Source organism: Pelophylax lessonae, assembly GCF_965119305.1.
Source record: "Pelophylax lessonae genome assembly, chromosome: 1".
NCBI classification, from domain to species: Eukaryota; Metazoa; Chordata; class Amphibia; order Anura; family Ranidae; genus Pelophylax; species Pelophylax lessonae.
The window spans coordinates 470,247,262-470,391,440 of record NC_138768.1 but is presented as its reverse complement, the minus strand read 5'-3'; the positions used below and the strand labels follow the sequence as shown (position 1 = coordinate 470,391,440).

General features: G+C 45.1%; 2 protein-coding genes across 2 annotated transcripts; one reads left to right on the top strand and one right to left on the bottom strand.

Annotated features, from left to right (window-relative positions):
• Positions 1–80,359: 80,359 nt before the first annotated feature.
• On the top strand, positions 80,360–98,483 carry LOC309544865 (serine protease ami-like). Its single transcript, XM_082243856.1, has 5 exons — positions 80,360–80,500; positions 85,828–85,984; positions 88,419–88,557; positions 91,983–92,240; positions 98,281–98,483. Exons 1-5 carry the CDS (start codon positions 80,443–80,445, stop codon positions 98,464–98,466), a joined length of 798 nt encoding a protein of 265 aa, XP_082099982.1. The 5' UTR covers positions 80,360–80,442; the 3' UTR covers positions 98,467–98,483.
• A 4,106-nt stretch (positions 98,484–102,589) lies between these two features.
• Positions 102,590–118,000, bottom strand: LOC309546430 (myeloblastin-like). The gene is made up of 5 exons (XM_082246115.1): positions 117,880–118,000; positions 114,761–114,914; positions 107,612–107,753; positions 107,277–107,510; positions 102,590–102,880 (listed from the first exon to the last, which is right to left on the bottom strand). The coding sequence occupies exons 1-5, from the start codon at positions 117,932–117,934 to the stop codon at positions 102,731–102,733; spliced, it is 735 nt and encodes a 244-aa protein (XP_082102241.1). The 5' UTR covers positions 117,935–118,000; the 3' UTR covers positions 102,590–102,730.
• Between the last annotated feature and the right edge of the window lie 26,179 nt (positions 118,001–144,179).

Below are 144,179 nucleotides of genomic sequence, written 5' to 3'. Positions count from 1 at the left end.
CCGGCAACCCGTGCTACTTCGGGCACAGCACTCCCTGTCTCACCTCCAGGGGTGTTCTGCACCTAGCCGCAAGGGGAGCCCTCTCTACACTCCGGCTTCGGATCAGGTACGTGACAGTATCATCCAGCCATGTCAGAAGCCGAGAGAGGTGCCTCCCCGCTGGAAGCCTTATGCCAGCAAGTTGCAGCTTTAACCCAGGCTGTGAAGAATCTTCAGGAGGGCTACTTCCAACTGGAAGGTCGCCTGCAGTATCTGTCTACACCGCCTCCGGCGGGCCCTGCAGATCCATCTACTGCAGCCTCTAACCCTGCTCCTTCAGCTTCGGGACCACCAGCTGCTATCCCCACCATGATGGCTCCTTCTCCTGAACCCAGAGTACCTCTGCCTGAACGTTTCTCTGGTGATCGCAGGAAGTTTAAATCCTTTAAAAACGCCTGCTCATTATATCTGGCTCTGCAACCCAGAACTTTTTCCTTGGAAGCAGTCAAAGTAGGGTTTATCATCTCCCTGCTGTCTGATGAACCCCAGTCCTGGGCCCACCATTTGCTGGAACAGAAGGACCCTGCTCTGGACTCTGTTGAGGTCTTCTTTAACCACTTGCCAACAGTGCACTTTCACCCCCTTCCTGCCCAGACCGATTTTCAGCTTTCAGCGCTCTCACACTTTGACTGAGAATTACTCAGTCATGCAACACTGTACCCATACAAAAATTGTGTCCTTTTTTTCACACAAATAGAGCTTTCTTTTGATGGTATTTGATCAATACTGGGTTTTTTATTTTTTGTGCTATGAATAAAAAAAGACTGAAAATATCGTGAAAAAACGCATTTTTCTTTGTTTCTGTCATAAAATTTTGCAAATTAGTAATTTTTCTTCACAAATTTTGGCCAAAATTTATACTGCTACTTATCTTTGGTAAAAAAAAACCCAAGTAAGTGTATATTATTTGGTCTTTGTGAAAGTTATAGAGTCCACAAGCTATGGTGCGAATCATTGAAAATTGATCACACTTGATCACACCTGATGTACTGAAGGCCTATCTCATTTCTTGAGACACTAAAAAGTCAGGAAAGTACAAATACCCCCCAAATGACCCCTTTTTGGAAAGTAGACATTCCAAGGTATTTAATAAGGGGCATGGTGAGTTTTTTGAAGTTGTAATTTTTTCCCACAATGCTTTGCAAAATGAAGATTTTTTATTTTTTATTTATTTTTTTTTACAAATTGTCGTATTAACAGGTTATTTCTCTCACACAGCACATGTATACTTGCAACTACACCCCAAAACACATTCTACTACTCCTCCTGAGTATGGCGATACCACATGTGTGAGACTTTTTCACAGCCTGGCCACATACAGAGGCCTAACATCCAAGTAGCAGCGTCCGGCATTCTAGGAGCACAAATTACACATATAATTTCCTGACAACCTATCGCACTTTTGAAGGCCCTGGAGCACCAGGACAATGGAAACCCCCATAAAATGACCCCATTTTGGAAAGCCAACAGCCCAACATATAATTTTTGAGGCATAATGAGTCTTTTGAATATGTCATTTTTTTCCACAAGTTTTTGGAAAATGTGGAAAGAAAATGAAAACACATTTTTTTTACACAAAGCTGTCCATTTATGCAATATTTCTAATACATAGCATGTACATAGCAAAAATTGCACCCCAAAATACATTCTGCTATTCCTCCTGAGTATGGCGATACCACATGTGTAACACTTTTTCACAGCCTGGCCACATACATAGGCCTAACATCCAAGTAGCGCTTTACACAAAGTTGTCCATTTATCCACTTTAAGACTGGGCCTATTTTTGACACTTGGTGTTTACAAGCTAAAATCATTTTTTTTGCTAGAAAACTACTTGGAACCCCCAAACATTATATATATTTTTTTAGCAGAGACCCTAGAGAATAAAATGGAGATCGTTGCAATATTTTTTATCACACCATATTTGCGCAGCAGTCTTCCAAATGCGATTTTTTTGAAAAAAATTCACTTTTTTTAACTAAAAAATAAGAAAACAGTAAATTTAGCCCATTTTTTTCCATAATGTGAAAGATAATGTTACGCCGAGTAATTAGATACCCAACATGTCATGCTTCAAAATTGCGCATGCTCACAGAATGGCGCCAAACATTAGTACTTAAAAATCCCCATAGGCAACATTTTAAAAATTTCTGCAGGTTACTAGCTTAGAGTTACAGAGGAGGTCTAGGGCTCAAATTATTGCTCTCGCTCTAACGATCGTGGCAATACCTCACATGTATGGTTTGAACACCGTTTACATATGTGGGCGGGACTTGCGTATGCGTTTGCTTCTGCGCGCGAGCTAACGGGGACAGGGCGCTTTAATTTTTTTTTTTTTTTTTTCCTATTTATTTTATTTATTATTTTTTTATTTTTACACAGTTTAAAAAAAAAATGTTTTGATCATTTTTATTCCTATTACAAGGAATGTAAACATCCCTTGTAATAGAAATAGGCATGACAGGTCCTCTTTATTGTGAGATCTGGGTTCAAAAAGACCTCCCACCTCACAACTACACTAAAAAAGAAAAAAAAAAAAATTGTTGAAAGAGGAAAAAAAAAAAAGAAAAAAAAAAAGTGGCCCTTTAAACCGGTTGCTAGGCAACGTTTTTTGACGTAGCTCCGGTCCTCCAAGACCATAGAGTCGAGTGAGGGCCATCTTGCCCTCACTCGACTTCCTGTCTCTGAGGATCCGGGACCGGATAGTTTTCCCCGCTGCCGGCGGGTCCGGTAAGCTGGGAAAACGTCTGGGACGCAGCAGGAGGGGGGGGGCACCTCTTCCCCTGCACCGTAAGGGTAATTCCGCGGCGAATCCGCCACTGGGACCACCCTTATCTGAAAGCCGACAGGCTATCTGCTGCCATAACCACAGTATTTAGCTTTTAATGGCCGACGCATATAGTCGTTAGGCAGTCAGTAAGTGATTGCTTGTATATGGCAAACAGGTGACGATGACTGATGGGGTGACAGGTGACGATGACTGATGGGGTGACAGGTGACGATGACTGATGGGGTGACAGGTGACGATGATTGATGAGGTGACAAGTGACGATGATTGATGGGGTGACAGATGACAATCACTGACGGGGTGACATGTGACGATGATTGATGGGGTGACAAGTGACGATCACTGATGGGGTGTCAAGTGACGATGATTGATGGGGTGACAAGTGACAAGTGACGATGATTGATAGGGTGACAGGTGACGGGCGATGGTCACTGATGGGTGACAGGTGACGGGCGATGGTGCACGGCGGTACTGATGGCAGTCTCTGGTGACCGGTGAACTTTAGGCTACGTTCACATGTGAGCGTAGCGATGATTGGCAGAATCACTGCGATTCTGCCCACGATCCAGAAATCATTGCAAATCGCAGGACGCCTGTGCGTTGCCCGTGATTTGCAATAGCACCCCAAAACCTGTGCGATGTTGCTGCGATTTCCACCTGCCGAATCGAGGTAACATCACGCAAACAATGCATGACGCCCCAAAAGAAACTCTTGTACCTTTTTTGGGCGTCATGCGATGTTTGCGCGATGTTACCGCGATTCGGCAGGCGGAAATGGCGGCAACATCGCACAGCGTTTGGGGTGCTATTGCAAAAAACGGGCAACGCACAAGCGTCCCGCAATTTGCAACGATTTCCGGATCGCGGGCAGAATCGCGGTGATTCTGCCCGCGATCGCTGCGCTCACATGTGAACGTTATGTGTGTCAATTTCTGGGCACTGATGAGGTGACTGTTGGGTGACAGGTGACATTGGGGGGGGGGGGCTGAGGACTGTGTGGGGACCTTTATTTGTGTGATTTTTACTTTTTCAGGTGTACAGAGCAGTAACTCACTGTTTCTAGCTCTTCTCCCCTCACACTGGAAACTGTATGAGGAGAGAAGAGCTAGTAACAGTGTGTTACTGCTCTTTGTTTACATTTTGTGATCGGCTGTGAATGGATTCACAGCCGATCACATAGTAAACAGTCACTGTCAGTGACTGTTTACTACTGCCGGTGACAGCTGTGTTCCTACGGAACACAGTGCCACCGACATGACCGCGCTGCGCGCTCCCGATCGCGCATGCGCGGTCATCTCCCGGGCACCTCCATTGTGATCGGCTGTGTCATTGGAACACAGCCGATCACGTGGGAAACAGCAACGCCCATTGGCTGTTTCCCCCCTGCCGGTGACGGGGGGTGTCCCGGGGACACCCCGACACCGGCAGTGCAGGGTGGCGCGCACGCGATCGCGCGCCTGCCCTGTTTCTTGGGATCACGTCATATGACGTCTTCCCAGGATAATGGTCGCACCGCTCCGCCGTCAATTGACGGCGGGCGGGCGGCAAGTAGTTAAAGCAATGGCCCAGCTATACGATGACCCACAACGCACAGCCACTGCCGAGGCAACACTTCATAAGTTACAGCAAGGCCGATGCCCCGTGGAAGATTACAACGTAGACTTCCGTAGGTGGTCCGCAGACACAGGCTGGAACGAGGCCGCCCTCAAACATCAATATCGGCTAGGCCTGTCGGAAACTCTCAAGGATGAGTTAGCACGGGTTGAAACCCCCACTACTTTAGAGGAGCTCATTCAACTGGCCATCCAGTTAGACAGACGTTTTCGGGAACGCCCATCTGAACGTGCTCAGTCTTTTCGGCCTGCTTGGATGCTACCCAGGGTGCCACCACCTCCTACACCTTTACCGACTGCTGCCAGCCCAATGCCACCCGAGGAGCCTATGCAGATCGGGGTGGTTCGTTCAGCCTTAACCCCTGCAGAAAGACTTCGTCGCAGGCAACAGAACTTATGTCTGTACTTTGGGGACAATGGACATTTCCTTCGTGACTGCCCAGTCAGACCAAGTAAGTCTTTCATTTCCCGTCATATGCATCTTCAAACCCCTGGGTCTTCCCCCACTCACCTGGTCCTCGTTGTTTCGTTGCAGGTGGCAGGAGGGGAGATCAGGCTGCCAGCCATTATTGACTCTGGAGCCTGCAGTTGTTTCCTGGATATCTCACTGGCAAGAGAACATCACTTACCTCTCCAGACCAAGAGCCGTAAGCTTGAAATCCACCTTGCAGATGGCACAACTCCCAGATCCGGGCCCATCATCCAGGAGACCTTACCTATTCTTGCCACCACCGGCCCTGGCCATCACGAACTTCTTCACTTTGACGTTCTTCCTTCCCCAATGTTCCCTGTTATTTTGGGTATCCCCTGGCTCCGGGCACACAACCCAGTGATAGACTGGTCAACAGGGGAAGTATCCTTTAAGTCAGCCTACTGCCTACAACATTGTGTGGCTCCTGAGACCCCGTCTCCTGCTGGTTGTTTCTCTATTCAGCCGGTTTCCAATACCAGCCAAGATGTTCCTTCTGTATACCACCACTTCCTTGATGTCTTTGATAAAAAGAAAGCGGACTCATTACCACCTCATCGTCCCTACAATTGCCCGATAGAGCTGCTACCTGGGGCCGAAATTCCTTTCGGCCGTATCTTCCCGCTCTCAGAGACTGAGCTTGAAGCCCTACGGCAATACATTGACGAGAACCTCAAGAAAGGGTTCATTCGTCCCTCTTCCTCTCCGGCCGGAGCCGGCATCTTTTTCGTAGAGAAGAAGGACCATACCCTAAGGCCTTGTGTGGATTACAGAGACTTAAATAAAATCACTATAAAGAACCGGTACCCACTCCCTCTTGTGCCTGAGCTTTTCCAGAGGTTCCGCTCCGCTCAAGTCTTCACCAAATTAGACCTACGAGGTGCTTATAACTTAGTACGGATCCGTGAAGGCGACGAATGGAAGACTGCTTTTCGAACCCGTTTCGGGCACTTCGAGTATCTGGTTATGCCCTTCGGGCTCTGCAATGCCCCTGCCACCTTCCAACATCTAGTAAACGACATTTTCAGAGAATTCCTGGACAATTTCCTTATTGTTTACTTAGATGATATTTTGATTTTTTCTGCCAACTTGGAGTCCCACAGAATACATGTGCAAAAAGTATTGGCCACTCTCAGAAAACACGGGCTTTATGTAAAGGCGGAAAAGTGTGAATTTGAGAAGTCATCAATACAGTTTCTAGGTCTGATCATTTCCACGAATGGAATAGCTATGGACCCTCAAAAAGTGTCTGCCATCCTGGAGTGGCCTGCTCCCACGGACAAGAAGGGTATCCAGAGGTTTGTGGGTTTTGCAAATTTTTATCGCAGATTTATTAAAGACTTTTCCCGCATCATTGCCCCCATTACTCAAATGACCCGGCAACACACTCGCTTCCTCTGGTCCTCAGAGGCTCAAGAAGCGTTTGACAGACTTAAGGCTGTATTCACCAGTGCCCCCGTGCTACAACATCCGGACCCGGCCTTGCCTTATGTCCTTGAAGTTGATGCCTCAGAAGTAGCCACGGGAGCAATCCTCTCGCAACGCCAGGGACCTAAAGCTCTGCTCCACCCAGTAGCTTTTTTCTCCCGAAAACTCACTCAGCCTGAAAGAAATTATGATGTAGGGGACTGAGAACTGCTGGCCATCAAAGCAGCACTTGAGGAGTGGCGGTACTTGTTGGAAGGCGCAGCCCATCCAATTATGATCTTTACCGATCATAAAAATCTCGAGTATCTCAGATCTGCCAGACGCTTGAGACCACGACAAGCCAGATGGGCCCTGTTCTTTTCTAGATTCAATTTTCATCTTACGTACCGGCCAGGATCCAAGAACGGGAAAGCAGATGCTCTCTCACGGATGTTCCCGGAAACTCCTATTGATGTCACCCCTAGCACAATCTTGTCTGCCCAAAATTTTTTGTTAATCCAGCCGGATCTCAGGACTACCCTTGAACGGGCCTCTGCCCAATGCACTGCCTCTGAGACTTCTTCACTCCAGAAACAGGGTAATTTTTTTTTACATAAAAATAAAATTTTTGTTCCCCAGGAAGCCAGACTCACGGTTCTTAAAGCATGCCATGACCATCTATTAGCCGGTCACTTTGGGGTCCGTAAGACCTTGGATCTCATCCAACGGTCCTATTGGTGGCCGAATGTCAGACAAGACTGTAAGGAGTATGTGAGTTCCTGCACAACCTGCCTTCGGAGTAAGGGCAGCCATGTCCAAGCCTGGGGTCTATTGAGACCACTTCCTGTTCCTAAGCAACCTTGGGAAATGCTATCCATGGACTTTATAGTGGATCTACCTTCTCCAGAGGGATTTTCTACAATTATGGTGGTAGTAGATCGCCTATCTAAAATGGCTCACTTTGTGCCCATGGTTGGCACTCCTTCGGCCGTAGACACGGCGCATACCTTTATCAAGGAAATTGTGAGGTTACATGGTTTGCCCAGCAGCATCGTGTCCGACCGAGGAGTACAATTTACCTCCAGATTCTGGAGGGCTCTTTGCAAGATCTTCAATATCGAGGTCTGTCTATCATCAGCGTATCATCCGCAAAGTAACGGCCAGACAGAGAGGACAAATCAAACCCTTGAACAATACCTCCGCTGTTTCTCTACATTCTCACAGGACAAATGGGTAGCTTTGCTCCCGTGTGCCGAGTTCGCATACAATAACTCGATTCACGCTTCTACACATCAGTCTCCGTTTTTTGCGAACTATGGGTTTCATCCATCTTTTCTGTCCAGTCCGATGCCTGAATCTTCGGTACCTGCTGTGCAAGATAGGATAACATTCCTCCAAGAAAATTTCCTGCTCCTACAAAGGACTATGCAAAAGGCACAAGAAGACTACAAACAGTTTTATGATAAAAGGAAGAAGGACAGTCCTGCTTTGAAGGTAGGAGATAAGGTGTGGCTGTCCACCCTTAACCTCAAGTTGCCCTGCCCTTCTAAGAAGTTGGGGCCAAGGTTCATTGGTCCCTTCCCTATCAAGAAGATAATTAACCCTGTGGCCTTTGAACTGTGCCTCCCTAATACGTACAAAATCCATCCAGTGTTCCACGTATCCCTGCTCAAACCAGCTAATCCTGGTCCCTTTCCAAATAGAGACGATTTGCCTCCACCTCCAGTTCTAGTTCATGGCGAAACGGAGTATGAGGTTGAATCCATTCTGGATTGCCGTAGAAGGGGGAGACAAACCCAATATCTGGTAAAATGGAAAGGCTACCCTCCGGAGGAAAGTTCTTGGGAACCTGCCCAAAGCATACATGCTCCCAGGCTGTTACGGGACTTTTTTAAAAGATTTCCTGGAAAACAAGCCCTCTTGGGCATCCGGAGGCTGCCCCTCGGGAGGGGCACTGTCAGGTAAACAGTTTGGCTAATCAGCGAAATCGCGCATTGGCGCGAATACGCATGCGCGGCCAACTCCGGGCAAGATCAGCTAAGAACGTGCGTGCGCCAATTCGCACACACGCACGCAGGACGTGACGGCGCTCGGCGCCAAGCGGCCTATTTAAACCCAGCAGTGACAGGTACTAGTTGCTGGATGATCTTCAGCTCCCTGTGTCCCTTGAGCCTTGTTTGCCTTTACCTTGGATTTCCTGTTGCCGACCCGGATTGCTTGACCATCGTCTCTTCTTAATACCTCTGGCTTTTTGACCCTTTGGCTTGTCCCTGGACTTTCCCAGTTTTCTCCAGTGTCTGACCCAGCTTGGCTATTTGACTCCGCTTCTCGTGTTCCTGCAGCACACCTGCCTGGCTTATCAAGTCTTCCAGATCCACCCTGGACCTACCATCCATTGGCCTCAGCCACCATCTGGCCATCCCAGCCGGCAACCCGTGCTACTTCGGGCACAGCACTCCCTGTCTCACCTCCAGGGGTGTTCTGCACCTAGCCGCAAGGGGAGCCCTCTCTACACTCCGGCTTTGGATCAGGTACGTGACAAGTTCTCTCCCAACGACCAACAAATACTTCACCACTTCACCCAGTTGCTTTCTTCTCTAAATCATTAAGCAACCCAGAGGTGAATTACCCAGTGGGTGAAAAAGAGTTGCTTGCCATAAAACTGGCACTAGAGAATTGGCGACATCTACTTGAAGGTACTCGATTGCCAATACTCATATATACAGATCATAAAAATCTCCAATACCTTCAGACTAACAAGACCCTTTCCCACCGGCAGGTACGTTGGTCACTATTCTTCCTAAGATTCAACTTCCTAGTGACCTACACGCCTGCAGACAAAAACAAAAAAACGGATGCGCTATCACGATTAACCGAAGATAACTGCGCCAAAATCCCTTCATTTCCTATAATACCCTATGATCGTATTGTTGGTGTTGTTCGCTCCCTGAAGGAAGAGATTCTGCACAGTATAGGACTGGATTCACCTCCACCACAACTAAGTGCTGATGCAGAAGGCTTCCTCTACTTTAACGACAAACTCTACATACCTCCTAGTATGCGTACCAAGATCTTGGAATTATCACATGACGTACCTATGGCAGGACATATGGGTATGACTAAGACATTTAATTTGCTCACCAGGCAGTTTTGGTGGCCTGATATGAAAACGTCTGTACAAAAGTTTGTTTCCTCATGTGACATCTGTGCAAGGTCCAAAATTTACACTACAAAACCATCTGGTCTACTTTGCAGTCTACCAATACCCCAGGTTCCATGGGAAGTTGTATCCTTGGACTTTATAGTAGAATTACCACCTTCCAGGGGATTTAATACCATTCTAGTGTCAGTGGACCATCTGACAAAGATGGCACATTTCATTTCTATTCGCAGACTACCTTCATCTAAACAAACAGCGGAATTACTAGTGAAACATGTGTTCAAGCTACATGGAATTCCAAAGACTCTTCTATCTGACCGAGGTTCACAGTTCATCTCCAAGTTCTGGCAAGCTCTATGTCATATACTACGTATTGAGCGAAAACTCACTTCTCCTTACCATCCTCAGACCAACGGACAAACTGAAAGAGTCAACCAATGCATTGAACAATACCTACGTTGCTACACCTCATACCTACAGGATGATTGGGTGGACCTCCTCCCCCTGGCAGAATTTGCTTATAACAATGCAACCCACGGTACTACTAAGCAGAGTCCGTTCTACTTAAACTATGGGTTTCATCCAACACTTCTTCCACCACGCATCCTTCCATCAAGTAACCCAGTAGCCTCAGATTATCTTACCCAAATAAAAGACTCTCTGGGTTACTTAACACCACCATCTCACATGCTCATAGCCAACAAAAAAGGTATTACGACCTTCGTAGAAAACCTTCTCCTCAATACGCTATTGGGGATCTCGTTTGGCTATCTACAAAAAATTTGAGGTTAAAGATACCCAGTAAAAAGCTTGGACCTCTATTTCTCGGACCTTTTCCAATTAAAAAGCTCATTGGAAGAGCTGCAGTGCAACTCACTTTACCGGCAGATCTTAGAATACATCCCATCTTTCACGTGTCGTTACTGAAACCACATGTTCCCAACCAAGGAATATAACTAGTGTTGAGCGAACACGGACTGTATTATTCGTGTTCGTACCGAATAATTGGATTTTTTGTACCCGAACACGGACACGGACACTTTACTGTATGTTCGGGTAAAAATCCGTGTTCGGTCGTTTTATTTCCGGGTTTTGCATGCTTTGGCGCTCTTTTCATGGCGGGCTTTCAACAGCCAATCAACAATCGTTTAACTGGTGTGCCTTAAGCCATCCCAGCCATGCCTGCAAATGTCTCAGTAGCTGTGATTGGCCGTCTGAAGCATGTGACCAAGTCTTTATAAGTTCGAGGCAGCCGCAGCGGCGTCATTATGCTGCTTAGATTCAGGGACAGAGCACACATCAACGTGCTGGCTGCTGATTAGGGAAAGATAGGCAGGAAAAAACCATTTGTGTCCGGATAGAATTGAGGGACAGGTCGGAGTGTTTAGGCAGGGCGAGTTGTAGGCATTTTAGGGATAGAGTCTGCTGAATTATATAGGGTCAGTGTCTTCTACAAACTACAATCGATATTGCTGTGTGGGGGGTGGGGTCTGCACTCAATCCTGATCTACGATCTCTTCTCAATCCTGTTAGGGACAGAGTCTGCTGAATTTTAGGGAAACTGTGTTCTACAAACTACAATCGATATTGCTGTGTGGTGTGGGATTGGAGATAGGCAGGTGTCAGTGATCCACATCCATTTTTCTGTGTGTGAGCTGCAGTGAACACAATCTTTTTGGGCTGCAGTGAACACAATCTTTTTGGGCTGCAGTGAACACAATCTTTTTGGGCTGCAGTGAACACAATCTTTTTGGGCTGCAGTGAACACAATCTTTTTGGGGTGCAGTGAACAAAATCTTTTTGGGGTGCAGTGAACACAATCCTTTTTGGTGTGCAGTGAACACAATCTTTGTGGGGTGCAGTGAACAAAATCCTTTGTGGGGTGCAGTGAACACAATCTTTTTGGGGTGCAGTGAACAAAATCCTTTTTGGGGTGCAGTGAACAACATCCTTTTTGGGGTGCAGTGAACACAATCTTTTTGGGGTGCAGTGAACAAAATCCTTTGTGGGGTGCAGTGAACACAATCTTTTTGGGGTGCAGTGAACACAATCTTTGTGGGGTACAGTGAACAGAATCTTTGTGGGGTGCAGTGAACACAATCTTTGGGGGGTACAGTGAACACAATCTTTGTGAGGTGCAGTGAACACAATCTTTGTGGGGTGCAGTGAACACAATCATTGTGGGGTGCAGTGAACTCAATCTTTGTGGGGTACAGTGAACACAATCTCATACTGAAGGTTTGAGGGTGCTGCCTGTTCCATACTCCCCCTACTCCTCATCTAGCCTTTTAGGGGTACAAACAATAGTAATTGGGGCCTAGTGTGGTTGTGTACGTGTGATATACATACACTTTTTTGGGATCATATTTTCTATTCCGCTATTTAATCAAAAACCTCTGGGGATCAGTTAAATTGGGGGATAGTCTGTGTTGGTACGTGTGAGAGAGATCCACCTTTCCAAGTTGTTGGGGTTCATCTCATACTTCTGAAGGTTTGAGGGTGCTGCCTGTTCCATACTCCCCCTACTCCTAGCCTTTTAGGGGTACAAACAATAGTAATTGGGGCCTAGTGTGGTTGTGTACGTGTGATATACATACACTTTTTTGGGACCATATTTTCTATTCCGCTATTTAATCAAAAACCTCTGGGGATCAGTTAAATTGGGGGATAGTCTGTGTTGGTACGTGTGAGAGAGATCCACCTTTCCAAGTTGTTGGGGTTCATCTCATACTTCTGAAGGTTTGAGGGTGCTGCCTGTTCCATACTCCCCCTACTCCTAGCCTTTTAGGGGTACAAACAATAGTAATTGGGGCCTAGTGTGGTTGTGTACGTGTGATATACATACACTTTTTTGGGATCATATTTTCTATTCCGCTATTTAATCAAAAACCTCTGGGGATCAGTTAAATTGGGGGATAGTCTGTGTTGGTACGTGTGAGAGAGATCCACCTTTCCAAGTTGTTGGGGTTCATCTCATACTTCTGAAGGTTTGAGGGTGCTGCCTGTTCCATACTCCCCCTACTCCTAGCCTTTTAGGGGTACAAACAATAGTAATTGGGGCCTAGTGTGGTTGTGTACGTGTGATATACATACACTTTTTTGGGATCATATTTTCTATTCCGCTATTTAATCAAAAACCTCTGGGGATCAGTTAAATTGGGGGATAGTCTGTGTTGGTACGTGTGAGAGAGATCCACCTTTCCAAGTTGTTGGGGTTCATCTCATACTTCTGAAGGTTTGAGGGTGCTGCCTGTTCCATACTCCCCCTACTCCTAGCCTTTTAGGGGTACAAACAATAGTAATTGGGGCCTAGTGTGGTTGTGTACGTGTGATATACATACACTTTTTTGGGATCATATTTTCTATTCCGCTATTTAATCAAAAACCTTTGGGGATCAGTTAAATTGGGGGATAGTCTGTGTCGGTACGTGTGAGAGAGATCCACCTTTCCAAGTTGTTGGGGTTCATCTCATACTTCTGAAGGTTTGAGGGTGCTGCCTGTTCCATACTCCCCCTACTCCTAGCCTTTTAGGGGTACAAACAATAGTAATTGGGGCCTAGTGTGGTTGTGTACGTGTGATATACATACACTTTTTTGGGATCATATTTTCTATTCCGCTATTTAATCAAAAACCTCTGGGGATCAGTTAAATTGGGGGATAGTCTGTGTTGGTACGTGTGAGAGAGATCCACCTTTCCAAGTTGTTGGGGTTCATCTCATACTTCTGAAGGTTTGAGGGTGCTGCCTGTTCCATACTCCCCCTACTCCTAGCCTTTTAGGGGTACAAACAATAGTAATTGGGGCCTAGTGTGGTTGTGTACGTGTGATATACATACACTTTTTTGGGATCATATTTTCTATTCCGCTTTTTAATCAAAAACCTTTGGGGATCAGTTAAATTGGGGGATAGTCTGTGTTGATACGTGTGAGAGAGATCCACCTTTCCAAGTTGTTGGGGTTCATCTCATACTTCTGAAGGTTTGAGGGTGCTGCCTGTTCCATACTCCCCCTACTCCTCATCTAGCCTTTTAGGGGTACAAACAATAGTAATTGGGGCCTAGTGTGGTTGTGTACGTGTGATATACATACACTTTTTTTGGATCATATTTTCTATTCCGCTATTTAATCAAAAACCTTTGGGGATCAGTTAAATTGGGGGATAGTCTGTGTTGGTACGTGTGAGAGAGATCCACCTTTCCAAGTTGTTGGGGTTCATCTCATACTTCTGAAGGTTTGAGGGTGCTGCCTGTTCCATACTCCCCCTACTCCTCATCTAGCCTTTTAGGGGTACAAACAATAGTAATTGGGGCCCAGTGTGGTTGTGTACGTGTGATATACATACACTTTTTTGGGATCATATTTTCTATTCCGCTATTTAATCAAAAACCTTTGGGGATCAGTTAAATTGGGGGATAGTCTGTGTCGGTACGTGTGAGAGAGATCCACCTTTCCAAGTTGTTGGGGTTCATCTCATACTTCTGAAGGTTTGAGGGTGCTGCCTGTTCCATACCCCCCCCTACTCCTCATCTAGCCTTTTAGGGGTACAAACAATAGTAATTGGGGCCTAGTGTGGTTGTGTACGTGTGATATACATACACTTTTTTTGGATCATATTTTCTATTCCGCTATTTAATCAAAAACCTTTGGGGATCAGTTAAATTGGGGGATAGTCTGTGTCGGTACGTGTGAGAGAGATCCACCTTTCCAAGTTGTTGGGGTTCATCTCATACTTCTGAAGGTTTGAGGGTGCTGCCTGTTCCATACCCCCCCTACTCCTCATCTAGCCTTTTAGGGGTACAAACAATAGTAATTGGGGCCTAGTGTGGTTGTGTACGTGTGATATACATACACTTTTTTTGGATCATATTTTCTATTCCGCTATTTAATCAAAAACCTTTGGGGATCAGTTAAATTGGGGGATAGTCTGTGTCGGTACGTGTGAGAGAGATCCACCTTTCCAAGTTGTTGGGGTTCATCTCATACTTCTGAAGGTTTGAGGGTGCTGCCTGTTCCATACCCCCCCTACTCCTCATCTAGCCTTTTAGGGGTACAAACAATAGTAATTGGGGCCTAGTGTGGTTGTGTACGTGCGAGATACATACACTTTTTTTGATCATATTTCCTATTCCGCTATTCAATAAAAACCTTTGAGGATCAATTACATTGCGGGATAGTCTGTGTCGGTACGTGTGAGAGAGATCCACCTTTCCAAGTTGTTGGGGTTCATCTCATACTTCTGAAGGTTTGAGGGTGCTGCCTGTTCCATACTCCCCCTACTCCTCATCTAGCCTTTTAGGGGTACAAACAATAGTAATTGGGGCCCAGTGTGGTTGTGTACGTGTGATATACATACACTTTTTTTGGATCATATTTTCTATTCCGCTATTTAATTTAACTGGGCCTCCATGCGAGACCTGTGTGCCTTGTTGCGCTGTTTTGAGTACTCCACCAACATGGCCAGTGGCAATGACGCCGTTCTCAGCTTAACTATCCCACTTCCATGCCTCCTTGAAAAAACAATTCGGGCGATGATGGAAGAGGATGTGGCACAGGATGAGGAGGAGGAGGAGGATGAAGAGGTAACATTTCCAAGGCTTTCAGGGCAGTCATTCGCAAGGGGCTCCGAGGGTGGGTTCCTGCACACGCAAACGCCAGGGACGCAATTGTCCAGCAGGGGCACAGTTCTGGAGGATGAGGAGGATGAGGAGGAGGAGGAGCTGGAGGAGGAGATGGAACCATGTTCACAGCAGGGTGGCACCCAGGCCAGCTCATGGCCATCACTGGTGCGTGGCTGGGGGGATACAGAGGACACGGACGATATACCTCCCACAGAGGACAGCCTTTCGTTGCCTCTGGGCAGCCTGGCACACATGAGCGATTACATGCTGCAGTGTCTCCACAACGACCGCCGAGTTGCCCACATTCTAACTTGTGCTGATTACTGGGTGGCCACGCTGCTGGATCCCCGTTACAAGGACAACGTACCGTCCTTAATTCACTCACTGGAGCGCGATCGCAAGATGCGCGAGTACAAGCGCACGCTGGTAGACGCCATGCTGCTGGCATTCCCATCTGACAGCGGGGCCACAGTGGAAGCACAAGGCAGAGGAGGAGGAGGAGGAGGTCGCCAACGCAACCAGGGCACCGCCAGCACCTCAGAAGGCAGGGTTAGCATGGCCGAAATGTGGAAAAGCTTTGTCAGCACGCCACAACAAACAGCAGCACCAGCAGCTCAGATGGAACGTCTTAGCAGGAGGCAGCATTTTACCAACATGGTGGAGCAGTATGTGTGCACACGCCTACATGTAGTGAATGACGGGTCTGCCCCCTTCAACTTCTGGGTCTCCAAATTGGGCACATGGCTTGAGCTTGCCCTTTACGCCTTGGAGGTGCTGGCGTGCCCTGCAGCCAGTGTATTATCTGAACGGGTATTTAGCACGGCTGGGGGCGTTATAACAGACAAGCGCAGCCGCCTGTCCAGAGACAATGTGGACAAGCTCACGTTCATTAAAATGAACCAGGCATGGATCCCACGGGACTTTTCCGTACCTTATGCAGAATAGCAATGGATACCGACCTTACCCACCCATTGTTCCATTTTTGCTCTTTCTCACTCTTTTGGGGTGTACCCTCATTTAAAATTTTTGAAAAGAAGCAGTGTTGGCTACCTCGTCCTCCTCCTCAGGGCCAGATTAATGTAGGGGCTATTGGAGCTGCAGCTCCAGGCCCCTACCTTTTATATAGGCCCCGGGTTGGCCATATTCACTGTTACCGCTCTTCTGTCACTTGTAAACACAGAAGTCTGGCTTCTATGCTCGCTTCCCCAGGCAGCACCCTCAGAACCTCCCCACACAGCGTGAAGGCCGGACAAGGAGGGACAGTTGGCGATGCATGGATGTGTTTATGGGCTTCAGAGACAGCATCCCATGTTGAATTAGGCATGCATGGCTGCACCCTTCCTCCTCTGGGTGCATGGCAAGGCACGGCCCTTAAGGCCCTTCAAAATCCTCAGCACCAAGCCCATGATGCTGTTAATCCGGCCCTGGTCCTCCTCCACCGCCGCTTCCACCTACACCGCCCATAGGTGTGCGCAGCCTATTGCATTAAGGTGTGCACCCCAAAGTTGAAATACACATGCATGTGTTTGCCAGCAGGGAGAGTAATGTATCGGGGCCATGTACCTGTAGGCAAGGAGAAATAGAGCAGAGCAGGTCCCAGGGAGATCTTTCCCATCTCCTCACTGGCAATGCTATGTGCCCTAGGTGATTAGGGTGTGCCCAGGCACACCCAGCACACCCTGTGCGCACGCCTATGTCACCGCTAGGCTTGTGACGGTATCAGATTTTCATGCTGCGATTAATTGATTAAGGTTTTGCCACGGTATACGGTATTATCACGGTATTCTATTATTAAATTTAAATTATTAAATTTCCACCTCACTTCAATTTCATTGCTGAATTTAGGGGCTTTGGTTCACTTATGCACATTATTATATAGTCAGTCAGTACAGACTCTGTGAACCAGGCCTAAAATAGGTCATCAAGCAGTGTCTGGCCTAACTGGTGATAACTGGTTCTGGCGCTCGGCTCCGATCCGATGGCCTGGTCATTAAGAGGGCAAATCCTTGTGGTCAAGAAGTGGTTAAACCTGAAGGAGGTGTTGTTTATAAATTACTTTACTATTGCTTTAGGCCTGGTTCACATGTATGCGGGTTGGTGGTTCACATTTGCACAGGCATAGCAGCCCATTGATTTGAATGGGCTGCTATGCCCTCATTTTCCGCAGAAAAAAGGTGCATGCAGCATTTTTTTAAAATTCAGTGGCCTTGAAATCCATCCTGCTTTTGCACCATGCGACTAACCTGCAGTTCCTGCTCTGGCAAGCTTTCTGCATTTTTTGTATACGTGGGCACGGCATTTAAAAATAAACAGTTTGCGTGTGCAGCAACGGCAGGTAAGTCGCATGGTGCAAAAGAAGGATGGATTTCATGGCCACTGCATTTTTTTAAATTCTGCATGCACCTTTTTTCAGCTGAAAACGCAGGCATAGCAGCTCAAGCCCATTCACATCAATGGGCTGCTATGCCTGTGCAAATGTGGGCCCCCAACCCGCATACATGTGAACCAGGCCTAAAGCAATAGTAAAGTCATTAATTGGTTAAACCTGCAGGAGGACCGGTGTTTTTATCTATTAATGACTTTACTATTGCTTTAGGCCTGGTTCACATGTATGCGGGTTGGGGGCCCACATTTGCACAGGCATAGCAGCCCATTGATGTGAATGGGCTTGAGCTGCTATGCCTGCGTTTTCAGCTGAAAAAAGGTGCATGCAGAATTTAAAAAAATGCAGTGGCCATGAAATCCATCCTTCTTTTGCACCATGCGACTTACCTGCCGTTGCTGCACACGCAAACTGTTTATTTTTAAATGCCGTGCCCACGTATACAAAAAATGCAGAAAGCTTGCCAGAGCAGGAACTGCAGGTTAGTCGCATGGTGCAAAAGCAGGATGGATTTCAAGGCCACTGAATTTAAAAAAAATGCTGCATGCACCTTTTTTCTGCGGAAAATGAGGGCATAGCAGCCCGTTCAAATCAATGGGCTGCTATGCCTGTGCAAATGTGGGCCGCCAACCCGCATACATGTGAACCGCCAACCCGCATACATGTGAACCACCAACCCGCATACATGTGAACCAGGCCTAAAGCAATAGTAAAGTCATTAATAGATAAAAACACCGGTCCTCCTGCAGGTTTAACCACTTCTGGATCGCAAGGATTTGCCCCTTTAAAGACCAGGCCATCGGATCAGAGCGCCAGGACCAGTCATCACCAGGTAGGCCAGACACTGCTTGATGGCTATATAATAATGTAATGTGGGCTGCTAGGCGTGTGTGTGTGTATATATATATTTATTAGAGCTGCACGATTCTGGCCAAAATGAGAATCACGATTTTTTAGCTTGGAATAAAGATCACGATTCTCTCACGATTCTCTGTGTAACAAAAAAAAAAAAAATTGGGATAACTTTACTGTTACGTTTTTTTTTTTTTTTTTATTCATTAAAGTCTAATCATTGCGTTTGAAAGACTGCTGCGCAAATACAGTGTGACATAAAATATTACAACAATCGCCATTTTATTCTGTAGGGTCTCTGCTAAAAAAATATATAAAATGTTTGGGGGTTCTAAGTACTTTTCTAGCAAAAAAAAAACTGATTTTAACTTGCAAGCTGCAAGTGTCAGAAAAAGATCCAGTCTTTAAGAGGTTAAACTTCCTTTCTCCCTGGCAGAGGGAAGGAAAAGATACAAATGTAATCATTTTTGTTTATAGTTAGGAGACTTAATGCTGAAAGGTGTTAGCTGAGTGAGTGAATGAGTCATCCAGCTCACTGAAATGTATCAATTCACAAGTCAGGCAGACTTGACAGAGAAACTCGGTATTTTAAAAATGCCACAATAACAATACCGTGGCTATGCAATACCGCGATATATCGAATTACCGAAAACCGGCATATGTCTAGTCACCGCCACATCCACCACCACCTCAACCTCCCTCCTACTCCATATGGGCCTCGTCCTTCAGAGATGAAGAAGAACATTGTTTTATTTTTCTGTTTTTTTTTGTTGTTTTAAGTTATTTCCCTATCCACATTTGTTTGCAGAGCACTTGCCATGCTCTTAATTACGTTTTGCTGCCATTTGCAGCACTCTAGCCCTTTCCTTTGGTGTTTTAGAGCCATTTTAGTGCCTTAAAGTTCGGGTCCCCATTGACTTCAATGGGGTTCGGTGTCCGGGAAAAGTTCGGTAAAAGTCCGGGACACGGACCCGGACTTTTTTTTAAAGTTCGGCCGAACCCGTCGAACACGGACATCTAGGTGTTCGCTCAACCCTAAATATAACCTAACATCTCGCCTCCACCTCCAGTACAAGTTGAAGGCGGAGAGGAATTTGAGATTAGGGAGATTTTGGTTTCACGTATCCACAGAGAAAAACTCCAATATCTCATAAGATGGAAGAACTATGGACCCCAAGACGACACCTGGTTGGATACTTCTGATGTTCACGCACCCAGGCTTATATGAAGGTTTCACTCCAAATACCCGGAGAGACCAGTGCTGTAGGCCTTCCGGAGCCGGCCTTAAGGGGGGGGTACTGTAAGATTCTGGTACCTTTGGTACCCTTATAGGTCATTTCCTTCTTCATATTGCGTCCCACCTTTTCAGCTAGGTGGAACGCATATACCTTTAAGCCGCATGACGTCATCACTAAGCGCCGCTCTGAGCGGCTATTTCAATCGCCGGCTTCTCTCTCACAAATTGTTCGTTCAAACCGCATGGTATACAGCCTTGTCTTACGCTGCCGGAGCCTCCAGCTATTGCCATACCTGGATAGACCGGAACCTCGCTATTGATCCCGTATCTCGCTACCCGATCATTCACTCATTACCGGACCCTTCAGCTTACTAATCTAACTAGTGATAAGTACCCCACAGGGGATTCCTTCCTATCAAACTTACACTATCTACTTCTGCATACTAAGGACTGTTACTATCTATGCATTACTATTTCTATCATCTGCACTGTTACATAGATGCAAGAAAGGAGAGAGCGGCGCCAGCTTAGTATAGTACAAGTTTATTTAACACTGTTAAAATTGGTGACTCACTGTCCGAGGTTGGGTGAGACCGGTACACAAAGACTGTTAGGGTCATCCATCTTCCTCTTCCAGGATAGTGGTCATAGGAAAAGGTGGTGAGGTTCCAGAGGTATAGCCGAGCCGCTGTGGGGCTGCTAGTTGTCACTGGCCGCGGCGGAGCATGCACAACAGGGCTCCGGCTGCCGACTTCTGATCCCTGATGACATCACTTCCTGGCAGGAGAAAAATAGGGGTTGCACGCGTTCAGAGCATCCGTGCTCCTTCGCTTCAGCCGGCTGCCGCGGACTATAGCTTTCCTACAGTACTAAACTTTGTCCCCCCCCCCCACGCAGCCCCATAACCCCCCCCCCTCCCATCCACCCACATTCCTTGTACCATCTTGGGATATTAGAAGAGCGCCATGACACCCCCCACTTTCATGACTGTTGCATAGATTGCTAGCTCTTGAGTCTACTACCATCTATATCCTTGCACTAAGTTAGCCTCTCTTGTACACTCCATCTGCTGTCCCCTACCACCTGTTATTGCACATGATTGCTAACCTATCTACCATCATCTACTACTCTCCTGAACATTACTATTGAGTACTCATCATTGCTATCACAACTCACACCTGTCCTTTCAGCACATCACCTCTATACTATCATATACAACCTATCACTCCAGGAACATCTTATTGAGTGTTTGTATATTGTATGCTGAAGCAGGCTGGCCACAATGATGAGTCTGGAGAGTTGGATATGGTGATTCAACACATCTCTACACGACTACTGAGTGGAGATTCTGCAGCTGCAAATCCAACTCTCTAAACAAACGCTAGAGCGTTACATGCAGTCAGTTACTCACGTCCACGACTTCCGACTTTCTGGTACTATGCTCGTGTGGAACTGACTCCTCCGAGTCCTGCAGAGATTCCAAAAGCCATTGACAGCATAAAAGGATTGGTACTGTCATTCCAGAGGGGCCGCCTGTCTGAGCTTACTGTCAAGGAAGCTGTCAAAAAAGGTCTGGTTGCAACTGAGGTTCTATTTTGGTTCTACTTCGGAGAATGCATTGGAAAAGGTGGCCTGATTGGATCCAATGTCTGAGGCTTTCATTGTACAGTTTTAAATCCTTTTCATGCTTTTTGTGAAATCATAGACTCAGTAAATTGAATTGAAAATTAACTATATAAAAAACAAAAAAAAAACAACAATCGCTAGGACAAATAGGTGGACACAAAAAACAAAGTGCATACACTTTAAGTATTTGTTTGTGCCTAACATTTCCCTCTCCCCTAGCATTTTAGTACAATCCTGCCATAGACATTGCCATGCAGACAAGTTGGCAAGTGCCCCAGTATCTCCTGCAGGACAAATTTAGTTTAATGCATTTTAGGTTTATTTGGAAAATGCAAGCGGTAACCAGAGTGTGTAAAGAGTGGTAGCCCAAAGCAACCAATCTTCTGTCTCCACTTTGTACAGTATCATTGCACTGTGCTGGCTTATGCTGGCCATGCAATAAACAATATATTTTTGAGTAGGGATGAGTTTGAAGGCTAATGTGGACCAGCCCTAAGTGTACATTTTGGCATTTAATTGATTGGTTTGATTGAAAAGGAACCAGTTGCCCTGGTGGAAAATACAACTTGAGCAAATTGAATTGTCCAACAAGAGAATGCTTTGAATTAATTGAGAAAATGCATCCATGCCAAGTGAGCGACCACGTGTCTTCACAACGTGGCAGGGCACCTGCTGTGCACCAGATCTAGAAACTAGTGGAGATCACTGAAGTAGCGCTGTCAATTACAGTGCTTTCCAGTCTCTAGAGGGATCCCACAGATATTGCAACATACATACTTACTTTGGTGCAAGTTGAACCAAAGTAACTATGTAAAGCTACAATACCTGGAATTTAGATTTAAGCAAAACACTGGACTAATCTCCTTCTCCATGTCTTTAATTGGTATTCGCATGTTTTTTGTGTTGGAGGGATAAAACCATGCAAATGGTTGTCCTACCTGTGAGATATTACCCTTGACCCACCAGTGTCTCATAACAGCACTGATATACCCAAAAATAAAAAAAAATAAAAAAGGTTTGCTGGAGTTGGACTTTTAGGATAAGGTATAGATGTATTCTACACTCTTTTTTTTTTTTTTTTTTTTTTTAATAGTTTTTATTGGATTTTCAAAAATACAAGGCTTGTAACAAATTACAACCAAAATATGCCATGTACATGTGAACAATAATAGCAGGTAACTCTGGATGGAAAAAAACACCCATAAACATACTTACTTCTACGTGAAAATAAACCAAGTCATATCAGGTTATCAAACTTCTGTTAGGCAAATATTAACGCTTCAACGCTCGCTTACGCAAGCTAAGTGGTGTCAGTGGGAGCATGTTCGACTTCCACGTGGCCCCCAATTGGGAACATAGCTCGCCACGCAGGGTCGCCCACGCCCAAGCCCTGTGCAAGGAAAGACAATAAACAGAGAAAGGGAAGGGGTGGGGTAGAAAAGAATGTAATACGAAGATAAAGAAAGCATTAGAGCATAAAATGGGCTTCTTAAGAAGCCCTATAGGCCTCCCACAATTTCCATCTATCTTTAAAACGTTGAAATGTTAAAGTTGAACACGACAGGATACTTTCATATTCATGAGATTCATCCACAATTTGAACAACCTCACGAAGTGAAGGTGAAACATTGCTTTTCCAATTGCGAGCAATTACCAATCTAGCTGCATATAAAATATGTTGCACAACCACTCTGCATATCGGTGGGTACCAATCCAGTTCAATGCCTAACAGTGCCTGCTCAGGATTTAATTTGTTTAAAATACCAGTAACCTCTGCTATCAGTCTGTGCACCGAGGACCAGTAGCTCCTCAGCGACAGGCATGACCACAGCATATGAATCAGTGTCCCCACTTGCCCGCATCCCCTCCAGCACAGGTTGGAACAAGAGCGTTGGAATTTCGCCACAATGTACGGAGTCCTATACCACCGTAAGTGTATTTTCATTGCACCTTCCCTGAAGTTTGCACATCTAGTTAGTGAGTAATTCAATCTAAAAGCTTTCTGCCACTGAGCCTCAGAGAATGATCTGTTCAGGTCACCTTCCCACTTTAGTTGGTGAGATGTCTTAACGAAAGTCGATCGATCTTGCATGGAATTGTAAAATATACTAATTCCATGTTTGTTAGAGGGGTTAGTGAAGCAGTAAGTAGATATGTCGAGGGAAAGGAATAGATGACTTGGGTAGAGTCTGTACGATATGTGAGATATGTTTGTAAGTCAAATATTCCATCTTAAAGTCTGGGAATTTCGTGCAGAAGTCTGAGAATGGAATGGGAGTAGATTGAGAGTATAAGTCTGAGATGGAGAATAGGCTGTATTTACCCCAATGAGTCACAGAAAGGTCCGGTGAGAGTGCTCGCAATGTGGATAGTGGAATAGACATATTGTGGAGATCACTTGATTTGGAGCCCTTCTCCCAGAAATATTTCCAGGCCTGTAGCGTGGCAGAGACGGTGGGGTGTGTGTCTAATGGCTTATTGCTAGATAAATTCAAGGCTAACACCAAATCAGTTAAAGTCAGCTGCGGTACACTGGATTGTTCTAGGGGGCACCACAAATGTAAATTGGCAGTGGAGAACCAAGATTTAGATTGTGCTAGAATAGCTGCCATGTGGTAGTCTCTCACGTCAGGGACCCCAGTCCACCCACCCTGACCTGTTTAGTCAGCGTCTTGTGAGATGTCCTGGGTTGTTTGTCTAGCCACAAATATTTACTGATAATGGTTTGCAATGCTTTATAAAAGGCAGTAGGGGCTACGACAGGAAGAGCTCTAAAGACATATAGGAGTTTTGGTAGGATCAGCATCTTGAATGCCGCATTCCTCCCTGACCAAGAGAGATAAAACCTCCGCAGTCTCAGAAGGTCCTGGGTCGTGGAATGGAGTAGGGGGGAAAAGTTGGTCCTGTAGAGAGTGTCAGGAGAGCTGGTGAGTTTGATGCCCAAATAGTGTAGTGATTCCGTTTGCCACTGGTAATGTACTAGGTGTTGGATTTGTGTCTGCAGACTATGCCCCACATTTATGCCAAGGAGATTAGATTTAAGTTTGTTGACTTTGTAGTAAGAAACGGATTGGAATGCCCTGAGAGTATCTTGAATGTGTAACAGAGACTTTTCGGGGTTAGTGCATGTCAATATCACGTCATCAGCAAACAATGAAATAATATTAGGAGGGGAATCAGCCACCTTAAAGCAGAGTTACACCTTGGGACATTTTTTTTAAATAAAAATACCCCCGGGACAGTCAGGGTTAGTGCATTCCACAATGGCTAGCCTCTGATCTGTCCCGGGTTGCACTTACCTGCAAGAAGGAATACTTACCTTGAAAATGTATTGTCCAGTGTGGGCAGCTTGAAGCCAGCGCGATCCTCTTCTGTGTCCTCTTCCGTCTTCTTTGGTCCCATGATGCACTGCACCGGCCCCGCCGTCACTTCCGGTGCCGCAACTTCATCCCTGCATGCCCAGAAGCTGTTTAGCAAGGTATGACGCGCCCGCACCGGAACTGACGTCGGGGCCAGTGCAGGCGCATTGATTCCTGGGAGCGATGACATTTAGCTCCCAGGAATCATTGCAAAGCCAGGAAGTGACGAATCGCCGTGGCCGCCGAGGGGAGGAAGAGGAAGTAAGGTAAGTATAATTTCTTCTAAACCAGGTAAGTAAAAAAAAAAAAAAAATTGCGATTATCCATTTGTTTTTCAGGTGACCCGGAGCGAGAAGATGGAGGTAAGTTTAATTTTAGGGTGGAACTCCGCTTTAATACCTGAAATATCCGGGTGAGATCTCATCCTTTCCGCTAAGCGTTCCATGAGCATGGCAAATATCAGTGGCGACAATGGACACCCCTGACGAGTGCCATTTGTAATTTGAAAATTATCTGAGAATAGACCCTCTGTAAAGACTCGTGCCGACGGGACTGTGTACAAGGCCATAATGGCCTGGACAATCCCACCCTCAAAACCAAACTTCTCTAATACCTGCCTCAGGTATCCCTAATGTATTCGGTCAAAGGCCTTTTCGGCATCTAACGACAAGAGCACAGTGGGGACCCCGCGGGCAGAAACATGATGAATAAGGCCAACCAACCTTCTAGTGGCATCGGTGGCTTGACGCCCCAGTACAAATCCTACTTGGTCTGGTTTGATGAGATCTGGGAAGCACTGAGAGATATGGGTGGCTAAGACCCTGGCATACACCTTCAGATCCACATTTAACAACGAAATGGGCCGGAAATTTTGCGCCTTAGTAGGTTCTTTGCCGGGTTTTGGCAGTGTGACCACCGTGGCTTCCAACATGTCAGCTGGAAATGCAGCTGTAGTCAAAGCCTGGCGGTACACCCTACCAAGATAAGGGACCAAAATCTCTAAGAAGGAGCCATAGTATTCGGAAGAGAAGCCGTCCGGTCCCGGGGCCTTTCCCCTCGGTAGAGATTTAAAAACCTTCAGAATCTCCTGATTGGTGATAGGAGCGTTCAATTGAGCCAACTGAGATGGTTGCAGGCTCGGGAGGGAGATAGAAGACAAAAATGTTTGGATGTCCGACGGAGTCGGTTGAGGTGTCGATCCGTCCAGACATAAATTGTATAGAGAGCTATAATACCGACTGAAGGCATCCGCTATGTCCTTCGGATTGGTCAGTCTCTCCCCAGTGGCATGGTGGATCAAGTATGGAATTTTTTGTTTTGATATCTTATCTTTCAGTTGAGCCGCTAATAGCCGACCCGCTTTATTGCCATGGGAGTAATGAGAAGCCTTGAGCCTACAAAGTGCTCTGGAATGCTGACCAATCAGAAGGACCCTTAGCTCCGACTGAAATTTAAAAAGTTGTTCCGCACAAGCTGCGGTAGGGTTTTGCTTATTTTGTTGTTCTAAATGCTTAATACGTAGAATAAGGATATTATCTAGTTTCTGTCAGCTATGCCTCCGGACCTTCGCCCCCTCCAAGATCAATAAACTTTGCATAAACGCCTTGTCGGCGTTGCACAATACAAAAGGACACACTTCAGAGTTGTCATTAATTGCAAAAAATTCAGTGAGTTTGGAACACATAGTCGTCCGAGTCTCTGGATTATTAAGCAAACTGGCATCAAATCGCCACCTGTTGGCCCTAGTGGTGAAGGGCACGTCCCCGATTTGAATAATAACAGGGGCGTGATCCGACCACGTTATGGAACCCACAGACGCACGAGTGATCCGCTGCAGCAAAAATTTATTAGTTAGAAAGAGGTCTATCCTTGAATAAGAATGATGGGTCTTAGAATAAAAAGAGTAGTCTCTTTCCGACTAATTGTGGCAAGATATGTGTATCCGGCTCAAAAATGGGACAAACCAAAAAAAAACAAAAAGGGAGGAAAGAAAGAAAAGGTAGTAAACTGATGCCCGCAGCAGGCGGACACCTGAAAATTAAAAAAAGGCGACTCTTCTAAGGAGTCCGTACGGTATTGAAACCGATTGGTGAGGGGGAATATAGAGACAGTCATTAGCCGAGCATGTCTTCCGGAGCTCGGTAGCAAAAAACTGAAAATGGTGAGGGTCACCACGAGCAGTGGTAGTGAGAGAGGGCATATGTCACCCGTTGTCATTCCGCCGGGGATAGGCGATTCTCCTCTTCAGGGTCCAGGATACCCCACCTTTTTAACATAGACAGGCCTTCTTCCAAGGAAGAGATTCGGTGGTCTCTGTCTCCTTTGGTCACCACCAAAGTGGCTGGGTAGTTCCACCCATATGGGATGCGGTGGTTCCTGAGAGGTTTGGTGATAGTGAACAAATTGCGACGTCTATTCATTGTGTGCACAGATAAATCGGCATAGAAAGAAAGATTGTTCAGAGCAGGCGGAAGGTCTGTGCCTTTCCTCACCAAGGACATGAACTTCTCCTTCACTGTGTAGAAATGAATACGAGCTATGGTGTCCCTGGGCAGGGATGCTGCAATATGTTTTGGCTTAGGCAGCCTGTGTATGCGATCAATCGCCATATCGCAGAGTGAGACATCTGGGAGAGCCTCTGGCATTATGGAGGTGAGAAAGTCCGCTAACTCATGGGGTTTAATCGTCCCAGGAATTCCTCTGATTTTAATATTGTTGCGTCTAGACCTGTCTTCTAGGTCCACAACTTTCGCTTTAAGCCAGGTGATGTCATCCTCATGTTCATTATGGGCATATACCATATTATTAAAAGTGTCAGCAAACTCCCCCATTTTGGTCTCTATGCGGTCCACCCTGTTGCCAACTGCTGTGACCGCAGTATTACAGCGAGACATAAGTTGAAGCATGTCTGCATGGATTGAACTTCTTAAAGACATCATCATATCTTTCAATAAAGAGTCCATGACAGGTTTGCCTGTGGTGGGGAATGAGGATATGGTGTCATGAAATTCCAGGGTGTCATCCACATTGTCTCCCTGGGCCCCTTCATTCCCTAGAAGTTGCAGCCTGATTTTAGATTTGGCCAGGAGCATCCTCCTCTCCTCCCCATCTTGTCCCCTTCGCTGACGTCTCAGCGCTGGGAGGCAGGGATTCTGGCGGCCGCGGGGGTTGATGCGTGTGCGCATGTGCGGGCGCATGCGCAGTTCGATCGAGGCTCGGGTGGCCATCTTGGTTAAGAGAAACATGTAGGGCTTTTGCCCGCAGTTTCCCTTGACATTGCAATTAGTAGAGGAGGAGGGATTTCGGTCTCCCTCCCTCCTCCTATTCTCATTAAAGGGACCATTAGCCTTGGAGCTATCCAGGCTGATGGTTCCCTGCCTCCTCCTCTCCTTAAAAGCCCTAGGTAATGCCTTGCAATTTGCAGGGCAGCATAGGGGGAGGGGAAAGAATTTTTTATTTTTATGGGAATTTTTATTTAAAAAAAAAATTATATATATCTATATATATATATATATATATATATATATATATATATATATATAATAAAAGGAGAAAGAACCTTTTTTCTTTGGTTTAAAAAAAAAAAAAAAAAACACAGGAAGAAATGTTTTACTTTTTCGTTTTTCCTGTTTTCCCGACCTCTTCTTTAAGGTCCCCTGCTCCCACTTCCCCTCTCTTTCACTTTAATCACCTTTTTTTCTTGCCTTCCTTTTCTCTCTCTCTCTTTATCCTTTTTCATCTATTCTACTTTTTTTTTCCCAGTCGGTCCCCCTGTAACGCCCTGCAATGAGCCACTCATCCCGTGGACAAGATCCTCGCAATAGGTACAGTGGGTACGGATAGTATTCAGACCCCCTTAAATTTTTCACTCTTTGTTATATTGCAGCCATTTGCTAAAATCATTTAAGTTAATTCTTCTTCCTCATGAATGTACACATAGCACCCCATACTGACAGAAAAACACAGAATTGTTGAAATTGTTGCAGATTTATTAAAAAAGAAAAACTGAAATATCACATGGTCCTAAGTATTCAGACCCTTTGCTCAGTATTTAGTAGAAGCCCCCTTTTGATCTAATACAGCCAGGAGTCTTTTTGGGAAAGATGCAACAAGTCTTTCACACCTGGATTTGGGGATCCTCTGCCATTCCTCCTTGCAGATCCTCTCCAGTTCTGTCAGGTTGGATGGTAAACGTTGGTGGACAGCCATTTTTAGGTCTCTCCAGAGATGCTCAATTGGGTTTAAGTCAGGGCTCTGGCTGAACCATTCAAGAACAGTCACGGAGTTGTTGTGAAGCCACTCCTTCGTTATTTTAGCTGTGTGCTTAGGGTCATTGTCTTGTTGGAAGGTAAACCTTCGGCCCAATCTGAGGTCCAGAGCATTCTGGAGAAGGTTTTTGTCCAGGATATCCCTGTACTTGGCCGCATTCATCTTTCCCTCGATTGCAACCAGTCGTCCTGTCCCTGCAGCTGAAAAACACCCCCACAGCATGATTTTAGCAAATGGCTGCAATATAACAAAGAGTGAAGAATTTAAGGGGGTCTGAATACTTTCCGTACCCACTGTATAGGACCACCTTCTCGTGAGTATGTCTAGGTACCAAAAGAGTGCATCATTGGTTGACAAATGTACTTTGTTTCAGCCCTACTCATTCTATAAGATCAGGCGATTCTTCCATTCTGGCCGAAGAGACCCTGGTTCCCTCTGGCAGTACGCCTCAGTGTCGGATCCCCTGTCAAGATTCCTCCTTTTCCCGATCTGCTCTCTCAGAGAGGCCTATGCCACCCAAACCCGCAGAGACTGGATCTTCATGTTTGGTGGCTGAGAGGAGGAGAGTTCAATCCTTAGGATGTGCCCCTGGAGTAATTTCCACGCTCTTGAAGGCTAGGAAAGCTTCTACAAACACAATCTATTCCAAGATCTGGAGTAAATTTCTGACATTTTCAACAGGACAGGATTTCAACCCTATCAGCCCCTCATCTTACAACCTGCTATCTTTTCTCCAAACAGGATTGGATTTAGGGTTAGGTCTAAGTTCCCTGAAGGTACAAGTCGCAGCGATCTCGGCAGCAACCAATAAAAAATGGGCGGAAAATCCTTTGGTGGTCACTTTCTTTAAAGGGGTACGAAAGCTCCGCCCTCCCGCTAGACACCCTTTTCCTAGTGGGATCTATCTCTAGTTCTGGAGGTTCTATCCGGATCCCCCTTTGCCCCTGTGGAGCAGGCAACCTTATGGAATGTGACAGTCTTTCTTGTAGCCATCACCTCTGGAAAGCAAATTTCCTAGCTACATGCCTTAGGGATAGGCGAGGAGCATATTGCCTTTTTCCCTGATAGGGTTGAGCTTCGTCCATTGCGAGGTTTCATCCCCAAAGTGTCATCCTCAAGCCATCTTCTCGAACCTTGGACACTACCAGTTCTGTTGGACCCAGAGACAAACACTCATCATAATCTGGACATCTCCAGAGTTATTCAGGCTTACTTAGGAGCAACAGAATCTTTCAGATCCTCAGAAAGGCTGTTCATCGTTCCCTTCGGAAAGAACAGAGGCAAGGAAGCTGCCAGCAGGACTCTGTCATCCTGGATGATCCAAAAGGCCTACAAGATCAGGGGCTTGGTTCCTCCTTCTCAAGTGAGGGCTCATTCAACCAGGGCGGTTTCAGCTTCAAGGGCTAATGTGTCTTTTGAGATGTTTTGCAGGGCCGCCTCATGGTCTTCTCAACGCATGTTCTTCAAACACTACCGTATCAATCCTGGGTCACTCACAACCATTGGGTTTGGAAGAAGAACGATTCAATCGGCGATGTCCTTTTCCAATTAAAGTTCACTTATTTGGCATTACCCACCCTTGTTATGCTAGTTATTTATTATTGATATGCTGCCATGGAGGCACCAGGCACCAGGAAAACGGAAAATTGTATCATACTTACCGTAATTTTCCTTTCCTGGTGCCTATCCATACGATCCCACCCACGGTATTCTATATCACAAAGAATGCTGGGACAGGGGATTCGTCCTTAATTTATGCTATTCACTAGTCCTTAAGGAGGAGTAGAGGCGGAGCTCTATCATTGGTATGCTGCCATGGATAGGCCCCAGGAAAGGAAAATTACAGTAAATATGATACAATTTTCCGTTTTCTTTTAAGTCCAAAAAGAGCTCCTCTCTCAGATTCCCTTCTGAGTCTCAGACCAGAACATTCCTGTGCTCTCTTCCTGTTCATTTAAAGTCCAGCTGAGCATGGACTCAGGTGACCCACAATCTCTGGACCGGAACCTAGCTTGTCACAGAGGCTGGAAAAACCCGGGCCGGATTCAGTTTAGTCTCTTACTCCTGAACGTATGCGAGGTGAGATATACCGATTATTGACTACCTCACCTCGCATACCGTCACTATGTGTGTGTATGTGTATGTATGTGTGTATATATATATATATATATATATATATATATTAATGAAACAATGAAACAAGCCTTCCCATTTTTAGTTTATAAAAAAAAAAAAAAAAAGAGCATTAGAATATCCTGATTTTGAAGCTTTCTTCCTCCTCCCTATTTTCAGCTGATCCTCTTGCTATAGCCAACATGAGCCATTCACCTCATGATCAAGATCCGCAAATGTCTATTAGGTATGGGACCACCCTTGCGTGAGCATCAAAAGAGCGCACTGAAAAATGTGTTTTAAAAAAAAAAAAAACACCCAGGACATTATGCTTATCCTCGTAAAAGCAGTCCGGGCCACAGATCGCATTCATGTAGGCATAGATCTTCCGGTCGATCTAGATCTCATAGGAGCTATCACTCTCCCTCTCCTCATACATGTTCGGTGAGGAAAAAATGCTGGGCCTGTGGTGCCACACCCCTACCTAACAAGCTGGTCTTTTAGAGCTGCTTTAAGGAATACGCAGCTGACCGAGACCAAGAAAGTCTACAAGTGGCCAAGCTTTTGAAACAGACCATGAAAGATTCTTTTTCTGAACTGGCTGCCATGATGCCTGCTCAGACAATACCTTAGGACCCCCAGGCAACGGACATTTATCCACAGGTGCCAGGCCCCTCTATGGCCAGCATGCCCATTCCCCCTTCAGGGCACAGGGCCAGAACCCCTTCTCAGGAAAAGGAGGTGGTTGAGGAGGAGTGGAAGAAAACGGAAAATAAGTTTTCACTCGCAAAGTTTGGAAAACATAAGAGTCGGCTATCAGACAAGATGTGCCAAAGCAAGACATTATAAAGGCACTGGATGAGCTGAAGATGTCGGCCGATTTCGTCGGAGAAGCAACAATTGACACCATTCACTGCTCAGCCAGAGCAATTCAGTCATGGCGAAAAGGGCCTTATGGCTAAAGCCGTGGGCAGCGGATATTGCTTCAAAACAGAACTGGTGCAGGATTCCCTTTGATGGGAAGGCACTGTTTGGGAAGAGATTGGACAACGCAATTTCCAGAGTGACTGGTTGCAAATCAGGCTTACTTCCACAAGGCAGACGGGCCGGGAGATCCAGAAACTTCTCTTCTAGATTTCAATAATCCAGGTCGAGAAATTTCAGACAGTCTCACCAAAATAGAGAAGGCCGGAAAACCTGGAGGGGTACCCAGTCTTCCTTTCCGGGGACAAGAAAAGTAAACCTTTCTCCGCCCCACAGGATAAAACAAAATCCTTTTTTGACACAGGGCAGGCCCAAACACTCCCAGTGTGAGCCAGGCTAAAACATTTTGTGCCAGTGTGGGCAAAAAGATGCCAGGACCCTTGGGTCCTATCCAAAATAAAACACGGACACTACAGGACTTTCTCTCCTCAGCCTCCTCAAGATTACTTCAAGAGGACAGAGATCCCAACATCACCACAAAAAGCGGAAGCTCTTCTGCAGTTTATAGCGCAGCGGTTCCAGTGCCCACTTCGGAGCAATATACAGGTTTTTACTCCACTCTATTCCTCGTTCCAAAGAAAACTGGGGGATGGAGACCAGTAATAGACCCGAGAAAGCTCAATCGACATATCGATCTAGAAAGTTTCAAGATGGAATCTCTGCAGACGATAATCCAAGCAGTACGACCAAAGGATTGGTTACTCTCAATAGATATTTAGGATGCCTATCTGCACATTCCAATTCTTCCGTCCTCTCAGAGATACCTGAGGTTTGCAGTGGGGCATCTACATCTTCAATTTCAGTGCCTTCCATTCGGCCTATGCACTTCTCCTCCGGTCTTCATGAAGGTCCTAGTCTCTACCATAGCCCTTCTCAGGGAAAAGGGCCTACGGGTATATCATTACCTGGATGACATCCTCTTGCTTGTGGACAGTCAGAGTCACCTTCTTGCACAGAGGGACATCTTATTACAGTCTTTGACCCAGGCAGGGAGGTTAATAAACTATCAGAAGAACCATCTCATGCCTACCCAGCAGATGATCTATCTTGGAGAATTATTCAACACCAGTCAGGGTACAGTGTCATTACCCATACAGAAGGTGAAGATCCTCATTCAGAGAGTTTCCAAGATTTTGCACAACCCCCGCCTGACAGCTTCTCTCTGTTTGAGCCTCTTAGGTTCAATGTCAGCATGCATTCCGATGGTGCCATGTCACATTTGGCATCTGAGGTACTTTCAGACCGCCTTCCTAAAACAGTGGAAGAAACAACGTCTCTCACAGACCATCCTCTTAACACCATGCATGCGCAGAAGTCTTCATTGGTGGACAAAGATTCAGAACCTCTCCAAACCGCGATAGTGTGGTTCCCTCTCCTTGACCACAATTACTTCAGATGCCAGGCGAAAAGGGTGGAGAGCCCATTTCGAGGAAATCGAGGTCCAGGGAAGATGGTTCTTTCAAGCCGAGAGCCTAGTCTTGAATATCCTGGAGTTGAGAGGAGCATTCCTAGCCTTAACCTCTCTAGCTCCCCACGTCAGAGGTCAAGAGAGTCCTTCTATGACTGGACAAGAGGGTAGCAGTCTCCTATATTCAAAAACAGGGCGGGACTCGCAGCAGGTCGCTTCTGTCAAGAGTAGAAACGATCATGCTCTGGGCAGAGAGGAATCTCCTAGACCTCAGAACAGTGTATCTCCCGGCCAGGCTAAACAATCAAGCGGACATTCTCTCCAGATCTTGCCCGGACAACAATGAATGGGCCCTACATCCGCACATATTTTACCAGATCGCCAATCACTGGAAATATCCTCAGGTGGATCTGTTCGCTACACCACGGAACACCAGATTTATCTCCTGTTTTCCACACCCCCAGATGGAAGCAGTGGACGCTCTGACATGCACCTGGGACTTCGACACAGGGTATGCCTTCCCACCTCGCCCTCTTATTCTAAAATTCTTCCTGAGGCTCCTGAAGGAACCAGTACACATCCTGGCGATTCTCCTTTATTGGCCCAAGAGACCTTAGTTTCCACTAGCCATGCGGCTGTCTGTGAGCACACCTCTGACACTTCCCATGTTCCCTCAACTTCTACAGCAGGGCAGAGTCTCTCATCCAAACCCGCACAGATTGGATCTACTGGTGTGGAAATTGATTGGCCGAGGTTTGAAGCCTTAGGCTGTTCCCCGGAATTCATTTCGACACTAATTCAAACAAGGAAACAATCCACAAACTCCCATCTACTCACGAGTCTGTGAAAAGTTCCAAACCTTTGTGGCTGGGAAAAAAAATTTGATCGATTCTCACCTTCAGTCTCCAATATTTTGGGGTTCCTACAGACCGGACTTGACCTAGGCCTAGGTCTCAGTTCATTAAAGGTGCAGGTGGCCGCATTATCAATGGCAACAAGTTCAAGATGGGCGGTCAACCCTCTCGTAATTACGTTACTTAGAGGGGTGTTAAAGTCACGCCCTCTGGTCAGACGCACCTGTAAGGGTAACCCCAAAACTCACGGGTTTCAGTAACATTTTGACAGTTGAAGCCAGATTGAAAATTATATTTATTTAGACAAACATGTAGATAGCAAGCCATGTTTGGAGAGCAAGTCAATCACATTACATTCTGTTGGCTTAATGAACATTGCTCTATCTGACTAGGGTTCCTAATACAATTTATACTTTCTAGAGTGGGTGGAACCTAGCTATCTAGTTTTCTGTAAAATCACATATGAGTCTTTAATAACGTCCTTTGATATGCGGATGGTCATTTTAACATAGACGTGTCACTTCCAAGTTCGTTAATTGAACAGATCTTCAAAAGGTCAAGTAAGCAATCTTAACAGCTGGAGCTGTAAATGGCTTTTGAATACAACAGCTGCTGTACAATAGGACCTCTCACAATATATATATATCCAATATATCTGCTTAATCATAAATCCATGTTTGATAATCATAAAGAAATATTTTATAAATAAAATGGCTGCTTCCCTTTTCCTCATCACACCTTTCTAAAATGGGACCTAACTCTAATCCTGGAAGCCTTGGCGGGACATCCTTTTGCTCCTATGTAACAAATATTAATTTTGAACTTATCCTTAAAGATTACCTTTCTTCTAGCTATTACATCTGGTAGGAGGATATCGGACTTGCAAGCCCTGGGAATCAGAGAGGATCACATTTCTTTCTTTCCAGACAGAGTGGAACTGCGACCTATTCAAGGTTTCACCCCTAAAGTCCCTACCGCAAGTCACCTCAGGGAACCATGGGCCTTGCCAGTTGTTTTTTTCCCCAGTCAGAAATAGACCCAAGCTTGGACATAGCGAAGGCCCTCAAGAAGTATCTCGAAGCTACAAAAAAATTTAGAACATCTAACAGGCTGTTCGTTATCCCATGGGAAAAAAACAGAGGGAAGGAAGCCTCTAGCAGGACTCTTGCATCCTGGATTGTCAAACTAATACGTAAAGTGTACAGGGCTAAAGGCATGGTTCCTCCAGAGCAGGTAAAGGTTCATTCAACGAGATCAAATTCTGCCTCATGGGCAGCCAGAGCGAACGTCTCCCTGGATACCATCTGCAGGGCTGCCACATTGTCGTCTCAGCATACATTTATAAAACATTGAGTTGACCCTGGAACGCTCACCACTGTATAATTTGAAAGAAGGACCATGCAGGAAGCCCCTTCTTTTTCTCCCCATATCCTGAGTGCACCCAGGAGCAGGAGCAAGTTGTGGACCCCCCGAGCATTCTCAGCACCCCCAGGAAATCGGTATCCACCTGAGAGAGATACACCAAAGCCTTTATTGTTTCCTGTTGGCGCACGCCCACAGGAATCCACGGGATCTGGTAAGTGGGTCTTCCTACCATTTACCACCGGGAGGAGAAGCGGAGGGTCACACCACTATTGTATATGTGAAAAGCACCAGCACTTTTGATTTGATCTGCACAGAAGGACTTTTTTGCACTATTTGCACCATCCAATATTTGCACATATATGGACTACTAATTAATTAATTTATGATATATAAGCACATTAGCTATTTGTCTGCACTTTAATTTGCTGAATATTTATGCTATTATTCATTACAGCACTTTAGTTGATGCTCCATTTTGCACGTACACCCGTTTTATGCTATAAATTATACCAGTTTTTAATTGAGGTTTTAAATATATTGATTCTAATATTTAGTTGATGCACCATTTTGCAGGCACACCTGTTTATATGCTATAAATTATACCAGTTTTGAATCGAGGTTATAAATATATTTATTCTAATATTTATTTATACTAAAGCATAAGGTAGCAATACCTGAGCATATACACTATTTTGCACTTTTATTATCATATCACCAACTTATTGTTGTGGTAGGATCCCAACACCCTCCACAGATAGGGTTTAGCGCAGTTTTATAGAAACATAGAAACATAGAATGTGTCGGCAGATAAGAACCATTTGGCCCATCTAGTCTGCCCAATATATCTGAATCCTATGAATAGTCCCTGGCCCTATCTTATATGAAGGATAGCCTTATGCCTATCCCATGCATGCTTAAACTCCTTCACTGTATTTGCAGCTACCACTTCTGCAGGAAGGTTATTCCATGCATCCACTACTCTCTCAGTAAAGTAATACTTCCTCATATTACTTTTAAACCTTTGCCCCTCTAATTTAAAACTGTGTCCTCTTGTGGTAGTTTTTCTTCTTTTAAATATGCTCTCCTCCTTTACCGAGTTGATTCCCTTTATGTATTTAAAAGTTTCTATCATATCCCCTCTGTCTCTTCTTTCTTCCAAGCTATACATGTTAAGGTCCTTTAACCTTTCCTGGTAAGTTTTTTCCTGCAATCCATGTACTAGTTTAGTAGCTCTTCTCTGAACTCTCTCTAGAGTATCTATATCCTTCTGGAGATATGGCCTCCAGTACTGCGCACAATACTCCAAGTGAGGTCTCACCAGTGTTCTGTACAGCGGCATAAGCACTTCTCTCTTTCTACTGCTTATACCTCTCCCTATACATCCAAGCATTCTGCTGGCATTTCGTGCTGCTCTATTACATTGTCTTCCCACCTTTAAGTCTTCTGAAATAATAATTTCTCCCCATTCATGACTACATATCCATTGTTGAACTAGCAGCTTACCTTAACACACGAAATTCTTCTATTTACCCAGGTGGCGCGAGTGATATAACTTATAACAATAATGTATGTGGTCTTGTGCAACACCCACATGTATATATGATGTATTTGGGGGGGGGGGGATCCTGCCTATTTTGCTTTTGGGGATAAATGTCCAACAAATTTATTTTTTTCCAATTTTGTGTAGATGCATTTGTTCCTTTTTGTTTTTTTTGTTCAATAATGTAAAGGGACCTCAGATTTAAGGGGTGCTCTGCAGACCCTGTTGTAGGGGGCTTTGGTGAGCAGAGACCCCCCTTACATCAGAGATCCCCTATAAATCCGGTTTCCTAGAGCACCCCCTTCCATCAGAGACTATTCCATCTGCAGACTCTGATGTAAGGGGGGGCTCTGCGGACTGTGATATAAGGAGGGCTCTGCAGACTCTGATATATGGGGGCTCTCTGGACTCCCATGTAGGGTACTCTGGGAACCCTTATTAAACGGGAATCCAAAGAACTATGAAGCATGTGGGGACTCTGGTTACCAGGGACCCCCTAATATCAGAGTTCCCCTTTACATCAGAGTTCTCATTGTCCCCCCTTACATCAGATTTCTCAGTGTCCCCCCTTACATCAGAGTTCACAGTGTTCCTTCTTAAATCAGAGTCTCCAGAGTTCTCTCATACATTAGAGTCTGCAGAGTCCCCCCTTACAGTGTAAGGGAGTTCTGCGAGTTCAACTGTAAAGGGGAGCTCTGTAAATGCAGATGTAAAGGGAAAACTCTGCAAGTTTAGATGTAAAAGGAAAACCCTGCAAGTTCAGATGTAATGGGGAACTCTGCAGATTCAGATGTAAAGGGGAACACTGGGAGTTCAGATGTAAAGAGGAATTCTGCAGATTCAGATGTAAAGGGGACCTCTGCAGATTCAGATGTAAAGGGGAACTCTGCAGATTCAGATGTAAAGGGGAACTCAACTCTGTGGATTCAGATGTAAAGGGGAACTCTGTAAACTCTGATGTAAGGGAGGACTCTTGTCATTAAATCCATATGATTAGAAATGTTATTTAACGATAAAATATATGTATAGTGTATACAACCAAAAAAATGGCTGTGTGCCACTAAAGTGTTCATGTTTGGCATGAAGAAAAGGTGGCAACGCTATCCAAGACAGCATGAAGGGGGCCACTGCAGAACATGTGAAAGGGTCCCGGAATCAGTGGGAACGGCCCGGGTTCTGAGGAAAGGCCCTGGGACCAGAGGTCAGGGGGGCCCTTCATGTTTTGTGCACCGGGGCCCTGAAGGTTGTAGTTACGCCACTGGCTATGGGATATGATATTGTAATTTAAAGGTCATTTTAATTCTCCTAGTTATTAATGTCGCTATTTCCATTACATTTAGTGTTATATGGGAGCTATGATTTACCAAAAAAAACATTATTAAAAGGGGTTGGGGTGACACCGTGAGTTACCGCACCGGGTGACACCAACCCTAGTGACGCCACTGCCCGTTCTCCCCCTGGTTAGCAAACCTGCTTAAAGTGGAGTTCCACCCTAATTTAATACTTACCTCCATCTTCTCGCTCCGGGTCACCTGAAAAAGAAATGGATAATCGCATATTTTTTTTTTTTTACTTCCCTCGTAGCGAAGAAAATATACTTACCTTACTTCCTTCTTCCTCCTTCCTCGGCCGCGGCCCGTCGTCACTTCCTGGCTCTGCAATGATTCCTGGGAGCGATGACGTTCAGCTCCCAGGAATCATTGCAAGCCAGGAAGTGACGACGGGCCGCGGCCGAGGAAGGAGGTAGAAGGAAGTAAGGTAAGTATATTTTATCATTGCGCCTGCACCGGCCCCGACGTCAGTTCCGGGTCGCGCGCGTCATCCCCTTCTAAACAGCTTCTGGGCATGCCCAGAAGCTGGGGGGGCCCGCGCAGGGCATCGTGGGACCGAAGAAGGCGGAAGAGGACGCCGAAGGGGATCTCGCTGGCTTCAAGCTGCCCACATCTGAGATGGCAGCGCTGGACAAGACGTTTTCAAGGTAAGTATTTGTCCTATCAGGTAAGTGCAACCCGGGACAGATCAGAGGCTAGCCATTGTGGAATGTACTAGCCCTGACTGTCCCGGGGGTATTTAAAAAAAAAAATCCAGGGTGGAACTCCGCTTTAATATTTCTGATTGCTTGGTTAACAAATAATTGCTTAAGCCTGTTTTACTACTTACCCAGGATGTAGTGTACTATTGTCTATACTGATTACAAATTACAACGAGCTGTACATTGTGTTGTACTGTACTCTGTGCCTCATGATTTTCTCTTTTTTTTTCTGTTTGATGTATGTAAATTATTTAATTTGTGAAATAAATTAAAATGTTGCTGTTAAAAAAAAAAAAAAAAAGGCCTCATTCACCCTGTACAGGCCTTAGCCCCCATGTGAATGAGGCCAGAGATCTACTGTATCTTTTACTTGACCTCCATAAATCCCTCACAGATCCATGAACTCTGTCTCATTGAAAGCCCTTCCTCATAACACAAGACAATCACAAAACCTGAGCCATTGTTTAAACAGGTCTTTAATTTACCAGTGTACACAACAACCATCACCACCTTTCAGTCAAAATGTTATGTGATACTACAAGAACCTTTGTGTTTTCTTTTTATCTTCCTCTTTGGCTGTAAGCTTTTGCAATAAGTGCCCTTCTATCTACAAGTCTATATTGTTATAAACGTTGAGGAGTATTGGCTTAAAGCCACCACTACATTAAAAAGTAACCTGCCCAAAGACGACACGTAGACACATTAAGTTGAAAAGGGCAAGGCCACAGGTTTATTTGAAATTTCCAATATAAACATAACCAGTGCAAGTCACAGTTATACCTTGAGCAAGCTTGAACATTAATCTGGCCTAGTCTAAGAGGCCTGTCCTTACCATGAGTCCTGGACAGACATTAGACAGACCTAACTTCCAATCAAGGGCTTAGCCCATTAAAGGAACATTTAGGCTCGGTTCACACTTATGCGATGCGGGAAGGCTGCAAATTCGCAGCCTGTTCCCGCATCGCAAACGCACCCCCGGCAGTTCACACTGCCATATGCGATACGCTGGGGGTGTCAATGTAATCTTAACGACACCCCCAGTTTGATCGCATATCGCAGTGCGATCTTGCAGTTCGCACAGGATCGGATCGCACAAGTGTGAACCGCTGTGTGATCCGATCCTGATGCGGCTGCAAAAAAGGGTCCTGTGCGTCTTTGCTGCGGGTGCGTTGCGAATTTAGCCATACAAAGTGTATGGCTAAACTCGCACCGCACAGCCGATCGCATGTAATGAAGGAGCAGTGCACTCCGACATTACATGCGATCGGCGCAGCTGCATCAGTGTGAACCGGCATTTAATGCTGTCAAGGTCAAACAGCTGAGAAAGCGGTGACAATCGACCTCAAGCAGAGTGGTTGAGCAACTGTTCTGAAACTGCAGTTCCTCAGGTCAGTGAAGATTTACCTCAGTGTAGGCCTTAATAGAGTTCATTTCCTCACATTGTGCCTATGAAGCCGATCATCTTATAGCTGCTTTAACTTGTCGCTTATGTCCATAGCCAATTACTGAGCCATGCTCGTATCAGTCAAGATTTCCTTTCCCTATGGGCTCAAGTGGCCTTCATTATAAATGCTGTTTTATTGCCCAGAATATTCTGCCTTCTGTAGTGTTGTGCAAAACTACGGTACATAAAAAAGATAATATTACTACATACAAGGTCTCTCTTTTTTTCTGTTTCCTTTGTTCCTCTATTTACTCTGCTACAAGGTATATTGATTTTCAAAGCTTATTATTATTATTTTTTTCTCATACTGTGTTCTGTTTGCAGATTCAGGTATTCCTACCAGAGAAGTATATGTGATCAACCTTGTCACATAATTATAGGCATAGTAGCCCACACAACTGCTATCGGGCCTGGGTGGGAGGGTCCTATTAGTGGGCTGATGGGGCATTTTTTATATAGGTAAATTAGTCCAGCTTGAACCAATGTACCGTATATACTCAAGTATAAGCCGAGTTTTTCAGCATGTTTTTTTATGCTAAAAAAGCCCCCCTCGGATTATACTCGAGTCACTGGCTGAATTACTTTTTAAAAATGGCGTCGCCCGGCGCCAACATGTCACCGCGCATGCGCCGTCTGCCCGGGAATAACCAAACATGTACGGGCTTTCCCAAGCATCGGCAGCACATGCGCGGTGACGTGTTGGCGCCGGGCGGCACCATTTTTAAATGTAAGGTGCCTCACCGACAGGTAAGTGAGACTCCTCCGCAGCCCCTGCATTTCCTCATGCAGTGCTGCGGGCATGGTACAGGACATTCTCCTGTACCATGCCCGCAGCACTGCATCTCCTGTGCTATGCCTGTACCTACTGTGCCATGCCTATACCGTCACACGTGATTAAAGCGGGAAGAGAAAAGGGATGAACCCACCGCTCCAAAACAGTCCGCATGGCTGTAATCCCAGAGAGGCTGGAGAAAACCCATGCAGGGTGCTCGCTGAGGTCCGTGGCCCGGAGAGTACAAATATGCAAAAAGAGAGGATGCGGCACTTCCAAATACAGGAAAATCGTGGAGTTTATTGCACATAAAATCATCTGACATAGACCATAGGACAACACACCATTCAGCAAACGCGTTTCACACGATAGTGCTTAATCATTGCAATGATTTAGCACTATAGTGTGAAACGCGGTTGCTGAATGGTGTGTTGTCCTATGGTCTATGTCGGATGATTTTAAGTGCAATAAACTCCACGATTGTCCTGTATTTGGAAGTGCCGCATCCTCTCTTTTTGCATATTTATACCATCACACGTGCCATGCCTATACCATCACCTGTGCCATGCCTGTACCATGCCTGTATCATGACCTGTGCCATGCCTATACCATCACCTGTGCCATACCTGTGCACCATGACCCGTGCCATGCCTGTACCATCTCCTGTACCATGACCTGTGCCATGCCTGTACCATGACTGGTGCCATGCCTGTACCATGACCTGTGCCATGCCTATACCATCACCTGTGCCATGCCTGTACCATGAGCTGTGCCATAACCTGTGCCATCTCCTGTACCATGCCTGAACGATCTCCTGTACCATGCCTGAACCATCTCCAATACCATGACCACAGCCCTGCATCTCCTGTACCATGCCCGCAGCCCCTGTTTTGTGTCTCGTGGTGGTCCAGTTGAGTCCAGTAGCTGCTGCATTTCCCACCCTAGGCTTATACTCGAGTCAATAAGTTTTCCCACTTTTTTGTGGTAAAATTAGGGTCCTCGGCTTATACTCGGGTCGGCTTATACTCGAGTATATACGGTAACTATGCATAGATCATACTTGTGGGATCCCCCCTGGATTCTGAAAATCATTTAACCACTTCTGGATCCGTAAGGTTTTCCCCTTAATGACCAGGCCATTTTTTGCGATACGGCACTGCATTACTTTAACTGACAATTGGGCAGTTGTGCAACGCTGTACCCAAATAAAATTGATGTCCCTTTTTTCCCACAAATAGAGCTTTCTTTTGGTGAAAAAAAAAACTATATTTTTTACTTTTTGCTATAAAACATTCCCAAAAAAATGTATTTTACATTTAAAAATCACATTTTGTTATCATTTTAGGCCAATATGTATTCTGCTACATATTTTTGGTTTAAAAAAATCCCTATAAGTGTATATTGATTGGTTTGCCCAAAAGTTATTGTGTCTACAAACTAGGGGAAAGATTTATGTAATTTTTTTTTTATTATTATTTTTTTACTAGTAATGGCAGCGATCAGCGATTTATAGTGGGACTGCGACATTGGGGCAGGCAGAGTGGACACCTAACTGACATTTTTGACACTTTTGGGGGGGGACCAGTGACATTACTACAGTAATCAGTGCTAAAAATATGAACTGTTACTGTACTAATGACCCTGGCAGGGAAGGGGCTAACACCAGGGGCGATCAAAGGGTTAAAGGTTTCCCTAGGGGGTGCTTTCTATGATTTATAGCGGGACTGCGACATTGGGGCAGGCAGAGTGGACACCTAACTGACATTTTTGACACTTTTGGGGGGGACCAGTGACATTACTACAGTAATCAGTGCTAAAAAATATGCACTGTTACTGTACTAATGACACTGGCAGGGAAGGGGTTAACACCAGGGGCGATCAAAGGGTTAAAGGTGTCCCTAGGGGGTGCTTTCTAACTGTGTGGGGATGGGGCTTGCTTAATGAACACAGAGATCTGTGCTCCTAAATAAGAGGAACACAGGATTCCAGTGTTCATTACTGACGGAACAGCGGTCTGCCGTGTCTCCACGGGGAGCGATTGCGGGTGCCCGGCGGCAATCATGGCCGCCGGACCCGTTGAATGGCTCCTCTTCCCCTGTAGCCAATTGGCGCATGTGCGCGCCTCCGGTGGTGCACATGCCCCCACTAGCGGTCCTGCGATACAACTTACAGTTATGTCGTTTCACGGGACAGAGTCGACCTGCCGCAGTATATGTACTGCTGGCGGGCGGCAAGTGGTTAAGTAGACAACACTTCTCCAGTGATCTCCACTTACTTCCAGTCCCGTGCTACACTGAGTATCACTGAGTATACACTGAGAGTGGCTGCTACACCGTGATCAATGCAAAGCATTCCCTGATTTGACAAGGTGGAGAGGGGAGGCTATGACGTCATGCTTTCCTCCTCGTCCAATCAGAGAATGCTTTACATTTATTGAGAAAAAGCCAGAGTTTAACTGCCACCCTCTTACAGTAGTTTTACTGAGGATGAGTGGCACAGGCAGGCCGGAAAACATACCTGTATGTCGTGCCTGTCTTCCGGGTTCGGAGTGCACAAACGCACAGCCCCTGCTGACCTGTACTGTCATTGAATTTGGCCGTGAACCTGCTCATCGGCTGTAGCCAATCGCAGAACCTTCCTGTGTCTTCTTTACAAACACAGACACATAATCTGCACCATTCTTCTCTCTCTGACCTATTTTTGGTTCAGGGACAGGGAGAGAAGAAAGCAGAGCCTATGTGAAGAGAAACAGCACATTTACACTTGCATACACCTTGTTAGGCACATTTAACCCTTTGCTTGCCCTGTCACCAGTGTCATTACTACAGTTTACAGTATTTTTTGACTGATCACTGTAGCTACATCAGATAACGTCAGAGTCAGTTAGCGGCCCTGTAGTGTATTAACACAGACCAGGCTGTACAGGTTGCTTCTTTATTCACTGAACATCACGCATGCAACTAACTTCAGCCACACCCAGCTCCCAGACATATACATAATTGTAACATTTTGCAGACAGCAACTTAACCCGTTGCACAAGGAATATCCTGTAGGATGGAACCCAAAGGTGGGCCTCCTGCACGGAAAAAGCGGGGGAATGGGATGTTTCTGATGCTCTTATGTAAACAGTACAGACATATAGTCAAATATTAAAGTAAAGCAGAAGATGTAGATAGAATAAAAAGATATATCCTTTATTAACACATATAAATCACATATAAAATTTACAAAATTGTATACGGCATATATACATATCTCCAGATGCCTGTTAAAGACAAAAGAACAAAAGAGCAGATCCAACTTCAATTTGTGCCATGCACATGTGCTGGTGAACTGAAACTTGGACCCAAAGACCCCTACGCGTTTCGACTAAGTAGTCTTCCTCAGGGGGAAAGGTGGTCCAGAGTTCCTCAGAACATATATCTAAACATACAATGTAGAGAAGAGATTCACATTAACTGACATATTAAATATCAAAATTATGTAGAAAGGCCATTATGTATTGTACACTTACATTCAGTATTGGTAATTGCACTTAGAAGGTCTGCACATGTAGCATATTCTGCAGGTCTCCCCTCAGGGACCCCCAAGAAAGGAAAGAGCCCGATCCAAGTCAGGGGACCACAAGGGGCAGGAGCAATGAAGGGCCGAAGCCGAACCTGATGGAGACATGGCGGGGTGGCAGGTAGGAGGGGAAAGGGGAAGAAAAAGAGATAGAGTGAAAAAGAAAAAGAAGAGGAAAAACGAAAAAGAAAATTGAATAAGAAGAAAGGAAAAAAAAAATGTATATTAGACTATACAGAAGGAGAAAAAAATATTCAAAAGAATCCAAATTTATTTTTCAAAAATAGTCCAAAGAAATATATATATGTATATACATATATATATATAGATTGGAAAAGGAAAAAAAAAAAAAATATATATATAAATGTAAAGGACTTGTAAGTCCAAGTACCTGCTTCAGTTGTCAGTCAATAGTCCCCCGAGCACAAAAAAGGACAAGGGGATGACTATGTAGAGAGGCCAAACAAAAAAATATATTAAAAAGCAAGAGGAGGAAAAATCACTCCTCAAGAGCAAGAAACAACGATCTCCAAACTAAAATAAAAAAAAAAAAAAAAAGGAGGGGAGGAGATAGAGTGAAAGGAGAAGTAGATGCAAAGAGGAGGTGAGACAACAAGGAAAAAATGTATAGTGTATGTTAAGAATTGCCAAGATGTGCATGAATGAATAGAACAAAAGACCAAGAATAAAACATACCTGCTTTTGGAACTCGACAAACGTACCTCCCCACAGAAAGTAGGGAATGAGCACCTGAGCCGAGAAGTCAGGTATATAAGGGAAAGAAAGACCCACCTCTCGCTCCCATGTACCAATCCCACCATGCCGCCACCAAGGTAAACGCCTACAGCCATCGCCCACTGGTGGAGAGAAACCCCACCTGCCCCCCGTAGCAGACATCCCCCAGACCGCCCCGAGCCAAGGCGGTCATGTGTTGCCGATAACGGGACTAGCTGGTCTCCGATGGAGTCCCCATCATGGTGGAGGTACACATCCAGCCCGACAGGCCGGAAGTGACCTCATCACAGGAGCCGGAAATAGTCCGGCGGCCATCTTGGAACGGGGCAAACCAGGGGAAAGAATGCCACGCCGACACAGTATCCGGTGTACGACCACCGGAAAGGAAGGACCCAACCCCAAAGGGGGGAACCTCCTAGCCCCGACACCTCCCAAAGGAGGGCGGGGCCACATGTGCCGGGCGGTCCCTAGAAAGGAGGAGGAACTCCCAAAAAGAAGATCCGAGAGCGGGAGAGTGCAGACATGCGCAGTCCATGATCCAATACTAAGAAAATCATGCAGAGGAATCTGGATGAACAGGGAAAAGAAAATAAATAAAACAAAAGGATAAAAATGAAAAGGAAAATAATACATGATGAATGAATGTACAAATTACAATGAACATAAACAAGAACAAAAAAAAAAAAAAAATGGGACACTTGCAATGGACACATGGGAAAATATGAAAAAAAAAAAAAAGGGAGAAAGGATGTATTTCAAAAATAACTAAAAATACATAGATGAGGATAAATAAATATAAAGGAAAGAGAGAAAAAAGGGAAACATGGTCATTGTGAGATTACATGAGATGTTCAGATCGACCAGATACAAAACCGTCTAAAAAGGGTTTAAAGCTGACAATTTCATTCAGCCCAGGAAATATATTAGCCTTTAAAGAGTGTATCCATCGCGCTTCTTTTTGTAGGAGCGACTTATTCCAGTCGCCCCCCCTTTCAATTTGTTCAGGTGTCATAGCCTCAAGAGCCCAAAAGGTGAATTTAGGCATATGGTAGCCATGGTTGTTAGCAATATGTTTACCTATAGTGGTGTATGGGTCCCCTATCTCCGCAGAAGTCACATGTTCTTTTATCCTTCTCCAAAATTCCCTTTTTGTCTTGCCTATGTAGAAGGCTCCACATGGGCAATTTAGAAGGTAGACAATGCCTATTGAGAGGCAATTGACATGATGTTTCAAACTGTGTTTTTGACCGTTGGGTAATATGTGAGATCTGGAGCTTAGGAGAAAGGGGCACCATTGACATCCACCACAGGGGTATGTTCCCTTAGCCTTCCCCATATCTTCCACCGAGATGGAGGAGGAAAAGGAACTTGAAACTAATTTATCTTTCAAAGATATAGGTCTTCTGAACGTTATTAGTGGCTTGGGGGGTAACAGTTGTGCAATTTTTTTGTCAGCTTGCAAGAGATGCCAAAAATTAGAAAGATGCTTACGAATAATATTATGTTGAGAATTGTAAGTAGTGATAAAACGCAAAGGTTGCTTAATGGTCATGTTGTCCATTGCCCTATTTTTTAAAAGAGAGGATCTATCCTTGGACGCCGCCTTATTGTAGGCCTTACGCAGACAGTTTTTTGAATAACCCCTATGTAATAGGCGGTTTCGTAGTTGAAAAGCTGCCTGTCTGAATTTGTCATTGTCACTACAAATACGGCGCAGCCTCAGAAACTGTGAGTAAGGTATAGACTGAATGAGAGGTTTGGGATGGAAACTGTCCGCTCTCAGGATAGTGTTGCCTGCCGACGGTTTTCTGAACAGATCACTGGTCAGAAAGCCATCGGGGGCAACTTCTATCATTACATCCAAAAAAGATATTTTATCCAAACTATATGACATGGTGAATGATAAATTGAAGTGATTTAAATTCATGGCAGTAAGACATTCCTGAAGAAGGGGGAGTGGTCCATCCCACAAAACAAAAACGTCATCTATGTAACGTAACCATAAAACAAAATGTTGGGAAAAACGAGAGAACTCATCCGAATGGAGGAGCTGACGTTCCCACTCCCCCAGGTACAAATTGGCGTAGGATGGGGCACCTTGAATAATAGTCCACAACAACTAAAAGATGGTGTCCAGATGGAATGTCACACAGATCAATGGCTAAATCTTCCCATGGTCCCTCAGGTAGAACAGTGTGAGTTACTGGTTCTGGTTTAGGTTTGCTGCCCACCAACTGACATGCTCGACATGAAGAAACCAAACGTTCCACATCCTTGTCAATTCCTGGCCACCAGACTTTCTCACGTAATTGTTGTTTGGTGCGTACAATGCCTTGATGGCCCTCATGGGCTAAATGTAATGTACGTTTCCGTAAGTCTCTAGGCATCACAATACGATTGCCACGTAAAACTAGTTGTCCAGCAATACTCAGCTCTTGTTTGATTCTGTGATAGCTTGGGTCACAATCCACCCAAACCCCTTGTCTTACACATTTTCTCAATCGAGCAATGTCCGGATCCACAGATGACAATTCTTCAACCTCCCGCGGTGTCAATGCCTGAGGCATGGCGTTAGTAGCCACAAAACGAATGAACTCTTCTGCTAGGTTATGAACAGGTGCTGAAGACTGAGGCAATCTGGAAAGTGCATCTGCCGCATTAGTTGGGCCAGGTCTGTACCGCACTGTAAAACGGTACGGTAACAATCTGAGAACCCATCTTTCATTTCTGGCGGATGGTTTTGAGCGTGGCGAATATATCACTTCCAGAGGCTTGTGGTCTGTGATGATTACAAAATCAAGACCGTAGAGATAGGTGTGAAACCTTTCACATCCCCAAACAACAGCCAAAGCTTCTTTCTCGGTCTGAGAATAACGTCTCTCTACATCAGTAAGGGACCTGCTTGCATACTGAATAGGCGTGTATTCGCCTGTGCATTGTCTCTTAACCAAGATGGCGCCTAACCCCACAGGGCTAGCATCGACAATAACTTGGGTGTGTGCAGTAGGATTGAAATAAGCCAAAGTTGAGGCGCAAGTCAGCCGCCTCTTAAGTTCATCAAATGCACCTTGTTCCAAAAGGCCCCACTTCCAAGGGACTGCTTTGCGAGTTAACAATCTCAGAGGTTCACTGACAGTCGCCATATCTGGAATAAACTTGACACAGTAATTCACTAGCCCAAGAAAACTGCGTACTTCTGCAGGGTTTTCAGGATTTCTGGCATCAGACACAGCTTTAATTTTACAGTCCTCCGGACCAATGCCCCTGTCAGACAGCACATGGCCCATAAAAGTCATTTTATTCATTTGAAATGTGCACTTCTTCTCATTTAATGTTAACCCTTTCTCCTTCAAGCGATTTAGCTCTGCACGGAGACGTTCATCATGCTCCTGTGTGTTTGTTCCCCACACAATTATATCATCAGAAATGTTATGCGTGCCTTCACAACCATGTAGCACTTGCTGAATCACATGTTGATAGGCCTCCGGTGCTGACGATACGCCAAACATCAACCTCTTGTATCTAAAAAGACCTTTATGGCTTGCAAATGTAGTGATGACTCTAGATGCTGAGGTCAATTCAATCTGATGATAACCCCATTTCAAATCCAGTTTACTGAAGACACTTGCCCCATTCATTGCATGTAGAACATCTTCAATAGTGGGAATTGGATGTCTCTCTCTCTGCACAGCTTGGTTAGCACATCTCATGTCCACACAAATCCGAATATCTGTGCCCTTTGGTACAACAACTAACGGCGATACCCACGGAGTGGGTCCTTCCACAGGTTCAATAATGTCAAGGTCTAGCAGCTCTGCCAGTTTGTGCTCAACAGGTGATCTCAGGCTATAAGGAAGTCTGCGTACTGGCTGTGCAATGGGCTTTACATGTGGATCAATGTGAAGCTCCAACTGAAAATCCTTTAATTTTCCAAACCCAGAGAAGCAATCTTTAAATTCCTCTTTCAATGCAGAAATAGCAGGAGACAGCATATTCACTCTTGCGCTGCCTACATCACAGCCAATCTTTAACACCCCTAGTGCCATTGCGGTTTGACGACCAAGCAGAGGCGACCCTGTGCCATCTACAACATAGAATTCGGTCTGCAATGGAGGACCAGTCTCATGTGTTTGAACAGAGGTATAAAATTTGCCTTTAAGTTGTAGTGGTGTACTGGAGCCATAAGTATAAATCTGTTTAGTGTTGTTACACAATTTAAGGTGGTTTTCTCTGCTACTAAGCCAAGAAGCTAAGTCCATAACATTGCATGTAGCTCCAGAGTCAATCAACACTGACACATCTGTATTTCCAATCTTAATGGTTAATGTCCCAGCTTGCAGAGAACACAGGGAGAATATAAATTCACAGTCAGGAGCACTCTCTTTATCCTCAGCTATAACATTTACTTGTGCTGATGGTCCTTTGGTTTTGTTATCTCTGGTTGTACTTCTACACACAGCTGCAAAATGACCTGTCTTTCCACAAGCATAGCACATTTTATTCTGTATCACAGTGCAGTCCTGACTTGTGTGTCCCTCTCTGCCACATTTACTGCAGGTAATATGTAAAGTCCTCTTTGGAAAACTCTCTTTCCTACTCCAGATATTCCTATTATTATAGGTAGGTTTGGAGACTGTATTGACAGATGCAGTGTCCTTGGTTTCAATATGCAGAGCCTGGAGCTCAGACAGTTCAATGGCTCTTGCAATCTCCTGCAGACTAGTAAGTGTGAGACTAGGTTCTCTCAATAATCTCCTCCTGAGGTGCACAGATGTGCATTTCTCTATGACCTGATCTCTGATTATCTCCTCAGTTACAGTCCCAAAATCACAAGACTTTGCCAGATATTTCAGCCTAGTCACATAACTGTCTGTGGTTTCTCCCGGTTCTTGCACAGCCTGTCTAAACTTATATCTTTCATAGGGAATATTTTTCTTTGGCTCAAAGTACTCAGTCTATTCATGGCTGTTTAATAGTCTGAATCATCCCCTGTTGCTCCCAGGGTTTCAAAAATGTCCTGAACTTGAGGTCCAGCTAGATGCAGCAGCATGGCTCTCTTCTGAGCAGGTGCAGTCACTCCTGTGGCTATAACATAGAGCTGAAATCCCTTCTTACACTTGTCCCAGCGCTGTGAGAGACTAGTGTGGTCTCCAGACACATCAAACGGTCCGATAGCCGGTAAATCCAGAAAGCTAGCCATCCTCGTCGCCAAAATGTAGTGTATTAACACAGACCAGGCTGTACAGGTTGCTTCTTTATTCACTGAACATCACGCATGCAACTAACTTCAGCCACACCCAGCTCCCAGACATATACATAATTGTAACATTTTGCAGACAGCAACTTAACCCGTTGCTTACCATACTACAGGCCCTCCCAGGCAGGGTCAGCTTGTGCCAGATTGCCCGGCATACTATCACAGTCACACTATAAGTTGCTGATCACTGCCATAAGTAGTATAGTATCTGAACGGATCAGTACTTTGATCATGATCGATCAAAACTATACTAGTGTCCCCATTAGTATAGTGTCTGCAAAAATGCAGTGTTATCAAGATCAAGTTTTAGCATTTAGCCCCTCCCCCCCACAAGTGTAGTGTCAATATAATTTTTTTGATCATTGCAACCCCTGATACATTGTACAAAAAACCGCAGTGTTAGCAAGACCAGGCCTGGTCTCTGCTAGCACTAGCAGTGCCTGAATGCTAGACAGGAGTTCTTTTTTCCATAGTTGCCACTAGGTACCCGTAAACTTAGCACCCAAAATGTCAGAAAAAACATACACTACTGAAGAAGCCTACAGGATTTTGAGCATGACAGAAGCCAATCAGATTCTGAATATGAACCTATAGAAAGCAGCAGCACCCTGACAGTTAGCTCAGACGATGGAGAAGAGGTTCCTGCTAAAACCAGGCATACCCGACCCCAGGTTTCTGAGGTGCTAGAAACGCACAATAATTATTATCAAATGCAGCAGGGCACAGGTACTAGCGCTGCACTACTATTCTGGCAAGCACCAGTGGCGTAATACATCATGGCATTTTACACCACCAGCACTGGAGTATTTTGTGGTGAAGTGGCGAGCACCAGAAGTACAGTAAAAGCTGGTGAGGCGGCTAGTGCTAATAGTGTAATGCAACCACAGCCACCAGGAATTCAAGCACAGGCTCATGGAGCCCATAGCAGCCCCCCAGATTCAGCAGCACCCATTACCCCCCCCCCCCCCCTCCTACCCCCATTCTCAGCCCAGCTCAGAGTTCAGGTAAAATCAGCAAACTTAACAATGCCCCTTGATATTTTTTTTTTTAGCTGTTTTTCACCGAAGACTTCTACAAGTTGATTGTGGATCAAATTACATCAGTGCATCACCGCCTACCCAAATGTATTCCTTGCCAGGTCAATCGAGTGGAAACCTATCAAGGTTACTGAATTTAAAACTCTTTTGGACCTAACCCTTATAACATAGGCATGACTAAGGCACCCCAGATGTAATTTGGACACTTACCATAACCCTTATCCCAAATCCCAAACCCTTTCAATAAACTTCCTGCAATAAATACACGGACACCTTTATTGGAGTAAAATTGGCCAACGTGGCCATTTATTAACCAATAACAAAATATATATAACACGTTCCTTAGAACAGGAACCAAAATATTATAATAAAAGATAACATAAGGTTGCCGATCTTTGGAGGCCCCAAATACCAAGTACCATTTGTGTATCTGTGTAACTCTTAACTGTCCCCAGCCGCAGCACCGGCTCGGGGACGACCTCAGATGGGTTAGATGGGTCCCTCAGCTGCTAAGTACAGCAGGTTTTACCAGAAACACCTCCAAAGACCGCCAACCAAAAATCAGCAAACAAGCACATGAAACAGACATTCCAATGTAGGGGCGGGCGGGCGGTAATGCTTCTTCACTCACGCTGAACTGCTGCCCGGGAAAGAATGCAGTGAGCTCACTTTCCCCCTCTACAGCCCCTCCCTTAACTGCAGCTTGACCAATAGAAGGGAAACCCCCATGACTGCCTAACTTGTTAACCCTTGCTAGGACAATTCCACTGCTGGCCAAGTCATGCTGCCCTGCGCTTATTTCTTTGCTCTTTTGCTTCGGGCTGTACTTTACTAAGGCACCCCAGATGTAATTTGGACACTTACCATAACCCTTATCCCAAATCCCAAACCCTTTCAATAAACCTCCTGCAATAAATACACGGACACCTTTATTGGAGTAAAATTGGCCAACGTGGCCATTTATTAACCAATAACAAAATATATATAACACGTTCCTTAGAACAGGAACCAAAATATTATAATAAAAGATAACATAAGGTTGCCGATCTTTGGAGGCCCCAAATAGCAAGTACCATTTGTGTATCTGTGTAACTCTTAACTGTCCCCAGCCGCATCACCGGCTCGGGGACGACCTCAACACACAGCAGATACCTCCCAATTTAAAATACCAGTTAACCCATTTATTAACTGGCATTCCCCAGGTGACTCCATACCTTAGATGGGTCCCTCAGCTGCTAAGTACAGCAGGTTTTACCAGAAACACCTCCAAAGACCCCCAACCGCCACAGCACAAGGTGGGAAAACCCACACCATTGTGCCCTGCCAAAAACCTAACGCTCTCTGTATCCCCTCCTGCAGACCCAGGGCCCAAAGGTCTATGCCCACCGCATTGAGGTGCACCCCATCACTTCGCAAATACCGCCACGTATCAACTTCCAACTCCCTGTGCCTGACCACGAACCCCCCGTTACGCACAAGGAACCTGGCAACCTCCTTATTGACTTTAACCCCAGGCTTTGTTCAACTTCTCCACGAACCGGGCCTGACGCCAAGACGTGCGGCCAACAATGTCCGACCATACCACCACCGTGTCCGGGAACTCCATGCGCAGCCGGAGAATGTCGAACTTGACATCCCAAATAAGGTGGCGGCAAGACCTAACACCCATATCATTGGATGACCAAAACGTCCGGGGCCCTGTCCAAACGGGATGCCCTGTGTACCTCTGGAAGCACCCTGCCCCACAACATGCCTGGGACGCAGACCGAGGGATACCCAGCTGTCGTCCTTGAGGCCGAACATCCGCCCTTCTGGCCCCCAATAGACAAAAGAGTGTCCCAAAATCCACACGAGGGACACCGCACCTGAAACGAAAACAGACCAACGATAACACTATGAAACAGCGAAAGAAAAAAGGGGCAAAACAAGCATAATAAGCAATTGACAAGCAAAAAAAACCACGCAAAGCCGTTGTCACACCAAATGGGGGCGGACATAAAGCTTGAATCTGTCTGACTCCCACCTACCAATGCGCCGTAAAATGGACTCATCCAAACCCCACCGAGCAGCTTCTGTAGCAGCCCCGATGCGGAATGAGTGGGAAGAATATTGCAGTGCCTGAAAGCCCGCGGCCATAAGACATCGGCGCATCACCGAGACAAATTGAAAATTGGACAGGGCCGACCCGTCCGCGTGCACCAGGAAAGAACCGGACCCAGCCGGTCGAACCCTAAGATATTCGAGAAACGCCGAAACCGGACAAATGGGCGAGCCCCGTATGCGGAAAAGACGCACGGATGCGCCTCTGCCGACTTGGTCCGTCTTTGAACGGCGGATAAGCAAAAACACGGAAGAACCATCACTGTGGACATCCGCCATCTGCAATCCCCCTTGGGCCGCCCTAGAGGAGCTGACGAGCTCGCTCACCCTAAGAGCCCCGTCAAAGGCCAGCGCAAAGGCGACCCGGAACAAAAGGACTTCAAAACTAGAGAAACACACCCCGCCCACCTGGATGAACAACGTCTGCAGGAGCTCAAACGCGATCGGCCGGCGCCCGTCAAGTTTGGGGCACCCCGCCGATAACCCCTCAGCGCCTGCCGAACCAAAAAATCTTTGGTAAAGTCCGTAAAGCCCTTCAACTTACACAGAAAAGCGATAGCCGACAGTTTACGATTGACCGCAGAAACCGACACCCCCGTCATGAAATTCAAGCAGATAAAATAAATCAAGAGATTCCTGACCTCCGCCCCGAGCATGTCCACCCCTGTCTCAAGTAACAGTGCCCCCCACTCCCGCCAAACCTTGGTGTAGGCAGACCACGTGGACCCACTCAAGGAGCCGCGAATCAACCCGGAGGCGATGCCAATGCAATCTTCCAAAGCCATTGTGGACAAGGGGTGCCGTGTCGCTCCGCTCCCGGTGCCAACTCCCGGAACCTGTCCAACTGAAAACGAGACAACGCATCAGCCAAAGTGCTCTTCACCCCCGGGAGATGCACAGCATACAGAAAGACATTCAGTTGCAGACAACGCAATACCAGATGGCGCAGGAGCCACACCACCGGCGGAGAAGACCCAGACAGAGTATTAATGACCTGGACAACTCCCAAATTATCGCAGTGGAGACAGACTTTCTTGTCACGAAACCACCCCCCGCCCCACAACTCGATCGCCACTAGAACCGGAAACAATTCCAGGAGGACCAAATTGCGCAAAAAACCTGCCCCCCGCCAGTCTTCCGGCCATCGTTTCGCACTCCAACGCCCCCCAAAATATGCACCATACCCGGCCGACCCGGCCGCATTGGTGAAAAGATCAATATCGCTGTTGCTGACCGGCCCGTCCATCCACAGTGACCGCCCATTGAACGTGTCGGAAAAGAAAGGTGGTGTATCAGCCGAAACATATTCGGCTCCTTCTTAGGGACCACCCCCAATGGGGAGACCACGAAATCAGGCAAAGGAGGGACAGAAAAGGGGCCGCTCATACGCCCCAACGCCACTTCCTTGGCGAGCTTCTCTGAAACCACCGCGGAGTGTAACTGAGCTGACCGCAAAATTGTCAGCCAGGGGAGGAATCTGAGCAAGGGAGCAAGGAATGACAAAACCCCCCGAGAAACCCGCCTCCAACAAGCGAGCGGCCTGTCTACACCGGAGTCCACCCTTTTTCCCGAAGCGTCACCGGAACGGGACTTGCCTGCCTTAAAGCACCGGGACAAGGGGTGGGATCCGCCACAGTGGGAGCATTCGTGCTTGTAACGGCAGCTGGCGCCAAATTTACAAGTACCTTTGTTAAACTGCCAACAGCAACCCCGTCGTTTCGTGGCCGGCTGTCCGGGGGCGGTCGGACTCCCGCCCCCCCCCCCGGAAAAAACGAAGAGGAGGCCCGCGCCGACTTCATAAGGTTCATCCATTAACCAATGCCCTTATGATCCCAACGCAAGGCACAACTGTGCAATAATCATGCTGTCTAATGAGCATCTTGATATGCCACACCTGTGAGGTGGATGGATTATCTCGGCAAAGGAGAAGTGCTCACTAACACAGATTTAGACAGATTTGTGAACAATATTTTAGAGAAATAGGCCTTTTGTGTACATAGAAAAAGTCTTAGATCTTTGAGTTCTGGGGGGGCAAAAACAAAAGTGTTGCGTTTATAATTTTGTTCAGTGTATATAGTGCCAACAGTTTGTGCAGCACTCTACAACATGAGGGTAGACAGTAAAGTTACAATACAATTCAATACAGAAGGAATCAAAGGGCCCTGCTCGTTAGAACTTAAAATCTAAAACGGAGGGTCAAGTGATGAAAAATGTAATAACTGTGAGGGATGATAAAAGTACAGTTGTTAGGTAGGGGTAGAGTAGGCTTTTCTGAGAAGAAGGGTTTTCAGGGATTGTCTAAAACAGTGGTTCTCAACACCGGTCCTCAGGACCCACCAACAGGCCAGGTTTGCAAGATAACTAAATTACATCACAGGTGATTTAATTTGCTGTTCAGTGATTGCAGTATACTAGTCTGCATCTCCGCAAGGTAATACTTAAAATCTGGCCTGTTAGTGGGTCTTGAGGACCGGAGATGAGAACCACTGGTCTAAAAGCAAACAGAGTAGGAGATAGTCGGACAGATTGGAATAGGGAGTTCAAAAGGATAGGAGAGGCTCAGGAAAAGTCCTGAAGGTGAGCATGGAAGGAGGTGACAAGGGAACTAGAGAGCAGGAAGTCAGGAATAAAGATAATAAGTAGGTTGGTATTTTGAGACTAGGTTAGTGATGTAGCTGGGGGCAGAGTTGTGGAAAGCTTTGGAACTTGTTGTTAGAATTTAAAATTGAATTCATTGGGTGAGCGGAAGCCAGTGAAGGGATTGACAGAGACACTGAATGGTGGGTAAGGTGGATGAGCCTGGAAGCAGCATTCATGATGGACTAAAGGGGGATAGCTTATGTAAAGGCAATCCCGTGAGGAGGGAGTTGCAGTAGTCGAGGCGGGAGATGACCAGGGAGTGAACTAGAAGCTTTGTGGTGTCTTTGGCTAAGAAGGGGCATATACTGGAAATGTTGCGGAGGTTGAGGTGGCAAGATTTGGATAATGATTAAACATGGGACCGAAAGGATAGTTCAACTGCAATGGCAAGGCGTAGATATGAGACAAAAATGCATTTTATTCATTTATTCATGTCAGTACCCTCTGTCTTCCTTGGAGTGACCCTGAGTATGATTGGCTTGGAAATTACCTTTCCCAAAAATCTGTAGTTGTATATACGCCCCATACAAAAATTTGCATAGACGAGTCCCTTGTACATTTTACTGGCAGGCTTGCAATTAAGCAATATCTCCCCAGCAAGTGTGCCTGATATGGGGTCAAACTGTATAAGCGGGCTACAGGCTATACATCATTTTAGAATTTTCGAGGTAAAAGGCAGTCAAGTGGAGCACCCGAATGCCCAGACTACATGAGTAGCAGTGCAAGATAGTGTGGGACTTGTTGTCACCCTTGTTCTGTAAGCGGTACCATTTGTACATGGATACATTTTATTACAAGTGTGCCACTTTTTAGACATTTGTTTATTAACCACTTTAATACCGAGCACTTTTACCCCCTTTCTGCCAAGGCCAATTTTCAGTTTTCAGCTCTGTCTCACTATGAATTACAATTGCGCAGTCATGGAAAAACTCTAACCATTTGCAATCCAAAGTGAGAATGAATGTGAGGTAGAAAGTGGCCGCAAGCATGCCAGCAGGGACACCAGAGGTGTACTATTGGACCAGAAGTGTGCATTGATAATCAGGAATTGCATCACTAAAAATCTCCCTCGATAGATGGGATTTATGCAGCTCATTTCCCACCTTTACTGCGATCAATTAAGCAAGATCTTTAGAAATGGCATGGACTGACCCACAACTAGTTTGGATATATGGTAATTCTAAAGATGACAATAGTGCCCAGAGTATTGTACCTACTGCAATGCTGTGCTGTAAAGACAGGGACAAGGGAAGTATATATATATTAACTTTTTTTCCCCACAGAGTTTTATAAACGAATGCAGGGTTTTGGAATGGGAGTAGGGCCTTGATTAAATAAGTGGCACTTAGCTTTTTAAGCCGGTCATAGACAGTTCAAAACATGGTTCTGCATGGACTTGCCAAGAATTAAACCATCTATGGGTAGGCTTAATGTACTCAAGTCAATCCATCTTTCAACTTGGGTACAACCAGCATGTCAGATTTTGCAATTATTGCCAGCAGCAATAGCTCAATAGCGGGAGGGATTCCCCCATCAACACTAACTGTGTTGATGGGGGAATCTAGCAACTTTCTTTCCTGAAACCCATGTTGCATCTATGGCCTGCCTTAGTGCAAGATCTACTTTACAGAAGAATGTGTTTGCTATATGTGTGAATGTGCTGACCATACGTGTGGCCTTGAGTAACTTGAGATAATTGTTTGTTCAGATAAGAAGAGTGCCCAATTAGTAAAATGTATGTTGTCTAAGGGATTCAAAAGCTTTGTGAATGACACCCACTTTGCAGCATTTGGGGTTGTTTAAAAGAAAACCAAACCTACAGACATGGTGTAGGAGTATACAGTTTACTTGGGTAAGAGCTCTAGATAGCAACTATCAGATAACAAAAAATAGCACTTACAGACAATGCAGAGTGCTTCCTTCTATTCAGCAGTGACAATACTCTACAGACTGTACAACATGGTGACTAACCCTCCATCTGACCCTGCAGAACTATTTTTTTTTCTTTACACTGAGAAACAGTTTAATATCATCAGCATGGGAAAGCTAACTGACCAGTGGACCTAATGCTATTTTCACCTGGTGATCCTGCAAGTACCACACTTCCTGTTCTAGTGTGAAAGCAATCATTGACCATACTGTATCTATAGAGGGACATTGTTGACACCCTAGAACACGACTACATAACATCCTCCCTTTATGTACAGTATATATCATGGGAAAGAGATGTTCTGTAATTTACACAGAGAACGGGAACAATGCTAACTGACAATGCAGAAAAACCAAAGAGCACAGAAAGTTATCACCTAACTAGATTTCAGGCAGGATCAATTATTCATTTTTTTACTTCTTGAAGTCATAAAACAGAACACTTTCAATCGTGTATTTATTACACCAAAAGAGACCAAATAAAAAATGAATTGTTAGGATATGCATATACTTGAATTGTAGTTGTTTGGTAGGCATTTGGAAAGCATTTAAAAAAAAAAAAGAGTTTTGGGGACACCATTGATCCTGATTCCTGACCAAATCTCCAACTCCATTTGCAGAAATGCCCCAAACTTGCAAGAAATCTCCACCTTTCTACACTTTTGCCTGCGGAAACTTATTATTGTATCACTCTACAGCCCTTTGGCAAACAAACTGCCTCCTGCTACAGCCAAATATTTCAAATTTTGACTTATCAGACTAGAATTTTTCTGCATCCTAGTTCCTATGTTTTCAGACATAGTTACATAGTTACATAGTAGGTGAGGCTGAATAAAGACAATAGTCCATCCAGTTCAACCTGTATAGGTGTGTGTGGCCGTAATCATCTCTCATACCCCTGAATGTTTTTCTCCTTGAGATGTACGTCTAAGAGTCTTTTGAAAGCCACCATACTTCCCGCAGAAACCACCTCTTGTGGTAGAGAATTCCACAATCTTGTAGCCCTAACAGTAAAGAACCCCCCCACGTTGCCTGAGGTTAAAACGCTTCTCCTCTAATCGCATTGTATGCCCTCGAGTCCTCGTGCAATCCCTTCGACTGAATAGCTGTTTTTCTATGCCGAGATCCCCATTGAGATATTTATACATTGCTATCATGTCCCCCCTCAGGCGTCTCTTCTCCAGGGAGAATAAATCAAGCGATTGTAGACGCTCTTTATAATTAAGGTCCTCCAATCCCCTAATCAGTTTAGTTGCCCTTCTCTGGACTCTCTCCAGCTCCAACACATCCCTCCTGAGGACTGGCGACCAGAACTGGACAGAATACTCTGATAGTTGATATGCTTAGCCTTGTTTCCATTTCACAGGCATGGCTTTTTGGCTGCAATTCCTCCATGAAGACCACTTCTGCCAAGGCTTCTCTAGATAATAGATGGGTGTACATTGGTCCCACTGGTTTCTGCCATTTCTGTGTTGATGGCTCTGCTGAACATCTTTCAATGTTGAAGGGAAGTAAGCATGGTGTGTTTTTTATCTGCTGCATTAAGTTTCCTTGGCCGACCACTGCTTTTATGGTTGCCCGTCTCTTTGTGCTTCTTCAAAAGAGCTTGAACAGCACATCTTGAAACCCCAGTCTGCTTTGAAATCTTTGCCTGGGAGAGACCTTACTGATGCAGAATAACCAGCTTGTGCCTTGTTGCTGTGCTCAGTCTTGCCGTGGTGTATGACCTGTGACATGAGACTGTCTTCCACAACCTCACCTTAGTAGCAGAGTTTGGCTGTTCTTCACCCAGTTTTAAGCCTCCTACACAGCTGTTTCTGTTTTAGTTGACTTCCAACCTATATATGAAATTGATGATTCTTCTTAGCACAGGCTTGATATAATTGGAAAATCATATGTGCAAATGTGCAGGTGGGCAACGTGTGCACATGTAAGAATTGATGATGGTTTGCAACCAAAGGGTAGTCACACCAAATATTGATTTGATTTCGATTTTTTCTTCCCTTAGCTAATTTTGCATTTTGTAAATTGTTAAAAAATAAACAATAAAAGTGGAGTTCCACCCAAAAGTGGAACTTCCGCTTTAAGGCCTCCTGACCCCCTGACATGCCGCATTTGGCATGTTATTTTTTTTTTTGGGGGGGAGGGAGCGGGTACCTAGATTTGACATGTACCCGCTCCTACTTCTGCTTGGGCCTCCTAGGCAGCTCGAGCAGAAGTTCTCCTCTCCCCCTCCCTCTGTGCAATCTTCTTGGACATGTCACAGGTCCCAGAAGATTGCCCGTCCACTCAGGATGCGCAGCACAACTCGCGCATGCACAGTACGCACCCGGCTGTGAAGTCGCAAGCTGTCACATTTGGGTACCGCCGGCCGCACCGCTGGGACAGGTGAGGTGGTGTTTTTTAAAAGTCAGCAGCTACACTTTTTGTAGCTGCTGACTTTTAATAAACACAAAAACGGGTGGAACTCCGCTTTAAATATATATTTTTGAAAGCATTCTTACTTTAAAACTTTTGCACAGTGTTGTAGTTTAATGTTATTATACTTTTTTTTTTCTGCATTGTTGCATAGCCGTCTTACTAAAATGAAGCAAGTTTTTTTCCAAGATAAAAATGTATGAGATACTTCATGTCCAGGAAGGAGGAAGGAATGAGGAATCAGACCAGGGTAACTGTGACCAGTAATGGTGATCTTACAGTTACATAGTTACATAGTCAGTGAGGTTGAAAAAAGACCATCTGGCTCTACTAAAAAAAAAAAAAAAAAAAAAAAAACAGTAGAGAAAACCCAACCATACAATCCCATATACACAATCCTATATCCACAGTTGATCCAGAGGAAGGCAAAAAACCCCAGCAAAGCATGATCCAATTTACTACAGCAGGGGAAAAAAATCCTTCCTGTTCCCCCGAGAGGCAATCGGATATTCCCTGGATCAACTTTACCTATAAATGTTAGTACCAATTTATGTTATGTACACCCAGGAAAGAATCCAGGCCTTTTTTTAAAGCAATCTAGTGATCTTCAAATAATATTATATGTGCATTTTATAGTGTGTATTTTATGCAGGTAACTTACCTGTAAAAGCCATACTTATGTGGACATATAAAAGCCCTGAGACCTGCTTCACCACCTTGAAAGTAATGCCAACAGTCTCAACAGCCCGGGCTTCAGAGCTACCATTCAAGTGACACTTTTTACCTTGGTCTTCACTCCTTCACTGGCAGGTGCATAAACTTTTTAACCACTTGCCGACCGCCGCAAGTACATATACTGCGGCGGTCAGCCCCTCACAGGCAAAGCGACGTATGGGTACGTCACTAGCCTGTGAGGCTCTGGGGAGCGAGCGCGCGCCACCGGATGCGCGCTCCCTCTTGGTCACGGACCACCCCCACGCGTGTGCCCGGCGGACCCGATGTCCACCGGTCACTCGCAATCGTCCGTTAGAACGGGAGAAAGGCAGGCGGCTAATGTAAACAAGCCGCCTGTCATTCTCCCCTGTGTAAGAATAGTGATCATATGGTTCTACTATGTAGGACCGTTGATCACTGTTCCTACACCTCAAACCACAGCCAATCACAGTTAGAAGCACGCCCCTAGGGACACACTTAACCCCTCCCTCTCAAAAAAGTTAACCCCCTTCACTGCCAGTGTCATTTTACAGTAACAGTGCATATGTATAGCACTGATTACTGTAGTAATGTCACTGGTAACCCCGAAAGTGTCAAAAATGTCAGTCGAGGGTCGGATCTGTCCGCTGCAATGTCGCAGTACCGCAAAAAAAATCGCAGATCGCCACCATTACGCGTTAAAAAAAAAAACAACAAAAATGACAAAAATCTTTCCCTTAGTTAGTAAACGCAATAACTTTTGCGCAAACCAAACAAAATACGCTTTTTGCGATTTTTTTTTTTACAAAAAATATGTAGCATAAAACAAATTGGCCTAAAATTTTTTTGGGGGAATTTCATATAAAAAAATGTGAAAAATATTGTTATTTTTGCAAAATTGACGCTCTTTTTTTGTTTATAGCCCATGATCAAAAAATCGCACAGGCATTCAGACACCAAAAGAAAGCTCTGTTTGTGGGAAAAAAAGGACGTCAAATTAATTTAGGTACAGCGTCGCACGACCGCGCAATTGTCCGTTAAAGTCACGCAGTGCCGAATCGCAAAATGGGCCCTGGTCAGGAAGGGGGTAAAATCTTCTGGGGCTTAAGTGGTTAATGAATCATTCAGGATCTGAAGAAAGAAAAGGGGAAGATTGCCTGTGAAGTCACCAGACTGGACAAGGACACCTGTAAAAAGGCAAACATATACATTTTCTTATTTTGGGGTGGGAGTTTTCTTGATTAGGGTATTCCTAAGGCTTACTCCCTGTTAGCCCCAACCATATACTTAAACTAAACAAAATACCAGTGACACCAGTTTGGAGAAAATTGGCCCGGTGGGCCATTTATTAACAAATAACCAAAATAACCAAAACACATTTTAACATAACCATAAATATTCCAGTACCATAAATAAGTTGTTGGTCTTGGGAGGCACAAGATTCCAATTAACCTGGTATCAGCGTAATCCGTTAAACGGTCCCCAGCCGCGCAACACCAGCTCAGGGACAACCCACTTGACCACTGATACCTCCTACACTTCCGGTTAAGGCACGCTGGACACCCTCCTGAATGCCGAGGAACCACAAATCCGTGCCCACTGCATTCAGGTGAACCCCATCCCCCCGCAGATACCGCCAGGTATCCACCTCCAACTCCCGATGCCTGACCACCAACCCCCCGTTCCTAATGACAAAACGGCTAACCGCCGCATTAACCTTGATGCGGGCCTTGTTCAATTTGGCGACCGACCTGGCAAAACGCCAAGCCGTGCGGCCAACAATCTCCGACCAGATCACCACCGTGTCAGGAAAGGCCAATCGCAACCGAAGAAAATCGTATTTAATGTCCCGGATGAGGTGGCGCATGGACCTGACCCCCAAATCATTGCCCCCCGCATGTAACACCAAAATACCAGGGGCTCTGTCCAACTGTACAAAACGATTGATCTCCGGCAGGACCCTGCACCAAAGCAACCCCAGGACGCCAATCCACCGGACGGTGGCCTCCTCTTTTGTAAAACCCAACTGCCTCCCGTCATGCCTCACCTCAGCCCTCCTGGCCCCCCAATACACATACGAGTAAAGAAAAAACAGCACCACGGCAATGAAACATCAAAACAACCAACCACCCCCCGAACCACACAAGCATCTAAACCAAATGAGGACGAACATACAAACGAAAACGAGAAGATTCCCACCTGCCTATCCGCCTCAACGTCGCTTCATCCACACCCCACCTGGCCGCCTCTGTAGCTGCCCCGATGTGGAAGGAGTGAGAAGCGTAACTACCCGCATCATGACCCAGCTCGGACAAGCACTTCCGAAATACAGCCACAAATTGGAACCTCGACAGAGCCGAACCATCCCTGTGCATCAAAAAGGAACCCGCCACCGACGGACGCACCCGCCTGAACTCCTCCACCACCGCAACCGGGCAAAGAGAGGAACCCCCCACCCGATACAGGCGCACATACACACCTCTGCCATCCTGGTCCGTCTTGGAACGTCTCAGAAAGATCACCACAGCCGAGGCAGAACAACTCACCTCCCCGTCTTGCAGTCCGCCGTGCACATTCCTAGAAGGGATAACCAACTCCCCAATGCGAAATGCCCCGTAGAAGGCCAAAACAAAAGCCGCTGTAAACAAAAGCGACTCATATACCGAGGAGCAGGTGCACCCCAACTTGCCCACCAACTCCCCCAGCAGGTGAAAGGAGACGGGCCTACGCCCATCCGGGCGCCTCACACCCCTCCTGTACCCCTTCAAAGCCTGCCGTACCGCAAAATCCTTGGTAAAATCTTCCAACCCAGACATTTTGAACAAGAACGCCAAGCCAGCCAACTTCCGAGTGATGGCCGCCGCTGACACCCCTTGTTCAAAATTCAAGCAAACAAAATACAATAAAAGAGAACGAGAGCCCATACTCACCCCTTCCACTCCTGTCCGAGTCAACAAGGCCCGCCATTCCCCCCATACCTTTGAATACGCCGCCCAAGTGCCGGCGCTCAAGGACCGTCTGATCAAGTCGGTGGCGATCCCAAAGCAATCGTCCAGAGCTCCGATGGACAAGGCTCCCCCCGTTGCTCCGCAGCCGGCGCCAATTCCCGAAACCTGTCCATCTGAAAACGAGACAAAGAATCCGCCACCGAGTTGGTAAAACCTGGGACATGCACGGCGTACAAGTAAACATTTAACTGCAAGCAACGCAAAACAAGATGGCGCAACAGCCGAATCACCGGCGGGGAAGCACCCGACAAGCTGTTAATGACCTGCACCACCCCCATGTTATCGCAGTGCAAACGCACCTTTTTGTCACGGAAGACCTCCCCCCACAACTCCACCGCGACCACCACGGGGAACAGTTCCAACAGAACCAAGTTCCGCAAGAAACCTTCCTCCCGCCAAGTCGCCGGCCAGCGCTCGGCGCTCCAACGGCCCCCCAAGTAAGCACCATACCCAGCGGATCCCGCAGCATCCGTGAACAAATCAATGTCCCAATTGCTGACCGGACCCCGCAGCCAAAGCGAACGACCGTTGTAGGCTGACAGAAAAACGTGCCAGACCCGTAAGTCGTCAACCAGGTCCGCCGACAGCGTGACAAAATGATGCGGAGAGCGGATCCCCGCCGTAGCGGCCGACAAACGGCGACTGAAGACCCGACCCATAGGCATGATCCGACATGCAAACGCCAACTTGCCGAGAAGCGACTGCAACCGTCGAAGTTGCACTTTTCGTTTCCCTACCAACAGGCAGATCTCCGCTTTTATGTGTCATGGTCTTACCCTCTTGCTGTTCTCCTTCGTTTGACATGTGCTGGCGGCCATCTTGGTTTCTGGGTTTCTTGTAGCCTCCCACCCTGCGGCTCCTCCTTCCCACTGGGAGGAGCTGGATACCTAGCTCATATATATAGGAGGTCTGTGGCTTCAGTTCCCTGCTTGGTCCTCTTGTGTTCACATGCTACTAAGACTGCTGCTACTTCTGGTTCCTGTTCCTGGCTTCGTCTGACTACCCTGCTGGTTCCTGATCCTGGCTTCGTCTGACTACCCTGCTGTTTCCTGTTCCTGGCTTCGTCTGACTACCCTGCTGGTTCCTGACCCCTGGCTTCGCAAAGACTCTGCATCGTTTTCGCCATCCGTTTGGACTTTTGCTTTATAGCTTGTTTTTCAATAAAGCTTTCTTATTTTCACTTATCTGTTGTAGTACGTCTGGTTCATGGTTCCGTGACATTAGGACCAAGCCATGAATTCTGACGGTACAGGGCCATCCTCGCTACCCACGCTGGTTGCCAGACTTGATCAGCAGGATCACCTGTTGGGTCGGTTCGCCGTGGCGTTGCAAACCCTGCTTGAACGCACGGTACCACAGGCCACGAATTCTGACGGTGCAGGGCCATCCTCACTACCCACGCTGGTTGCCAGACTTGATCAGCAGGATCACCTGTTGGGTCAGTTCGCCGTGGCGTTGCAAACCCTGCTTGAACGCACGGTTCATTTCGCTCCCGTTGCCGATGGGTCGGTTGTCGCTCCTGGGTCCGCTCCTACTGCCGCTCCGGTTGTTGCGCCAGAGTCTACCCCGACACCTGTTGTTGCGCCTGCGGTGTTTCGGAGTATGTCCGGTTCTGCCCCCCTTCCACAGCGCTTTGGGGGAGAGCCAACTCAGTGCCGAGGTTTCCTTAACCAGGTGGGCATTTATTTCGAGTTGCTGCCACATGCCTTTCCTACTGAGAGATCAAAGGTGGGCTTCTTAATCTCGCTGCTCTCGGACAAGGCCTTGGCCTGGGCCAGTCCTTTATGGGAGAACAACAATCCGGTGGTTGCCGAGTTTTCCGGTTTTGTTGCTTCTCTTCGGAAGGTATTCGATGTGCCGGCTCGTGCTGCCTCTGCTGCGAAGCTCCTTATGTCCATCAGACAGGGTTCACGATCCGTAGCTGAATACGCCATTGAGTTTCGTACCCTGGCAGCAGAGGTGGGCTGGAATAATGAGGCTCTGGTCGCTGCTTTCTCTCATGGTCTCTCGGATGCCTTGAAGGATGAGGTTGCAGCTAAGGACCTACCAGTGGAGCTCGAGTCTCTTATTTCTTTCCTGATTTTGATTGACACCAGACTCAGGGAGAGACCTTCCTTTAAGGAGAGTCTGCGGAGGCCTCCTAACAGATTGGCGCCTACCTTTGTTGTCCCACCCGTGCCTCCCTCTCCTCCCACGCCTCCTGGGGATGACTTGTCTGGGGGTGAACCCATGCAGCTGGGGTTTGCTCGCCTGTCCGAGGGGGAGAGGGTACTCCGGAGACGCGAGGGCCGATGCATGTACTGTGGTCTCGGTGGGCATTTTCGGTTGGCATGTCCGAACCGTCCAGGGAAACGCTCGCACCTGAGATCCTGTCGGGGGCAGATCTTGGGTGGAGTCTCCTCGTCCCCGGTTTCCCGTGTTGACAAACCACTGATCACTGTTGTCCTTTCCTGGGTCGGGGGCTCGGTGACGACCCAGGCGTTGGTGGACTCTGGTGCTGGTGGTTTGTTCATTGATAGTGTGTTCGCTGCCGCCAATTCCATTCCTCTGCAGGCTCGAGGTTCTCCTCTGGCTCTTGAGGCGATAGACGGCAGACCCCTTCTGCCGCCACACGTGACTCATGAGACCCTTCCAGTGGGGTTAGCCATTGGTGCCGTCCACAGAGAGTCGGTCTGCTTCCAGGTTATTTCGTCTCCACACTACTCGGTGGTCTTGGGGTACCCCTGGCTCCAGAAGCATAATCCGATTTTCGATTGGAGATCGGCCGAGATCCTCTCGTGGTCACCGCAGTGTGGGGCTAGTTGCATCCATGGGCCTGTCAAGTTGCTGTGTACTTCCTCGGACTCTCTGTTGCCCCCTGAATACGAGGAGTACCGGGATGTATTCGATAAGGTGCGCGCGGTTGCCCTACCTCCACACCGCCCATACGATTGTGCCATCGAGTTACAATCTGGTGCCGTTCCTCCTCGTGGCAAAGTCTATCCACTGTCGGTAGCGGAGAATGAGGCCATGGAGGAGTACGTGAGGGAGGCGCTTTCACGTGGACACATTCGCAAATCCTCGTCCCCGGCAGGGGCTGGATTTTTCTTTGTGAAAAAGAAGGGCGGTGAGTTGAGGCCTTGCATCGATTACAGGGGTCTCAATCGCATCACGATCAAGAACGCTTACCCGATACCCTTGATTTCCGAGCTGTTTGATCGCCTTAAAGGGGCCACGGTCTTTACCAAACTCGACCTGAGGGCGGCATATAACCTCGTAAGGATCAAGGCGGGCGATGAGTGGAAGACCGCGTTTAACACCAGGACCGGTCATTATGAATCCTTGGTTATGCCCTTTGGGCTGTGCAATGCGCCCGCAGTCTTTCAGGAATTCATCAACGATGTTTTCCGTGACCTGTTGCAGCAGTGTGTGGTGGTCTACCTGGATGACATCTTGGTATATTCTGAGTCCATGGAGACCCACATTCTGGATGTCAAACGAGTGTTGCAACGGTTACGAGAGAACAAGCTGTTCGGTAAGCTTGAGAAATGCGAATTTCACCGATCCCAGGTAACCTTCTTAGGTTACATCATTTCCGCTGAGGGGTTCTCCATGGATCCTGAGAAGGTTTCGGCTGTCTTACAGTGGCCCCAGCCCAGTGGTCTTCGCTCCCTGCAGCGCTTTTTGGGCTTCGCCAATTATTATCGGAAGTTCATCAGGGACTTTTCCATGCTAGCCAAGCCTCTCACGGATCTGACCAGGAAGGGCAGTAATTCCCAGGTCTGGCCGCCCGAGGCCATCCGAGCTTTTGAGGCTCTAAAGTCCGCCTTTGTGTCGGCTCCGATTCTGTCGCATCCCAACCCTGGGTTGCCCTTTGTCCTCGAGGTGGACGCGTCTGAGACGGGAGTAGGCGCCCTTCTGTCTCAGCGTAGAACACCAGAGGGTCCTCTGCTTCCTTGTGGGTTTTACTCCCGGAAACTGTCTTCCGCGGAGTGCAACTACCAGATTGGTGACAGGGAGTTATTGGCCATCGTGCAGGCTCTTAAAGAATGGAGGCACTTGCTCGAGGGTTCGGTGGTTCCGGTCCTCATCCTGACGGACCACAAGAATCTGACCTACCTCTCTGAGGCCAAGAGATTGACACCACGTCAGGCCAGATGGGCTCTGTTCTTGTCACGTTTTAATTACGTGGTCTCCTACCTACCCGGTTCCAAGAACATCAGGGCTGATGCCTTATCACGGCAGTACTCCGACCTGTCCAGGGAGGAGTCGATTCCGACTTTGGTCATACCTCCGAATCAGATCCTGGCTGCCATTCGCACCAGCCTGACCTCTCCCCTGGGTGAGCAGATTTTGGCGGCTCAATCTGGTGCTCCCTCTGGGAGACCCAACGGCAGATGTTTTGTGCCTGAGGAGTTGCGCACTCGGTTGTTGCGAACCTACCATAACTCCAAGACCGCGGGGCATCCTGGAAAGAATCAGCTGTCCTGGGCTGTTTCACGTCTGTTCTGGTGGCCTTCCCTACGTTCCGACATCGCCGCATATGTAGCGGCATGCTCCGTTTGTGCCCAGAGTAAGTCCCCTCGGCACCTTCCGTTGGGCCTTCTGCAACCCTTAGCCACCGGGGAGCGCCCATGGTCACACCTGGGGATGGATTTCATTGTGGACCTCCCTGCATCCCGTGGCCATACGGTCATTCTCATGATTGTGGATCGGTTTTCCAAAATGTGTCACTGTGTTCCTCTCAAGAAGTTACCCTCTGCACAGGAGTTGGCCACGATTTTTGCCAGGGAGGTCTTCCGGTTGCACGGTTTGCCCAAGGAGATTGTGTCGGATCGGGGGAGTCAGTTTGTGTCCAGGTTCTGGCGCGCCTTTTGCTCCCAGTTGGGGATTCATCTCTCCTTCTCCTCGGCCTACCACCCTCAGTCCAATGGGGCCGCAGAACGTTCCAATCAGGCCTTGGAGCAATTCCTTCGTTGCTATGTCTCCGATCACCAAGACAATTGGGTTGACCTCCTGCCTTGGGCTGAGTTTGCCAGGAACACGGCGGTGAACTCTTCCTCTGGGACGTCTCCCTTCATGGCCAACTATGGGTTCCAACCTGCCGTGTTACCGGAGGTATTCTCTCCCCAGGATATTCCGGCTGTGGAGGATCACCTTTCCGTCCTACGTGCTTCTTGGGTACAGATCCAGAAGTCCCTTGAGGTCTCTGCGCAGCGCCAGAGACTCCAGGCTGATCGCAGACGAGCGCCTGCTCCTTCCTACCAGGCCGGAGACCGTGTATGGTTGTCCACCCGCAACCTCAACCTTCGAGTGCCCACTCCCAAGCTGGCGCCTCGCTTTGTTGGTCCCTTCCGAGTGCTTCGCAGGGTAAACCCGGTAGCCTATGCCCTTGCGCTTCCTCCTGGCATGCGGATCTCCAACGTGTTTCATGTCTCCCTGTTGAAGCCTCTGGTGTGTAATCGTTTCACTTCCTCGGTTCCTTGGCCTCGTCCGGTCCGAGTGGGCAATCGTGAGGAGTATGAGGTGAGCAATATCCTGGACTCACGCCTGGTCCGCGGTCGGGTGCAGTTTTTGGTTCATTGGCGTGGTTATGGTCCAGAGGAGCGCTCCTGGGTTCCCTCCGCAGATGTCCATGCTCCTGCCTTGCTCCGAGCCTTCCACGTACGCTTCCCTCAGAAACCGTTCTTTACTCCGCGGAGGAGGGGCCCTTGAGGGGGAGGTACTGTCATGGTCTTACCCTCTTGCTGTTCTCCTTCGTTTGACATGTGCTGGCGGCCATCTTGGTTTCTGGGTTTCTTGTAGCCTCCCACCCTGCGGCTCCTCCTTCCCACTGGGAGGAGCTGGATACCTAGCTCATATATATAGGAGGTCTGTGGCTTCAGTTCCCTGCTTGGTCCTCTTGTGTTCACATGCTACTAAGACTGCTGCTACTTCTGGTTCCTGTTCCTGGCTTCGTCTGACTACCCTGCTGGTTCCTGATCCTGGCTTCGTCTGACTACCCTGCTGTTTCCTGTTCCTGGCTTCGTCTGACTACCCTGCTGGTTCCTGACCCCTGGCTTCGCAAAGACTCTGCATCGTTTTCGCCATCCGTTTGGACTTTTGCTTTATAGCTTGTTTTTCAATAAAGCTTTCTTATTTTCACTTATCTGTTGTAGTACGTCTGGTTCATGGTTCCGTGACATTATGTCCCGCAACTTGTCATCCGGCAAGCGACATTCCATCGCCACCGAGTAAATGACAATGCCCAAAAAACGGATCGTGGTCTTTGGACCTTCCGTTTTATCAGCCGCCAAAGGAATACCGAAACGCTCCACCACATGTTGCATGGAAGCCAACAAGACACCACACAAGGGAGAAGACGGGGGGCCAATAAACAGGAAATCATCCAGGTAATGGATGACCGAATTGACCCCAGACACCTCCCGTACCACCCACTCCACGAACGAACTGAAGGTCTCAAAAAACGCACAGGAGATAGAGCAGCCCATGGGCAAGCAGCGATCGACATAAAAGGCATCCAACCACCTACAACCCAACAACCGAAAGCTGCTCGGATGCACCGGCAACAAACGAAACGCAGCCTCCACATCCGTTTTGGCCAGCAACGCACCCCGCCCATAAAGGCGAACCCAACAAATGGCAGCGTCAAAAGACGTGTACGACACCGCACAAGCACCCGGATAAATCCCATCATTGACCGAACCCCCTTTCGGAAAGGACAGATGGTGGATCATCCGAAACTTGTTCGGCTCCTTCTTCGGCACCAAACCCAACGGGGAAACCACCAAATCAGCCAAGGACGGCGCATCAAAAGGACCCGCCATGCGGCCCAAGGCCACCTCCTTCGCCAACTTGTCGGACACCACCCCGGGGTTCAGCCGAGTCGAACGCAAATTATCCGCCAAAGGGGGAACACCATCAAGAGAACAAGGAATGCGGAAACCGACCGAAAACCCCTCCTCCAGCAAGCGGGCCGCCGCCCGGTCCGGATACCTACTTAGGAAAGGCCGCATCCTTTCCACCATCACCGGCGTCGTCCCTCTTGTGCTGAGCGTCCCCGGTACGGGGCTTACCCTGCTTAAAACAACGGGAGAAGGGGTGAGCGCCCCCACAACCGGAGCACTCATGCTTGAACTTGCAGGCAGTTCCAAAGCGGCACGTCCCTTCGTTGTACTGCCAACAGAAACCCCGACGCTTCGCGGCCGGCTGTCCTGGGGAAGAGGGACCGCAGACCCCGCTCGGAAAGGAAGACGGTACCGCCCGTGCAGAAGTCATGAGGCGCATCCACAAACTAATGTCCTTATGATCCCACCTCAATGACGGGCGAACCGCCTTCCGTTGACGGAACTGCTCGTCATACCGGAGCCACGCCACCCCCCCATACACCCTGTGGGCCTCCCCGATCGCATCCAGATAGCAAAACAAAGTGGAGCAATGCTCCGGATGCTTCTCGCCCACCACACTCGCAAAAATAGCAAACGCCTGAAGCCAATTGCTAAACATGCGCGGAATTAAACGAAAACGCCGCCGTTCCTCATCTTCCTTCTTTGACTCACCCTATCCAGGTTAAACTTCTCCAACGGAAGCAACGTGAATATCTCGACGTACTCATCCTTCCAGATCTTCTCCCTTACCTCCGCCTTGAGGTGCGCCCCCAAGGGGCCCTCAAAACAGACGTACACCTCACACTTCGCGGAATCCGCCAAACGAATCGCATCATCCTTACCTGACGCCTTGGGCTCCGCAACCTTGTCCACCGCCGGCACCGCAGGAGGCGATTTCACTGGCGCCACCACCTTGTCCCCCGAAGCAGCCGGGGCTGACCCAGCCCCCGCAGGTCCCGTGCCAGACGCCGCCGCGACCGGAGCCCCACGCCGCCACCGGCGCCGAACTCCCCACACTCCCATCAATACGCTGGACCAAGGACCGCAGGCCCGCCAGCAAGTCCCCCAGGCCCCCCGCCGCAACCGTCGCAGCAGGCCCTGGGACCCTCCCCTCCGCGACCTGCGGAGAGCCCATCCCCCCCGGGGCCCCCCCCACCACCGCGGGCCCCCCCCCCCGGTTCTGCTCCACCCCCAACGCCCCCACCAACGCAGACAAAGCAGACCGGACAGACAAAGGGTGCAAAGATAAAGGCTCACCTGACTGGGACCCCGCGGCCGCGGGTCCCGCAGCCACAGCAGACGACGGACCAGGAGCACTTCCCTCCTCGGAACTGGACAGCTCGCCCTCTGACCGGACCTTCGGATCTTCCTCCACCACGACCGACCTGGAACCAGCAAGCGCAGGGGGGGCACTCCGCTCCGCCTCCCCCCCGCCGATGACCGGAACTGACGTCCCCCACCGACTTCCGCTGACGTTTTCTGCCGGGACCAGCCTCCTCATCCACTTCCGGGGCCACCGCCGCACCGGACATGCGTGGTGTAGCAGTGCCGGCCGCTCCACCCGACTGGCCAGGGCGACTGCTGGTACCTCTCCCCCGCCGAGCTGACCCGGGCGGCCGGTCTTCACCGCCACGGGCAGCCGCTGCACTTCCTTCATCCGGACGAGTGGGCAGGGCCGGAGGCCCTGCACGAGAATGGCCCCGCCCACTGGAGCTCCGCCGACGCCGAGGATTCCTCCCAGAGGCCCCGCCGCCCACAGCAGGCGAACGCTGGGACGGCGGCCCTGGAGGGTCCCCACCGGGGCTCCCATCGTGGCGCTGAGCTCCACGGGAGAAATCCGTGCCCGCAATGTCCTCCTCCATGGCCGCCTCCAGGTGACGTTCCAGCCACCGGGTCCCACGAGACGCCGCCGCCTCCCGCAGCCGAGAGATGAAAGCCTCCAAGTCCCCCATCAAAGCCGATCGCAGCAGCAAGCACAGGGAGAAAACAAGGGGATCCTTTCTTCTTGCTGCCTCGGGGAATGTGCTGGAAGACCGTAAGTCCCCCCCACTTACCCTACTGTAGACCCCACCTATGAAATGCCCTGTCCAATCCGTGACCTGACCTACATGGCCTGATGTCCTTAACCCCTGACTGCCGTGGCCCAGTAAACCCCCTCATGAGGCCCTTCGCTTATTTTTTTTTTTTTTTACTTCGGGCCTTACTAATGTGGGGATGGGCCAAAGGGAGTGCTGGCATAGCTGTAGTTGGGCTTTTTGGCTTCATCATGGGTAATGTTACTATGTCATTACTTTTCCAATTCAAAATAGAACTTGTTTTTCTTACATGGATAGTGCAGGATGGCGGGATTGAAGGGGTGTTGTAGCAATTTGATTTTACTAATTGTGACTCAAAGTATGTATATCTTGCCAAAAATCTTGGCCAAACAAGGCTCCATCAGAAAATTATGGAGGGGAGAATCTCTTTATCTTTTTTATGAAAGTTGGGGAACTCTATCTTTTCCTGAAAATGATGGGAAAGGGTATTGTGTTTTATTTAAGTACATGTACAGTTTCCTGTTTCTTATGGTTCTTGTTTACTGTAAACCATCTACAGGAAAAAAAAAAAAGAACTGAAATGTACCGAATGCTCTTATCATCCCACTTTTCTCATGAATATTATTTGTAGGAGAGTTTGTGTGTTCTGCCAACAGTACGACTATAGTGTGCCAATTATACTGAAATATTTTTTAAACAGTGATTTCATTAAGGAAAAAATGAGAACATTGTTTTACAAATACTGCGAAAATGATTTCTGTAATTTCATACTGTATATACAGCCCCCAATGTCGTGTGTCTGCAAACAAAAAGAGATACAGGTAATATCACATGAAGTAAAATATAGTTGTACTTATCCCTTCATCTGTAACAGAAATGTTATCTTTTATGTAATATTTTATAATAAAATCTTTTTTTACATGTTTGCATTTTAGGCAGATAAATATGAACTGTTGCACAAGATAATTTATGTTTTTTACGTTTCCAGCCTGCATTTGGAGCTACAGGCTATTTTTTCAGTGTTTGCCAGTCTAGTTTTACCTGCTTTACCAAAAAAAGCCTACTGGTTTGCAGACCACAATAGCTCAAGCTAAGACTTATACAAATAACTGAGAAACTGAGAGAAGTGACCTAGCCTCCCTACCTGCCTTTCTCCTCCCTGTTCTCCACAGCACTAAGTGGCTCTATGATTCAGCAAGTGATTCTTCTTGATTGCACTTACTATTTTCCAGAATCATTGCGGCTTCATTAAATGTAAATCGCACCACTTCGTACCAGTTTGCATTCACTTTATATTAATGTTTGCTGTAATTTTACTAATTTATTCTTATTAACGCTTTCCTTTGCACCTGTCATTCACAGAACAATAACCCTTTACATTTAAACAATGTCAATGGAAAAGAATCATAAGCTGCACATCATGAAGAAGGCCCATGTGCATTAAGTAAGATGAATGGCAGCCCAAGCCTGGACTCCAGCCAGGCCACGCCTCCAATGCATTTTGCTCCGCCCCTTGGAGCCTAATAATGGGGATAGGAATTCTGAGCATAAGGGGGTGTTTATAAGAGCATCATTGGCTGTCATGTGATAGAAATGGATGACACAGACAAACAAAATACACAGGCGCTCAAGCAAGCATACCAATGGGCAAAAATGGCCACACACATCAAGGCTGGCCACAAACATCAAGATTTAAACATATCTACTATACAGCAGATGTACAGTATATAAGGAACAATAAAATATCCAAATTGAAAAAGAAAAAAATTTGCAAAACAATATTGTTAAATTATATATTTAGGGTGGCCTATGTAATTATTATTAAAAAGTTGTTCATTTAGTGACCAATGTATTTTCCACATAGAAAAAAAATAAAAGAAAAATGTAAGTGTATATTCATTTATATATGTTCATTTGTTTTTATTTTTTTTTCTAATAAACTTTGTTGGTTTTAATTATGCTCACTAGGCTGACACATGCAGGTACACTTACAGTATCTCACAAAATATTTGTAAATATTTTATTCTATCTTTTTATGTGACAACACTGAAGAAATGACACTTTGCTACAATGTAAAGTAGTGAGTGTACAGCTTGTATAACAGTGTAAATTTGCTGTCCCCGCAAAATAACTCAACACACAGCCAATATTGTCTAAACTGCTGGCAACAAAAGTGGCCTCAAAGTGTCAATATTTTGTGTGACCACCATTATTTTCCAGCACTGTCTTACCCCTCTTGGGCTTGGAGTTCACCAGAGCCTCACAGGTTGACACTGGAGTCCTCTTCCACTCCACCATGACGACACCACGGAGCTGGTGGATGTTAGAGACTCCACCTTCCGTTTTGAGGATGCCCCACAGATGCTCAAAAGGGTTTAGGTCTGCAGACATGCTTGGCCAGTCCATCACCTTTACCCTCAGCTTCTTTAGCAAGGCAGTGGTCTTCTTGTATGTGTGTTTGGGGTCGTTATCATGTTGGAATACTGCCCTGCGGCCCAGTCTCCGAAGGGAGGGGATAATGCTCTGCTTCAGTATATCACAGTACATGTTGGCATTCATGGTTCCCTCAATGAACTGTAGCTCCCCAGTGGTGGCAGCACTCATGCAGCCCCAGACCATGACACTCCCATTACCATGTTTGACTGTAGGCAAGACACACTTGTCTTTGTACTCCTCACCTTGTTGCCGCCACACATGCTTGACACCATCTAAACCAAATTAGTTTATCTTGGTCTCATCAGACCACAGGACATGGTTCCAGTAATCCATGTCCTTATAAATACAAACAAGTCGCGCTAAATGATAAATAAATAAATAAATAGAAATTAATATGAAAGAAAGTCCAAAAATAAAGAGTTCATGAATCTCGAACAAGTGAAGATTGTATAAATCAAAATTGATGCAAATAGGAAAATCCACAACTTACATAGTTACATAGTTAGTGAGGTTGAAAAAAGACATCAGTCCATCCAGTTCAACCTATGATGTGTGTGTGTGTTTGCTGTTAACCGTACATTGTATACCCCTGTATGTTGTGGTCTTTAAGGTGCCCATCTAATAGTTTTTTGAAACTATCAATGCTCCCTGCTGATACGACTGTTTGCAGAAGAGAATTCCACATCCTTACTGCTCTGACAGTGAAGAACCCCCTACGTATTTTAAGGTTAAACCGCCTTTCCTCTAGTTTCAGTGAGTGGCCACGTGTCTTATTGTATTCCCTTTCTCTGAATAGTTTGTTCCTTATGCTAAGGTCGCCAGTACAGTATTTGTACATTGATATCATATCCCCCGTTTATCGTCTCTTCTCCAGAGAGAATAAGTTCAGTTCTTGTAGTCTTTCCTCATAGCTGATGTCCTCCATTCCCCTAATTATTTTTGTTGCCCTTCTCTGGACTCTCTCCAGTTCCAGCACATCCTTCCAGAACTGGACAGCATACTCCAGATGTGGCCGGACCAGAGTCTTGTAGAGTGGGAGAATAATCTCTTTATTTCTGGAGTGAATCCCCTTTTTTATGCATCCCAGTATTCTGTTGGCTTTGCTTGCAGCGGCTTAGCATTGCATGCCACTGCCAAGCCTGTTGTCTACCAGTACCCCCAGGTCCTTCTCCATCCTAGACTCACCCAGAGGTTCCTTAGTTTGGTTGTCTTCAGCAAACTTTTTGCGGGCTTTCTTGTTCATCATTTTTAGAAGAGGCTTCCTTCTGGGATAACAGCCATGCAGACTAATTTGATACAGTGTGGGGTGTATGATCTTAGCACTGACAGGCTGACTCCCCCCCCCCTCCCCACCCCTTCAACCTCTGCAGCAATGCTAGCAGCGCGCATACTTCTATTTCCCAATGACAACCTCTGGATATGACACTGAGCACGTGCACTTAACTTCTTTGGTCAACCATGCCGAGGCCTGTTCTGAGTGGAATCTGTCCTGCTAAACGACTGTATGGTCTTGGCCACTGTGCTGCAGCTCAGTTTCAGGGTCTTGGCAATCTTACTTTAGCCTAGGCCATCTTTATGTAGAGCAATAATTCTGTTTTTTTCAGATCCTCAGAGAGTTCTTTGCTATGAGGTGCCATGTTGAATTTCCAGTGACCAGTATGAGAGAATGAGAGCAATAACACCAAATTTAACACACCTGCTCCCCATTCACACCTGGGACCCTGTAACACTAACAAGTCACATGACACCTGGGAGGGAAAATGGCTAATTGCGCCCAATTTGGACATGTTCACTTAGGGGTGTACTCACTTTTGTTGCCAGCGGTTTCGACAATAATGGTTGTGTGTTGAGTTATTTTGAGGGGATAGCAAAGTTACACTGTTATACAAGCTTTTCACTCACTACTTTACATTGTAGCAACGTGTCATTTCTTCAGTGTTGTCACATGAAAAGATATAATAAATTATTTACAAAAATGTGGGGGTTGTACTCACTTTTGTGAGATACCAGTGTATATTCATTTGTTTTTAAAAAAAAATTCTAATACAGTTTGTTGGTTTTAATTATGCTCACTAGGCTGACACACGCAAGTACACTTACATTTTTCTTTTTCTTTTCTTTTTTCTATGTGAATAAATACAAAAGTTTGGTCAAAGCACAAGTTGGTCCAAATGCCAGACTTTGAGCCCATTTGACAAGAGCCAAAGTTAATATTTCTATCACTACTATATATAGTATAACAGCTTCCTATCTGTCAGTAGTTGCTAAGGAAGCAGCTTGTGCCAGCCGTGGCCAAGGCTGCTGTTAGAAATTATGGGGCCCTGTACAGCCTACCTGACAGGACCACTTTAACCATGCCCTTGAACCCGTCTGGAAACAAAATGCAGGTTTGTTGCTGTTTACACATGCGTGTGGGGCCAACGTGTGCGTTCGCAAATTGCCCATAAGCACCAAAGAGCAGGGCCAGTTGAAATTTTCTTTTTAATTTTATTTTATTAAAAGTTCACACTGTACCTTTAATTTTTTTTTTCTTTCTTTTTTTTTTTGCTTTTACAAGGGATACAAATCATCCTTTGTGATAGCAGGGGCCATAACAGGCCCTATTCCTCTTTATTGAGAGATGTGGGGTTTTTTAAACCCTATATCTGTCCTCTGACCTCCAAAGTATCCGATTAAACCAAGATGGGTTTGATCAGATGCTTGTTCAAGCCGGTAATGGCTTTTTTACCTAAGACCGAAACCGGAAGCAAAATCCTTGTTGCTTCTGGTTTCTGACATCACACAGTGGGAGGAACAACATCCATCCCTCTTAGCCCCCGTTCACATGTCTGAAGGACAGCAAACTGGCCCTTTGTCTAGAACTTTGAAGATTCCTGATCTATATAGAAACATTTGTATCTGTTATGGGATTGTAGGCAGCATGCAACTTACATAAATAATTAAACAAACCACTTAGTCCCCGTTCACACTAAGGCGACCTGTGAGGCGACCTGGTCGCCTCACATGTCGCCGTAGGTCGCCTTCCATAGGGAAGCTGCGGACCCATTCTAATAGGAGCGACACAAGTCGCTCCGACTTAGAAAAAGGGTCCGGAGCTTCTTTGGGGCGACCAGGAGGCAACCGCCATAGACTTCAATGTTATGAAGTCCGTGGCGGCCGCTCCGAGGTTGTGGCGCGCTGCTCGCACCGTGACCTCGGAGGTCGCCACCCGAAGTCGGATTGCCCCTATGTGAACGGGGGCTGTGTCCCAGGAACCGAATGCTACTAATCGCATCTTAAAGGCATGAGTGGAACCCCCTTCCACTGCCTGTAAAAGTAATCCAGAGGGTTCTTAGCCACTAGGAATTACTTTTACTTTGTGCAGAAGCGCTGGGGCTAAAAATACGCTACTGGTACATCGCTGGACAGGAAGTGGTTAATGGGGATTGGTCCATAAAGACATGGATGAGCGCAGTCATGTTGGAACAGGTAGGGGCCATTCCCAAACTGTTCCCACAAAGTTGGGAGCATGAAATTGTCCAAAATGTCTTGGTATGCTGACGTCTTAAGAGTTCCCTTCACTGGAACTAAGGGGCCAAGCCCAACCCCTGAAAAACAACCCCAAAAACCATAACCCCCCCTCCGCCAAATGATTTGGACCAGTTTACAAAGCAAGGTCCATAAAGACATGGATGAGCGAGTTTGGGGTGGAGGAACTTGACTGGCTTGCACAGAGTCCTGACCTCAACCTTTGCGATGAATTAGAGCGGATAGTGCGAGCCAGGCATTCACGTCCAACATCAGTGCCTGACCTCACAATGCACTTCGGGAAGAACAGTCAAACATTCGCATAGACACACTCCTAAACCTTGTGGAAAGCCTTCTCAGAAGAGTTAAGTCTATTATAGCTGCAAAGGGTGGGCCAACTCCATATTGAACCCTTCGAACTAAGACTGGGATGCTATTAAAGTTCATGTGCGTCTCAATACTTTTGACAATATAGTGTACATATATTACAATGTAACATTTACCATTCTTTGAGCAGTATACATCATTACCTATGTGTTTTTACACCAAATATGCTTATTCATGATTTCGGTTTTCAGATAAGCCCAGTGTTTTTTCCTGTATTTTCGTGGAAATATTTTACTGGTTTCCCTCTATTTTGTGCTAGTTCATGAAAGGTTAAATAGAAGACAGTATTAGAATTGCCCTAAGGATGAACTTTGCTGGCTTCATTGTATACTCCCTCCATCACTCTTCACTGATACACTATTGTTTTGTATGCTTCCTGTTTGCATAGTAGATAATGTGAAGTCAGCACAGGAGGTGTTAAAATGAGGTAGCTGTTGCGGGTATTACCGCCTCCTAATATACTTGGGAGAAAATCTGTGGAATCATCAAAGTCCAACATGACTGCAGCTCGACTCTTACCTGTTTTTCTACTGGTGCTGAGTATCCCTCATTATGGTGAGTAAAACAATTTTGCATGCACAGTGCATAGATGTATATTAGTTATAGGTATTCTACCATGCAGTATGTGTACACAGAAGAGGAATTATTAAGCTTTGTAAACAAGCTGTGCGGTGTGTTACACCTTGTATACAATGGATATTTTTGTCTGCATGGTTTATTGCTCTTCAGGAAACATCTCTTATATGATATTATTTTGTTGTTGTTGCTATTTATTATTATTTTGTTGTATTGCTATTGTTGTTGTTATTGTTGTTGTTATTATTATCATCATCCGCATTAGTAGAAGAGTCCTGGTTCACACTTGTGCGAAAGGTTGCCACTCCGGGACCTTACCCGTTCCAGCATCCTCAACCACCCACACAGAAAACACAGGAGATACGTGTGGGTTCCGTTACTCCTAATGGCACCCACACGCACTGGAAATCGCTGCAGCTGCTTCCTGCAATGGGGAACGCACTGCACATGCGGTTTCTGCACGGGCTGCGATTTCAGAAACTATGCAGGGACCTATTCTCTGTGTTTTCGGGAGCACGGCAGCTCATTCAAATGAATGATCTGCTGTCCCTGCGTATTGTGAACCAAGCCTAAGGTTACACATAGATAGGTTTTTGCACAGATAGGGCAACAGTCTCAGGTCTTTGGTGAGAACCTTCCAAAAAAAAAATGTGTACAAAGAGCAGCATATATGATTATAAAAAATAAATTAATTAATAAAATCCATTTCCCTTTAAACACTTAGGCCCCTTTCACACCTGCCGCTCCGTCGGCGAACTCCGTTTTTCTCAGCGGGGATCAATCCGCAGATCCCCCGCTGAGCATGCGGATGGCAGTTCTGTCTCCGTGCTGTGTGCAGAGACAGAGCTGTCAGGTCCCCACTCTTCTCTATGGGGGAATCGGATGAGAACGGACCGTCTGTCCGTTCTCATCCAATCCGACAGACGGATGGAAAATAGGGTTTCCATCCGTCTGGATTTGATGGACAGGATCGGATCGGATGTCAGTGGACATGTCTCCGCTGACGTCCGATGCCCCATAGAGATGCATGATGGGGCATCCGTTCAGATCCGCCTGAAAAACTGACAGGCAGATCTAAACTACCCGCAAGTGTGAAAGAGGCCTTACAGACCGCTGGCTCTGTCTCGCAAAACAACGTAACTAATTTGCCACAGAGGAAGCCGATCAGCGGGTCCGACAGCCACGATTGCCCCCTGGGCACCCACAATCGCTCCTCATGGAGACAGAACGACAGTCTGCCATAAACACGGCAGACCACTGTTCTGTCAGTTATGGACAGGGCGCCTATATTCCTCTTACATAGGCACACAGGTCTCTGTGTTCATGCAGAAAGCCCCCCCCCCCCAAAGTTATAAAGCACCCCCTAGGGACACATTTAACCCTTTTGAGTGCCCCTGGTGTTATCCCTATCCCTGCCAGTGTCATTAGTACAGTAACAGTGCATATTTTTAGCACTGATTACTGTAGTACTGTCACTGGTCCCCCCAAAAGTGTCAATAATGTCAGTTAGGTGTCCGATCTGTCCGCCGCAATTTCGCAGTCACGCTGAAAATCGCTGATCCCCGCCATTACTAGTAAAAAAAAATAAAAAATACATAAAAGTGACAAATCTTTCCCCTAGTTTGTAGATGCGAAAACTTTTGCGCAAACCAGTCAATATACACTTATTGCAATTTTTTTTTTTTTACTAAAAACACGTGGCAGAATAAAAATTTGCCTATAATGATGAAAAAAATGTATTTTTTATTTTTTTATTGGGGATTTTATATAGCAGAAAGTAAAAAATATTGGTTTTTTTTTTTTTTTTTTTCAGAATTGTTGCTTTTTTTGCTTATAGAGTAAAAAATAAAAATCACACAGGTGATCAAATACCACCAAAAGAAAGCTCTATGTGTGGGGAAAAAAGGAAATACATTTTTTTTGATACAGCGTCACACAACCGCGCAATTGTCAGTTAAATTAATGATGTGCTGTATCTCAAAAACTTGCCTGGTCATTAAGGGGGCAAATCCTTCCGGTCCAGAAGTGGTTAACCACTTTACAACCGGAGGATTTTGCTGTCTTCCGTCCAGGCCACTTTTTGCGATTCGGCGCTGTGCGACTTCAACTGACAATTGTGCGGTCGTGCGACGCCGTACCCAAACGAAATTTACGTCCTTTTTTTCCCACAAACAGAGCTTTCTTTTGGTGGTATTTGATCACCTGTGCGATTTTTACTTTTTGCGCTATAAACAAAAAAAGAGCGTTTATTTTGAAAAAATAACAATATTTTTCACATTTTTTTATATGAAATTCCCCCCAAAAAAGATGTAAAAACCAATTTTTTTAAAAGTTTTTGGCCAATTTGTTTTATGCTACATATGTTTGGTAAAAAAAATCGCAATAAGCGTATTTTGATTGGTTTGCGCAAAAGTTATTGCGTTTACTAACAAAGGGAAAGATTTCTGTCATTTTTGGTGTTTTTTTTTTAACGCGTAATGGCGGCGATCTGCGATTTTTTTTGCGGGACTGCGACATTGCGGCGGACAGACCGGACCCCTGACTGACATTTTTGACACTTTTGGGGGTACCAGTGACATTACTGCAGTAATCAGTGCTATATATATGCACTGTTACTGTAAAAATGACACTGGCAGGGAAGGGGTTAATTTTATTGGAGAGGGAGGGGTTAATGTATGCCTGGTGCTTACTGACGTGTAGGGGGGGAGGTGACTATGTGATTCATGGACAGATCCGATGTCCAGCTATGCTGAACAGTCCGATCTGTCACTCCCTGTCACTATGGAGATCCGCCCGCTGTGTTTACACACAGCGGGCGGATCTCCAGACTCGATCCCCGACGATCGGGTAAGAGCAGCGGCGATCGCCGCTGCTCCTCCCCTGGCCCGACTCCCGCTGTGAATGAAAACAGCGGGAGCGAGCCTCCGGCGGCGCGCAAGCGCCGCCCAGAAGGGGAGGAGTCCAGTCACGTTAATACTACGTGGCTGGACGGGAACGAGCCACTCTGCCGCAGTAGTATTACTGTGAGCGGTAGTAGAGTGGTTAAACATGATTACAAACTAAATGTTATTCCATAGTATTTTTCAGCTGACTTTAGGGTTTTCTCCTCAATAAGAGTGAGCTCCACTGCCCCAGATTGTATTATGCTATACACTATGCTGTATAAGTCAGGCTTTTTGAACACCGGTGTATAAAATGCTGCATTTAGATCCATTCTGTGTACAGTTTTATATGGATATGGGCACAGCAGTATTGTGGGTTATAGCACAAAGCCGCATTGTGGTCAGTATTCTCCCATGGCATCGAGCTTAGTTAACAAAAAAAAGAAAAATTTGCATCTGCGATATTTTGCGCAGTACACATGCAAAAGTTTTTGTGAAAATTAGTAGGTAGACAAAGTCATTAATGCAGAATGACTAAAGTCCTATGTCATTCTGCACCTCCCTAAAGGATGTAGCTTTGCAGGGCAATCAGCTGCATTAACCTCCCTAGCAGTATGATTATGTCAGGAATTACATACCAAAAGCGGTACAATTGTTTTCATGGAAATTTGGCGTTATGTATTATAGGCCTACAATTCTTAGTAATTACTGACTTACACCTGACCAAAACAAGACTCTAGTAGACATCCCAGATGTGATAAATTTGAAACACAAACGCATGAATTATAATCTAATCAATAATATAATTTTATTATATTATAATATATAATATAATATATATATATATATATATATATATTATATAATAAAATTATATTATTGATTGGATTATAATTCATGCGTTATATTATATATATATATATATATATATATATATATATATATATATATATATATATATATATATATATGTGTGTATATATATATATATATATATATATATATACACATATGTGTGTGTATATATATATATATATATATATATATGTGTGTGTATATATATATATATATATATATATATATATATATATATATACATATATATAAATATATATATATATATATATATATATATATATATATATATATATATATATATATATAATATAAATGTTATGTGTGTGTTTGTGTTTTGTGCAACGTTCAACGTTTGAATTTCCCTCCCTAGTTCCGCTCCCATTTGAAACACAAACGCATGAATTATAATCTAATCAATAATATAATTTTATTATATTATAATATATAATATAATATATATATATATATATATATATATATATATATATATTATATAATAAAATTATATTATTGATTGGATTATAATTCATGCGTTATATTATATATATATATATATATATATGTGTGTATATATATATATATATATATATATATACACATATGTGTGTGTATATATATATATATATGTGTGTATATATATATATATATATATATATATATATATATACATATATATAAATATATATATATATATATATATATATATATATATATATATATATATATATATATATAATATAAATGTTATGTGTGTGTTTGTGTTTTGTGCAACGTTCAACGTTTGAATTTCCCTCCCTAGTTCCGCTCCCATGCAGCATTGCTGCTGCAGGGAACAGAACTAGGAAGTCATCAGACCGACGGAGGACGGACGAGCGGCGGGGATCTCAGATGGCTGGCGATCACAGCAATGGGAGATCATCGCTGGATCGCCAGGAGAAGGTAAGACACCGCTGCGCGCTCTGCACATCCACCCCGAGCGTGACTCGGGGATACCGATAACAGCATGGAAAATCCACCCCGAGTCACGCTCGGGGATACCGCTAGGCAGGTTAACTGAATATATAGAAAAGACACCCATTCAACACGTAGGTTGTGCTTCCTGAATCACAGAAATCCAACATTTTCATGTTACAATTTTGTTGTGTATATACCATTATAATATAAAATGTAGACTGGCCATACGCTGAGATATTTTTTTCCTTCAGCCTGAAAAAAATTATCTAACAGATACTCATATCCACTCTATACAATGCAGATAGATGAATCTGCCTACTGAGCGATTGGATTCCGGCAACCGCTGACAGCAGAATACATGAACAATGGCTGTGTCTGACTGCATGCAACCATGGTTCAGCTGACAGGACCCCACCTGGCTCCATCTAAATCCAAGGATGTCAGGCAGGAGGGGGTTGCCAAAGCCACCCACAAAGTCAATTTCATCTGGTTCATCAGGAACCGGGCAAAATTTGCACAGGGTATTTAGGCCAGCTTTAGTTAGTGACTTAAAGAATCAATTTCTAAGGAAACAATCTTTAAATTATTCTTAACCCTTCTGTTTTCTTTTAGGCTGCCGACCACGGGGTCGGATCTTAGGTGGGTCAGAGTCCGCTCTACACAACAGACCATACATGGTATCATTGAACGTGGATGGCAGTCATTTATGTGGTGGTGCCTTACTCAGTCCACAGTGGGTTATCAGTGCCGCACACTGTGTTCCTGACAAGTAGGTTCATGTATTGACCAGATCTATCTATCTATCTATCTATCTATCTATCTATCTATCTATCTATCTATCTATCTATCTATCTATCTATCTATCTATCTATCTATCTATCTATCTATCTATCTATCTATCTATCTATCTATCTATCTATCTATCTATCTATCTATCTATCTATCTATCTATCTATCATCTTTCTGTATGTCCACCAGGACTTCTGTACTAATAGGAGATAGCTCTTAGAAATGTCATAGATCATTGCAATATTTCATGCACTTCTACTATATATAACAATTCATTAGCAACAAATTTAGTACTAAAACGAAAAACGGTGAAATACTGACCTTCTGTAAACAGATATTGACCACCAATTTGTAAAGTGGGCACATCCTACTCACCCACTAAGGTGAAACTAAAGGGAATTTTTTGCACTGACCACCAATATATAAAAGGAGGCATTTTCCCCTGACCACTATTAAACCAAAGGGACATTTTTATTCACTAATTGCCAACTTTCTGCAAAGGGCATTTTTACTACAATTTATTGTGTGTCAGGGTAAGACCGCGTGTTGTGGACAGATGATTCTGTGTCGTGCCTCCTCCTGCCCATGTGCAGTGGACACAAATAGAGGACAGTACTTAAACCACTAAAACCTCTCACCAACAATTTTCGGACTGATAATTAGAGCTGTGATGTTCCTGTTACAGTATCTCACAAAAGTGAGTACACCCCATCACATTTTTGTAAATATTTTATTATATCTTTTCATGTGACAACACTGAAGAAATGACACTTTGCTACAATGTAAAGTAGTGAGTGTACAGCTTGTAAAACAGTGTACATTTGCTGTCCCCTCAAAATATCTCAACACACAGCCATTAATGTCTAAACCGCTGGCAACAAAAGTGAGTACACCCCTAAGTGAAAATGTCCAAATTGGGCCCAATTAGCCATTTTCCCTCCTCGTTGTAATGGGACTCGTTAGTGTTACAAGGTCTCAGGTGTGAATGGGTTGAGTGCCAAGACTCTGAAACTGAGCTGCAGCACGGTGGCCAAGACCATACAGCGGTTTAACAGGACAGGTTCCACTCAGAACAGGCCTCGCCATGGTCTACCAAAGAATTTGAGTGCACGTGCTCAGCGTCATATCCAGAATTAGACATATGAGAGCTGCCAGCATTGCTGCAAAAGTTGAAGGGGTGGGAGGTCAGCCTGTCAGGGCTCAGACCATATGCCGCACACTGCATCAAATTGGTCTGCATGGCTGTCATCCCAGAAGGAAGCCTCTTGTAAAGATGATGCACAAGAAAGCCCACAAAGTTTGCTGAGAACAAGCAGACTAAGGACATGGATTACTGGAACCATGTCCTGTGGTCTGATGAGACCAAGATAAACTTATTTGGTTTAGATGGTGTCATGCGTGTGTGGTGGCAACCAGGTGAGGAGTACAAAGACAATTGTATCTTGCCTACAGTCAAGCATGGTTGTGGGAGTGTCATGGTCTGGGGCTGCATGAGTGCTGCCGGCACTAGGAAGCTACAGTTCATTGAGGGAACCATGAATGCCAACATGTACTGTGACATGCTGAAGCAGAGCATGATCCCCTCCATTTGGAGACTGGGCCCCAGGGCAGGATTCCAACAGGATAACGACCCCAAACACACCTCCAAGACAACTACTGCCTGCTAAAGAAGCTGAAGGTAAAGGTGTTGGACTGGCCAAGCATTTCTCCAGACCTAAACCCTATTGAGCATCTGTGGGGCATCCTCAAACAGAAGGTGGAGGAGCGCAAGGTCTCTAACATCCACCAGCTCCGTGATGTCGTTATGGAGGGGTGAAAGAGGACTCCAGTGGCAACCTGTGAAGCTCTGGTGAACTCCATGCCCAAGAGGGTTAAGGCAGTGCTGGAAAATAATGGTGGCCACACAAAAACTATTGGCCATTGGTGTTGTAACATGAAAAGATATAATAAAATATTGACAAAAATGTGAGGGGTGTACTCACTTTTGTGGGATACTGTAAATTGACTACTTTTAGCTTTTCAATTTCCTTGCCCTGAACTTTGAAGCTCCAACACAACACACCTACAGTATATGCAATGCTTGTGTACAGGGAATAACAGGTAGTAAGGGAAATCTTATTTAACATGGCATTTTGACAATAACTGAAAATCAAGGACTAGTAAGTCCTACCACACAGTGGCACATATGAGGGCTTGAGCAACAGACGGGGGATTTTAATATTTTATTTAATATTTTGACAATAACATTTTTTTGTGATCATTTTTTAAAATTCATTTTAGTAACTTTTTTGGAAGAAAAAAAAAGATTCAAAGAAGCCCTAATTCACTCCAGAATGTATCAAATACAAATATTGCTCTGGTTTTCTCATGTTCACTGTATAAAAATAAATAATTCTGCGTGATTTTCTTTGCAGCCCTAACAGCACTATTTTGGCTGTACTGGGGATTAACTCTCTGTCGGACCCTGAGAGGTTGGTTGTCAGCATTGAGAAACAGTTCATCCATCCTCAGTACAACAAAACTACCAAGGAAAATGACCTCCTTCTTTTGAAGGTATGTTTGAAGGCTTATTTACTCATGTTAACTAGTTTTTCTGGAATTGTTCTTGTGTGATTGTATTACAAACAAATGAATAGCCCCTTCTTTGGATGTCACTGTAGTTTCCTGGATTACATGCCCCAGCCTCTCTTGCAATATATTAACCACTTAAGCCCCGGAAGATTTTACCCCCTTCCTGACTAGGCCCTATTTTGCGATTCCGCACTGTGTGATTTTAACGGACAATTGCGCGGTCGTGCGATGCTGTACCCAAATGAAATTGACACAAACAGAGCTTTCTTTTGGTGGTATTTGATCACCTGTGCGATTTTGACTTTTTGCGCTATAAACAAAAAAAGAGCGTAAATTTTGAAAAAATAACAATATTTTTCACATTTTTTTATATGAAATTCCCCCCCAAAAAATATAAAAATCAAAATGTTTTAATATTTTTGGCCAATTTGTTTTCTGCTACATATTTCTGTGTCTAATCACAGTGGGAGGGCGACTCCGGCAGCACACACGCCGCCGAGACACAATCACGTAGGTCTACGTGATTATGCGTAGTTGAGCTGCCCTGCCTCAGTAAATCTGCGTGGGGCGGTCCGCAAGTGGTTAAAGTGATACTAAGAGCCGGTTCACATATATGTGATGTAGGAACCCTATGATCCCACTGTGGGTTCCTGCATCGCATTCAACTGGCAGGCAGTTCACACTTCCATATGCAAATCGCTGGGGGTATCAATACAAAGTTAACGACACCCCCAGATCAGTTCGCATATCACAGTGTGAACTGTCAGTTCAGACATGAATCGGATTGCATAGGTGTAAATACCCATGCGATCTGATTCTGGTGCGGACCCAAAAAAGGGTCCTGTGCGAGTTGTGTCCAAATTCGATGCAAATTCGGCCATACAATCTGTATGGCTGAATTCACATCGCACAGACATTGTATGTGCTTTGCAGAGCAGTGCAGTGCGAATCACACATATGTGAACCGGGACAAGAAGCAAAATCAAAAAATGACATATATGATGCAGTCTGTCATTACACAGTTTTTTACTCGTTGATCCTGCTCATTTTAAAACTTCCCTTAACATACCAAGCTAACGTAGAAGTTAAAGGGTTCAGACAAACCATTTAAAGCGGTTGTAAATCCAGTCTAGCAAGTTTCAGTCTGAAGGACAGCAAACTGGCCCTTTGTCTAGAACTTTGGAGATCCCTGATCTATATAGAAACATTTGTATCTTTTATGGGATTGTAGGCAGCATGCAAATTACATAAATAATTAAACAAACCACTTAATTGGATAAATAATGGTTGTGTCTTTATTATTGGTTTTTTACTAAATACAGTTGAACCATCTAAACCAGCGGGTCTCAGAGGTTACAGGGGTTGCCTAAGACCATCGGAAAACACATATTTCCAATGGTCTTAGGAACCTGAGACACCGCTCCTCTATCCGTCTCTATGCGGGTCCGCTCACATGCAGATACGCCCACATACGAGTATCCATCGTGATGACATCATCACGCCAGCCTCATCAAATACACCTCCTACAAATACAGGTGTATGTGACAGGGCTTGTGCCATAATGTACTTATGCGGACCAGTCTCACATGTGTAGACAGCAGCTACTGTGTAGAAAGCAGCAATATTGGAGGTAAAACGACACTTCATGAATTATAATTACTGGGTAAATGTAAAATCATGTACTGTAAAATCATCAACTACTGCAAAAAACAAACAAACCAATATCTGTACCATGGGAACTTAATCTGGATGCTGATCGGTCTGTTTATATTCAGCTGTGGTTGATGTGAATACTGCCCCCTTGTGATATTAACAGGTATGTAAAAAAAACAACACAGAGAATGGTAAATCATAGGAAACTTTATTGACGAATTTAGACATCCATTTAGATGAACTGTATTGACTGAACTATGCCATGTATCATCTTTTGTATTATTAAAGCTATTGTTATAATAATAGTGTATTATAATATTTAATATACTATATTAAAATTATATATCTAATTACATATTGTGTTTGTGATTAATACCTATGCTTTAATTATGTTCAATTTGTAATAAATGAAAATACATCCTGCATTTCAGATTTTTACATTTAGATGATTCATAACAGTAGCAACATTGCAGTTATGAAGTAGCAACGAAAATAATTTTATGGTTGGGGGTCACCACAACATGTATTAAAGGGTCACGGCATTAGGAAGGTTGAGACCACTGATTTAAACATACTACTGAATACTTCATTCATTTCAAATCAAATACCGAATGCTTCAAACACGGCCCAGCCACTACAGCTCGAGCCTAAAATCCTTTACTTTAAACAAATTATATAAATTCTCCCCCCCCCTACTCTTTATCTTAAAGGGAAGGGGGTCCCACCACATAACAAGCCGCAACAAGGGAAGGGGGGGCAGGGAGCTGTTCTGGTTTATTCCTTCTGTTGACTGGCAATGACTTGAGCCCCCTGGATTCCAGAACCTTCCATGGGTCAGATGACCTTAATTGACCTATCCTGAATGGCCGCCCAAGATTCTGAAGTGTCCCTAGGGTCACCTGACTCTGATGACCTATCAGAGAACCCCAATACCCTACACAGTCTTGGGGAAGCTTGAGACTGCCGCCTCCACAATCCCATGAGGAAAGGGGGGCCTCGGGACCGACTCCCCCCCCCTTTTTCCTTACATTCCTTTTGACCGCGCCAGGATGTGACGGTACTAACCGTCACTATGTGTGACGGATCACCCTGTCCCTGGATTGTAAACCCCTTTGTGTCATTTTCCTATGAGTTTGGGACATTGCAATTTTATTGCATTTTATTTTCCCTTATTCATCCTCTGAACAACTGAAGATGGCATGATTCATGGCATTGAGTTAATGTAATGTAATGTTACAGCCCATCCCCCCCCTCCTGTTCCTGTGTCTAAGTGTGTGGATTCCTGACACAGACAATGGTCTGAGCTGGAGACATCTCTCCGCAGGGGGTGTGTATTAAGATTGCCTGTTTCAATGTACAAATGTTCAGTTCTCATTGGTGGGTCCTTGTCTCATTCCCCCCCCCCCCCCCTGCAAGGCTAAGGGGAGTGCCCCTTAGCTGTGTGTAAAACTGTATGTCTTGGAATGTAATAAACAGTTCTTACTTAGATTCACAGCATAGAGTGTCATCTCATGTTTGTGGGAGAAGGCTATACCAGCTCTATCCCTCTTCTGCTTGGATTGCTCAATCACTAGCTATGGTGAGAGCGATTCCTGCTCTACTCTACAGCATCCCTCACACTAGGGGGAAGAGAACATCTCTGGCGACGAAACCCCTCTTTCTATGGGGGCGGCCGCTACACACATATAAACAGAAAGCTTTGTGGACATATCAGTATGAAATTCTTAATATGGACTGAACCTTTTTATTTTCAGCTGGCAGTAAATGTCACACTGAGCGATAAAGTGAAGCCCATACAAATCCAATGTGAAGACAAAACCATAGCGGCAGGTACTGGATGCCTTGTAGCTGGCTGGGGGAAAATAAAGCGCACAGGGAAGAAACCGGACTTGCTGAATGAGGTGACGGTACCGGTAATCAGCAGAGATGTTTGTAATGGTCGGGGTTACTATCAAGATGAAATTACTGAGAATATGATGTGTGCAGGGACCTCCAAACAAGACTCATGTGAGGTAAGAAAATGTGCTGGATGATAAGATTTATTTATTTTAGGTACTTGCATAGCGCCGTCAATTTACGCAGCTCTTTCCATATCCATTGCTCTTTCCATATCCATTGTACATTCACATCAGTCCCTGCCTTCAAGGAGCTTACAATCTAAGGTCCCTAACGCATATTCCTATACTACTGTGTTTCCCCGAAAATAAGACCTACCCTAAAAATAAGACCTACTGTTATTTTCGGAGAGGGCTGCAATATAAGCCCTACCCCGAAAAAAAGTCCTAGTTTAGTGTTTGTAAAATCCTAGCATCCACTTTATCCACTTTTTATATAATGTCCAGTGTGTGTTTCTGTAATCTTATAGTGTGAAATACCTTCATAGCTGTCAGTGTTGGATCTCAGCCCCTCCCCTCTGCAGTGTTCAGAGCGGGTCACAGAAGCACCAAGCATTATATTAAAATAGTGTGAAATACCTTTGTTACAGCCACACTCTGTGCTTCCGTGACCCCCAGCTGTCAGCGGGGGCGGGGAAGAGAAGGACAGCAGTGGGAAATCAGCTGAGCACCAAGCGGCGCTGTACCGAAGGTATTTCACACAATTCTAATCTAATACTCAGCGCTTCTGTGACCAGCTCTGAGGGGAGGGACTGAGATCCCCTATTGACAGCTATGAGAACAGAAGGAGAGAAGAGTAGAGCAGGAGATTAGCTGAGCGGCGCTGTACTGAAGGTAATTCACACTATTATAATATAATGCTCAGCGCTTCTGTGACCCGCTCTGAGGGGAGGGACGCAGATCCCCTATTGACAGCTATGAGAAGAGAAGGAGGGGAGAGTAGAGCAGGAGATTAGCTGAGCGGCGCTGTACTGAAGGTATTTCACACTATTATAATATAATGCTCAGCGTTTCTGTGACCCGCTCTGAGGGGAGGGGCTGAGATCCCCTATTGACAGCTATGAGAAGAGAAGGAGAGGAGAGTAGAGCAGGAGATTAGCTGAGCGGCGCTGTACTGAAGGAATTTTACACTATTATAATATAATGCTCAGCGCTTCTGTGACCCGCTCTGAGGGGAGGGACTGAGATCCCCTATTGACAGCTATGAGAAGAGAAGGAGAGAAGAGTAGAACAGGAGATTAGCTGAGCGGCGCTGTACTGAAGGTAATTCACACTATTATAATATAATGCTCAGCGCTTCTGTGACCCGCTCTGAGGGGAGGGGCTCCATTGCGGGGGTTACGTTCCGGACCCAGCCGCGAAAAGTGAAATTCCGCGAAATAGAAAAACCCTATTAAAATGCATTGTAGGCATGTTTTTTTTACTGTCACTGTACATGTAAAAGCATTTTAAGGTCTTTAAACACACTTTTAAAACAATAGAAACTCATTTAAACACATAAAAGATACTAAGAGACATAGCAAGAGCTATGGAAAACACAAAAATATATAATTTTTAATGATTTATATAGTAAAATAACATTACAAAAAAAAACGCGAATTACCGGGACCGCAAAAACTGAACCGCGATGGAGCGGGGGATTACTGTATTATAATATAATGCTCAGCGCTTCTGTGACCCGCTCTGAGGGGAGGGACTCAGATCCCCTATTGACAGCTATGAGAAGAGAAGGAGAGGAGAGTAGAGCAGGAGATTAGCTAAGCGGCGCTGTACTGAAGGTATTTCACACTATTATAATATAATGCTCAGCGCTTCTGTGACCCGCTCTGAGGGGAGGGGCTGAGATCCCCTATTGACAGCTATGAGAAGAGAAGGAGAAGAGAGTAGAGCAGGAGATTAGCTGAGCGGCGCTGTACTGAAGGTATTTCACACTATTAGATTACAGAAACACACACTGGACATTATATAAAACAGTCATAAAGTGGATTCTAGGATTTTACAAACACTAAATTAGGTTCACACAGGGGTATCCTGACAGGCAGGGAGGGAGATAAGATCTACCCCGAAAATAAGCTCTACTATGTCTTTTGGTGCCAAAATTAATAATAAGATCCACGCTTATTTTTGGGGAAACACGGTAGGGCTAATTGCCAACCTACCAGCATGTCTTTGGAGGGTGGGAGGAAACCCATACAGGTACAGGCAGAACACGCAAACTCCAGGCAGGTAGTGTCGTGGTTGGGATTCGAACCAGCAACCCTCTTGCTTCTAGGCAAAAGTTCTAACCACTACACCGTGCCACCCATAATCATGCTGTTTGTATGTGGGAAAATAATACAAATTGTTTACAACACTTTGTATAGAACAAGCAGCATCTCCATTACTACAAAGCTTCTTTCAGCAGCAACAGTCAGGTCTAAAAGCAATTTAAATCACTAGTAAAAAGGCCCGATTTAAATCATAATTTTAAAAGAGCAACTATCATCTCTGTCCCGCAGCGACTCCTCCACTAACCCGCTGTTGACTCACCGACAGTCGCATTCACTTTAATTGGACGGCTGGTGATGCGGCAGTGACACAACAAGGTGAGGGACATGGCCGCAGCAGAGGAGCGGATGCCCACTAACAGGCGCTGCCATGATGGATCTGAAATGACAGATGCTCTTTAAATATAAGGATTCATTCTTGCTGGTAGTTAGTATGAAATGATGTGAATGCATCAATGCAGTGCTATGTTATCTCAGCTTGCAGAACTTGGATTCATTGAATGAGTTCACCAAAAATGGAAATATTGTAGAATATACAGCTACATAACTAAGCTCCATTTCATGCAGAATAAACAAAATTATTAATGTATCTTGAAATAGAAAACTGTCTTTTGATAGAATTGTATTCCAAAAGCATTTTATTCAAATAAATTTGATAAGAAAAAAAAAAAAATCTGATTAAAATTTCGTAAAAACCCGATTTAAAAAAAAAAGAATCAGATTTTTCTTTTTTTTAAATCATTGATTTTTATCCACTGTTCCTTGGAGGACAGATAAAGGACACATATCTTTTGTATAGCCAAGAAGGACACATAAAGGACAACTTAAAGTTACACTAAACTCTGGTTAAAAAAATGCATTCTATATGAATAAGTGTATTCGTAACTCAAAAAGTTATCTTATATTGCTGTCAGCCTCCTCCAGCTCTTTGAATTCTTTTTTGCTGCTGGGATCTAACTTCCTGTTAGTGGGTGGCTACGTTGATTCTCCATGGTCCTACATATGTAGGAATGTAGCCACCCTCTCCTGCAGCTCCTGAGATGGACTATGGGATTTGTAGTTTACATAGAGCAATGCACATGACTGAAACTAACATGCACTGCCCATTCCAAACAAAAAAAGTGAGGGGAAAAAGAGGGGTTCAGGAGCTCACAGACGGCATGGCAAGGAGAAAGGAAAGTACAGTAAGGAATTATTTAGTGAAAAATGGATTAGAAGACCAGTCAGTTCAATAGCATATAAATTATTTTTGGGGAATAGGGTTATTGTTTCAGGTCACTCTAACTACCGGACTGTCTATTGCTTCTTCTGCACATGTATAACAAACATGTTGTACTTACCTGCTCTGTGCAATGGTTTTTTACAGAGCAGCCCCAATCCTATTCTTTTTGGGTCTCCTGCCGGTGGTCCTGGCTCCTCCCCCCGCCAAGTCCCCCCAATAGCGAGCCTCTTGCTATGGGGGCACTCGAGCAGGCTCACTCTTGAGCTGCACTCCTGTGAGTAAATACAACAAAAGAAAGGGGTTCCCCTAAGGGGTTGGGACTTTTAAGGCATTCAGATTAGTATGAGACAAGTATAGATAGTAGGGTTTTTTTGAAAAAAATATCAAAATTTTATTGAATAACAATAAGAGTCTAAAAACAGCAAAATGTTGAACATATACATAGGAAATAAGCAGGCAGAAAATGCAATACAGTACAGCTACAGAGACGTGCAATTAGATTCACAATCAAATACCCAACGCGTTTCGAAGCTATTCGCTTCTTCTTCAGGGGTAATGTAAAATATTGCACATAAATTTTTGTAAGGTCTCTGTCTGTATAGGAAGAAATTCTGCATGCATGAATTTAAAATCAATTCGGCAGGCTCGGCATTCTCCTCGTGTGTCCACTAGGTGGTATGGATCATAAACAAATGCCTACAAGGTCAAAAAGGCCTGTATCTAGAGGGGTAGGCCACTCTCAAATTTTGTGTGGAGCTCACACAAACCCATCTGTAGGAAGCTGTGTGCGGCTGAAGTCCAAACAAAGGCAAGCTCAGGTGTGAATGAGAGATGGAAGGGCTGTTTCACAGTTTGTCAAGGATCCAAAGGGAAGCCAGACCAGAGTGTGACCGTGACAGGGGCACGGTGGAATGGGGAGTCCATTCACACACAAAGCGTGGCTTGGGCCCACCACCTGCACTCTCCTCATTGGCTCACTAGCTATGACTGACAGAAGCAGGAGCCAATCTAACAACCAGCTTCTGTTGAACAGTGAGGAGTACACACACGTTGACATTTGGACACTTCCTGCTGAACCAGCTGCATTTTGATATGTGTATATCCTGCTTAAGGACCCTTTCACACTGCTCCGTAGCAAAATCGTGGTAAAAACGCATATATGATTTTGCTGTGTTTTTCTTGCAATGTAAAAACGCAGGAAAAATATATCAGTGTGAAAGGGCCCTACTGCCCTAAAGCACACCCTAAACACAGAGAGTATTACAGGCAGGATAACCAGGGAAAATAAAGGGGAAAAGCCTAAAAAGTGAAAACTAATGCAGCCACCACATATAAAGCTGTAAGCTGTAATACACTATATTGCCAAAAGTATTGGGACGCCTGCCTGTACATGCACATCAGCTTTAATGGCATCCCAGTCTTAGTCCGTAGGATTCAATACTGAGTTGGCCCACCCTTTGCAGCTATAACAGCTTCAACTCTTCGGGGAAGGCTGTCCTCAAGGTTTAGGAGTGTGTTTATGGGAATGTTTGACCATTCTTCCAAAAGCGCATTTGTGAGGTCAGGCACTGATGTTGGACGAAAAGGCCTGGCTCGCAGTCTCTGCTCTTATGCATCCCAAACTTGCTCATCCATGTCTTTATGGACCTTGCTTTGTGCACTGGTCATGTTGGAACAGGAAGGGGCCATCCCCAAACTGTTCCCACAAAGTTGGGAGCATGAAATTGTCCAAAATGTCTTGGTATGCTGACGTCTTAAGAGTTCCCTTCACCGGAACTAAGGGACCAAGCCCAACCCCTGAAAAACAACCCCACACCATAATCCCCCCTGCACCAAATGATTTGGACCAGTGCACAAAGCAAGGTCCATAAAGACATGGATGAGCAAGTTTAGGGTGGAGGAACTTGACTGGTCTGCACAGAGTCCTGACCTCAACCTGATAGAAGCCAGAGCTTCTCGTACAACATCAGTGCCTGACCTCACAAATGCTCTTCTGGAAGAACGGTCAAACTTTCCCATAGACACTCCTAAACCTTGTGGACAGCCTTTCCAGAAGAGTTGAAGCTGTTATATCTGCAAAGGGTGGGCCAACTCAATATTGAACCCTACGGACTAAGACTGAGATGCCATTAAAGTTCATGTGCGTGTAAAGGCAGGTGTCCCAATACTTTTGGCAATATAGTGTATATTACGTTTTTCTTTTTGGGTTTAACAAAATGGAAAAGAAATACCCTGATCCTGCCCTACATCTGTTACCCGAAGTTGCCAGTGACATCACTGTTCTACACGGCTGCCTCCTTGGGAAGCCAGGTGCTCATAATTCTTTAAGAAATTGCTCCAGCACCATACAAGAGTTCACTCATCTGGGATTATAAGCATCCATCTTTCTAGAAGGGATCAGTGAGGAACAGGGATGTCCCTGGCTCTCCAGAGCTGGAACCTAAGCTACGTATTGTTTTGTTTTTTCCTACAATTTTTTATTTTCATCTTTCATTTACTATTTTTTTCTTTTTCTTTTTGGTTTGTCAGAGGGCCCCTAGAAAAGATAACCTTGAATTTTCATGCAATATCCCTTGTAACTAACAACAGCCTTAAGTGTTTTGAAGTTTAACACTTGCAAAAAGTACACTTTAAATAACCATAAATCAATCACTTTTCCATCCCTCAGGGAGACTCTGGGGGGCCCTTGGTGTGTGCTGGAGTGCTGGAGGCTGTAGTGTCTTCTGGATTTAGAGTCTGTGGTAATGCCAGGAGGCCAGGCATCTACACCCGTATAAATCCCTATAGAAGATTTATTGAAGAAACCATGCATAACGCCACCCTATGCAGTCCTGCAACAACAATCAAATCCTAAACGACAAGCAAATGTAGTACAGCACAAAAATGGAATTGTTCATTGTTTTACCTGATAAAGGTATTATATACTGTTTATTCCAAATTGTCTTCATTTATGTTGATGAATGTTAAATTCACTCTTGTTATGTTGCATATGAGCATAGTACATACATGAAAATGTAAGAATAAAACTAAAAACACAAATGGTCCCAAGTCATTGGCAAAGCAACAAAGTTCATATAATTCAGGATTTTGCTATTAATTGCTATAAATCTGATTTTGCCCACTTTTATAAAATTTCTTCCTTAAAGTGAACCTGTGTCCAGAGACTCCAGACTATGCATACTAAAGTATTAACATATTCTGAACAAGCAGTAAGGGTACTTTAAGGCCTTCTTCACACAGGCCTCCCGAGAAATTAATTTGGGAAGGATAATGTTTTGCATTTATATGCATTAGGTCTTTCATACAAACATTTCCCTCCAAACTATGCATTTACATGTGTTTGAAAGCATTTAGATGCTTTCAAAATTTATAATTTTTATTTTTCCTAAATGAAATTAAACTCAATGTAATTAAATTTAAGTAAAAGCACAGTGTTCACTATATCTTTTAAAATGATTACATGGATTTAAAAGTGTCCAATAAAAGCATAAAAATGCATCTATGTCAATGTTCATGTCATTGAGGCCTAAAACAGACCTTCATTTACCTCTGTATCTATAAGCACTGGGTAAAAGTTTGTTTTTAAAGTTCACTTAAATCACAGCATAGTTCAATTACAACAACATTTTGGCAGCCTGGCAACTCTCTACTGTAAACAGCCAGCAAGTGTTTCTAAACTGTTAGGTTGAATCTGATTGTACAATCTCCTTTATATCTACCAACAACTATGTAGTGCAAGGGCTTGCCTGATTTAATATTAATAACATGGATTGTTTAGGTTTGTCCTCATATTATATAGTTTTGGTAAATGAAAAGGTGATTGTATAGTGTATGGCCAGCCTTAGTCCCCCATGTACACTGGGTGTTTAGCCCTGGTACATGGGGGCTCTGATGGTTAGCTGCTGAGGAGGGCATAGGTGCTTCATACAGCCCAGCCGCCAGCAGCTTGTCAAATGCTATCAGAGGTTGACAGCTGCTGCAGCTGGATGGGGTTGGATGGTGCACCCAGCACTAAGAACATTTAGGGTAGTATGTGCCCAGGGATGAATGCCCGTAACACAAGAACACAATATTTCAGTTACCTCTGTTCTGCCGTATTTCCATGTATTTTTTGTCGTTTGGACCACTGCAACCTGTTTACTAATGTGATTTTGGTTTCTTTCTCTGCCCACACCTTCTAATTATTCCATGTCCTATCAATCAGTGTTAGTTATTCACAGAAACAGGGTTCAGGAAAGTCATTGTCTTCAGTTCAAAAGACTGGAAAGACATCCTCTGTACTGAAAATAGCTTAAGTAAAATTGTGCAGCAGGTGACCATACTGTCAGGACAGACCTGGGTTAAGCAGGTTTGTCAATGCATATAGTGCCATTTAAACCTGGATTCTGTTCGTTACTCAAAACTATTGTATAGATATAGAAAATGCTTGGTGAGTGAGACCCATTCTCATGGTCAATCGTTCCTGATCACTGGAGGGTTCAGACAGCCACTGACACCTTTTCTGCTGCCAGCTATCTCCTCACTGTTTCCATCGCCCCCAGACAAGATGACAGCATGTTTTTCAGTTTTTCCTTGTCATTTGCTAGGGTAGCAGACTATCCAAAGACAACTGTATGACACAAACTATCAGTGATGGAGCAAAGAGAAGGTGAGCTTAGTCTGGTTTTGCTGGAAATCACTATTTTCCTATGAGCAGTGCATTACATAGTATGAGGTCTATCAGTAGTAGCAAGTATTTAGCCTTGTGACAGATTCTCATACAAAGTATGTACAACACATTAAAAGAAAATGTTATTAACCCTCATATAAAAGAGAACATACAGATAAAACCAAATCGTTGTTTTTTAGAGAGTTTTATTTTTTTTTTTGTCTTAATGTGGAACTGAACTGAAAAAGTTAAGAATTAGTTTGTTTTAGTAAAAATCACAAAAGCTAATTGTGTCCAAGCAGTAACCTCAAAATGAAGCTTTTGTCTTGATTTCATCCTGTAAAATAACAGTTCATTTCCTGGTATGTGAGTGTGCCTAGGCACTTTTGTGCCTACTGCGTACAACCTCAAAGCTGTATTATATCTCATGAGTGAGTTTGAATGCACTGTTGCCTTTAATGCTAGTCTGAGGAGATTTGGAGTGAGATTTGGTAATGTCGCTGCTGCGCTGCTCACTGATCTCACAAAGTTGGGATCTGCTGGAGGCTCTGACATAAGGAAATAAAGCCCTACCTTCTACTAAGATGGCCACTTTCCCACACAGACACAGTGCATAACAAGGCATGGTAATCTATAAAGATCCTCTGCAGGGAGCCATTATATAGTTTTGGCTGAGGATAGGATACCAGATATTTCTGGTGGGAATACTAGCAAATTGTTCTGCAGACAAAAGTCTGATGTTGTGATCCAGGCCCAGGTCATACATGGGAAGGCGGTGTCTACAATTGACAGGTGTGCCTGGGCACACCCTAATCACCCTGTGCAGCACAGATTCCCCTACTGCCCTGGCTCCCCTCCCTCTTACCCCCACAGCTCTACCAGCTTCCCTCCTCTCCTTTCCAGCCGGCTGTTGCTGTGGGGATATTTTAGGATGAGTGGGGAAAGGGGCCGGTAAATATATAATTTTCTGGCCCCCTCCCTTTCTGAATGAACATCGTAAGTGTGTGTTTGAGCTTTGGTGTGCACACCCTAATGCATTAGGCAGGGCACACCTATGCATTGCTCAACACTATATTACAATATACAAGTAATTTAACAGTGTAACACCATAGCTCCCAACTGTTCTTGATTTCGGGGGACTGTCCCTGATTTGGAACAAAGTCTCTCTGTCCCTCAGTCCTCCTCATTTCTCCCTCATTTTGGTCTATATAATTGTCTATAAAATGCACTTTATATCTTTAAAAAAGTGTTTCCCATTGCTAAACCTTTCAGCCAATTTCAAAATTGCTGCATTTGTAAACCTCAAAAGCCAGTATAAAGGAATAATAGTGGTAAAAATAAGTACTTGTGGGTTTAACTAATTGTTTTTTGTATTAATCTCCTTTAAGGGGGCATGGCAGGGGGGTGTGTTCTATCCCTACATACTTTTGTTAATAGATGTCCCTCGTTCCTATCTCAGAATGTTGGGAGGTATGCAACACATGTGCACATTTTTTTTTTTTCTAAAGCCATTGCGCAGGCTATGTGTTTCTCCAAAAATATATTTTATTTATGGAAAGAAGTTGATCAGCTGATTGACCCACTAACTTTTTCAATTTCTTTAGAAATTCGAGCAAAAAGATCTATTAATACTGAGAATTCAATCAACAAAGAAGGAGTCCGCCACATACTAGCCATTATAGGTGGCTTGAGCTAGAAACTTAAAGCGTAACTCCACTTTTGTTGAGAAAAAAACATTTCCCTCTGGGTGATCTGTGTACATTGCAAGGGTTTTAACAAACTTTGTTGCAGATTCCTACCTTTTGTTATTCTGAAGAAATTATTGTTTGTTCCTCTATGCTGAGTGGGTCAAATGGGAGTGGTTTCATAATTATCTGTCAGCTGTGGCAGCTGCAGGGCTCTAATGAGGAAATCTGCTGGGCCTGCATCCCTTTAGATGTGTTCCCATTGGGAATATCTCACCAAAAATTAAAATTTTTGTTCCAGGGGATGCCAGAAATCTGACTTGTATCTTAGTGCAGACTTCTGAGAAAATTGGTGAGCCAATCACACAAGCAGGAAATGATGTTTCTGGGGTGTGGTCAGTATATATTCTGTGTACAGAACACCTCCAGGTAGCCATATTGCATTGCATTTCCAGAACATTACAGCGGCTGCAGATTGAAAAGGAAAGGCAATTTTTAATAACATTCAAATACGATATGATTTGTGTCACAATTATTTACGCTATATTGTTTTTTCTTTATTTGCTGATTTTTTCCCCCACAAAAGTGGAGTTACCCTTTAAATTAACACATTCTATACAATAAGTCAGTCAGTGAGCTACAAATTTGAAATGCTTTAAAAGTTTATTTGACAATTGATTTGAGAAACTATTGAAATAGAAGGGTGCACATAAGCAAGAAAGATATATCCAGCAGCGGGAATTTTTTCTGGAAGGCTATTAATGAATGGGGCTTATTCTGCTGTGTTATCTATTGATAGCACCATCAATGAAGTTTCGAAACAATGCAACTCGTGCAAAGAAATCAGGAGCCACTCCATTTCCACAGCTTCGGATTATAAAAGATGAAATCCCCTGAATCACCCCATTGCATACAAGGGGTCCCCCAGAGTCACCCTGGAAAAGAAAATTAAGAACACATGTCAAATCAGTTTGTTTTCATTCTCTATTTCCAGAACAAATTAACGAGTGCCAGAATTTTAGATTACGGTAAATCATGGGTATTCTCATTATATAAAGTAATTCCATTTGTAAACATTCAATTATCATTTTTATGAAGTTTAAAAGCTGCTATAAGTATTAGGTTACAATAGGCCTCAATTCTAAACGTTGGAGAAAAGGAAGCTAGAGTTGTTAACAAATCGTGTTCCAGTTGCTTTTTTCTATTGCACAAAAGCATCATGAAAAGACTTCAAGTTGGCTGTTATGACAAATACATAAACTTTTCCTTTTTCCTTTGGACATAAGACCTAGTTATTTTAAGAATGAGTAGAAAAATGAAAATTTGTCCACCACCCACCAATGACCTCTTCAGCAGGGACATATTTCAAGATATGAATTCCTTTACTGCTCGGCCTGTAACAGGACCAGCGAGGTATGACTTTCAGGATTTTGCATCTCTAGTCTACTGAAATCCTACACATTGGCAAGGCTAAGGACAGGTCCTGCCATATAAATCAATGGGTTTTACGTGCACATTAACCAAGATAATTCAAATAACAATGGCAAGTGTTAGAGAACTTGCAGCCCTTGTCAGTGAAGACAGTCTTTTTTCTTGTTAATTAAGGTATGGGGGTATAACTTACCTTTTTATTGCAGATGCTAGGGTTGGAGGTTGGAGTTTAATTTTGCTTTTTAAAGTGAACTTGGAACCCTCACACCTATTTCACTATCACTACTAAGGCATTGCTTTGATTACTAGTACTACTAGGATTAGAGGAACTTAATTTCTTTTCTTTTGAGAAGAGGAGATTAAGGGGGATATGATCAACATGTATAAATACATAAAGGGTCCATATAGTGAACTTGGTCATCACAGAGGACAAAGGGGGCACTCTTTACGTCTGGAGGAAAGTAGGCTTGATCTCCAATGGAAAAGTTTCTTCACAGTAAGAGCTGTGAAAATGTGGAAGAGACTCCCTCAAAAGCTGGTTCTGGCCAGCTCAGTAGATTGCTTCAAAAAAGACCTGGATTATTTCCTAAATGTACATAATATACCTGGATACTAACATTTATAGGTAAAGTTGATCCAGAGAATATCTGATTGCCTCTCAGGGAATCAGGAAGGAACTTTGTTCCCCTGCTGGAGCAAATTGGATCATGCTTTGTTGGGGTTTTTTTGCCTTCCTCTGGATCAACTGCGGGTATAGGATTGTGTAATTGTGTATGTGGGATTGTATTTTTTTTTTTTTCCTTTTTTTTCCTTTTTCCCTTTTATAGATTGAACTAGATCAGCCTTTCTCAACTTTTTCAACACAGAGAAACCCTTAAAATACATTTCTGGTCTCGGGGAACCCCTGCTAAAATTTAAAAACCTTAAGTTCTTTAAGTATATAAACAGTAAGAAAGCGAGGCCAGAACACATTGGCCCCATAAAAGATGATAAAGGAAATATGGCCACTGAGGACAAAGAAAAGGCGGAAGTGTTAAATAATTTCTTTTCTTCAGTCTTTACAAAAGAATCGGGGGGCTGTGGATGTGGTATATCTGGACTTTGCAAAGGCCTTTGACACCGTTCCCCACAAACGATTACTGTTCAAACTAAGGAAGGTAGGTATGGACCATAAGGTGAGTACCTGGATAGAGAACTGGCTCCAGGGGAGAGTACAGAGGGTGGTGATTAATGGGGAGTACTCGGATTGGGCGGGTGTGGAAAGTGGGGTCCCCCAGGGTTCTGTCCTGGGACCAATCCTGTTTAATTTGTTCATAAATGATCTAGAGGAGGGGATATCTAGCACAATCTCAGTATTTGCAGATGATACTAAACTAGGCATGCCAATATCTTCTATGCAGGATGTGGAAACCTTGCAAGCAGACCTGAACAAAATAACGGGATGGGCAACTACATGGCAGATGAGGTTTAATGTTGATAAATGTAAAGTAATGCACTTGGGGGCCAGAAACCAGAAAGCAAGCCACTCACTAGGGAGGGGAACCTCTGGGTGAGTCTAGGATGGAAAAGGACTTGGGGGTACTGGTAGACAACAAGCTTGGCAGTGGCATGCAATGCCAAGCCGCCGCAAGCAAAGCCAACAGAATACTGGGATGTATAAAAAAGGGGATTCACTCCAGAAATAAAGAGATTATTCTCCCACTCTACAAGACTCTGGTCCGGCCACATCTGGAGTATGCTGTCCAGTTCTGGGCACCGGTCCTCAGGAAGGATGTGCTGGAATTGGAGAAAGTCCAGAGAAGGGCAACAAAAATAATTAGGGGAATGGAGGACATCAGCTATGAGGAAAGACTACAAGCACTGAACTTATTCTCTCTGGAGAAAAGACGATTGAGGGGGGATATGATATCAATGTACAAATACTGTACTGGTGACCCGAGCATAAGGAACAAACTATTCAGAGAAAGGAGATACAATAAGACACGTGGCCACTCACTAAAACTAGAGGAAAGGCGGTTTAACCTTAAAGTGCGTAAGGGGTTCTTCACTGTAAGAGCGGTAAGGATGTGGAATTCTCTTCCACAAGCAGTCGTATCAGCAGGGAGCATTGATAGTTTCAAAAAACTATTAGATGGGCACCTTAGAGACCACAACATACAGGGGTATACAATGTACGGTTAAAAGCAAACACACACACACACATCATAGGTTGAACTGGATGGACTGATGTCTTTTTTCAACCTCACTAACTATGTAACTATGTAACTCATGACACATTAGTGTGACAGTCAGTGGGAAGAATGCTCCTTACTTTTGTCATCATTGGGAAGAATTACCCCCTTACAGATAGTTGAAAGGAACAATGGTGTCATTGGGAACTTATTGGAGAGGCAGAAATTGCCCATTGCTCAAGGAACTCCTAGCAACCTCAGGAGGAACCCTAGGGTTCCACGAAACCCTGAACTAGATGGACTAGTGTCTTTTTTTTAACCTAACTAACTATACTATTGCAACGATCAGTGACTTTCAGTGGTGTTCTGCAAACCAAACCAACCAGTCAGTTACAGCTTTAATTGGTAATGTATAAGGCACTGCTCTTTGCACCTTTGTCTTTTGGTTCTTCATAAAAAAAGGTCAAATTGCAGACAACTAAATGAAACCTGTACTGAGTAAAATATGAAAGTTGTAACTGGACTCCTTCTGAAAACAGGATTTAAGTGGCTGAAATATGAGTCATTGACCTGGAAAACCTATCTAATTTCAAAAGCCAGAGTAAAATTAGAACTCCTGATCTGCATAATTGTTTCTTGGTCAGTGTCCTTCAAAAGCATTAAACCCATTGGATGCCCATGAAAGTGAAGCATCGAGCCAGTTTAGAAGAAGTTTTCAGCAAAGGCACACTCCATATTTCTCTTAGTACAGGTCTCTGTTATAGCATCTGTGTATCCCACAGTAAAGTTGAAACCACACTACTGCATTTCAGCGAATACACTATGTACACGTGCATGCATTTTGAAAGTCACCCCAATGTACTAAGAGAAAGCACCTGTGCAGTATAGCACGGCACAACACAATATCCTGCATTGCATCCTTGCACATTTTTTGCTGCACTGGGGGTTTTAGCAACCCATTCAATATGGGCTGCCAATGCATCCCAGTGTAATAGGTGTAACAAAGGTTTGAATCCAGCCTCAGTGATTAGATGCTAATTCTTTCTCAAAATGAGCACTAAAAAAGGACACCTGGAATGTAATGATGGGCGGAATGCAAAGCAAACATATTTGCTTTCCTCTAGTTTTCCCAAAGTAAACCATAATGCATCACTGAAATTTGGGATATCTTCAGCCCTTATAACTGACTACTCCTTCTGTAAGTGATGGTCATGTTTTTTTATCTCAACCAGAATTGCTGTCACATGTTGTGACAGGCTTACTATACAATAGGTGTTGGTTTTCAGACAAATCTAGCTCCTGGTTTCTGGTTTCCAGGAGTATTATTATTATTATTAAAAAATATTTCAACCCAGAATTGTATTTTCATGATATGTGTCTGCTGTACAATGTGCTTGTATGGAAATGTATCCTGTTTTCTTTGTATTGCTTCCTTTGTGTGAAAAAGCTGGTTATCCCGCCAGTCTCTCTTCTTTCCTATTAAAAACTGAGCACACTAGGCATGACAGCAGCACAGCATTGTCAGTTTTCTAGCTGTACTGAAAACTCAACCTACTTTCCTCCAATAATCAGACTTGTCCTGACGTCCCCCCACACACACAGCCATTCACTGGGAAGATCAGGGTGCTGCTGTTTCTCCTCCCTCAGCTCTTTAAGTTCAATTTAAACTGAATGGGTTGTTTTACAAGGTAAGGATTTACATATACATTAACTGTTAGTTTTTACTCACAAAGCATATGCCCGCCTGTCTCATGAATACTCCAGTGCAAATGTTGTTTGGACGACACAAGTCTCTGCTGGTCACAGTGACATTAAGCTCTTGCAGGAGGTCTGGAGTCCGTGATTGAGTCCCTAGCCGTCCCCATCCAGACGTCACACATTGTGTCCCAGCGGGGACTGTCTCATTCACACGGGGTAGAGTTACTACTTGCACTCTGGAGTTCAGAGATGCGGCCCTGTCAAGCTGAACAGAGAACAGAAGAATTTATCTAATTCTGGAGCCTGAAAGAGTAATTGCCATTGCAATATTTCATAACACATTATTTTAACTGCCATATTACTCACTCTTAATACAAGGATGTCATTCTCCAATGTTTGGGGATTGAAGCCATTTTCAAAAACTTGTGCGATCCTAAAGGTTTGTTTGGAGTTCTCATTATTACGGAGAGAATGAGCCCCTAATACTACAGTCACTTGAGATGGGTTCCTAGGAGTGAGAGAAGAATGAAAATATAACATTTTGTTGTTTTTTTTCAAATCTGTTTATTAAAGTTTTCATGTAAAAACAAGTACCACAAACACAACACTGAAGCAAAACCGTGAATAAACTTGTGTTCCCCACGCAGGGGACATAGATTAAAATCCCAGGACATTATCAGATTGGAAATGGTGTGACCATGTAACCTGCACCTCCTGCTGCCAAAACTCAATCTATATAATGATAGCTGTCCCAGTTTCCTGCACATAGCACAAAACAGACAAACGTTCTGTTAGGCATCTCTAGGCCTTTCTTATTTAATGTCTAGGAAGCCATAGAAGGGTCTGCCAACCATTTGGTCCACACTTAGGAGATTATCAACAAGGCCTAGTATACAGATTTCAATGGCTTTCAGGACCTGTATCTTGTGTAAGTAATAATGCTAATTTGCACCTCTGCCCAAAAACCTGTAATGTGAGAGCGAGCAGGACCATAAGATGTTGGAATAGTCACCCTGTGGGTCACCACACCTCTAACTCTCCAAAGAGTGGGAGGGATTCATCATATGCAGTCTAGAAGGGGTAAAATAGGCTCTATGTACTAATGCAAACTGGATTAATCTTTCACGTAAAGAAACAATGTTTTAGACGGTAGATCCCAAATGTCATCCCAATCCTCAGTGTCTAAGTGTGGTGCATCCTTTAACCATTTGTCTCTCAGTTTGTCTAATGGAGGCAAGGCAACCAACACCAGATGGGCATAAATGCACGATGTGGGTTTTTCAATACAGTCGGTTCTAAGCAGTTGGTCAAGCTTCGACTCCACTAGCCTCAGGGAGGTCAGTGGAAATTGGCTATGGAAGACGTGGGAGAGCTGCCTGTAATTAAAATTGTGCATGAGTGGTACAATAAAATCTTCAGACAGGCGGGCTAAAGGGGCGTAATGAGCCCTGATCCACTATCTGAGAGATACATTTAATTTTGTATTTAGTTCACACAACTGGCTCCGGTGGCATAAAGAAATGAGGTAGAGAGGGGTTCTTCCAGAGGGGTGCATTGGGTGACACTGCAGTGTTAGGGTATTTTTCACAAGCCAATCTGGTCCTCTATGCTCTAATAGTTGTAAACTTAGATGGAGTTAGGGTATACGAAGCCTTGGGACCACAAAATTAGAGCTTGCAAAGCCTCTAAGGATCCAATAATGGCCACCTCCAGTATAGTAGATGAGTTTGTTTGGTCCGGGGAGAGCCACCGGGTGAAAATATAACATTTAATATGATAAATATATTGTGATATATTGTCAGTTCATGATGGGTACTGAGATGGCAATGAGTATGCTCGTGTCATAATCGGAATGAAAACATTTAAGGGACAACTAGAGGCTCTAAACATGTACTAATGTACTATTGGATGCACAAGCCTAAATTTCTGAAGTTATTGCAGTGCTACTTTCGTGCAAATCATACAAAGTTCTATGTATTAAATTTGCTTGTATAGCAAACTTATCACCCCAAAAAATATTAAAGTGCTAAAACTATGTAATAAATATTATGCAATGAATCTTGTGTTCAATCAAAAGTCTTTTGTGTCTATGTAATATATAAACATCCAACCAATTTCAAAAAGTTTTGGGTCATAAACCTGAACAATCTTCTATGGGCCTTGTGCCACCAATTTCACTGTGTATCAGGCCTACATTTCCTCCACCAGCAGTGCTTTACAATCAAGATGGGCTCTCGCCTTGAATCTATGACCTGCATATTACAGAGGTCACAGGCTGTATTTTTCCCCCCATTCTGGGGTCCAGAGGTATCAGGCAATCTCCACTTATCTCCACTGTCATTCAAGGTAAAGCATAAACACTACATAGTGCTCACAGTTTTAAAACCACATTTATTAATATCAGTTTTAATAAAATACTCACTCACATTCTTTTTGTGCACATATACCCAGGACTTCATCATCATACACATACAGGAAAAAGGATCAACTATCGGTTTTATTTATCAGACTGGCGATAGATGAGTCATTAGTGGCTGTATAAATTGCACTGGGAATAAGTGCACAAAAGAATGTGAGTCAGCTTTGTATTGAAATTGGGTTTAATAAATGTGATTTTGTGCCGGTTCACATATGTGCGGCTGCGGCGATCGCATATAATATCGGAGCGCACTGCTCCTTCATTACATGCGATCGGGTGTGCGGTGCGAATTCAGCCATACACTTTGTATGGCTAAATTCGCACTGCACCCGCAGTAAAGTCGCACATGACCCTTTTTTTGAGCTGCATCAGGATCGGATCGCACAGTGGTGCACACTTGTGCGATCCGATCCTGTGCGAACTATAAGATCGCACTGCGATATGCGATCAAACTGGGGGTGTCATTAACATTACATTGACACCCCCAGCGTATTGCATATGGCAGTGTGAACTGCCAAGGGTGCGTTTGCGATGCGGGAACAGGCTGCGAATTCGCAGCCTTCCCGCATCGCATAAGTTTGAACAGAGCCTTTAAAACGGTGAGCACTATGTAGTGTTTATGCTTTGCTTTGGGTGACGGTGGAGACAAGTAGAGATTGCCTGGTACCTCTGGACCTAAGTGCACATAACTTTAGCACTCTAATATATTTTGGGTGATAGGGTTGCCATACAAGCATGTTTTATATGTATATCTGTGTGTGATTTTGCAGTAGCTCAATGTTTCTAGGGAATACACAAGCCTCATGAAGTAAGAAAAAACCTTTTCCTACCATGAGCCAAATCCTCCGTCATTTGTGTCTCAAATGCTCTCTTTCTAGGATACTGTAGATCACAGAGGGTTTTAGCAACAGAAGCAGTGCTGTTAATCCAGAAGGCAGTGACCAGGTGCTAACTGATAAGCTAAGCCATCCACGTTTAAGGTATAGACTCTGTCTCCCCTTTTCTCTCTTATCTCTGATTTGTTGGCAGTATTTTGCTTTATAAAAACCCTGAGCAGGTTCTCATAATATAATGATGGGCTGTAGAAACATTGTGAGGGGTGACAGACAATCATATATTTTGCTAATATATGAGGGATTTCTATACTCCTATTGAATCTTTGTCACCCATGCTATGCTCACAGGAATGAGGCTGTCACCCAGACAAATATGTTTATTCTGGTAATTATCTATCATCATCATAAGGGGTGTGTGCAAAAATGGACATATATTATTTTAGGCCCCTTTCACACTGCCCTGCTGCAGTTTCCTTGCAGCATGGGTGCAGAGCAGTGTACCTGCGGTTTCCATGCGGGTTACCTGCGCTTTTCCAATAGACTTCTATAAGGTTGTTTTTGCTGTGTTTCCTGAAAGTGCACAAAAGATGCAGCATGCAGGACTTTTGGGCAATTTCAGAAAACGCACCGAGAACACCCAATCTAGTGGAAGTCTATGGGAAAGCACGGGTAACCCGCGCAAAAACTGCAGTGCAGGGAAACCGCAGCAGAACAGTGTAAAAGCACCTTTCCTTTTTATATCCCACAAAAGGAATTGATATTAGGCCAGTGATTGGCAGTTTCAGCTCCCCTTTCTTTTTATCTTAACTTTCAGTATTATTGTTTATGGACAGTTGCCTTTTGGTGGTCGCCATGTGTGCCAAGTTAAATTTAGTGGCCTACACATGAGAGGAGGGTAACTGCTGCCAAGGTATGCATTGTGGTTCCTTTTGGCATTTTTGGCATTTCGGGTTTTATGTTGATTTTTTGACATGTTGTGGTAAGGATTTACTAACGTGGCTCTTTGGTGTACTATATATTCCTCCAGAGGAATCAGTGTTATCAGCTGCCTAACATGTCGAGAAATTGCCACATCAAAACACCTGTGGATTGCTAATATAGGATTCTAAATTTGGTCTACTATCATAATTATTATTCATCAATATACGGGTGGCAGTTTGTGTGGAGTGCAAATTACAGAAAAGAATACATATATTTACATGTTTTTTATTTTTGTGCATTGAACAATTTTGTAATTAAACTGGTTAAACTTTTATTTATATATATATACATATATATATATATATATATATATATATATATATATATATTTTTTTTTATACTTTTAAGTTTCTATAGGTGGGGCCTTTAAAATCCGTTTATTTTTACTTTTCTTGTTGTCACAAGCTAAAAGCTTCTTAGGTGCCCTAAAACACTAGCTAATAAGGCGCCCCCCCTGCCACATGGCTGCTTGACACCACAACTGGCAGGGAGACAGCTGCTTTGCATTGCCTTTTTCCTGCACCCAGCACTTGTCCGAGGCAAGCTCTGACAAAAGGAATGCAGAGAGAGCTGACTTGCTGTTGCTTGCCTTGGGAATGTGCTGGGAACCAGAGACAGGCGCTACAAAGCAAAGTACTACATGTAGTTTGCCCCATCAGAAGATGAGAAGGCAGGACAAAGTACTACATGTAGTTTGTCCCATCAGAAGATGGGAAGGTAGGACAAAGTATTACATGTGCGTTGTTCCATCAGGAAAAGAATAATGATAATTTTTCTTTAACAAACAGAGGTGAACATGCAGTTTTGAAAAGCTGGGTCCTGAATGATTGTTAGCTATCTTTAAATTTAGGAGTAGTCTAGGGAGAGTAATTTAAGACAATAGAGCTTTTTTTCAAAAGGAATCTTGTAGCTTTTAAGAGAAGATGTTATATACAGTATGCAGTGCATAAATAGACTCGTGATGAAGCAGAAAGAACAGTTTGGAGATGTCATGGCAGTAGATGGAAAAGAGCAGAAGGCAATATGTGACAGGACTTTCACCCAACTATCTCTACTCCACTATCCTAGAAACAATTTTTGTATATGTCTGTATGTGCGCGGGGCTTACAAAGTGTATCCAGAAAGTTGTATCCAGGAAGTTCAAGAAGTCAACACCACGTGGTTGATGAAATGGCACAGGTGGAATTCCTACCAACTTTTTTCACTTATTCAGACAGAGTGATATCAATAAGATAACATTTACAAAACAAAATATATAGAAAAGTAATGTAGGTTTTACATCTAATTTAAAGTTGGCCCTAAATGGAGCAATGTTTGGCATTCGTGTTATGCCAGACAACATTCGCTCAGTGGGTGGCCTTGTGGGCCCCCTCCTGCCCAACATCCTTCAATTGAAAAAATGGAAGGTGCTGGGCAAAGAATTGTTGGCTAAATAGTGTCTGTATCCAATCAGATGAAGGCAATGTTCAGGTATTTTGACAGCTGGTGTGGTCTGCTGTCAAAATATAAAATTGGCACTAGGAGATTTGTCTAGATTTGTCTAAATGTTTGGCCTGCAGGCCAACCCTTATGGCCAACTTTAGTCTTGCAACAGCCTTGGTAAATTGTAAAGGTTGCAAACTAACTAGTGGATACTAAACAGTAGGCAGTAGTCAAGGAAATACATTTTGAGTGTATGAACTAGAACTTTGGCAGTCTCCTGAGCAAGGAAAGACTATATTTTGGTGGTGCTGTGAAAGGGACAGATGTAGGATACATTGGCAAAAAGGTATCAGGGATCAGTTTGGAATGTGGAAAAGAGATGAAGAATAGGTTAGCTATACTTTGGTCAAGTGTATGGATTATTTAAACCAATCAAAACAAATTATTTAAAAGCAGTTCAAAATGAAACAACACTAGTGGGAATGTATGCCTGGATATCATCTATATACAGATGGTATGAACTGCTATGAAAAGAAACTTTTTGTTCAAGAGTGTTGGGGAAGAAAAAGAACTAGTACTGGTCTAAGGATTCATCCTACACGTGAGATCAAAGTAGAGAAGCAGAGTAAGAAATCCTTTGAAATTGATCTGAAGGAGTCTTCTGCCACCTTAATAAGATTCGTTTCTAATGAATGTGCCCAGCAAAAATCCAAAATGAAAAGAATCAAGTACAAATTAAGATTGAAGGACTACAGTAAGTCAGTTAAAGACAAGATATTGAAGCACTTTGGGTGTGTATTGAAGAGGATAAATTGGGTGGAAGCTAGAAATTTAAGACGCTTAAAAATAGCGTTATTCTTCAATATCGTTGACACAATTGTACATATGATGGGCATAGGGCAAAATGCCTGTAGAGAAAGAAAGGATAAATAGGAAGGTTTAATAAAGGGGTCAGAGTGGAGAAGCAGAGCTATGGATTCTAACAGGTTGTAGGAATAGATGATGATAGATCAGACTTTTTAGTTTTCTATATCTTTGGGGCAAAATCAGTATCTTGAGCTGAAGTAGTCTGATATGGTAGGGAGTTAAATGTGCCAATAAGTTGACATATTAGAGGCTTATGAAGGTAAATGTGTGGAAGAGTAACTTTGCTTAACTATGCTGAGTTCAGTGTTATATTTTACTAGTAGTCAAGAAAATTTGCCCTTAGACCACCAATTCTTTAACTATAATAGAATAATTGTGGATAGTTCAAGAGGAAAATATGTGGAAACCAGGAAGAAAAACTATTCAAGAAGCAGAAAATCATGGCCAGGTGATAGTATGAGGATGAGATAGGGAAAAAGAATGGAGAGGTTGCATGGATTATGAAGGAAATAGGGAAACCAAGTGAAGTCATAGTAAGTGTAGTGAATATAGATTAAGAGGGCTACACCTGTAGCAAGATCATAAGGTGTGGATAATACATAAATATACATAAATAAATAAAAAGCCAATAAAATAGTGTTGCAGCACATTTGGTGTCAGGGAGCAGTCAGGTTTCAGTGAAGGTAAGTGTTGACTTAGAGACCAAGATCATAGTAGACTAAGGTTTAGGCATTCTACAATGCCTACAGAGCACCAGAGATGCAAAGATGAAGGGATAAATAAAAGGCAATTTTTCTAAGTAGATAGGGTTGTAAAATGGACAATGGTATTAAAAGTGAGTATGTTCCATTCAAGGTGTGTAGGTGCAAGTACAGTGCATTATGGCTAAAGGCTGTGTGCCACTAGTAAGGCAGCATTGTGAAGATTAGGAAACCAAGAAACATAACTTGATTAAAAGAAAAGATCTAAGTTTATTAAACTAGATACTTACAGGTTTGATAGACAATGGGCAGCAGTCATAAGAAATTGAGGGGCAATTAGAGATCCCCCACAGAAATGCTGCCGTCTGAACTGTAGGGAGGCAATGTAAGGATGTGAGTTGGGTATGGCTTCCCTTCCCCCAACAATTTCAGTATTGAAGGATCCTAGAAAGAGATATCACAAATGTAATGAAATCCTGTGCTTCATGTATTCCTAAACTAAAAAAAGATTAATATAATATTAATTATAGCTTTTGCAGGTATGGTTTTTCTAGGCAGTCTGTAACATGGAAAATGTCTAACAACTGACCATACTAGAGAACTTCTTTTACTGTTAACAAACGTTGGTAAAATCCCAACATGTCTACCAAATACACCTAATCCTCAAAAAGATATGCAAAGGATGGCATGCCTTATTTTTATTACTGTGCATTATTTACACGCATATTATTATCTGCATGCACATTATATTATCACATTATAATATTAGCTTTACATTTATTTGTAATTAAAGGATAATTTACAAATGCAAGTGGATTTGGCTCTATTACATATCAATAGTTGGTGTTGATAGTAGGTTTATTTAGGTATCTGCTTAGGGGGGAAAAAACGGGAACCGTTCCAAGTAAAGATAAAAATCATACTTCCTGAAATAATTTTGGGCTTTCAATATTTAACAGTTAATTTCATGTAAAAATATCAATGAAATAAAGAATAAAAACATGTAAAATAATTATTGTGAATATCCAGATTGACACAAATATGAGATACTTTGTAATGCATTTGCTTTCACTTTACATGCACAATAATTTAATCTGCTGCTCTTTGGGCTAAGTAAAACTGTATGTGTACAATGTTACATTATTAGGGTAAAATATGAAAATGAAAATATATCCCACCTCTGGAAAAGAATTTCAGATCAAATACAATCAGTTGTTCTAAACTTCTAAAATATATATGCATTTTTTTAAATTTCAAAACAGCTTTTTTAGCTATAGAAATACAGTAAATGTAGGTTTACTTTACTAATTAATGTTACAGGCAGCAAAGTTGTTGGTTTGAATCCCAACCATGACACTTCCTACTTTTATTCTCTCTATGCCTGCTTGAGTTTCTTCCCACACTCCAAAGACATGCTGGTAGGTTAATTAGTTCATGTCTAAATTGGCCCTAGTATATGTTTGAAAGGGCAGGGACTGATGTGAATGTACAATATATATATACAAAGAACTGTGTAAATTAAAAGCAGTATTTACTTCAATAAAATGACTGAGCACCAAGAGGAACTTAAAGCCCAATCACCCAGCGCTCTGCAAGTGGTGTGCATAAACACATCAACAGTATAACTCAAAAAGCTGCCGCCTAAGATAAATAACAGTATATAAGGTGCGTACTAATCACAAATAATATTATAAATCAATATGCACAAGCAGCGCTGCTTGTGCATATTGATTTATAATATTATTTGTGATTAATACGCACCTTATATACAGCAGTATTTACTTACCTGTAATAAATAAATAAATGGGACCCCATCTCATCCATTTGTGCTCAAGACACCCTTTTCTTGCATTGGTTCTACCTACCCCTTCTTTCTAATAAATGCTATAGTTTTGCAATATGCATGCAAGGGTTAATGGGAATCTTTGGCTTTAATCACATTTGTGCACTTTGGACATATTTCTAATGTTAAAGTGTAACTACATTATTTTTTATTCTTTTTTTGGGCTTTTCCTAAATGTTTAATTAATCATGCTGCAGGCTTAAATATGTCAGTTTGACTATAAGGTATGCCAAAAGTTAGTTAAAACACCGACCCGGGCATGTGAGAAGAAACTGAAAAGAACTTTAGAAAATATGAGCTTAGCGACATCAAAACTGAAAGGGAAATGCATTAAAATACATATAAGACTGTATACTAAAGTATGCGCTAATGGACCCCAGAGCAGTACACCTAATGGCCTGTATACACCATCAGAAAATCGTATAAAAAATACTGCTTTCAAAGCGATTGTACGATAATCTGATCGTTAGTACACAGCTTAAGAGAGCCAATCATGACACTTCATGTAAAATTATCCGATGGGAGAAGCATAAACATTTTTCTTGTACGATACCAGATCATACGATTTTAGTTTAATCCGTTCTTTCGAAAACACAATACAAATGCAATACAACACTTCCAAATTTTTATTCTGTCGTACGAGAATTTTCGTAAATTCAGTGAACTCTTCATTTTCGATATGAGTCTGGCATGCAAAAAAATGGATGATCATTTGTCAAATATTCCTATCATGTGTACCAGGCATTAGGTTTATAATATGCACCATTCAAAAAGCTTTCAGATTATATTAACTAATATCCAGAAATGTAATATTACAAACCTAGCACTGGAATTACAAAGCAACTCTTAAACTGAATAAAACTGACTTTCAGGCCAGGTTCACATTTATGCAAATTGTTCACATAGGTCCGGGGCGGCCGTGGTCCGCATTCCAAAAGGGTCCTGTGCGTCTTTGGGTCAGGTGCAAATTTAGGCAAAAAAGTGGACTTGATTCACACCTGAACCCGGAGAACAGGAACGCACCGGACCCCATACTAGGAACCGAGGCCGCACATATGTGAACCCGGCCTCAAAGAGTAAACTGTATACACTTTAGTAACACCCTACACTGAATATAATGTTAAAAAAAAAAAAATAAAATAAGACGTTCCATGTAAATTGTTCTATACAATTTCAGATAATAACAATGTATTGCCTTGGTTGGCTTTGGTTCTGAGTATGTTTCCCCCAATCAATCAAATGTTTCTTTTAAAAAAATTAGAATTGTGGTAATGTGTTATACAAAACATATTCCTTCATAAATATTTCTTATGCAATATATAACCTCTACATACTATTGTTTTATGAACATCGGGACCAACTAACTGCTTTAACTTTGTTAATATAACCAACACACCAATGTCTATGGGTAGATTTATAAACTAATGGTACCTTCAAACATAGGTTCGGTTTAAAGCTAGAAGTCATTAGCACACCATGTTTCTGGCAGAAACATAAATTATAAATACAAAATATTGCCGAACATACAGAATGGATAATACATCTGCATTAAAATGTACTACTTACCCCCATTCACTTGGCATACACACAAAGCTGCCACTAATGCAAGCAGATGATCCATGTTACTTAATGTTATGCTACGCTATGCCATGCCTTTAGAGCCTGGAAATTTATAGCTTTCTGGTAATGGCTTATATTACATAATTAACTGTTGTTTCTTACCCACAATGAGCAAGCTGCAATTACACAAGAGTAGAGGTCCAGAAACTGGAAATGGTGTGGAAAATTCTTAAACAGAAAAGAGAAGTATAAAACAAAAGACGTTACTAAAGATCAATACTGATTCAGTTATGTAAGTAAGAAAATCATACAAGGATGATGCCACCCTCTAAATGTCTCCTTTTCTTTTTCACTAACAGCTACACTGTATTACCAAAAGTATTGGGACGCCTGCCTTTACATGCACATGAACTTTAATGGCATCCCAGTCTTAGTCTATAGGGTTCAATATTGAGTTGGCCCACCCTTTGCAGCTGTAACAGCTTCAACTTTTCTGGGAAGGCTGTCCTCAAGGTTTAGGAGCGTGTCTATGGGAATGTTTGACCATTCTTCCAGAAGTGCATCTGTGAGGTTAAGCACTGATGTTTGAGAGAAGGCCTGGCTCGCAGTCTCCACTCTAATTCATCCCAAAGGTGTTCTTACGGGTTGAGGTCAGGACTCTGTGCAGGCCAGTCAAGTTCCTCCACCCCAAACTCACTCATCCATGTCTTTATGGACCTTGCTTTGTGCATGCTAGAACAGGAAGGGGCCATCCTCAAACTGTTCCCACAAAGTTAGGAGCATGAAATTGTCCAAAATGTCTTGGTATGCTGACGCCTTAGGAGTTCTCTTGACTGGAACTAAGGGGCCAAGTCCAACCCCTGAAAAACAACCCCACACCACAATCCCCCCTATACCAAATTATTATTTTTTTTTCTACCTTAACTTTCATCATGCATAGATCGTTCATTTGGCAGGGTGTGCAGGAGATGAGTGATCAGATAACAGCCTATGGGGATAGAGCTGTGGTATTTAAAACAGGAAAAGTATGTTCTGGGTATTGGAAAACGCTCACCATACACTATACAATCTGATTGTAAAATCTCCTTTAGAACTACCATCAACTATGTAGTACAAGGGCCTGCCTGATTGGAGTGAATGGATCGATAGGTGGGTCCTCCTATTCCATAATTTTGGTAAATCAAAAGGAATTTGTACAGAGATACAAGTACATAGTGGACGGAAATGCTCAGTTGTCAATCCCAGTTCTCATCTCTGCATAGTAGGAACTCACATTCCCACATGTGGTTTTTTTTTTGTTTTTTTTTTGAGGGGGGGGGGCGGGTGTTTTGGAGCATTTTCACTTGTCACCCATAGGGCAGCCCATCCACTTGAATGGGCTGCCCTACAAGAAACAATTGCCCCTAAGAAGCTCCAGAAGTTTTTTATAGAGTTGAGCGTGGTGCGATTTTTACCATGATTTTTGGTGTAGCTCATTTTTGAAATGCAAGGCAAAGTTTCCATTTTCTGTGCTGTTTGCCATATGTTTGGAAACACACTGTTGTGAATGGAACCTCATTGTTCTTGTGTAAACACACAAATTTAACTTTCAGGCACCATTCACATCTAGCCTAGTGGGAGTGCGTGTTTTTTGGCTAATTTTTCCCATGACACGCATAGGGCAGGCCATTGATTTCAATAGGGTGCGCTACATGTGGCTCATGGGACATTTGGCTCATGGGATGGCCTTGCAGTTCGCGGCAAATTTTGCTTGTTCGCTACCCACCAATTTTGCGAATGCATGGCGTTGTTCGCGCCGGCCATATTAGTTTAATGTCCACAAAAGTCATTTAAAGGGCTGCAATTTATTTGGTCCACTATATAGGGGTGTAATCCACGGTATAATATACTTTGTAATATAAAAAGCATATTATAGTGGATTTGTATTGTGCACTGTGCAGCATTGTGACAGGTGTGGTGACTGAGCGTTGCTGCAGCAATACTACAAATAGTGACAAAAGCACTTTTAATGTATTATAACTGGTGTGATAGACCAGTGGCCCCCCCAATACAATATATTGAAGTGGGGTATTATCTGAGTATACTTTTACAAGTGTATTTGTATCCTGCAACAATATTGCCTCTTTTGCTGTGTTAACTCTGCTACACACAGTGCCAAACTCACTGGCCAATTTTTTGAACAACTGGTGTGATAGACCAGTGGCCCCCCCAATACCACATATTGAAGTGGGTATTATTTAACAGTATAATTTTCTAAGAGTGTATTTTAGTCCTGCAAAAATGTGGCCTCTTTTGCTGTGTTAACTGTGCTACACACAGTGACAACAGTTACTGGCCAATTATTTGTAGAACTGGTGTGATAAACCTGTGGCCCCCAAATACCACAGATTGAAGCGGGGTGTTATATACCTTTTTCCAGATATACTGTGATTCTCTAGAGACTTTTTGTTATATTCTCCGTGTTGTGAGAGACACATGACTCTGGTCTGGAACAACGGGTGTTTATTCAGTACTCTCTGTACACTATAACATGCATTTCAGCACAGCTCTGCATATCAATACATCTCTACATGTGTCTCCAAGATGGCCACTCTGCCCCTTGACCCTTGTCATCACTCCTGGGTGGAGCCAGCCTTAAAGTGACAGTACATGTGAAACCCTTCAGGTATAACACCTTCCATCCACCCCTAAAAAAAACAACAAAAAAAAAAAAACACAACAAAACGAGAACAGGCATAAAACAGTAACTAATAATTGTCCAATACAGTCCTCAAACTCAGGAGATTTACATGGCTTCTTCCGTGTCCGGATGTGAGAACAACTTCCAGGGACGCTACGGGGAGAACATGGCAGCGGATCACTTTCGGTGGGCCCGTCGAAAGTCTCGTAACCGCTCTTGCATTTGAAACCGGTCAGGAGGGCGACAGCGTTGTTGAGGACTGGCACCCAGCGACTCGGGGCCGGAGGAAGCAGGGCTGGCCGGAATGGACACCGGCGGGGCCAAGAGGGGATCCCTTAGCTCAGAGGGTGAACAGACCTCTGGACCAGGGCTGGAGGGCTCTGTTGGAGCTGAGTTCAAAAGTTCAGAGCCGCCCCAAGCATCAGTCTCAATGCCTCCTGATCCGGTAGGAGCAGATCCTTGAGACACTGGAGGTGCAGCCGATGTCAGGGATTCGGGCAGCTGAGAACTAGGACGCAATTGGTCCGCATGCCGTCTGCAAATGGAACCATCTTCCAGGCAGACCCGATACATTTTGGGTCCCAAAGTCTCTGCGACTATAGCAGGAAGCCAACGAGTGTTGGAAGCGCCATAAGATCGGGCCCATACCTTTTGCTGGGCTGTAAACTGGGGAATCTCGTCGTATTCGACCCTCTTGTCTTGGGACTGCCGTACATGTTTCTGGACCGTTTGAGGGCAGAGCATATCCAAAACAGTCCATGGCTGCCGACCCAAAAGAAGTTCAGCTGGAGTTTTCCCAGTGGTTGCATGTGGTGTGGTTCTGTAAGCAGAAAGGAAAGAGTCCAGCTGCTGGGGTGACAGGGACTGTTGTTTACTTGTAGCCACAGTAGCTTTGAAATAGCGTTTGAAGGTCTGTACAAACCTTTCTGCTTGACCATTTGTAGCCGGGTGGTAAGGTGCGGTCAACTTGTGTTTGATGTTGTGGGCAGTCAGGAAACTCTGAAACTCCTGGCTTGTGAATTGTGCACCGTTGTCTGTGACAATTTCTCTGGGGTATCCAAACGTAGCAGCGAGATGTAACAGTATGGAAATCGTTGCCTTAGTCGTTGGCTGGGTAACAGGAATGACCTCAGGCCACTTTGAATTAGCATCAATAATGATCAAAAAGGTGTGTACTCTGATCGGGCCTGCAAAGTCCAAGTGTAGTCGAAACCAGGGGACCGTGGGCCAAGTCCAGGGCTGGACGCACCCTCGAGGAGGGTCTCTTGCAGTTTGTGCACATCCAGCACACGCATTCACATATGTCGTGATATCGGAGTCGAGGTTCGGCCACCACACATAGCCTTGGGCCTTTTGTTTCATACGTGTGCCCCCGGGATGACCAGTATGTAGCAAGTCCAGAATGTGTCTCCGGAGGGTCTGTGGAACGATCACTCGGTCTCCCCATAAAACACAGTTGCCAGCCACAGTTAATTCCAGACGCCTACAGAAGTAAGGTTCATAATCCTGTGTGACAGTTGCAGGCCAACCGTACCGTACCCAGGAGAGTATTGTCTTAAGGAAGGTATCCTTGGCTGTATGGGCTGCTACTTCCCCGGAAGACAGAAAGGACAGGCTGGTGTAACGACAACTCTTGACAGGTGGAGAAGAGTCTGTTAATGTCCTTGTCAGCCGGGACATGGCGTCCACATTAGCATTGGCATCATGGCTGCGATACTGGATTTTGTAGCTATATGCTCCCAAGAATAGGGCATAGCGTTGAAGACGGGCCGCAGTCGTCTGGTAGATGCCTTTGTCAGGCCTAAAGATCTGAAGGAGTGGTTTATGATCAGTCAGTATGGTGAATTCCCTACCATACAGGTAAAGATGAAACTTCTTAATTGCCCATATGAGCCAGAGCCTCTTTGTCAATGTGAGAGTAATTGCTTTCTGCTTTTGTCAAGGACCTGGAGGTGAATGCCACAGGTTTCTCTGACCCATCTGGTAAAATGTGAGATAGTACAGCCCCTAGACCATAGGGTGAGGCATCACAAGCCAAGGTGAGTGGCCTTTGGAGGTCATAGTGCACGAGCATGCGGGACGCCAACAGCTTTCGCTTAGAAACTTCAAATGCATGTTGGCATGCAGCCGACCAGTTCCATCTGAAGTGTTTCTCCAAAAGCTTGTTCAACGGAAACAAAGTGTGTGCTAGATCCGGCAGGAATTTGTGGTAATAGTTCAGCAAGCCCAGGTATGATCGCAGCTGTTGGACGTTGGTTGGGGCTGGAGCTTTTACTAAAGCATCAACTTTGGCTTCCATGGTGTGTATACCCTCTGCATCCACAAGGTGGCCACAAAACTCCAATTTAGGTACCATGAATTGGCATTTCGCTAAGTTCACTTTTAGACCCTGCTCTTGGAGTCTGGCCAACACAAGCTCCACGTTACGCTTGTGTTCCTGGTCCGTCAGGCCCGTGATGAGCATGTCATCTAACAGGCACTGTGTGAAAGGAATGTCTGCCAAAATCTCATCCATTTTGCGTTGCCAAATGGCTGGGGCGGAGGCTACACCAAACACCATCCGATTGTATTTATACAGTCCCTTGTGAGTGTTGATAGTTAGAAACTTGCGGGACGAAGGGTGGACCTCAAACTGTAAATAAGCTTGCCTGAGATCAAGCTTGGTGAACTTTTGACCTCCTGCAAGAGAGGCAAAAATGTCATCTACTCTGGGTAGGGGATACTGGTCTATCTCCAGTTGAGAATTTAGTGCCATGCGGAAATCGCCACAAATGCGTAAGTCCCCATTCGCTTTCTTTACTGGTACAACTGGTGATGCCCACTCGCTGTGCTCTACCTTTGAGATGACACCTTGTTCCTCCAGCCGGCTTAGTTCAGCTTCCACACCTGCTCGGAGTGCGAAAGGTACCGTCCGAGCTTTGAAGAACCTAGGCTGGGCATTGGGTTTCAGCCTGAGTCTCACACAGTCATGCTTTATTTTTCCCAAATGGTTATCAAAGACTTGTGGGAATCGCTGTTTCAGGGATTCCACCCATCCCTCGTTATCTCTTGATGTGATGGTCACGGTGTTGCAGGGGTTAATGGCGATGTCTGGCATGCCAAAGTGAGCAATCCAGTCTCTCCCAAAAAGGGGGGGTCCCCCATGTTCTAGGATATATAATGGCATTCTCTTTGTCTGACCCTTGTAGGATACCTGTACTTTCACTGTGACGGTACTCGCCGTCACTGAGACTGAAAAAAACTATGTGACAGATAAATTGATGGTTTGGACTGCTCAGTTGATCAGACTTGTAACAGATGCATGTCATCAGCTCAAACACCTGTCTTCCATGGATTGTAAATCATGTTGATTTGATCATCTATTGTTTACTGTGGGTTCTCAGTATTTACACTATAATATGTGTATTTGTATCTTGTTTTACCCTTGGTGCCGGCAGTCTGGGCTTCCAGGCTGACTTAAGTACGCTGAGCTAATTAGCATGTGAATGATAACCTTGTCTAGATGGGATTAGCCATGAGTCAGCTCTACCTCGTTATCTATTCATTATGTGATGCTTTTATGTAAATATTCAGGCCATTGTTCAAGTAGTGTCTGTCATGCTTCTCAAGTGTATAAAAGTCTACTGCTTGTTTTAATAAAGGAGTTAGTTGCTTTCAGAGACATACAAGCTAAGTTCAGGCTAGTTTTGTATGGGGGGCGGCTGTAATATCTCTATATGTCCAGACTGGAGGAAGCCTTATACTGATTGAAGACCACAAGCACGGTGTGGGTCGACGGTTCCGTTACATTCACGTAACCCAGTGGGTGGAGTATCTGCTTTGAGTATGTCTGCAGTTTGATTGGTGTTGGACGGACAGTTGTTTGGATCAGAAGTTTTCTCCATTGTTTCTGGGTGATAACTGAAACTGCTGCTCCTGTGTCTACATCCATCTTGAGTTTCTTTCCTTCCACGGTTACCTCTACAGTCATTGCTGAGGGTGCTGAATGCATATGATGTATGTCCAATCTGTGGAGCACTTGCTCATCCTCTGATTCAGATGACGGTGTATATCTTCCCACCATATATGCCTTTGCCCTGGGGTTCAGAGGTTGTTTATTTCGCACCTTCTTACTGCGGCAGACTCGTTTCAGATGGCCTGCCTTACCACAATTATGACAGAGCTGATCCTTAAACCGGCAGACTTTGTGATCATGGTCTGTATTCCCACAACGGTAGCAAGCTGACTCCCGGTTTGGTGAGGGTCTATATTTACAGTTTGCTGCTGTTGGCTTGACTGCTGTTCTGAAAACTTCCTCTTTAACCTCTTCCCTTCTGCTCTGGGGGTTCAATACCTCTGTATCTTTCACAGCCATTTCTATCACTGAAGCTATCTCAATTGCCTTTGTAAGGGTAAGGTCTTTCTCTGTTAACAGTCTCTTTTGGCTAGACTCACTATTTAGTCCCATGACAAACTTATCCCTCAGTGCAGTTGGCAAATACTCCCCAAAAGAACAGGTTGAGGCTAGTCTGCGAAGGGCGAGCACATAAGCCTTAATATCTTCACCTGGCTGCTGCTGCCGCTGATAGAACCTGAATCTCTCTGCAATTTCTAGTGGTTTAGGCTGGAAGTGATTCCCTAACAGTGTCAGGAGCTCTGCCAAAGTCTTAGTTGCTGGTTTTTCAGGGAAAAGGAGATCCCTAAGAGTGTCATATGTCCTAGCACCAACCACTGTCAGAAATACTGCTACTTGCCTGTCGCCTGGGATGGCATTTGCATAAAAATATTGTTCTAATCTCTCAATCCAGGAGCTCCACGTTGTCTGTTCTCCATCAAATTCACTTAATGTCCCGATCAATGACATTTTCCTGCTGGGCTCTGTGGGTGTGGGTGTTTGTATCCAGGAGACAATCCAGAGTTTTTTTTTCCTTCTTTTCTTCTCTCACAGGGATAGTAACCTTGTAAATCCCATCCTCGTCGCCACTGTTATATTCTCCGTGTTGTGAGAGACACAGGACTCTGGTCTGGAACAACGGGTGTTTATTCAGTACTCTCTGTACACTACAACATGCATTTCAGGACAGCTCTGCATATCAATACATCTCTACATGTGTCTCCAAGATGGCCACTCTGCCCCTTGACCCTTGTCATCACTCCTGGGTGGAGCCAGCCTTAAAGTGACAGTACATGTGAAACCCTTCAGGTATAACACTTTTGTCACAGGGTATTTAAAAAACATGACAGGCAGAGGAAGAGGCAGACACTTACGCAGGTGTGGTACGTGTAGGGCAGGAGCAGTAGGCCGGAGCCAAAGTGTGAAGTTTCAGAAGGTGCGTTCGATTACATCAAAGGACACACCAGACTTGGTTGAGTGGCTCACTCAGCCTTCCTCTTCTGCACCCTCATCACTCTCTGCTGTGTGCACCCCCAAAGACACCGCCACAAACACCTCACCACCACCACCACATACCCTCTGCTTGAGTCACTGGAATTATTTTCTGATCCATCACAAGACATTTGTGATGCGCAGCCATTGTTGGCATTGGATCAGGAAGAGGAGGTAGCAACAGCCGCCACTCAGCCGTCTGACGACAGTACCCAGATCAGCCCAAGGAGGTTGGTCCCCACTGTTGCTGCCTACTCCGAGATCTCTAATGTCAGTGGTGGGGAAGGTGACGCGTCTATGGACTTCACATGCGTGGCCACAAGAGAGGAAGAGGAGGGGAGTTCAGAGGGAGAGACAGAACAGCAGATATGGAGGAGAGGCAGGCAGAACTTGCATTGCACAAGAGGTACAAAGCAGACTGAAAATGTATCAGGAGCGAGCCATCAATCATGTACAGTCACATCTGGCGCTCCCAGGATGCCGGCACTTGGCTCTGCAGTGTGGGCTTTTTTTAATGTGTCCGTTGCTGACAACAGTGTTGCCATCTGCAGCCTTTGCAGTCAACGCATAAGTCGGGGTAAGCCCAACACTCACCTAGGGATGACCGCCTTAAGAAGGCACCTGAACTCTCATCACTGAGCCCAGTGGGAGCAACACCGTCAGAACCCACATGTAACGCGTTCGTTCCAGATCCACTAACCTGTGCCCGCTCCAGCTCCCCGCTCACGTGGTTCCTGGCGCGTGCGCCCCTGCACCATAGGGCGCGCGCCGGTTGTTTGAAATTTAAGGGGCCTGTGCACCAGTAATTGGTGCCTGATCCAAACCTCCCTTCCTGTTTCCTGTTTCCTGTGACCTGTTTCCTGTTTCCTATGACCTGTTTCCTGTGACCTGTTTCCTGTTTCTTATATAAACCCACTCCCCCTTCCTGTCCTTGTCGGATCTTGTTGCCTTAGTGCCTTGAGAAAGCGATTTGTGTTTGCCTTGCCTGTGTATCTGACCTTCTGCCGTTGACCTCTGACTTCGAACCTTTGCCACCTGACCTGACCTTCTGCTACGTCTGACCTTGCCTTTGCCTTGTCCTATTGTACCACGCCTGTATCAGCTGCCAGTGAGGTTGAGCCGTTTCCGGGGGACACGACCTGGTTGCTACCGCCGCAGCAAGTCCATCCCCGCTCGAACCGCTTAGAACCGGTCCTCTAGTACGGTCCACGCCAATCCCTCACTGACACAGAGGATCCACCTCTAGTGCAGTCATCTGCCGCCAGTCCGGACCCTGACAGTATATCCGGCCATGGATCCCGCTGATGTGCCGCTGCCTAGTCTCGCTGACCTCACTACCGTGGTTGCCCAGCAGTCCCAGCAGATTGCCCAACAAGGACAACAACTGACGCAGTTGACCGCCATGATTCAACAGCTTCTGCCGTCACAGCCAGCTTCTGCATCTCCTCCTCCCCGAGCTGCCGCTGCTACCGCTAGAGTCCGCTTATCTCTCCCGGACAAGTTTGATGGGGACTCTAAGATGTGCCGGGGATTCTTGTCCCAATGTTCCCTGCACCTAGAGATGTTGTCAGACCAGTTTCCCACAGAACGGTCTAAGGTGGCGTTCATGGTCAATTTATTATCCGGGAAGGCCTTGGCCTGGGCCGCACCGCTTTGGGACCGCAACGATCCTGCCACTAACTCTGTCCATTCCTTTGTTTCCGAAATCCGCAGTGTCTTCGAGGAACTTGCCCGTGCCTCGTCCGCGGAAACAGCCTTGCTGAACCTCGTCCAAGGAGACTCTACAGTGGGCGAATATGCTATACAATTTCGCACTCTGGCCTCCGAATTGGCCTGGAACAACGAGGCTCTCTGCGCGACCTTTAAAAAGGGTTTATCCAGCCATATCAAGGATTGTCTGGCTGCACGAGAAATACCTGCCTCCCTGACTGAACTTATCCACTTGGCTACTCGCATAGATATGCGCTACATTGAAAGGCGTCAAGAGCTCCGCCAGGAAAAAGATCTTGGTCGCGTCAGGCGATACCCACGCCTGGCTCCTCTCTTCCAGCACCCTTTGCAGTCTGCTACCGTGCCTTCCACCGAGGAGGCCATGCAAGTGGATCGGTCTCGCCTGACCCAACAAGAGAGGTCTCGCCGGAGGAACGAGAACTTATGTTTATATTGTGCGAGCTCTGAACACTTCTTAAAGGACTGTCCTCTTCGTCTTCAGCGTCCGGGAAAACGCTTGCACCTAGTGAATGTGGGAGAGACGTCACTGGGTGTAAATTCTGCCTCTCCACGCCTGATCGTTCCAGTACGAATTTCTCTAGCCTCTAAAGTCTTCTTCTCTGCGGAGGTCTTCTTGGACTCTGGTTCTGCAGGAAACTTCATTAAAGCCTCTTTCATCAACCGGTTTAACATCCCTGTTATCCGTCTCGTCAAGCCCTTCTTTATTTCCACAGTTAACGGAGAGAATCTGAACTGCACCGTGCGTTACCGCACAGAACCCGTGCTCATGACCATAGGGGTTCTCCACCAAGAGATGATTGAATTTTTTGTTCTGCCTTACTGCACTTCTGACATCCTTCTTGGCTTGCCTTGGCTCCAGCGCCACGCTCCTACCCTCGACTGGACCTCTGGGGACATTAAATCATGGGGCCCTACCTGCCACACTCATTGCCTCAAGTCGGTACCCACCAGACAAATCTCCTCTCCTTTGCTCGGCCTTCCTAAAGCCTATCAAGACTTTGCTGACATCTTTTGCAAGAAACAGGCAGAGGTCTTACCACCACATAGACCCTTCGACTGCCCCATTGACTTACTTCCTGGTACCACACCGCCTCGTGGCAGGATTTACCCTCTCTCTGCTCCTGAAACCAAGGCCATGTCGGAGTACATTCAGGAGAATCTCAAGAAAGGTTTCATCAGGAAGTCTTCCTCTCCTGCCGGAGCAGGATTCTTTTTTGTTGCCAAAAAAGATGGGTCACTACACCCTTGTATTGATTATCGCGGTCTCAACAAAATCACGGTAAAGAATCGCTACCCGCTGCCTCTCATCTCAGAGCTCTTTGATCATTTGCGCGGAGCAAAGGTCTTCACTAAGCTTGACCTCAGGGGCGCTTACAACCTCATCAGAATCCGTGAAGGAGATGAGTGGAAAACCGCTTTCAATACCAGAGATGGCCACTTCGAGTATCTTGTCATGCCCTTTGGCCTGTGCAATGCTCTTGCAGTCTTCCAAGACTTTGTCAATGCGATCTTCCGGGACTTGTTGTATACCTGCGTAGTGGTCTATCTTGACGACATACTAATCTTCTCCTCCACTCTGGAAGAACACCGTCTCCATGTTTGTCAAGTGCTCCAGCGTCTCCGTGTTAACCATCTTTACGCTAAAATTGAAAAATGCCTCTTTGAACGTAGCTGCCTTCCGTTTCTGGGATACCTAGTTTCTGGACAAGGTCTTCAAATGGACCCTGACAAGCTCTCCGCAGTCTTGAATTGGCCACGCCCCTCGGGACTTCGCTCTATCCAGCGCTTCCTCGGATTCGCCAATTACTACCGCCAGTTCATCCCCCACTTCTCCACTATGGTGGCGCCTATTGTGGCACTAACCAAGAAGGGAGCGAATCTGAGATCCTGGCCTCCCCAAGCGGAAGAAGCCTTTACTTGCCTTAAGACCGCCTTTGCCTCCGCTCCAGTCTTGTCTAGGCCCGATCCGCTGAAACCATTCTTCCTGGAAGTAGATGCCTCCTCTGTGGGAGCCGGAGCGGTTCTTCTTCAAAAGTCCGCTAAAGGAAGAAATGTCACCTGCGGCTTCTTCTCTAAAACTTTTTCCCCTCCAGAAAAGAACTATGCCATTGGAGACCGTGAACTACTAGCCATTAAGTTGGCACTAGAGGAATGGAGACATCTCCTGGAAGGATCCCTTCATCCTATCACCATCTACACTGACCACAAAAATCTCTCGTACCTTCAGTCTGCCCAGCGCCTTAATCCGCGCCAGGCCAGGTGGTCATTGTTCTTTGCCCGATTCATTTTCCAGATCCATTTTCGTCCTGCTGATAAGAACATTAAGGCGGATGCCCTATCACGCTCCACCGATGCCTCCGAAGACGAAACCGTCCCTCAACACATCATTCCTCCTGAGTGTCTGATTTCAACCGCCCCTGCTTCACTGGTACCAGTTCCTCCAGAGAAAAACGTATGTTCCTCCACGTCTTCGCCTCTAGACTCTCAAATGGGGTCACTCCTCTCACCTGGCGGGTCACGCTGGAATTAAAAAGACGACTCAGCTAATTGCCAGACACTATTTGTGGCCTTCCTTTGAGAAAGATGTAAAGGAGTTCGTTCGGGCCTGTACTGTCTGCGCACGTGACAAAACTCCCCACCAGAAGCCTGCAGGTCTTCTCCTCCCTCTGCCAGTGCCCGAACAGCCTTGGTCCCACATAGCGATGGACTTCGTCACTGACCTTCCCGTATCCCATGGCAACACAGTCATATGGGTGGTTGTTGACAGATTTTCCAAAATGGCACATTTTGTCCCGCTTCCTGGTCTCCCTTCTGCGCCACAGCTGGCGAAGCAATTCTTTTTACACATATTTAGTCTCCATGGTCTCCCAACACATATCGTCTCCGATAGAGGTGTTCAATTTATCTCAAAATTTTGGAGAGCACTCTGCACCCAATTAAAAATCAAATTGAACTTTTCTTCCGCCTACCACCCTCAGTCCAATGGACAAGTGGAGAGGGTTAACCAGATCCTTGATGACTATCTACGACACTTCGTCTCCTCCCGTCAGGATGATTGGGTCGACCTGTTGCCCTGGGCCGAATTCTCATATAACTTTAGAGACTCTGAGTCATCCACCAAATCTCCATTTTTTGTGGTGTACGGCCGTCACCCGCTGCCCCCCCTCCCCATTCCCACCTCTTCTGGAGTTCCTGCTGTTGATGACTTGACCCTGGACTTCTCCTCCATCTGGAAAGAAACTCAAAAGTCGCTCACCCTGGCTGCTTCTCGTATGAAGAGACATGCAGATAAAAAAAGAAGAACTCCTCCTGTCTTTGCCCCTGGGGACAGAGTGTGGCTGTCTGCCAAATATATCCGGTTTCGGGTCCCCAGCTACAAACTGGGTCCGCGTTATCTCGGGCCTTTTAAAATCAAAAGCCAAATTAATGCTGTCTCTTACAAACTCCATCTTCCTCCCTCTCTCCGCATTCCTAACTCCTTTCATGTATCCCTTCTCAAACCCCTCATTCTTAACCGATTTTCCCCCAAGGTCACCATTCCTGCTCCTGTCTCTGGGTCCTCTGATGTCTTCTCAGTGAAAGAGATCCTCGCCTCCAAGGTCGTCAGAGGAAAAAAAAATTTTCTGGTTGACTGGGAGAATTGTGGTCCTGAGGAGAGGTCATGGGAGCCCGAGTCCTCGACAAGGAGCTCCTCCACAGGTTTCTGGGTACCAAAAAGAGGGGGAGACCAAAGGGGGGGGTACTGTAACGCGTTCGTTCCAGATCCACTCACCTGTGCCCGCTCCGGCTCCCTCCTCCGCTCCCCGCTCACGTGGTTCCCGGCGCGTGCGCCCCTGCACCATAGGGCGCGCGCCGGTTGTTTGAAATTTAAGGGGCCTGTGCACCAGTAATTGGTGCCTGGTCCAAACCTCCCTTCCTGTTTCCTGTGACCTGTTTCCTGTTTCCTGTGACCTGTTTCCTGTTTCCTGTGACCTGTTTCCTGTTTCCTGTTTCTTATATAAACCCACTCCCCCTTCCTGTCCTTGCCGGATCTTGTTGCCTTAGTGCCTTGAGAAAGCGATTTGTGTTTGCCTTGCCTGTGTATCTGACCTTCTGCCGTTGACCTCTGACTTCGAACCTTTGCCACCTGCCCTGACCTTCTGCTACGTCTGACCTTGCCTTTGCCTTGTCCTATTGTACCACGCCTGTATCAGCTGCCAGTGAGGTTGAGCCGTTTCCGGGGGACACGACCTGGTTGCTACCGCCGCAGCAAGTCCATCCCGCCTTGCGGCGGGCTCTGGTGAAAACCGGTAGTAACTTAGAACCGGTCCTCTAGTACGGTCCACGCCAATCCCTCACTGACACAGAGGATCCACCTCTAGTGCAGTCATCTGCCGTCAGTCCGGACCCTGACACCACAAAGCCACACTCCAGGCTCTCACCGTCCAGCCTCTTCTCCTTCTCCTCTCTCCTCAAAATTGTCCTCCACTCCACCTTCCATCATGCTGTCGTCACGTTGTTCTGGAAAAAGGCAGGATTCTGTGGCCCAAATGTTGGAGCGGAAAAAAAAGATGACTCCGGATAACCCTCTTGTCCAACGTTTGACTGCTGGCTTGTCGGAACTGATAGCCCGCCAACTACTGCCATATCAACTGGTGGACTCAGAGGCCTTTCGTAAATTTGTGGCCATTGGAACACCACAATGGAATGTCCCAGGCAGGAAATATTTCTCGCAGAAGGGCATTCCAGAGCTGTATGGCCATGTTCAGCGGCAAGTGAATATATCTCTGGCACACAGTGTTGGTGCCAAGATACATCTGACCACAGACACATGGTCTAGCAAACACGGGCAGGGAAGGTATATCACTTTTACTGCTCACTGGGTGAACCTTCTGACAGCCGTCAAGTATGTAACCCGTGGCACCCGTGTAGATTAGGTTGTACCGCCACAGATTGCATGCAGGCGTGCCTCTTCTTCTCCTCCTCCTCTTCCTCCTCCATCCTCCCTCTCCTCCTCGGCTGACTCCTCCTTTTCGGCTGCTACTGTCTCTTCCTCTGCCGCCCAAGATCCCCAGAACCTATTCCACATGCCAGGTGAGACGTTGCCATGCTGTGCTGCGTCTGTTGTGCCTGGAAGCCAAGAGCCACACTGGTCCTGCACTCCTTTCAGCTTTGCATTCACAGGCAGTTCAGTGGCTGACACTGCTGAATTTGACAGTTGGTAAAGTGGTGTGCGACAACGGTGCCAATCTGCTGAGCGCTCTGAAACAGGGCAAAATAACACACATGCCATGCATGGCACACGTCCTGAACTTGGTCTTGTGATTCGTCGCCAAATACCCTGGGGTCCAGGACATCTTGCGGCAGGCCAGGAAAATCTCGGGCCATTTCAGAAGATCTTACACAGCCATGGCTCGCCTTGCTGACATTCAGTGGCGACATAACCTGCCCGTCAGGCGTCTTATTTGTGACTGCCCAACGCAATGGAACTCAACTTTGCATATGCTTGATAGGCTGCTCCAGCAGAAACGTGCAGTTAACGACTACCTGTATGAACTCGGCAGGACAGGTTCTGGGGAGCTTGGGTTTTTTTCACCTCACCAGTGGCTGCTCATGCGCGACACATGCAGACTTCTGTGTCCATTCGATGTAGATCACCAAACTGGTCAGTCATGGCCAGGGTGCCATCAGTGACATCGTACCTTACGCCTTCTTTCTGGATAGTGCATTGCGTTGTGTCATTGATCAAGCCATCGAGGAGCAGGAAGATGAGGAAGTTGCAATGTTGGATGAATTCCCAGTGGGTGCTACTCCATCTGAGACAAGTCAACAGCAGGAGTCTGAAGAGGAGTCAGAGGAGGATGGTGCCGGGGGGGTGAGGAGGAGCAAGAAGAGCATGCTTTAAACCTTTCTGGGATCCCTGGTGTTATCCGTTAATGGGGGGAGGAGAATGAGGACGACATTATCCTGGATGATGAGCTGGAAGCAGGCTACTACACCGCTTCCAGTTTAGTGCGAATGGAGGCCTTCATGCTCCAGTGTTTTAAGGGGGACCCCCTTATAAAAAGAATATTGGCCAAGGACCAATACTGGGTGGCAACGTACTTAGACCCCCGGTACAAACAAAAAATGGCGAAAATTTTACCACAATCATAGAGGGCGGTCAGAATGCAGCACTTCCAGGACTTGCTGCAGGAAATGCTGCATTCTGCTTTTGCGTGCGCTGGCAGAGGAATTTCCAGTCACAGAGAGACAGTTGCAGGTAGCAATCCAACAGCGCCTGCAAGAAGAGGGCGGTTTGAAGATGTCTTGGTCCCTTCAGATATGAGATCCTTCTTTCAGCCGAACCATCGACAGCTGTACTTCGGATCTAGCATCAGGGTACGCCTAGACCGACAAATTTCCGACTATATCGGGTTAACGGCTGATGTGGACGCTCTGAGGAGTGATGAACCCCTGGACTACTGGGTGGGCAGGCTTGACCTCTGGCCAGAGCTTGCACAATTTGCAATGGAAATGTTGGCTTGCCCCCCGTCCAGTGTCCTGTCCGAAAGGACGTTCAGCGCAGTAGGGGGGGATCGTGACCGATAAGTGCACTCGCCTAGCTCATGACAGTGTAGAATACCTCACATTTATATTTTTGGGGCCTATACTGGCCGACACTTACTTCTTTATCCTGTGAATGCCTAATGTACCTCTAGCCACCAAATACTACGTTCTTTGCTGTCAGGTAAACCCATGTGGGCTAATTTTTGGGGCCTATACAGGCAGACACTTACTTCTGTATCCTGTGAATGCCTAATGAACCTTCAGCCACAGAATACTACGTTCTTAGCTGTCAGGTAAACCCATGTGGTCTAATTTTTGGGGCCTATACTGGCCGACACTTACTTCTGTATCCTGTGAATGCCTAATGCACCTCCAGCCACCAAATACTACGTTCTTTGCTGTCAGGTAAACCCATGTGGTCTAATTTTTGGGGCCTATAAAGGCCGACACTTACTTCTGTATCCTGTAAATGCCTAATGAGCCTTCAGCCACAGAATACTAGGTTCTTAGCTGTCAGGTAAACCCATGTGGTCTAATTTTTGGGGCCTATACTGGCCGACACTTACTTCTTTATCCTGTAAATGCCTAATGTACCTCCAGGCAACAAATACTACGTTCTTTGCTGTCAGGTAAACCCATGTGGGCTAATTTTTGGGACCTATACAGGCCGACACTTACTTCTGTATCCTGTGAATGCCTAATGAACCTTCAGCCACAGAATACTACGTTCTTAGCTGTCAGGTAAACCCATGTGGCTAATTTTTGGGTCCTATACTGGCCGACACTTACTTCTTTATCCTGTGAATGCCTAATGTACCTCCAGCCACCAAATACTACGTTCTTAGCTGTCAGGTAAACCCATGTGGGCTAATTTGTGGGGCCTTTCATGGCCGACATTTACTTCTGTATCCTGTGAATGCCTAATGTATCTTCAGCCACAGAATACAATGTTCTTAGCTGTCAGGTAAAGACATGTGGGCTCATTTTTGGGGCCTGAAATGGCCGACACTTACTTCTTTATCCTGTGAATGCCTAATGAACCTTCAGCCACAGAATACTACGTTCTTAGCTGTCAGGTAAACCCATGTGGCTAATGTTTGGGGCCTATACTGGCCGACACTTACTTCTATATCCTGTGAATGCCTAATGTACCTCCAGCCACCAAAAACTACGTTCTTAGCTGTCAGGTAAACCCATGTGGGCTAATTTTTGGGTCCTATACTGGCCGACACTTACTTCTGTATCCTGTGAATGCCTAATGTACCTCTAGCCACCAAATACTACATTCTTAGCTGTCAGGTAAACCCATGTGGGCTAATTTTTGGGGCCTATACAGGCCGACACTTACTTCTGTATCCTGTGAATGCCTAATGAACCTTCAGCCACAGAATACTACGTTCTTTGCTGTCAGGTAAACCCATGTGGGCTAATTTTTGGGGCCTATACTGGCCGACACTTACTTCTGTATCCTGTGAATGCCTAATGTACCTTCAGCCACAGAATAATACTTTCTTAGCAGTCAGGTAAACCCAAGTAGTCTAATTTTTGGGGCCTATACTGGCCAACATTACTTCTTTATCCTGTGAATGCCTAATGTACCTCCAGCCACCAAATACTACGTTCTTAGCTGTCAGGTAAACCCATGTGGGCTAATTGTTGGGGCCTATGCTGGCCGACACTTACTTCTTTATCCTGTGAATGCCTAATGTACCTCCAGCCACCAAATACTACGTTCTTAGCTGTCAGGTAAACCTATGTGGGCTAATTTTTGGGGCCTATACTGGCCAACACTTACTTCTTTATCCTGTGAATGCCTAATGTACCTCCAGCCACCAAATACTACGTTCTTAGCTGTCAGGTAAACCCACGTGGGCAAATTTTTGGGGCCTATACTGGCCAACACTTACTTCTTTATCCTGTGAATGCCTAATGTACCTCCAGCCACCAAATACTACGTTCTTAGCTGTCAGGTAAACCCATGTGGGCTAATTTTTGGGGCCTATACTGGCCGACACTTACTTCTGTATCCTGTGAATGCCTAATGTACCTCCCTCCAGCCACCAAATACTACGTTCTTAGCTGTCAGGTAAACCCATGTGGGCTAATTTTTGGGGCCTATACAGGCCAACACTGACTTCTGTATCCTGTGAATGCCTAATGAACCTTCAGCTACAGAATACTACGTTCTTAGCTGTCAGACAAACCCATGTGGGCTAATTTTTATTGCCTATACTGGCCGACACTTACTTCTGTATCCTGTGAATGCCTAATGTACCTTCAGCCACAGAATACTACATTCTTAGCTGTCAGTTAAACCCATGTGGTCTAAGTTTTGGGGCCTATACTGGCCGACACTTACTTCTTTATCCTGTGAATGCCTAATGTACCTCCAGCCACCAAATACTATGTTCTTAGCTGTCAGGTAAACCCATGTGGGCTAATTTTTGGGGCCTATACTGGCCAACACTTACTTCTGTATCCTGTGAATGCCTAATGTACCTCCCTCCAGCCACCAAATACTATGTTCTTAGTTGTCAGGTAAACCCATGTGGGCTACTTTTTGGGGCCTATACTGGCCGACACTTACTTCTGTATCCTGTGAATGCCTAATGTACCTCCCTCCAGCCACCAAATACTACATTCTTAGCTGTCAGGTAAAATCATGTGGGCTAATTTTTGGGGCCTTTTTATGGCCGACACTTACTTCTGTATCCTGTGAATGCCTAATGTACCTTCAGCCACAGAATACAATGTTCTTAGCTGTGAGGTAAACACATGTGGGCTCATTTTTGGGGCCTGAAATGGCCGACACTTACTTCTTTATTCTGTGAATGCCTAATTTTTCAGACTGGAATTGAAAATCAATGGGTCTGTAAAGGTTCCGCCAAATTGTGGAATGGATGCGGACCCATTTTACAGATGTTTGAATGGACCCTATATGTATTTGACATGTATTTACCAGCTGCTGTCAGTTCTGGCTGATTTATGAAAAAAAAATGTTTTTTGCTGTAAAAAAAAAAAAAAAAAAACTTTTTAGGGCAACTTTTGCAATTGCAATACTTCTGTTATGACATTGTCCATGTGCTGGGACTATTTGTGCACAGCTAGTAAGTCTTTTGTGGCTGCAAATATGACCTAAAGGTTTTTAAAGTCAATGGGGCCCGCTGCGTCAAGGGAGGTAAAAAAAAAAAAGGGCGGTAAAAAATAAAAAAAAAAAAGAAAAGGGGAGAAAAAGGAAAAACAGATTTTTATTTATACTTTTATTCTTCTTCCCCATCCTATCGGTCCACACGTAATAAATCTAAATAAGGGTTAATATTTAACCTTGCGCAGTTTAGCGCGGCCTAATATGGGGGAGGTAGAAGGCCTAATAGCTCCGTAGAGTGTACGAAAAAACCAAAGAAAGAAAGAAAAAATACAAAATATGAGTACACATAGCCCCAGCCCGCAGGCGACCGCCCTATATCTTATTGAAACATATGGGGAGATAGAAACAGGGGAGAACAAGTTAAAGCAATATGGAGGGATATTGTGGTCTTGATCACAGCACAATAATAGAGCTACATCACATTATTTACTCACTTCCTGTGGCTTCATCTTATGGGTCCATTACTCCTGTGTATCCCACCCCCCCCCCCCCCCACTTATTATATATCACATATCCCTCCCTCCTCTATTACCATGTTCCCCTGGCCCCTAAGGGGCCCAAAGATATCAAAAGGCTTCTAAGAGTATTATACACATAATATTATTGATTTGATCTCTTCACACAGTAGGCCCTCGTATGTTTCTAGAGATATCAGTTCCATGTTGTTGCTGGTCCCTTAAATATTGAGATGTATTGAAATGGGGGGTTAAAGAGGGTTGGTTGCTGGGTTCCTCTAGCCAGTCAGGGATAAGGATTGGTGGGGTGTCCAAAAAAGAGAAGAGTCCCGGTGCTTGGTCCAACCAACGTAAGACATAAGAGGACCCCCCCTTCTGAACCAGGTGGAAGGGGTGTCCCCAATGATAAGTAGCTCCCACTGAGCGTATTACCTCCAATAGAGGCTTCAGGAGGGCCCTCATCTTTAATGTGCGCCGGAAGAGGTCTGGGAGTAAGCGTATGGTAAACCCCTCATTTTCCATAGGACCCTTTGCCCAGGCTTTCCTCATGATCTCTTCCTTAATAGAGAAAAAATGTACTCTTACTAGCACATCCCGTGGGTGGTCTTTGCCTAGACTTCGGAGGGCACGTGCTCTGTGGACCCGGTCAAGTTCTATTGCCTCTGTGGGGGGTCGCTCCAAGAGCTCATTAAAAATTGCGGTTATTTTAGACCTCAATTCTGGGCCTTGGATTAGCTCTGGGATTCCACGTAGCCGAACATTATTTCATCTGCGGCGATTTTCTGCATCATCTTGTTGTAATTGCAGGATTTGTATCTGCCTTTGTATTACTTTGGAAGTTAATATGGTGTGTCCTGATTCTACCACTTCCACTCTGTTTTCTGTGTAATCTATTTGTTGTTTAAGTGAGTTAATCTCTTGAGTAAGAGTACTTACGATGGATACTGCCATCTCTGTGATGTCTTGTTTAGTGGGTATGGTAGCGAGGATTTCCTGCCATTCCATAGTCTGAGACCGCCATGTCAGGGCTGACTGAATCGGAGACCCCGTCGCACCTTCCAGATGGGGTGCCATTGGGGAGGCTGAATGATGTGGACTCTTTGCACGGGCGTCCTGTGTCTCCATCCGAGGGGCGCTTCCCTTCTCAATCCGTTTACCCGCCGCATGTCCCGCTGCGTGCGGGCGGGTCGGCACCATCTTGGAGCGGTCCTTTGCTGACTGACCAGTCAGAGGGGTATGTCTCAAAAAATATGCCGAAATATCGGCTCTGCTGCTGTCTGCCTGAGTCCCCTGTAGTCTCGCAGCACCAGGCATAGAGGAGGGAGGGAAATCACTAACTGCACAGGGCGGTAGCACCTCTCGGATCACGGAGCCATGTGGAAATGAGACTCTACGGCTCCATTGCCTGACTACACCCCCAAAATTATGAGATTAAAAACATAGCACACATTGTAATATGATAGTTCATAGAAGTCCAAATAGAAAAGCATGCTAAATCAAGATGCCCTCAGTGCAGAAAGGGTAAATGAAACACCGTTGCTGTGAGCCCTTCCACCATAGAAAAATACTGCCTTTCACCTCCAGAAAATGACCACTAGGGATCACCAGGCCAAGGAGCAGGGCTGCAGACACCAATCCTCTATGTATATCCATGACTTAATATGGACATGTCAACCGGTCAAGAAAGAATAAGAAACAATCTAAGTGCTCTCCATTTTCCTCTCACTTTATTAAAACCATATTTTAATGGTGGAAGGGCTCACAGCAACAGTGTTTCATTTACCCTTTCTGCACTGAGGGCATCTTGATTTAGCATCCTCTTCTATTTGGACTTCTATGGACTATCATATTACAATGTGTGCTATGTTTTTAATGTCATCATTTTAAGCGCTGCGCTATTGTCTCTTTATATATTATTTTTCTCACAAGAACCGTGTTCTAATGCTCAAGAGAAGTGTGAGGCCTGCTTGTCAGGAGATAGGGAGAGTGTAATGAAGAATCAAATGCACAATAATGGTTGCCTGTGGCAACAGAATAATTCCTGTCAGAATTGCAAATTGTTTGTTCAAGTGATGTGCTGAAGAGCTGGAGAGTTGCATCTTACTGTGAAAATGGACTGTGCCTGATTAACAGTAAATGGTGCAAGTGTGGACGGAGAAAATGGCGGCCCAGGGCACGTGGATCGGTGTGCCTGGGGCCATGTGTGTGCCAGAGCTATGCAGGAAAATGTTGACCATGCATCCAATGACAGCAGGACATTCTTCCAAAAGAGTGGCAAAGTGGATGCTGTACAGAAATCTGTTGACCATGCATTTAATGACAGTGGGACATTTTTCAACTACAGTATGGCGAGTCTTGCTTGTACAAATGCTAAGAAGAGAAATATTGGCCGTGCATTAGACAGCGGGACAATTCTACTAACTATCAAAGAGGGTCAACTGGCTCAGAGTGATGGAGGCGCAGTTGGAGCCCTGGTACAAGCAAGGATGGCGGGTGCCTGCAAGCTGAGAGGCACGGTCCACTTTACAGTAACTTCCATGCAGGCTAAGCTGAGAGAGAGCGGCTACTGTACCGCGCAGGAAAGCGCGCGCTGGAAAGTTCTGCCCAGCAGGAGGAGCCACCACCAATCTGGAGATGTGGGCGAAGACGCCACTCACGCACAGCCAATCAGGAGCAGGAAGGAGAGTCTTTAAATTTCTTCCGCCTCTGGGTGGGGCTGAGAGGGAGACACGTGTGTGGAGGAGCAAGATGGCAAGTACCGGAGTGAGCTGGAGTGCAGAGGCTATCCCACATATTGGCAGAGAACCTGCGAAGCAGACCAGAAAGCCGAAGACATCCACTCTGTGGGATGCAGGTGTGTGGATGGTGCCCTACGGAAGACTGGTGTTGTGTACCTCAGGATTTTTGGTGGGGGGTGCTTTAGTGCCAGAGGCCCCCGAAGATGCTACCACAAGCCCCTGCAGGACTAATAGGTTGTCCAGGCTCCGGCAACCAGGTCTCTGCAGGGAAGAAAGCTGGGTGCTGAACAACTGTGTTGGAGAAGATACTGTAGACAGCCATCTTTTTTCTGGACTTAATAGTAGATAGTCAGTGATAGGTTCAGGATCGTCTTCGAAGAACATTAGTTAACTTCGTGTCAAGACTGACAAGTGGAGGCCTGTTAGGCTATTAGTCAGGGATGCGGGATGAGAAGGTCTTCTCATCCGACATTAGTTAGACATATGGTTCTCAAATGTATATATGCTGTCTAACCCTTTCCTTTTCTCTGCAGGATCGGCTAGCAACCTAAGCAATCAGCGGCCAGATGATCGCTTAGGTTTTAAGCTAGCCGTAGTTGGATAGAATTTCAAACGCAAATTCTTAATAAAAGCCTTAAGAAAATTTATATGAAAATTCTCAAAACATTGGTTTGACGTTCAAAAGATTTTGGTTAAAGCTGGCCATAAATGGATAGAATGAAAAAGAAGGCTCTAAGAAATTTTGGTCATTTTTCTAACCTATGACCAACTTTAGAGCAAACGTAGGACAGCTGCAGTATCCCACTAATGCTGCAGCAAAGAGGTGAGTATGAAGGTGTGTTTTTTTATTCTACAACAACCTTTATTTCTCCATGTAGCTCAACCTACAAGAGAAAGGTTACGAAAACACACGTTCAATGAATTCTAATCATGAGATTGGTTTCTATTGAACATATGTTTTTATTTAGTATGTATCTTGTTCTTAAGGGTTCATTCACATGGGTATATGCATATTTTCTGCAGGGAACCCAGGTTTTTGCTGGAAGAGCTAAAAAACTTGCATTTAGATGCATTTAGATGTGTATAGCATTTACACACCTCCAATTATTCTAGTGACTTTACTTATGTATAGTATGCATTTACACATGCTTATATGCATACCTGCGTAAGTGAAGATATGTATGGCACTGAACGCAGCAGTGTTCTACATTTTTTGTGTGCTGCTAGACGTTGCACATGTTTTTTGTAGATGTAGCTATGTGTATGCCCTTATTGATTCCTTTAGTGTCGTGGTTAGAAATGTACAAAAATAAATGCTATGGGCATGATGTGGCACTTTAGATGCCCGTGTGAATGACCAATAGCTGCAGTACAAATGTGTGGCAAAACACATTAAGAAAGTGTGAATGCACACTTAGTATTGACCTGTTTTATGGGTAATTTAAAGGGTAACTTTCGTGGGGGGGGGGGGGGGGAGGATATAAAGAAAAAACAATATAGCGTATACAAAAGCGACACAAATCATAATGTTATTAAAAACGACCTTTCCTTTTCAATCTGCAGCTGCTGTAATTTTATAAAAATGCAATGCAATATGGCCACCTGGAGTTGTTCTGTACACAGAATGTGTACTGACCACACCCAGTGTTGGTCATCTTACTTTAAAAAAGTAATTAGTTACAGTTACAAATTACTTTTCCCAAAAAGTAAGTGAGTTACTGACTCAGTTACCACATTGAAAAAGTAATTAGTTACTCAGCAAAGTAACTGCGACTTTTTTTACTATTCTATAATGCAATTACGTTCTATGAGATCTTTAATAGTGGTGGCGGTGTGGCACACTGTAGGGGTCTGAGTCCTGAGTCCTCCTGAATGTGAGTAACTGTATTTTGTTTTGATTTTTGGTACCTGCTGCCTGGAGTGGCTGGCTGTTGGTGGTGTGGCACACGAGTGGTGGCAGTGTGGCACACTGGTGGTGGTGGCGGTGTGGAACACTGGTGGTGGTGGCGGTGTGGAACACTGGTGGTGGTGGCGGTGTGGAACACTGGTGGCGGTGGCGGTGGCGGTGTGGAACACTGGTGGTGGCGGTGTGGCACACTGGTGGTGTGGCACGCTGCTGGTGGTGGTGTGGTGGCTGGTGGGGGTCTGAGACCTGAATCCTGACTGTCTGTGACTGACTGAGTTTTTTTTGGTACCTGCTGTGCTGGGCTTGCTGGTGGTTGGGTGGCCTCTGGCCTGGCAGGCACACTGTTGTCCGGGTCCCTCTGGCTCCGTCCTCCTGCAGGCCTCAGGCCTGCCTGTCTGTGCCTCTCTCCTCTTCTGGGCTGGCTGTGTTCGTTGGACCATTGGTGGACTGGTGGTGGTGGACTTCCTGCTGCCCAGTGCCCTGTGGTGGTGGGGGAGTCTCCTGGACTATATCGTTTTGTAAGTAACTGCCACTGGTTGTTTTATATATATTTTGCCAGTCTGGCAAAAGTAAGGTCCCCCATAGATCCCCCTTCAGTGCAGGTCAGGGCAGGTCTCCCGTAGATCCCCTTTAGTGCAGGCCAGGGCAGGTCCCCCATAGATCCCCATTTAGTGCAGGCCAGGGCAGGTCCCCCCATAAATCCCCACTTTAGCGCAGGCAGGTCCCCCATAGATCCCCATTTAGTGCAGGCTAGGGCAGGTCCCCCCATAAATCCCCACTTTAGCGCAGGCAGGTCCCCCATAGATCCCCCTTTAGTGCAGGCCAGGGCAGGTCCCCCCATAAATCCCCACTTTAGTGCAGGCAGGTCCCCCATAGATCCCCCTTTAGTGCAGGTCAGGGCAGGTCTCCCGTAGATCCCCCTTTAGAGCAGGCAGGTCCCCATAGATCCCGCTGTAATGCAGGTAGGTCCCCCATAGATCCCCCTTTAGAGCAGGCCTGACCAGGGTGAGGGTCCCCCATATTTATGCATCCCCCTTTAGAGCAGGCAAGGGAGGCAGGTCCCCCATAGATCTCCCTTTAGAGCAGGCCAGGGCGAGGGTGCCCCATAATTATACATCACCCTTTAGAGCAAGCAGGTCCCCCATAGATCCCCTTTTAGAACAGACAAGGGCAGGCAGGTCAACCATCCCCCATAGATCCCCTTTAGTGCAGGCAGGTCCCCCATAGGACTCCCTTGCCTGCTCTAAAGGGGGATGTATAAATATGGGGGACCCTTACCCTGGCCTGCTCTAAAGGGGGATCTGTGGGGAACCTGGGATGGCTGACCTGCCTGCTCTAAAGGGGTATTTATAAATATGGGGGACCCTCACCCTGGCCTAGGCCTGCTCTAAAGGGGGATCTAGGGGGGACCTGGGATGGCTGACCTGCCTGCCATTGTCTGCTCTAAAGGGGTATTTATAAATATGGGGGACCCTCACCCTGGCCTAGGCCTGCTCTAAAGGGGGATCTAGGGGGCTCTAAAGGGGTATTTATAAATATGGGGGACCCTCACCCTGGCCTGCTCTAAAGGGGGATCTAGGGGGTACCTGGGATGGCTGACCTGCCTGCCATTGCCTGCTCTAAAGGGGTATTTATAAATATGGGGAACCCTCACCCTGCCCTAGGCCTGCTCTAAAGGGGGATCTAGGGGGTTCTAAAGGGGTATTTATAAATATGGGGGACCCTCACTCTGGCCTAGGCCTGCTCTAAAGGGGG

Bases quoted from the DNA above. Each gene is read 5' to 3' on its own strand.
- LOC309546430 (XM_082246115.1), bottom strand. From the start codon at position 117,934: ATGGATCATCTGCTTGCATTAGTGGCAGCTTTGTGTGTATGCCAAGTG. The intron at 114,915-117,879 runs GTAAGTAGTACA...ATCTCTTTCTAG, and splicing joins TGTATGCCAAGTGAATGGGG to GATCCTTCAATACTGAAATT. The intron at 102,881-107,276 runs GTGAGTAAAAAC...TTTCTTTTCCAG, and splicing joins GACAGGCGGGCATATGCTTT to GGTGACTCTGGGGGACCCCT.
- LOC309544865 (XM_082243856.1), top strand. From the start codon at position 80,443: ATGACTGCAGCTCGACTCTTACCTGTTTTTCTACTGGTGCTGAGTATC. The intron at 80,501-85,827 runs GTGAGTAAAACA...GTTTTCTTTTAG, and splicing joins GCTGAGTATCCCTCATTATG to GCTGCCGACCACGGGGTCGG. The intron at 88,558-91,982 runs GTATGTTTGAAG...TTTTATTTTCAG, and splicing joins ATGACCTCCTTCTTTTGAAG to CTGGCAGTAAATGTCACACT.